At 39.5% G+C, this 128,443-nt stretch overlaps 10 protein-coding genes across 15 annotated transcripts; 6 read left to right on the forward strand and 4 right to left on the reverse strand.

Moving 5' to 3' along the window:
• The first annotated feature begins 593 nt into the window (after positions 1 to 593).
• Positions 594 to 4,470, forward strand: pabpn1l (PABPN1 like, cytoplasmic). The gene is made up of 6 exons (XM_042414442.1): positions 594 to 861; positions 1,872 to 1,998; positions 2,468 to 2,535; positions 2,634 to 2,740; positions 2,874 to 2,961; positions 3,769 to 4,470. The coding sequence occupies exons 1-6, from the start codon at positions 790 to 792 to the stop codon at positions 4,096 to 4,098; spliced, it is 792 nt and encodes a 263-aa protein (XP_042270376.1). The 5' UTR covers positions 594 to 789; the 3' UTR covers positions 4,099 to 4,470.
• A 31-nt stretch (positions 4,471 to 4,501) lies between these two features.
• On the reverse strand, positions 4,502 to 6,990 carry trappc2l (trafficking protein particle complex subunit 2L). The gene is made up of 5 exons (XM_042414450.1): positions 6,894 to 6,990; positions 6,482 to 6,654; positions 5,308 to 5,395; positions 4,760 to 4,839; positions 4,502 to 4,669 (listed from the first exon to the last, which is right to left on the reverse strand). The coding sequence occupies exons 1-5, from the start codon at positions 6,924 to 6,926 to the stop codon at positions 4,624 to 4,626; spliced, it is 420 nt and encodes a 139-aa protein (XP_042270384.1). The 5' UTR covers positions 6,927 to 6,990; the 3' UTR covers positions 4,502 to 4,623.
• Positions 6,991 to 7,219: 229 nt separating this feature from the next.
• On the forward strand, positions 7,220 to 28,540 carry galns (galactosamine (N-acetyl)-6-sulfatase). Of its 3 annotated transcripts, none has more exons than XM_042414426.1 (15): positions 7,220 to 7,400; positions 7,516 to 7,568; positions 7,820 to 7,943; positions 9,696 to 9,770; positions 9,920 to 10,022; positions 10,727 to 10,870; positions 11,660 to 11,726; positions 12,848 to 12,975; positions 13,101 to 13,240; positions 13,352 to 13,455; positions 17,033 to 17,175; positions 17,839 to 17,941; positions 21,371 to 21,492; positions 25,890 to 26,007; positions 27,953 to 28,540. In XM_042414426.1, the coding sequence occupies exons 1-15, from the start codon at positions 7,346 to 7,348 to the stop codon at positions 28,037 to 28,039; spliced, it is 1,566 nt and encodes a 521-aa protein (XP_042270360.1). In that variant the 5' UTR covers positions 7,220 to 7,345; the 3' UTR covers positions 28,040 to 28,540. The 3 variants fall into 3 exon arrangements, with proteins under 3 accessions (XP_042270360.1, XP_042270363.1, XP_042270352.1); XM_042414429.1 differs by having other exon boundaries at positions 7,220 to 7,370; XM_042414418.1 differs by lacking the exon at positions 7,220 to 7,400 and having other exon boundaries at positions 7,413 to 7,568.
• Positions 28,541 to 29,044: 504 nt separating this feature from the next.
• Positions 29,045 to 30,697, forward strand: LOC121900666 (proteolipid protein 2). The gene is made up of 4 exons (XM_042417140.1): positions 29,045 to 29,176; positions 29,675 to 29,830; positions 29,928 to 30,023; positions 30,313 to 30,697. Exons 1-4 carry the CDS (start codon positions 29,087 to 29,089, stop codon positions 30,430 to 30,432), a joined length of 462 nt encoding a protein of 153 aa, XP_042273074.1. The 5' UTR covers positions 29,045 to 29,086; the 3' UTR covers positions 30,433 to 30,697.
• A 98-nt stretch (positions 30,698 to 30,795) lies between these two features.
• cmtm3 (CKLF-like MARVEL transmembrane domain containing 3) lies at positions 30,796 to 38,354 on the forward strand. Its single transcript, XM_042417127.1, has 5 exons — positions 30,796 to 31,131; positions 34,807 to 34,962; positions 35,075 to 35,170; positions 35,330 to 35,447; positions 36,375 to 38,354. Exons 1-5 carry the CDS (start codon positions 31,015 to 31,017, stop codon positions 36,401 to 36,403), a joined length of 516 nt encoding a protein of 171 aa, XP_042273061.1. The 5' UTR covers positions 30,796 to 31,014; the 3' UTR covers positions 36,404 to 38,354.
• Positions 38,355 to 38,522: 168 nt separating this feature from the next.
• cmtm4 (CKLF-like MARVEL transmembrane domain containing 4) lies at positions 38,523 to 56,177 on the reverse strand. The gene is made up of 4 exons (XM_042417115.1): positions 55,122 to 56,177; positions 46,692 to 46,868; positions 41,717 to 41,815; positions 38,523 to 41,147 (listed from the first exon to the last, which is right to left on the reverse strand). Exons 1-4 carry the CDS (start codon positions 55,305 to 55,307, stop codon positions 40,983 to 40,985), a joined length of 627 nt encoding a protein of 208 aa, XP_042273049.1. The 5' UTR covers positions 55,308 to 56,177; the 3' UTR covers positions 38,523 to 40,982.
• Positions 56,178 to 57,704: 1,527 nt separating this feature from the next.
• dync1li2 (dynein, cytoplasmic 1, light intermediate chain 2) lies at positions 57,705 to 73,398 on the reverse strand. Of its 2 annotated transcripts, none has more exons than XM_042414171.1 (13): positions 73,256 to 73,398; positions 72,446 to 72,519; positions 71,878 to 71,994; positions 71,535 to 71,765; positions 67,285 to 67,448; positions 65,479 to 65,572; positions 65,137 to 65,272; positions 64,786 to 64,897; positions 64,567 to 64,626; positions 63,614 to 63,658; positions 63,409 to 63,526; positions 62,237 to 62,374; positions 57,705 to 61,313 (listed from the first exon to the last, which is right to left on the reverse strand). In XM_042414171.1, the coding sequence occupies exons 1-13, from the start codon at positions 73,339 to 73,341 to the stop codon at positions 61,201 to 61,203; spliced, it is 1,488 nt and encodes a 495-aa protein (XP_042270105.1). In that variant the 5' UTR covers positions 73,342 to 73,398; the 3' UTR covers positions 57,705 to 61,200. The 2 variants fall into 2 exon arrangements, with proteins under 2 accessions (XP_042270105.1, XP_042270115.1); XM_042414181.1 differs by having other exon boundaries at positions 61,136 to 61,308.
• Positions 73,399 to 78,676: 5,278 nt separating this feature from the next.
• Positions 78,677 to 83,919, forward strand: si:dkey-56m19.5 (cell surface glycoprotein 1). The gene is made up of 2 exons (XM_042410826.1): positions 78,677 to 78,879; positions 81,452 to 83,919. Exon 2 carries the CDS (start codon positions 81,460 to 81,462, stop codon positions 83,320 to 83,322), a length of 1,863 nt encoding a protein of 620 aa, XP_042266760.1. The 5' UTR covers positions 78,677 to 78,879; positions 81,452 to 81,459; the 3' UTR covers positions 83,323 to 83,919.
• A 22,006-nt stretch (positions 83,920 to 105,925) lies between these two features.
• nae1 (nedd8 activating enzyme E1 subunit 1) lies at positions 105,926 to 114,708 on the reverse strand. The gene is made up of 20 exons (XM_042418969.1): positions 114,594 to 114,708; positions 113,542 to 113,645; positions 113,330 to 113,390; positions 112,617 to 112,647; positions 112,418 to 112,489; positions 112,022 to 112,101; positions 111,527 to 111,636; positions 111,208 to 111,317; positions 111,036 to 111,098; positions 110,839 to 110,902; positions 110,649 to 110,740; positions 110,476 to 110,535; positions 110,219 to 110,352; positions 109,707 to 109,782; positions 109,086 to 109,125; positions 108,429 to 108,515; positions 108,211 to 108,303; positions 107,219 to 107,333; positions 107,030 to 107,079; positions 105,926 to 106,909 (listed from the first exon to the last, which is right to left on the reverse strand). Exons 1-20 carry the CDS (start codon positions 114,641 to 114,643, stop codon positions 106,800 to 106,802), a joined length of 1,602 nt encoding a protein of 533 aa, XP_042274903.1. The 5' UTR covers positions 114,644 to 114,708; the 3' UTR covers positions 105,926 to 106,799.
• A 1,103-nt stretch (positions 114,709 to 115,811) lies between these two features.
• On the forward strand, positions 115,812 to 124,391 carry ca7 (carbonic anhydrase VII). Of its 3 annotated transcripts, XM_042409264.1 has the most exons (8): positions 115,813 to 115,974; positions 117,454 to 117,651; positions 119,579 to 119,697; positions 120,145 to 120,240; positions 120,467 to 120,529; positions 120,639 to 120,794; positions 122,971 to 123,072; positions 123,616 to 124,391. In XM_042409264.1, exons 1-8 carry the CDS (start codon positions 115,938 to 115,940, stop codon positions 123,631 to 123,633), a joined length of 789 nt encoding a protein of 262 aa, XP_042265198.1. In that variant the 5' UTR covers positions 115,813 to 115,937; the 3' UTR covers positions 123,634 to 124,391. The 3 variants fall into 3 exon arrangements, with proteins under 3 accessions (XP_042265206.1, XP_042265198.1, XP_042265189.1); XM_042409272.1 differs by lacking the exons at positions 122,971 to 123,072; positions 123,616 to 124,391 and adding an exon at positions 121,084 to 121,398 and having other exon boundaries at positions 115,812 to 115,974; XM_042409255.1 differs by having other exon boundaries at positions 115,814 to 115,974; positions 122,971 to 124,391.
• Positions 124,392 to 128,443: the final 4,052 nt, after the last annotated feature.

The following is a 128,443-nucleotide window of genomic DNA, read 5'->3' on the forward strand; positions in this document are numbered from 1 at the left end:
ACTAGCTAACTGCATATAAAGTAGTTGAAACTAGCTCCACCTCCAACAGCTACAACAGTAACATGCTGCTTACATGCTTCAGTATTAATAATCTAATGATGTCATATATTTATAAACAATTTTTCCACCGCTTTACAACCTTAACAGTAGCGATGGAGTAGGCTACAGTGGAGCCTATGATGTAAGCACTTGTCAATAGTGTTTTAGTAATCACTCTCACTGCCAGAAGGGGCAGTCAAAAGTCCCGCACTACAGCTTTAAAAAAAGAAATATTCTGTCATTTTAAAAAAAAAAATCACTTCTGCTTTAAAAAAAAAATATTATATTTACATTTACAGTTTGTCATTTGGCAGACACTTTTATCCAAAACGACTTACAAGCGAGAAACTGGGAATTTACAATAATTGAATGTAGGTACATCTCATCATTTATTATCAAATGATAGCTAAATAATAATTTAGTTCTCATTTTACCAGTTGTCCATCATGGGTGTAAGGTGGGGTGGGGAAGGTTACCAGGGCAACGGGCAGGGCCCTTTTTAGATGCGCCACTGGGAGGAGGACACCCCCCTCCCCTCCAGCGCCTCTCTCACCTGCATCCCAGTGTCAATCAATGCACCACCACGTCACGAGCCTCATTCACAGGTGATACCTATTAGCTTACCTCCTATGCAGTCAGGTGTTGCGTCTGTGGACCATCAAACCGTTTCCTTCCTGTGTGAGATATTTCTGCTGGCGGTTTTTGGCAAGCTGCAGTCGGCTTTGCAGATGCCATGTTTGAGCAGTGAGCATGGCGGAAAATCATCTGGAGTACGGCTACCTGGAGGGCGAGTCCATCGGGGAGCATTTCGCCGAGGACCCGGTGAGTATCAATGTATTTAGGCTACAGTGAAACAAAGGGATGCCGTCGCGTTTGTTTGTTTGTATGCACGCACGTCAGCAGAGCGAGCTTATGAGAGCTGTCACGTTGTTGGACAAACAAGCGCAATAAGCTACACTGTGTGGTAGCATCATGTCACTGTTGAACGATACGTTATGTGCAAAAAACGAGCTACATATTTAACATGCTGTGTGACGGTCAGGTGCACTGCGTGTCCGCATTTCCCGGTGAAATACTGAAAACATAGCGTGACTCCAAATTGTGAAATAACTGATGGTGAACCCCTGTTTCACATATTGTCCAGAAACCTATAGGCACTGACAAATTCTTATTTTTGATTGAATTACTCCCATGTCAACATCTTTGGGGGCATTTGGTGCTTTCACAAGTCCAATTTTATTGAAGAGTAAATGATAATGTGAACATGCTGACCAAGCAGCCCATTTCATTTGGGTAACAACCCCATAATCTAAGAAAATGTTTCATTATTCATGATTAGAAAAAGACAAGAGTCTATCAATCACTCAATATAGTTTCTTAATATAACTGTGGGTAACAAAATGAAAGGACAAACCTACATTAATGTGTTGAGATCAGCTTCAGTGCTCCTTGTCAGAGACGCTACACATCTCTTGAACTCTGCTGGAGGGATGAACACCATATTTTTAAAAAGATATTCCCTCATACAGTGTTTTGTTGAAGATGGAGAGCTCTGCCTTTAGTCAAAAATATCCCATAATGAAGGTATTTAATTGGGTTGATCTAGTGACTGTGAGGCCACAGCTTATTATTCTCATCATTTTCATACTCATCAGATGAGTCAGTGACCCCATTCATGCCCTGTATGAAAGCATCTTTATCCATTATGTCTCTGCACTCATTTATTCAGGTTTTTTTCCTTAATTTGTCACCTGTCTGTATCTCTTCAGTGTGTCATCTAGCTTTAGTCCAGTGTCTTCAAGTGTGCTGGTTTCCATATTTGTGTGTTGCAGGAGCTGGCAGCCATCAAGGCCAGAGTTCAAGAGCTGGAGATGGAAGAAGAGACAGAGAGGCTGAAGGAGGAAGAGGACAGATGTGACACTGCAGAGATGCAGCTCCTGACCAGCAGCCCTCGACCTGGTGAGACAGCCTGTCGTTTGTTGTTATGCAACTTACTGTACAGCTAAACACTGGTTATACCTTTTTTTTGGAAACCTCAACAGTGTATTTTTAGCCAGGTGTGCAGCATTGCAGCCTACAGGCAGGTGAGGTAACCGCGTCACCATCTGGCTAACACCTGGGACACTTCACTGTGGTCACAACAGCGTTCACATGTGCCTCATCACTGCCCAATGAGACGAAGTAGTGAGCCCCAGAGAACCAGAAGGGTCCTCCTTGCTGCCTGTGGCTATTTTCTGCCTCTGTGGCTCTCCTCATCCCTCCCCTCCCCTTCCCTTCCTTCCTCTTGGTCCCTCCTCAGAACAGAGCCAGATTTCTGATATATGTATTGTCAAAGATGATGCAAGAAATGTTGCTGCAAGTAATCATTGTGTTCATTTCACCTGGAGTGACCCCCTGTGTATTAAGTTTGTTGTTGTTTCCTCCACAGGGCCTTTCTACAATATGACTCCTGAGGAGAGGATAGACGCAGACAACAGATCTGTCTATGTAGGAAATGTAAGAATGATATATTTATTTTCTTCATACTAAGCATGTTTTTTTTTTTTTTTTTTTTAAAACACCTCTGAACTAACACCCTGTTGAACAAATCCCAGGTAGACTATGGAGCTACTGCAGACGAGTTGGAGATCCATTTCAACGGCTGTGGTCCTGTCAACCGAGTGACCATCCTGTGCGACCGGTTCTCTGGCCATCCCAAAGGGTGAGTTCAACTTGAGCATATACTTCTTTGACCATGGAATACAACTATTAGCACGTTATCATTCAATGTCAACTACCCAGCATCCAAGTTCGTCTACTTTTGTGTTTTTGTTTTTTGTTTTTTTTTTCCACAGCTTTGCTTACATTGAGTTCTCTGATCGTGACTCTGTGCAGAGTGCTATTGGTTTACATGAGACCTTGTTCAGAGGAAGAGTCCTAAAGGTGAGCAGCATTCACATGTTGGGTTGATAGGAAAACACCCAAAACTAGTCATCTACACAGTCACATGTCAGACAAATCATTGGTTGCACACACAGCATACAACTCCCCGGAGGAGAAGTTTTTATAAAGCAAAGTGTAAGTTTTGGCCCCACACTGCCAGAGTCTTAGGCTTCAACACATGTGAATTATGCTGCAAGAACTGTGTACTCTGTCGAGATGGAGATAAGAAGACTGACTATGTTTATCTGCAGCCCAGAGGATCTCCAAGGAGCAGGACCTCATTAGGATGGGCCAGTCAACAATAACTTTCTCACGGCTGTGGCTGCACACTACACACATCTAAAACTTAAGTTATGGTATATAGTTAGAAATGGTTATAGTAAAGTATTAGGCCAGAAATGGCAAGGTGTTTTTGCCAGGAGAATGTGGCAGAATGAGAAGCTCAAGAGATGCTTTTATATCATCTGTATTTTGATTAATTATGATTCATCATTTTCTCTCATTTGACATTAAGACCTTTCATCTGGTCCAGATAACCTGGTGGAAGTAAAATGTAGATGAATGTCATGTGATCTGCAGTTTACATAAGTTTGACTTAAAGTTCTTTTTAAAGCAAACCACTTATAGCTCCTATTTAGTTATTTGCCTTCTTTTGAGCTGATCTTTGATATGAATAAACTTGATACGTATTTGTCAGAAATCTATGTCAAGACGTGTTATTTTTAGTCTGTGTACTACAAGTAATATTTCTGTAAACACTATCAATCATCCTGAATAATACAATAACAACTGTGTCCTTCATTTCAGGTAATGCCAAAGAGGACCAACATGCCAGGCATCAGCACCACAGACAGGGGAGGTCACCGAGGTGGCCACTCCAGAGGCAGAGGACGAGGCTTCCGTCCACCCCGATACCATAACAGCTCTCGAGGCAGGTTCAGGTACCAGTCAACCAGGCCGCAACACCAAACACCCCACCCTTACTATGGAGGCCCCTCAGTGGGGAAGAGACAGTGGGGACACATGGATTACCATGAACAGATGCCTAAACGTTACCCATGTCTTCTCCTCATCACCCCACCGTCAGAGGAGTTGGGGGCGGGATCGAGTGGACAGCACTATCCTCAGCAGCGCTAGCACTACCCGCTGTTTGCACACCAAGCGGGTGAATAGACTGATCATTTTAAAGAGCAAATGTTTCCAGGCATTACTGAGTTTGAAAGAGAGAGATTTGACTTTACAAGTTGCATCCCTGCATCAGTCCTTCAAGTAGATGTGAAAAGTCAAGATTGGGGTCAGAGATCCTTCGCAGAGGTGTTACATTATAAGCTTGTGTTGCTGTGAATGCATGGGACAATCCTCATTGTTATGCAGTTGCGTCTTACCGTTTTTACAAACTGATGCAAATGTATTGTGTTGCTGCCTGCAATGTAATGTATAAATCCTCCCTATGTATAACTTATAAGTTCTTTGCTATGTAAGTGAATAAATAAAAACAATGATCCGGTGCTCTATTTGTAGTAAAATGACGCACGTACAGTGATGTGCAACAATTAAGTTTTATTACACTTATGCATTTCAATAATCAAGGTGACATGTAAACAAATAAGGTTTAAGGGTGTTATGTACAGTGGAGGCTGAAAAGAAGGGGTGGAGGAGACGTCAGCCAGTTTGAACCATCATTCCAGATACGATGCCATCGAAAGCCCTGCAGGGTGGTTAATCAACAATTAAACACTGCTAGACTGGAAAAAAATCAGTGATCAAAATCTTCAGATATTCACAAGAATTAACTCACTTGGACTGAATAGTGTCCCCGGGATTGTGGAATGGGTTGCACATTACATCAGTAAAGGAGTTGTGCAATTTTCTGAACATCTGAGAGAGGAGAAAATATAAGTTACTACACTGAAATATTTTGTTCAATTGAGATGGAAAAAGTTATCTGGCGGTTTTTTTTTCATTTTACTAAAGTATGTAAAAAGCAAATCTGACACTGTATTGTGAAGTTGTGCATGCTCATTCTAAATCTAGGTTTCCTGAATGTGCTTTGTATGATGTGTATAGTAGAGATTCTACACATAGGCAGGATTATCAGATACTGTGACTAATGAAAAAACATGGAAAAGCTCTTTGTATGTACAAAAAGCCATTTACAATAATGTATTGATGAGATATTCCTTCTCTACTGGTTCAGAAGATCGGAGCTGAGGCGTGTAAAGGACAAGAGTGTTTAATGCAACATATAGCAAAGAGAACAGAGTTTGTAGATGTATACCAAACACAAATGTCAAGTTGGAGGATTGAAGGTTTGAACATGCTTAGAGCTCGACGGCCTCAACTTACACTTCTTATTTCATTGTCCCGCAATGATGTATTTGACGAGTCCACAACAATAACAAATTTCACCTTGGAGTTGGTTACATATCCATATCTAGTTAACAAGTCAAGGATGTTGGGTTTTCTCTCTAATACATGATTTATGGACAGGGATTTCTTTTCCATTGACAGAATGACCATATTGCTTTGTAACACTTGTTATGTTATTAATTCTCATATATTTGACATCCTAATTTAAAAGCCTTCTGTAACAACAGTTAAACAACTAAAACTGTGAAAACTGAAATAGGGCATATGTAAAGATTTCATCATCTCTCTTGGGTTAGGAGAGATATGCCGTGCATTTATTTATGTTCCTCAGATGTAATAAACATGTTAGCAGTCTTGCTAAAAGATAATTAAATCTCAGTCTGTAGTAGAAGAAAGATGATCTAATTAAAAGATAAATCAAGCGCTTGGACCACTTGTGTGGTCGGCTTTTCCAAACCTTTAAAGGACAGATTCACAATTTTTCGCGTCTGTCTTAGAACAACAGTCAGGTGCCCAAATGAACATTGAAATAGGTTTTTCTTGCCATAATCATTGATCATGATCATACTGGCCATTAGAGGATCCCTTCATAATACACTTTCAATGTAAGTGATGGGGGACAACATCCACAAGCCTCTTACTGTGCAAAAATGTATTTAAAAGTTTGTCTTAAGCTAATATGAAGCCTCAGCCACCCAAATTAGTCAAATCAAGTAGATATCCTTCAACGTTAGTCTTTTTAGTGCCAAAGTTCCTCTTTTTGTTACTATACTTCCACCACAGCTCAACAGGGAAACACTGTCTGAAGAAACACAAAGAGGCAATTTGATGCTAAAAAAGACTGTAAATGTGGCAGATATCCACTTGATATGACTAACTCAGACTGATGAAGCCTCATATAAGCTTCAGATAAACTTTAAAATTAATTATTGTACAAACTGACTGCGTGGACACGCTGTAGATTTTGACCCCCCATCATTTACATTGAGAGCACATTTTAAGGGGATCTTTTAATAGCCAGTATGGACAGGAGGAATGATTACAGCGAGGAAAACCTCTTAGTGTTCATATGAGCACCTGACTGTTGTTTTAAGACCAGACTTGAACAATTGTGAACCTTTCCTTTAACCTTTTAATAAAACAAGGATACACTTTGTAGTCTTCTGTGGGGTAGAGCAGACCCAAGTACAGCTCTCTCTGGTCTCCCAAAGCTTTGCCCACAGCTGAGATCTTCTCCTCCACCACATCCAGAGAGGTATGAACCGTGTAGTGAAACTTCAACTCATTCTGAGTGGGAACACTGCGGATATACAGCGGGTAGTTCTGGGACACGACACGAAACACAGTAACGAGTTTAGTGTAAACCACTTGCACAAAACATCTCAACAAAGATGTGGCATATTTTTTGACAGCAGCTAGCCTGAAACAATGCTAATGTTTATCTTTTTGAGTTTCACAGAACATCGACATTCGCACAGAACAAATTATGAGATTATGTCAAAATATTTTAATTGTCAAAAATAGGTTGTGGGTTGATGAACAGCTATTATTACTATTTTTACCTCTTTTGCGATCACTGCTATGCACACCGCCATGTTAGTATTCTTCCTCTGGGCTGTCAGCTGCTGTCACGTGACATGCTGTATTCACTGCCGTTGGAAAAGTGGAAACACCAGATATTCCTTATTAGTAGCTAAGAGATTCTTATTTGGTATAGATTCTGTGTTTAAAGCGCATGTAACTTATTTATATTATAGGTCTCAAATTTACTTTAGTTGTAAGCTCCATTTATTGTCCTTTCCCCGCAATATTCTATATTTAACTGGCGAGTACAACATTTACTAGGAGCCACTGAAGGCACCAATTACCAAGCAATAGCACTTCCAAGCTGTGAAACGGTTTAAACTTAAAATATAACCTTGCCACATTTATATGAGACAGTTACGCAGAATTAAAATCCAGTAAAACGTAACATAATTTATTAAAATAACACCCTCATGCCCGTCGACGAAACATGAGTTTCCTCCCAATTCGTATGCGTAAGTGTTGCGCTGAAGACCCGCATGAAGGCAAATAAACCACTTCCTCGAAGTTGATGGTCATATGACTACAGCACAGTGGTGCGAATGATGTCTACTCAAACTTTGGCTTTCTTTTGTGCTATAATATGTTGTTCCCGGGCAGAGAGGCCATCAGCTGTTTCATCTCCAAACATTATCATCATGCTTATGGATGACGTGAGTTGTTTTTCTCTTATTCAGCTTCTGTTCATCACTACATCAGCAGAAAAGTCCTGTTTACTATTGACTTACAGCTGTGAATGAATGTATGGCAGCCCAAACTCTGTGTTTTCTATCTGTCTTGTGTTCTGATTAGTATTCTGATCACTGTTACTGTGCAGTCATTTCAGCCTGTACAAAGTATGCCTGCATGTGTGTTTTTGCCTTTCTGCTCTTGTAAATAAACTCTCTATACTTGTGCTCTTCAGATGGGTTGGGGGGACTTGGGGGTGTTTGGCCAGCCCTCTATGGAGACCCCCAACCTGGATGCCATGGCTGCTGAGGGCATGCTGTTTCCAGACTTCTACACTGCGAACCCGCTCTGTTCCCCATGTGAGTCAGCTGAAAATGTTGTGAAACGTAACATGACACAGGGCTTCCTGTTTTACTACATATTAGAACCACTTTCATCTCTTGCTGCAGTTGCAGCCATTTCTATCTGTACTTGTGTTTTTATTGTCACAAAAATGTTGGAAGAACACCTGACCGATGATTTGAAGGCATAAATTCAACACAAAGTGACCTACTGCCGAATAGTGCAACATGCAAAACATAGTACAGTATGTTACAGCAATGTTATGCTATACAGGAAAGCAGGTATTTTAACACGAGAAAACATTTAAACTCCAGCATGGCATCTAATGGATACCCTCCAATGCATTCAGAATAGAGTTTGTGACCATTTGTTGATGAAGCTTTTAAAATCCTTCGTCTTCTTTTTAAGTTGAAATATGGAGGTACAGGTTTTCACCTGACAGAAGTGATTAGTGAATATAATTGAGTTCAACTGCATCCATTTATAGTTGTTTATGAATAAGGGGTTTTGGTCTTGGTAGACACAGGAAACAGCTGATATAATTGGATACAGACCACAAAATTAAGATGCATGCCATGACATTTTTATACTAACTAGGTTAACAATGTACATATGTTGTATTTGTTTAAGAAATTGACCAAAGCACTGTAACAATTTGGCAAATGTATTTGTAATTTCCACTGTGTGTGACATTGGTGCAGGGAAGAAGACAAGAGCATGACACTCAACTCTATGCAATCAATGATTGGATGTGTCAGAATTTTCTACAAAGATAAAACTGAAGTAATTGTTTTTGGAGCCAAGGAAGAATGATTAAAAGTCAATCGATAATGTTAAAAACCACAAACCAAGCCAGAAATCTTAGTGTAGTCATGGACTCAGATCTGAATTTCAGCAACCACATTAAGACAGTTATAAAGTCAGCCTACTATCACCTGAAGAATACATGAAGAATCAAAGGACCTATGTATCAGCAGGTTTTGGAAAAACTTGTCCATGCATTTATCTTCAGTAGACTTGACTACTGTAACAGTGTCTTTGCAGGTCTCCCTAAAAAGTTGGTCAGACGGCTGCAGCTGATTCAGAACGCTGCTGCACGAGTCCTCACTAAGACTAAGAAAGTGGATCACGTCACTTCAGTTCTCAGATATTTACACTGGCTTCCTGTCTGTCAAAGAACTGACCTCAAAATACTACTGTTGGTTTATAAGGCACTGAATAGTTAAGGGCCGAAATACATTTCTGATCTGCTGCTATGTTATGAACCATCCAGACCTCTGAGGTGGTCTGGGACACGTCTGCTTTCTATTCCCAGAGTCAAAACTAAACATGGAGAAGCAGCTTTCAGTTTTTATGCTCCACATATCTGGAACAAAACCAGAAAAACTGCAGGTGTGCTGCAACTCTCAGTTCTTTTAAATCACAGAAGACTTTTCTGATTGCCACCGCCCTTTATTATACCAACTTTGAGGGTTAATATCTTACACTGCACTATAACTTTTTATTCTCCTGTTTATATGTCTTATTCTATTGTAGCTTATTTTTATTTCCAATTTAACACTTTTTATTTGTATTTAAATGTCTTTTTATATTGCCTGCCTTTTTGTCTTGATGCCTTTTATGTTTTATATAAAGCACTTTGAATTGTCTTGTTATTGAAATGTGCTACACAAATAAACTTGCCTTGCCTATTTGTTTGCCAGTAAAAAAGCATTTTGAACACCAACATATATAAATCCTAATTACTTTTTCTGTCATTTTTACCACAGCCAGAGCCGCACTTCTCACCGGGAGGCTGCCAGTCCGAAACGGTTTCTACACCACTAATGGCCACGCCAGAAATGGTAAACTCCCTGTATATCCTTACAGTGCAAGTTAACCAGCTGCAAATCATTTCTCACAGGCTTCCTCATTACTTTGTCTATAATGTATGTAAGTATGCAATAAAGTCATGGAAAGTTTTGTGCACTAAATGTTGCCATTTTTTATATAGCATACACTCCGCAGGAGATAGTGGGAGGAATCTCCAAGGATGAGATCTTGTTACCCCAGATGCTGAAGAAAAAAGGCTATGTCAGCAAGATAGTTGGCAAGTGGTGAGTTCTTTTAATTTCTTTAGGTTTCTGAAGTTTTGGAGGCTATGATGTTAACAAAAACTATTAACTAACAGGTTAAATGATCTAAATGACATGGTGGGTTAGCATTACAAATTGATAACATAAATTGAATTTTATGCTTTTTACTATTATACGCTATTATTTTTCATGTTGTAGCTAATTTACTACAACTGCTGATCATTTCCCACAGTATACAACAAGTCAGTAGATTTATGAATGTAGTTGTCCAGCAATTGATTTGTATTATTTGTAGTATTGCATGAAAATCATTCTGCCAAGATTTTAAACGTGTTTGAGATCTATCCCACAGAACATCGCCTGCCTTTTATTCTATAGTAATGCAGCTAAAAGTGCTCACTAATCTAAAACATTTTCACCACATTATCAATGAAAACATAATCTTTTCAGTAATTAAAGTTGACATGAGACACTGTGATCGATTATGTGTTTCAAGCGAGATTCAAGTCTCTGCAGGTTAATTTAGACACTGTACTGAACTGAATAGAAACCAATGAATGCTTGAAAATCAAAAAAAGTATGATGTGCAGTGCGAAATAGTCTGCAGTAGATTATGCACAACATATGTGATTTAGTTAATGGACTAAAACATGCGTACACTGTGGCATGATTAGTTAGTCCCATTGACCTTAAGGTGTGTGAGAGAATTTTATTTCTTACTACAGGCATCTTGGCCACAGACCACAGTACCTTCCTCTGAAGAATGGCTTTGATGAATGGTTTGGTGCCCCAGACTGCCACTTTGGCCCCTACAACACCAGCATCAGACCCAACATCCCTGTCTACAAAAACTCTGAGATGGTTGGCAGGTAGTATCACACACAAGCACTCACATATACACAACAGCTGACACAGAATCAGAGGCTGAAAATCTATAAAAATCTTCTTTCCCCATGACTCAGTTGAATAGTTTGGCTGGCTGCTTCTCTGGATGAGTCGAGTGTCTCCCCTCCTCTTCCTTTTTCTGTACCAGCTGTGCTTGTGTATTCCATTTTCCGCCCATTTGTTTTCCCCAAAACAGCCATATGTGTATTCAGGGTCATTGGAACTGGCAGCCGGGCGTGTTTTTCGCTTAGCCGTGGGTTTAATCAGCGCAGCATACCTGGGCCCTGGACAGACATACACACGCGCATAGACACGCATACAAACAGAGACACGCGCACCCTCAAGAGACGGCAGGTTGCGTTGGCTGTGTGCGAGGACACCTGGAGGAAGTGAAGCATAAGAAAGAGAGATGCCTGTCACTGCTTCTCTGCTTGCCGCGCCACGCTTCAGCAACGCCTCATAACAGTTCCCTCTGCTCAACTCTGCTGAGACTTCCCAAATATGTCTTTCACCAAAATCTCCTCACAGTCTGTATGAGGGAAATTTTGCCTCCATCGTCTTAATGATATTGTCTGCGGTAGTTTCGGTCAATGTCGAAGCAGATTGAAAGGCCTGACAATACAATCAAGTCAGTGTAAAAGAAATATTTTATGTGGTTGAACGAGCAGAGGAGAAATGGCTTCATGTGGCCTCAGCGGGCATTCATATGGGATGATGGCTAACTAATAGTGAAGGTGTAGTTAATGAATCATGTCAACTCCCTTGTTTTCCAGATACTATGAGGAGTTTCAGATTGACAAGAAGACCGGAGAGTCCAACCTCACACAGATTTACTTGCAGGTGAGTTAAGGTTTACCTATCCTTTCTCTGGTGAAATCTCTCAGAGGAGCAAAGTGTATCGCCTCATTTTGTTTAACATTTTTCTTTGTAAAGCAATTAAATCATCTAGTTAACAATGTAATTAAAACCTGATTTTGGCTTTTGATCATTACTGTGCCTTCTACCAGCAGAAGTAGATTGTTGACTTTTGCGCACATTTGCACTGATTATCTCTGCCACCTACGTCAGTCCCTCCCATTCTGTTCCTAGAGGGATCAAAAGCAGCATGCAGAGACACACTGCATGCATGAGAGGTGTAATATGTCATCACAGGAAGAGGATGGGTCTGTCAAGCAGAGCTTTGTAAAGCTCTTATTAGCATGTCTTATGAGACTAGACTGGTGTCAGTAGTGCAGTTAATAATGTGGGTGATTGCTTGCAAAATAAAACAAAGGAAAAAACCGTTACCATACCTTTTTTTTTTTTTTAATTGTTTGATTTTCTTTTGTTAACCATCAAAAATACAGAAGTATATGATTGACATCAGTCCTCATAGGAAATGTTTGTATTAACATTGCAAAAAATAAATGTGTAACAGTATCCAGTATCCTATATCCAGTACTATAACGTATACGCAAGAAGTAATCTTTGCTTAGCACTGTTTTGACCACTAATAAAACACTAATATCACACTGAAATAAAAAAAACTCCACATGTAGCCAGTAGAAATGTTTTCCATGTGTCCATTTGTTAGTATGAATGTTGACACTTTTATTGTGAGCTTCATTCTTTTTCAGAATAGACGTACACTCACCACAAATTACAGCCTTCAAAATGACAATCAAGTTTAATCAATGCCTTTCTAAAACAGTTTTAAAAAAACTAAACATTATAACCCTCATTAAGGTACAGTTTATTGCAGGGCTGCTGTATTAGTTTTAACTAGGTGAATCAGGTGAAACAGTACATTGGCAACTGAGTGCTAAAACTGGGTTAGAATTAGTATGTGGTGAGAAAGTGAGGAAAAAGGTGATATACTATATACAGCGTTATAGCAGTACTGTGAAAAACACTACGGTAAGTCATTTGACATCTGCACTGACAGTGTTGTAACTGTCTCTCACACCTCCTACATCTTACAGGAAGGTCTTGACTTCATACTACAGCAGACTCAGGCCGAACAGCCCTTCTTCCTGTACTGGGCAGCTGACGCCACTCATGCCCCTGTCTACGCTTCCAAACGCTTCCTAGGGAAGAGCCAGCGAGGCCGGTACGTTAACACCGTACTTTACTGACACTTTATAGACATACAGTACAGTCAGGCAGATGCATGGATGCAGGTTGCACATGTTTATATTTGTCAAGGAGAATTTTTTGCACTGTGATTGGCTACAGGTATGGAGATGCAGTGATGGAGCTGGACTACAGCGTCGGTCAGATCTTGTCACGGCTGCGGACTCTGGGCATCGAAAATAACACCTTTGTCTTCTTCACTTCAGACAATGGAGCTGCTCTTATGTCAGGCCCAGATGAGAGTAAGCGCTGCACTCCTTTTTTGTCTTTTTCTGTCCTATATATATACACACATGTGTTTGTGTGTGTGTGTGGTCATTAATTCATATGTTTTTGTACTTCTGATTCTTCAGGTGGCAGCAACGGGCCATTCCTCTGCGGGAAGGAGACCACCTATGAAGGGGGCATGAGGGAGCCAGCCATTGCCTGGTGGCCTGGTCACATCAAAGAAGGCACGGTGAGAATACCCCGGTGATTTTACCCAATAAAGCCTCCAAGAAAAGATCATTCACTAAATCCCTACCATCTTCTCTAGAGACTAGACGTTGAGCTAGAGTTGCCGGGTAGATTCAGAGCCAGGTTTTTCTTTCTTCTAAGCACCGTTGCTTCCTAATGTTCTGCCTATCAACAGGTACCAGAAGCTGAAAATATTCTCTGTAAAGCTGCAGGCAATGTACAGCGCTGTAAATCAGGCTGAGAGTAAATGAATAATTATTTCACTAATCCCCCTGTATTGAATGGTTGTCGCTTTTTGTTTCTTTTGTGTATTATTTACCACTTTACATGTGCACACTCTGACCTGCTGGAGTTGCAAGCAGTTAATCTTTGCTATGTTCAACTTCTATCGAGCGATTGAACTCCATACATGGCGTAGATAAACTGCGTGATTGCGGCCACGAAGCGTGTGGGTGCTATTTTCATTGTTTCCCCAAATATTTTTGGCTGGAATTAATGCCCCAACTCTCTCTCATTCCTCCCCCTCCCCCTCCCCAAATTTAACCCCCCCCCCCCCCCCCCCCCACCCACACCGTGATCCTCTAAGCTTGTGCGTTCTGCAAATGACTTTTAATTGTATTAGGGGCAGCTGTGACACGGGACTGTGACGCAGAGGGATTTGGTGGAGGAGCAAGCGGAGGCTGCAGTCTGCAGTAAGCCTTGCCCCTGGCTCATCTCACAGGGGTGTGCTGGGGCCTGATAGCACTGCAGAGTAGCGAGGGAGAGGGGGATTGGGAGCGTCTTAAGCGGCTAATCTGTTTGTGTGTTTGCTGAGGTTGGATTGAGCCGTAATGAGGACTTCAGTATCTGAATATGCCAGGCGCTCAGGATAAAGGAACGGGAGGGGTGGGGGCTGGAGGAGGAGGGGGGGGGGAGTTGCAGGGAAGGAAGCAAGGAAGAAGTAAAAGAGGTGGCTGGTGTAGAAAAGAGAAAAGGAGGAGGAGTGCTAAAGAAGCTGGCACTGCCACACTGCCAGGAACGTTTGTTGTGTTCGTCGGGCTTTGCTCCACCTGTGCCACATTATAATTGTCCACTGTGTCTGTGTATGAATGTGCGAGTGTGCAGAACATTTCTGCGTCATTTTTGTGTGGTCCTACATGCCCACTTATATATATATATATATATACGCACGCTTTGTGTTTGTACATTGGATTAGTTTTATGTATGACGTGAAACTTTGTAGGCCACTGAAAGAGACACAAGTGTAAATACTATCAATGCAGAATATCACAATAATATCTGTGTGTGTGTGTGTGCTTAGCTGTGAGAATGAGGGTCTGTATATCCTCCCTGAAGCTCTCTAGAGTTGTGATGACAAAGCTCCTTTGTTGGCGCTACTGTACGATACAGCTCTGGATTTATCACTTTTTGGATAAAATCCCTTTTTGGGAGCGAGGACAGAGCAGGCACAGGGTTACCCTTCTTTCTTATTTTGTGCTCTTGTGAAATCTCTTGTTGATCTGCACATTGAAAAGTCCATAAGCTCTCGGAGCAAAATGCTGGAGACAACAAACAGCCATGCAAGCCTTTGTTAAAAGGGGCTTTCAGCAGGTTTATTTTACCGAGCGTAGATGCATCTTTACAGTATCAAGATGGAGACATGTCTGCGGATGCATCCGAGTGACGAAAGTTAGCAATTTCACTCATTTTCACGTTCTTGCAGCTATTGATTTACAATGTCAAAAACTTGTATTTATATGGGTGAAAGGAGGTGTACTGGAATGGAAGCAGGTGCTCATTCAGCATTCCCCCAGTGCCTGAGGGGGGGCGAGGGGCCAGCATGATGAGGTGGGGTGGGGGGTCGGCTATAGGAACAAAGATGGGGAGGCGGTCGTGGTGTTGGCCCCACAACATTGTAGAGCGTCACAATCCCTTTTGTTGTGTTTATCAGGCAGCAGACACACAGAGTGGCAGAGAAGGGGATAGAAGCGCTGCCTCCTCAGATAACCAACATCACCACTCACAACACAGAAAGAAATGAGAGACAGAGAAAGAGAGAGGAAAACAAAAAGTGACATTAATAGAGAGTGATGAGTCAGAGGAAAAAAAGGGAAGAACAAAGGGTGAAGAAAGAATGAAGTTCAGTGTGGACTGCAACAGAGGGCAAAGCTAATAAAGGAAAGAAATAAAAGATAGCAAGTTGTGAGATAAATCCTCCGTCAGAGCAGTCTAAGTCTGAAAGTTTTGGTTTTTGGTCATGCAAGTTATTACCAACTAAATGTCAGTTTTGCTTCTTCTTATGTCTTTTTGTCCTGTCTTCTTTAATGGTTTGTGTGTGTGTATGTGTGTCTGCATGTGGAAAAAAGAAAAATGAAGTGAGGGACTAAATCTGTTAGTGTGTGTGTGTCTGTGTGTGAGAAAGAGTGTCTGGATGTGCAGATAGATCATGGAATGCATTGCAGAGTCCTTTCTGTGGCTAGTTCTGTGGATACAGAAGAAAAGGGAATTCATTTCAGTGCTTAGGAGCTTGTGTGTGTGTGTGTGTGTGTGTGTGTGTGTGTGTGTGTGTGTGTGTGTGTGTGTGTGTGTGTGTGTGTGTGTGTGTGTGTGTGTGTGTGTGTGTGTGTGTGTGCGTCTGTATGTGTGCTGGCTGCCGATAGGAGCACAGCGGCACATGGCGGTGCAGCTGCAGAGGCCTGATAGCGCTATCTGATTGTGAGCGTGCCGTCTCCCTCTAAGGCTCGCTCAGGAGAGAATGGAACGGAAGATCAAGGATGACAGCGAAAAAATGGCATTTTATCTGAAAATAGTTCAAAGTTTATAAATAAAATAAAGCTTTTCACTGGGACTGGGAGAGGGAGATAAAACACCAGCTCGCTCCAGCTCCAGCCGCCTGCTTGCCCGGGCCTTGTCCTCTCCCTACTTCCTCTGCTCTTCTTCTTCTTCGCTCCTCCTTTTTTCTTTTTCCCCTCAAAAAAGCTAATTTAGAAAGAGAGGCATTTTAGAGGTTTTATACACAAACCTGAAAGCAGAGATTAAGGAGACTGAAGCAATGCACCTCTTTTGCTACATTCGTACAAACATGCACACATGCAAACATCCTATCATGACTATGCATTGTTACCATGTTCACTCTCATAAAGAAAATCCAGCGTAAAAGAGCAAGCTTGTGATATTCCTGGAGTATAGAAAAGTTAATTATTGATTTGTGGACTGAAATAAATTGCCACTAATGGCAGAAACACAAATCATCCACACGAATAGATGAATCTCAGTGATCGAGATGAATGAGAGACTTTGTTGATGGGAAACTGGAGCAGCACCTGTTAGCACTTACATTAAATAGTCTGTGCTTGTAAATCTGTTTAAACAGTCACATTGTGGGGACTCGCCTCACTTTTGGGGACAAAAAGCAAGTCCTCTTAATGTAAATCATTACATTTTTGAGGCAGTTTGCGGTTAGAGTAGGAAATCAGTGTAAGTCAATTTAATGTTTTTGGGTTAGGGTTAGTGAGGACACTTTTAGTGACACAGGTCATGTGAAATGGCTTCTAGTACTACACATAGTTGTATTTTTTTATTTCTTTCTTCTTTTGCAGGTGAGTTTCCAACTGGCCAATGTGATGGACCTGTACACCACCAGTCTGGCTCTGGCCAGCATCAGCCCTCCTGATGACCGAACCCTGGATGGACTGGACCTGACGCCAGTCCTGCTAAACCACTCACAGACACTGCAAAGCAGGTGAGTACATAATATACACTAGCTGATTGTGGCTTTTATTTTCCAACATGCTTTTTTACGGTAACAATCACATCCTTGTGTGGGAGTGCGGTGGTAGTTTTGTCATGCAAGAGGTAAACAAGGCAGGCTTCTTAGACATGCTAGTGGTTGGTCAGTTTACCTCTGTCCACTTTTGGTCCAGACTGAAATATCTCAACAACGTTTGAATGCATTAAAATGAAATGGTTCCCAGATGATGTATCCTAATGACTTTTCCTCCAGCGCCTGATGAGGTTCACATTTGTGGGTTTTGAGTGAAACATCTTGACAACTGTTGGATGGACTACGATGAAATTTCATGCAGACGTTCATGTCCTTTTCAGGAGTGCAAGTACAGCCTCACAGAGCTTGTTATTCCATGTATTTAATCTTATTTCATATATTAGTAGAATTAAATAAATATTCAGGTGATTTGACAGATTTTTAGGGGGTTGCAAAGTTCATAGTCCTTAACTGGATGGTGAAACAATTGCAACTTATGGGTAGAAGACTGAGAGTGAACTTAAAGAGTACACATGGCAAGAGAGAAGATCTATTTTAAACCTGTAGTGTCCCAGGTGGTACAAATCCACTTGGGAATAAACACATTTGAGCCTTGTTTCTCACTTCTCCCATCCTCAATAGGCCAATCTTCTATTACCGTGGGAATGAGCTGATGGCTGTGAGGCTTGGACAATACAAGGCACACTACTGGACCTGGAGCAACTCATGGAAGGAGTTAAAAGAAGTGAGACTACCTTTTAACATAGCAACACTGTCCCAACTCTGTTCTCTCAGTTTTTCATTTGTTCTACCCACATCCTCGCTCTTTGTCTCACCTAATCTTACTCAAACACACAAACACTTTCACTGTTGGTGTTATCTAGAAAATGGCTCATCAGTTGACTGCTGTGTACATCAGAGCGTAATGAATATTAATGAAGAGCCCCCACATCAGCAAACTTACATCATTCATCAACCAGTTGACTTGTTTGTTCTAACTCCAATGGAGATTTTCTTCCTCTCCATTTACATACCGACATTTCCTGCTGTAGACTTGTTCTTTTGGCACCACAGAGCTCGAATGAAAGAAAGAAAGGCAGACGCCAGCAGTATCTCTCGGCCGTAATTACATCAACTCTGTGCAGATGACACGTATCAGGAGAAATGTGAAATCTGACTCTTAAAAAAAACAGAACAGTATGGTCCTTCTTTCTCTCCTCTGTCCATAAAAACATGTCCTCCTCTCCTCTCTCCATGGCTCTGCCTTTCCTGTGATCCAGTTTGTTTTATGCCCCATCGGTCGCTTAAATTGCTCTCTCCTTCAGGGCCGCTGAATCAATAGCAGCCTCCTTTATCAACTCATGTGAACTGAAGTGGAACTTCACAAATAATGGCTTCTTATTGCCTGTGAGTTGCCTATCGATTGGTGTGTGTGTGTGTGTACATGAGAGAGAGAGAGAGAGAGGGAGAGAAAGGACGAGCGAAAACATGAACATGCATGTTTGGTTCTTGATAAAGATGTGCATGTCTGCATGTCTGCGTGTGTGTGTGTGTGTGTGTGTGTGTTTCATGGAGGAGTTGTTGAGGTCTTACAAGGGAAAGTTAAATTTATATCAGTACGGTTGAATCCTTAAACTGTTCATCTCATGTAACCCGCAATGCATTTCATAAACCTACAAAATGTAAACAAACTACTTATACACTCATTTCAAGCTGTTTTACACAGTCGGACTTTGAATCAAATGTTTTGTAAATCAGCTTTAGACAGAAAAAAATGTTTCAAGGTCTGTGTTTTGGCTTCCTGATAAAATTACTCCCAAATAAATGTATCCTGTCTTGCAACAGAAATACACAAACCCCCTTTTCACAAAAACAAAAAGTGTTTTTGTGCTCGCTGTTCGGCTTTGGTAATACTTTAAAATGTAATTTGGTTTTCTTGGCCCATAGTGAAAAATAAACAGGGGACGATGTGTGTCTGTGAAGAAGAACTAAATTACAGGTTAATAGCTGGGAGAAGTAACGCTCTGTCCTGGCTGTGTGCATGCAGCTCAGCCATGAAGAAAATGAGAAATTTCACAGGCTTAAATTGCTCTCATCAAACTCTCTTGAGGGAGTGTAGTCATGTAATATTGCAAAAATATAGTTTGCCGTGACTGTGGCTCCTTTGTATATGGATTGCTGAGTAACCTATGCTACAGTCAGAGCTCTAAGACAGCTGTAATGGTTTTTTTAACCTTGTTTCTCAGACACCTGTTAGTCCTACACTGGATACATATTCCTTGGTATTAAGAAACTGCAATAAAACTACTTTACTCTTGAGTTAAATTGTAAATCATGACATTAACACAACTGTGTTTGCTAAACAACAAGTATGTCAAATAAACTAGATGTATCTTTGAAATATAGAAAATGTTTAGATATTGTCATAAAAATTCATAACCGAGATAAAGTGATTATCCTGATTCCAAATCATCCTTTTTTTCAAAATAGACACTGAATATTGCTTTTTCCAAAATCCATCCTGCCACCCCTGGATACTCCTGCACCTCATCATGTAAGAGCAACTGTTCTGCTCCAGTTTGAAAGCAGTCTAGTTGTATCCATAGCATTAATGTCAGGAGAGATATGGAGTTCTTGCTGTTATGTCTTAGGTACAAGAGACCGAGTCAGAAAGATACACACAGCAGGCATTTCTTGCTGCTCCTCTGGGATGCACTTTTTTTTTTCCTTCTTTCTTTTCTGCATTTCTAAGCTGTTGGCTTCAAAAGACAGGACAAGTCTGGATCAGAGGAGGCTCTGCAGGGCAGGGGGTATCTATCCCTCTCACTCTCTCTTTTTCTCTCTTCTATATGTATTTTGAGGTGCTCTGTTGAGTGATCTCAGAGGGGGGGCAGCAACAGTGCCTTACAGATGAATGCTTTCTCAATATTAGTTGTGCTCATCAAAAAGTGTGTGCTTGTGTGTGTGCGTATGTGTGTGTTGAAGGAGGAGGCAGATCTCCAGGGGGTTCTGGAGGAGTGAGTGTGACTCAATCAAGCTGCGATCACTGCCAGGCTCATGAGAATGGAGTCAGGGAGCTGCAGCGAAGGCGTGGAGAGATGAAGGGGAGGCAGCACGGGGAGGAAAAGTCCTCTATTTTTGCGAGTGACTTGAACCCCTTCAAAATATACCAACAGTAGCTGCATAAATAACAGATTGGAAGACAATATGAATTTCTGCCGTACAACATTGAGATTAAACATTCAGCTCAGGGTAGCAGGTGTTTCCAAGCTTAAATCTCAGTACAGATTTTTATCATTGTACATGATAAAACACACAGAGCACTTTTTTCGCGGGTGTTTCAACTAAAACACCTAAAAGAATGAAACATACTGAAAGCTGAGATCACTGAAAATGACCAAATTAGACACACTCGATGGCAAAAAAACAAGAAGTTATAGAAAAGTTTTCACAGATAGCAAATCCATATGAAGAATTACTGAGAAAATGGGATGTAAACATCTCATTTTTTTATTTTTCATTCCTAAGGTTTACTTATGTGGTGCATAAAGGGTAAAAGCAAATATCTTTGTTTTTGACTTGTGGGACTTTGACCTCAAGTATTGTGGTAGGTTGCTCTTTAAAGAAAGGCTGACCTTCATATTTAATTTATGAGAGCTTTGTGGCCAAAACAGAGTTATTCTGCTCTCTCCTAACGTCGGTCACAGGCTCCTTCCAGCACAGAAGACACAGAAGTAGCATTGCCATAGGGCTCGGGCTGAGTGGATTTAGAACAGACGTGGCAGCAGACATTTAAAATGACATCAGATAATTCAGAAACGGGAGGGGGGAAAGGAAAACCTCTCTGATCTCAGGCGTTCATCCATTTCTACTGGATTTTTTCAGTCAATTCATAGGTGTTACTTTCAAAGGAAAGTATGTAATCATTATACATATAACCAGATCTTTCACACCAAAGTCATTAACATGTAACTGAGACTAAGATGAAGGCCCCTAACTGGCTGTTGGATGAGCAGTGTGCTTGAATAATATTTAAGTTTCAGCCATGAACATTTCTGCCATCGCTTTTTGTCCATAAATGACATCATCATTAAGTAATCTTGGGATTTGTTTCAAAAGATGAGAATATGTTATCACCTACATGTGGTGCCAACTTTTGTATATTCTTTTACAGGGTATCAACTTCTGTCCAGGTCAAGAGGTCCCAGGGGTGACTACACACGAGCAGACGGAGCACACACTGCAGCCACTCATTTTCCACCTGGGGCGGGATCCTGGGGAAAAGGTCCCTATCAGGTTAGTTGCCTGAAAACTTTGATTCTGCCGATATCCAAGTGGGAGGGCAAACCGAACAGAACAGAACAGAAGAGAAGAGCAGAACAGAAATGAGAAAAGAAGGAGAGGCGAGTCAGCCAGAAACAAGAGAAGAGATGATGGAAAATGAAGAATAGAAAGGGGTGAGAATAGGAAGGTGGTTTGCCTGTTGGTAGCACAGAATGGGGATGAGATCAATTCTGATTCAGTAGCATAAAAAAGAAGGCGCGGGATTGATCTGCTCAGCCAGAGCACGCCTGATTACACCCTTCTCTTTGTGATTGCAAACAGCTCCTTAAAGATCACTATCTGGCCCTCAACCCTCCGGCGCACCGCTGCGGGTTAAAATTGCAAGATAAATTGTTCAGGTCTAAATTGAGAGCGAGTGCTGTTTAATGGAGTTTTGTGTGTCGCTGCCTCAGCTCAGAGGAGAGTTAAGAATCGCAGAGAGGAGAGAGTGACGCCAGAGGACACAGACAGCCGAGGCTGAACTATGACTATGGCTAAATAAGGATGCAAAGACGGATGAGCGTCGTCTTTTCCTCTGTGATGTCAGTGCAGCATTCTGATCATTTATGATGGTGAAAAAAACACCATCATATTAAGATAATCTGAAAACCAAGAATATTTCTTCGGTGTGCACTCTGGCTCCCTCCTGCCGTAAAGCCATCCAGATTGACCTTTCTTTTCTGCCTTCTGCTTTGCCTCATATTTTTTTCTGGCATCACCTCCTCTTTGCCTCTTTCTCAAACTCCTTTCAGTTTTGAAGTGAGATTGGATGATAAAACATTAATGTTGTTTTTCATTTGCCTACCTTTTAGCCCTGCTGTTCACTTGGAAGAATTAAAAAAAAAAAAAGAAAAAAAAAAAGAAAAGCAAAAACCAATCAATATGCAGCCATGTGCTGAGAGCTAGATGTGTTCACACACACACACACACACACACACACACACACACACACACACACACACACACACACACACACACACACACACGAACAAACAGAAAGTGCACACTCAATTTTCATGTCTGCAGGGAGGGGTCATTGGGTTCGTCTACAAGGTCACCCCCCTCACACACCCAGCTGCATGACCTCTTAACTGTTCACGCTCTTCTTTCCACTCTAATCTATTTATTCCTTCCTCCGAACCTTTGTTGTACTTTTTCCACCGCTCCTCTCTCTCTCTCTCTCTCTCTCTCTCTCTCTCCCTCTCTCTCTCCCTCTCTCTCTCTCTCTCTCCCTCTCTCTCTCTCTCTCTCTCTCTCCACCTACTGCTATGCATCTCCATTCACTTCTCAGCTGCTGTCCCTCTGTATCCACTGGGACCATTCTCCTCCAACCTAGTAGTTCAGTGTGTGTGTGTGTGTGTGTGTATGTGTGCATTTTGTCCATGTGCTCCTCGGTCTCCCAGCTGGACTGGCTGCTTGGCCATCATTAATCTCTGTCTTCACCTAAAGAGCCACTTAAGATGATGTAGAGCCTGTCTGCACACATACCTTCACTACTGTCACAGGCTGTGATATACTAAAGAGCACACACACATGCAAAATCCCCACTCAAAAACATGCACAGTGTAGCACAGTGGAAATTGTAATTATGCAATCCAGGAGAGAGAATTTGGGAACTAACATATGTTTTTTTTTTTGTCTTATAAGTGATGACAATAAACAGAAACCTAGCTACAATTGTTTCAGACAAGGCCTGTGTTGGTGGTCTGTCTGTCTAGGATGAGGCACATACCTGACCAGGTCTGCAACTACCTGACTCAGTGAGTTTGGATGCCCCGCTGGATTTGTTCAAATCCTTTTCCTACCCTCCTTTTCACCCTCTATCTCCCTGACCTAAGGTTAACACATCCTACTTTTTCACCACCGACCTCTGCTCACGTCCCCAGAGTCTCCATCCAGAGCGTAGTCCCAGCCCTGACACTGCAGGCAGCCTTGCTCAGTCTGGCCTCATCTGCTGCCTGCCACCAAGCTCTTGTGTCCCCAATCAATAGTCCTCACTGAAGTGCTCAATTTCCACCGGGGTGGAGAAGCTGGTGGTGGGAGGGAGGGGTAGGCAGGACAGATGTATTTGATTGTCTCCTCAATTCCCCCACCTTCTGCCACTGTGTGGTTGTTGTGTGTGTGTGTGTGTGTGTGTGTGTGTGTGTGTGTGTGTGTGTGTGTGTGTGTGTGTGTCAGTGGGTGGGTGGGTGTGTGTTCCAGCAATAGCGTTATGAATCAGTAATCAGAGTGGTGACACACCTGAGCAATGCCCCCATCCCCCTTGGGTGCCATACATTATAAATCAAAAGACTCAATTTGCATACAGCCTGCTTATTATTCCAGATTTTGCCTCTACAACAGTAAGCTAAGGGTTATAATCATGATAATGAGCCGTGCTGACGGAGGGCTTTTCATTATTTGTTTGCAGAGGGGGCATAAACAAATGATATTATTAGCTTTTGATTTAGAGGTTTGCACTATGAGGTTTTCAGCACATAGACAACACAGCAGAAAACTTTGTGTCTCGTGCAAGTTTCTCAGTACATGGCACGCTTTGCTCGCAGACTCGTACGGTGAAATTGAATACTTACAGCTCTCTGATAAATCTCCCCTTACATTTACTTGTATTAAGTTGCTTCATCACTTATCACAAAATGAATCACAACAATCAGCAGCGGGCACAGATAGGAGGGGAATGAAATATCCCTCTCGCTGATCGGGATCAGGAGAAATAGAATTTGTGATTTTAGATAGCTGAAGCAATTTAATCTGAATGTCTGCTTTTTAACCGAGGGGAATAATCTGTTTTTTTTTCCCCTATCAGCTAGGGTCACAATATGTAGATAGTTAGCTTATGACAAATGTGGCACACAAGGAGAGAGACTAATTGCAGCCAGTGCACTACCAGTCGAGTAATTGTAGAGGAAAGTAAAGACTGAAAGTATCAAGGAAAGGAGCAGGTGCTGGCTGATGGAGGAAGCCTTGCTGCCCTGTGGGAGATCTAAGAGGGAGGGTAGGTGTGAGCTGGACAGGGCCCGGGGTTATTACTCTAATTGACACTTCACCTCACACACATGCACATGTTCCCCAGGGGCCAATCAGAGGGCTGGGCTTGCAGCGAGGGGAGGACGGGAGGCTGGCACAGGTGCTGCCGGCGAGTGTATCAGGGGTGTAATTGCACTGCTGATATTTGTCTATCTGTGTGTCACGCCACCAGACACCCACTCCCCCCCCAACACACACACACACACACACGTGCACACACAGCCCATTACCTACAGGTCTTATTGAGAGCAGCGTTCCTTTGAAAGCCTTCAGGGCCCCTGTGTTTTACACACTGAATATAATAATGCACAGAGGTGCTCGGGCCCACTGGTGTCCGACAGCAGTAATTGAGAGACAGGGGATGGGATAGAGGTTACATAGTTCACCCTGCTGAGTGAGCTTTCCCAAAGGGTACCAGAGTGGACATCCTGTGTGTGTATGTGTGTGTATGTGTGTGTGTGTGTTCATGCGTTGTTTTTGTTGTTGAAAGCTACAACATGTCCCCACTTTGATATAATGAGTTAAGCTTGGAGGGTCACAGTAGTGTTTTATCACAGCATACATGAATGCAACATATTCACTGCAACACTCCTTCACAAGGAAGGCGTATATTTAGGGATTATGTTCATTGTGTGCATGTTCATATGTTTGGCTGTGTGTTATGCTTTTGAATTTATAAAAAAAACCAGATACAGATAAGCAGCCTTGCCTATATGCATTAACACGGGTCCAAAGGTGGATGTGTGAATGTGTATGTATATGTGTGTGTATATATATATATATGTATATACACACACACTAGATGTATGTGACTGGTGGATGCATTCAAAACTCATTCAGTCTTCACATCTTTGTTGTTGTATCCGTCACTCTCTCACTTATTTATCGACAGCTTTAAATTCTGATTGTGTTTTTTCAGGCGGTGTTTCAAGTATTACTGAAAAGGATGACCATTAGAGCTGAGAACATTCAGTTGATTAAACGATTAGTCGATCAACAGAATAATATGTTATATTGTTATATCGTTATAATCGTTTCAGTCATTTTTAAAGCAAAAATGCCAAGCGTTATCTGGTTTAAGCTTCTCAGATGTGAGGATTTTCTGCCTTTTTTTTGTCATATATCATAAAATTTAATATCTTTGGGTTTTTGATTTTTGGTTGAACTATCAAGACATCTGAGTATGACATGTTGGGCTCTCTTTTTTTTTTTTTTTTTACCGTTTTTTGACATTTCATCGAGTAAATGAATATTTGATTTATCAAAAACCTAATTAGCAGATAATGAAACTTGACTAATCATAAGTTCCTGCCCTGCTGACCCTGTGTTTTGTGTATTTGCAGTGTTTTGACAAAGGAGTACCAAGATGTTCTGAGCAGGATCTCTCCAGTTGTGGAGCTGCATAAGAAGACTCTGGTTCCCGGCATCCCCCAGCTCAACATGTGTGATTTAGCTGTGATGGTAAGATTAACATAATATAAATAAATATGTCTTTTACCTCCTTGATTCTCTTTATTGGTCAATTTGAAAAAAAATCTCTTTTTCCCACAACATCCAGAGGCAGTTGACCAAAGCCAGGTTCAGTTTTCACAGCAGATACTGTATGTTCCTTTTGGCTCAGCAGCCGTCAGAACCAGACAAGTGTAAATAATGCTTTGCACCTTATCTCTCTGCTCTCTCCTTCACACCAGCACAGACGGATAGATATATCAGATAATAAGGGAAATTGATAAAGCATTTATAAAAGAATTGAGAATCAATAAAAGTCTCTGAATAGAGAAGCTTTTCTCTGGTTTCATCTGCTTTCAATCTGCAAAGAGCCTGCAGCTTATTTACCACAATTATTTACTTTACACCAGAATGAATATCATGTTGGATGAAACCATAAACCATCAACCCAATCTGAACTTTTTCTCTTTGTCTGTGCTATGCTTTTGTGACAAAATGACCTATTGGGGAATATTAAAAGCAGCTGGATTGAGTTGTGGCTTTGTCTCTTGAAGCACCAGAGACAGTTAACTACTCCGCTGTGGATTCATTTGTGTCATAGCACTGCCCCCTTGTGGTGGATGAAATAAACACAATTTCTAGTGTGGTGTCGAATAAATCATGTTTGTGTGCTGTCCTGTAACTGAATGTCCAGTGTCATGCTAATGTGGATCTATTGACCTTTCTTTATCTCAAACAAGCCATTCTCTATTGGCACCATTATTCACATATTTGATGGGGGGAAAAAAATGCAGATTCATGAACACTTTCCATTGTTGTTTGTGATGGAGGTAACTAAAATTGATTTCTATTCTAAAGCTTTAAAATATCATGACAACATATTTGAAAACAAAATCCCAATCATGTGCCCCTAAATTATTGTTCCGATATAGTAAACCTTTTCCTGTGATAAATCTAAAACCTAATGGGCCAACATTTATTTAATGGCACAGGATACACATAATTGCCACACTAGAGGATTGGAAAAGGACCAGCCACAAAGGACACAGGACAGAAAACAGTACCACTTAACAGCCAAAGACTCTCAGGACAGGACACAAACATGATCTTACTCTTTCCCCCCACTGGCAAACATCTAGATTCTTACAAGAGCATTTATATTTTTTAACCTTTATTTATTCAGGGAAGTTTCACTGAGAGGAAGCTTCTCTTTTGCAGGAACGCCCTGATCACATTCACACATTCATATACATTCACACCTAAAAGCTGCCCAGTACAACCATAGTCTGATCTGCCGACCACTGAGCAGCTCCACTGGAGTAGTTAAGGTTCACTTTCCCCACCCAGAATTATCCTGCCAGTCGGAGAATGAAACGATGACCTTCCACCCACAAGCTTTAGGCCACCACTGCTCATTATAATATAATAGATCTTCCTTTTTAAATAAATACTATCTTTAAAGTCCTCCTCCAGTGAAAAAATGTGTTTGTCTTTTTATTCCTTCAACTGGAGGTTTGAGCTTCACTGTGCAGAATGATGTATGTGCAGAGTTTGACACTAGAAGGCTGTTTTCACATTCTTTTGCTGAAAGTGGAACGTGTCTCTGTGCTCACCTAAAATGCATGATTTGTGGAGCCAGTCGTGGTCCAATATGCAAGTGTGATGTGAAAACTTGAATCCTCCAGTGCTCATACACTAGGAATGGACTTTTCAGTGAAGAAGGAGACATCTTGCATCCAGCACATAAATTTTCAAACTAAAAAAATATTTGCATATTCATGGGTTTTGGATTTTTCAATAAGAGAGAAGGAATAGATCTCTTTTCAAGGAGGTATTTGAATCTTTTTGTGGAAAAACCATAAGAGACACAAAGAAGAATATTTTTTTATATGTCATCAAACATGTCTGGAAGGGATATTTAATATGTGCTTACTATGGTGACTGCTTTCTGTTACAGAACTGGGCCCCTGCAGGCTGCGAGAAGTTAGGAAAGTGTCTCAAAGTGCCAAAATCTATGCCCTGGAAGTGTGACTGGCCACACTAAGAGCAAAACCGCTGAGCCAGACACGAAGATGAGGAAGTAAAACCTGAAGATGTGCCTTTCTACAGATCAACAAACAACCTTATTATTTAAAGAAAAATGTTTTTAATTATTTGTAAAATAATTATGCACAATGCTGAAGAGATGGACGTGGAGTACAACCAAGGGAATTTCAGTATGTTGTATCACAACATTACACTGATTATGCAATATTTTTTTTATTTTAATGCATTTTAAACTGTGATTTTGATGAGCTGTTTTCTGGAAACACACACTCCGTGGTTGGTTGGTTGGTTGGTGGTTTAAGTCATTACTCATTTAAGTGATGTTGAGCAATTAGTGAAATGCTTATTTTTGGTCAGATCTAATGTTATAGATTATATAGATTGATTTTTTTTGGATTCATTCTGGTTAAGTGGATAAATTCTGTATATTTTCTACATATACTTAATGTTGTAATTACACTGCAAGAAATGTGTTTTATAATAAAAGGGATTTTTATTATGTTGTATCAAGACTGTTTTTGTACTGTTATAAATAAAGCAATTAATATGGGTACTGTACAAACACAGCTGCGTGCATTATGTGCTCACACACACAAACACATATAGGGAAATATTTTGTTATGAAAAAATGTTTTGTGGCTCTGCTCATGTGGCTTAAAATACCTGACATGTAGTTTCACTATGAGGTCAGTGGTACTTTTTAAAACATCCAACAATGTATAGTTGTTCAACTTAACACACACAAAAAAACAAAGTGCCTCGAGTGTTTTCCAAACAAAATTAAACAAACTTCTTCCATTACTAGCAGGTCCCTGATGGAGATCATTCTTCATTCATTCTTCAGCTTTGAGTATATTTTCTTATAAAGGTCAGAGCATTATATAAATGTCCTATTTTGCTTTTTCAGTCATGCAGAAGTAACCGCTGGTGTAAAAATATTGCATATATTCTTACTAACTGTTATTTCCTTTACAGCTTAAAGGAAATTGCATGTTTCAGGAAACAGACAGCGTGAGCCGTCTTCTGCAAATGAACCTCCACTATCATGTCAGAGGATCAAAATATAACAACGACCATGGACGTGGACACTGCTTTTCTCAAATCGAAGAGAGGCATCCTGAAACTAGCAGAGATGGTGAGACATTTGTATATTAAGTTTTTTGCAGCAGATGTACACTGAAACACAGAATACGTGTACACATTAGAAAGGGGAACAGATATATGAAGCAAGAGCAGGAAAGACACAAAGCTCGTCTGACATATTTTAGTAAACCATGTTTCTAAAACTAGTTTGTTGATAACATGACCCACATTAACATGCCGAGAGCAATTTAGATGCTTTAGCAAAAGAGCGTTTGGAAAAATGGTTTGAAAATGTGACATGGAAAATCAGGGTTGGTTCAGGGTCAGATTGCTTAGTTCCTCTTTCTCAAGAAAAAACTGTCATGTGCACCACAAAAGAATGCCATGACTGATGTGCTGCTCTCTACTGGAAGATTAGTGAAAAATCACAAGTCATGGTATTAAAATTCAAGCATTTTTATTATTTCAATGCATGTTGTTTTATGTATGACTTATATTTTGTTGCCATAAGAATGAATCAGTGTATTGTGTCTGTTTATTTCTGCTTTAGGTGACTCTGTTTGTGGCGTTCGTGTGTTTTGCCACAGCATCCAGATCAGAGCACATTGCAGCCACGTTCATAGAGTTGCTGATCACTTCATTTCTGCTGTTACTGTACCTGCTCAAACTCAACAAGAAGTTTACTCTCTTCTTTTGGCCTCTCGTTGTGGGTGAAGTGTTATTCCTTGTGAGAACTGAATATTATAACTACGTGTGGCATTTAATAAGTTAATAAAACTTAATCTGGTTTCTCTTCTCTTCAGGATGCTTTCAATTCAGTTTTTGCAGCAGTCTACTTTCTCGTCTTGAGTTTTATTGCCTTGAGAACATACGCTTTCACAGGCACACTGGTTGGAGGGGTGAGAAATATATTTTTATTCTATAATTGCAATCTCACATCTCATTGCATGGGCAAAATTTGACACAAGGATTTTAGTTTTGCCATACAATAAAATACACTTTCCACTTTATTTGTGTACATGTGTTGGATGCACACACCAACACACATACACACACACAGACACACACACACACACACACACACACACACACACACACACACACACACACACACACACACACACACACACACACAGGAACCCAGATGTGTTGACATGTTGCATTTATTCTGTGATTTGTTATTTGCAGATAATTGGTTTCTTGTCAGCTGGGCTGCTGACTGTGGACACCTACACAATTTTCAAGAACATCACATTCAACAAGCCAAGAAATGAAACCCAGAATCAAGTCAGTCAAGACATGACATGAAAAAAATAAATAAATAAAAATGCAGCATTCTGTGAGAATTAACAAGATTATTTTCTTTCACGTGCTCTGAAATATTAATAACTTACTTGCTTGCTTATTGTAAAGCTTTATTGCACAATGTTTCAAAAAGTGTGCACCAGTTCAAAGTTTTTGCCAGTTTTCACCATGTTTAAGATTCCAACTGTAATCCAGTCTAATGCTGTAACTTGTATTGTAATTTTTTGAAAAATATTTTAAATGTTTGTTAAATTGAAATAAATCTTGCTGAGACAACAAATAACAAAAAAAAAAAAAGAAAGAAAGAAAAAAAAAGACTTTTTCTTTGCCCTCATGACATCATCAGTGGGGATATTTCCACTCCACTGGGTCAGTGCTGAGTTGTATAGCCTACAGCTGGGGGCATCGCATTTCACATCTGGAGAAAGCAGATGTTGCACTTTCTGGGAGCTCGCGCTGCGTTTCCGCGCTGTCATTGTTTCCGTTTCCACCTCCGAGAAGCCTCACGCCTCCACATATCTTTCTGTTTTGCCCTGAATCTGGTACGTTACGTGTAGTTTGAGGAGTTAATTTTTCTTTTCAACAATGGGGGACATCGAGGCTCCCAACGCGAACCAGCCGCGCCAGACTATCTTACTCTCCATTCTTCCCGGCAAAGAGTTCGCCTCTTCAAGGAAAGGAATGCTGCTTATTGCTGAAGTGGTAAGAAATGAGCAGAGGAATCACTTCTTAAACAAATGATACTGTTACTGAACCACTGCGTCGCCTAGTGCGCACAAAAATCAAACCGCGCTGCGTTCTTGGGTACTTTTATCTGCAGTTTCCTAACAGTTATGGCAGCTATTGCTTCAATGCACATGTAGAAATGACTTTAACAGACTGGTAAACTGTCATCTATAAAATAGGTCGGTCAGTGTTTCCGTCACAAGGTTTCCATTACTAAAGGGAGGAGCAGTAAGGGGTTATAGCAGCTATGGAGTGGCCTAAACTCCTAAAACTTGGAATAAACTTTTAAACTGGATAATGATACACAAAGAAGAGTCTCATTGTTGCCTGCATGACTCATCTGCGCTGTTATGTGTGCTTCTAAATAACAGTCTGAGCTTCTCTCAATCTCTGTGTTTGTGGATAATCAATTGAAAAAGCTAAAGCTCATAGAGAAGTTACTTTGGATTGACTGGGTGGATGTGGGGGGGATTTCAGCATCAGGCATTTGTGGGAAGGGGTCTGTGTGACCCCTCACATTTATCTCATGTGCATTCAGGTCATGCTGGGCTGTGAGAGAGCAGTCATCTTCCACACAGTCACATCCTTCATTCTGTTGCCATAATATGAACTCACTCACACAATCCAGCCTCTTTACTGCCACTTCACTGTGTGACTGTCATCTTCACTCCTATGGCTAAAACTCTGCAGTATCAGACAACTAAAAAACCCCCCTGGCCTCTGCTGACAGTAGAAAGCAGAAGTGAAGACTGATTTAAACTTTTGTAGTGTTGTAATGGTTTGAAAACGTTAGGACATTTGTGATAATGCCATAATCATAAAAAATAATTCACTGCTATGAAATAGAGCATGAACCTTCAAGGCAAAAATGAGTTCCTCACATAAAATGACATACTGTGTTTTAAATAGTTGTGGCTTTTTTTAGGCCATCGCAGATCATGAAATATGATGTGGCAAGATCCGGGTGCCTTATACCAACTCTGCTAAACAGATACTCTGCTGTGTGTATGTAGTACGAGTGTAAGGTAGCACAATAATAATTTACAGTGTGCATGCTTTTGATTCTTTATCTTTGGCATTTAAAAGGTCAATTCACCCAAATTATGCCAACACAGTGTCTCATTTACTAGTGGTATTGAACCATGCAGATTTTAGTTTTATTTGTCCAGGTTTTGAGTTATCCTTTTGCCTCCACCTTAATACAAATGATGTGAAGGAGGTTTTGTTTGTGGTGCTCACATCATTGTTGAATTGCATTTTTAAAAAATGCAACAGCAGTGTTTATTTACAGAAACAGTGTCCCTGTCACTCTGGAAAATCTACACAATGGATAAACTTCTCTATCTATGAATGTATGTGTCTGTAATGATTTTGATATATAGTGTGATTTAGTATTGTTTCTGGGAAGGAAATCAGGTGAGAAACTGTTCATACTGTAGATAAAATAATCAGAATCCATTGACTTTTGGCAAATGAAGTACATTAAATACCTTAGAAATAAAGGAACTTCATCACACTGATGCAAAAATGAATAAAGTTACTTAATGTTACCAAGTTGTATAATTGTAAGTGTAATTTTTCATAGCTGTCAGTGCCACAACCAAAATTTCATTCATCTCCATTGAATTTGAGCAGCGGCAGCTGTCAACGCCTGGGCAAAATAAACCTTTTCTTCTAGTAAAAAGTGTGAAACACTAATAAAGTTGGGCTAGTTTGAGTGCATTGTAGGTTTTAAGGTTTAGCAAAGTAATATTACTTCTGCATACTCACAGTGTGTGATTTTTTTTTTTGTATTGTGCCACATCCAGTGTGTGTGTTTGTTTTCCTGTGTGTGTGCTGTAGCTGGGAAGCTTTTCTTGTTGGAAAGTGTCACTTTTATTATCTTATTGATATAATTTAAAGCTCACAGGTTGTGTAAAATCAGCCCACAGTCACTGAAGCTTCAAGAGAAAACACCCTGTAGCTTTGCCATTCTTGGAAGTATTAGTCAGACATTTATCCTGCTGAGCATGCATTATTGTACACAGTGTGTCAGACCACCGTGTCGTTCTCATTAGGATTCTACAGTGTCAGCCAGCAACAGACCCAATAAGGAAAATGAAATCATAGGTTATACACTTGCTGCAAGAAGCTTTCTTTTTAGAGTTTGAAATATGTTCAAAGTTGTTTCAAACAAGCTGTTAATGCATGGTGTGATAAATGTGTGCAAAGTATCCGTCCTCCATCGGTGGTAAAACTAAAAAAAACAAAAAAAACAGTAAGGATTGTCAGACATCTTTGCACAGTAATGTACTGTGATCCCAGGAGATTTGGTATTTCTGTAAGATTTGAAGCTCACATATGCACTCAGAGCAAGTTTCACTACCTTTAATATTTGCTCCTTTGACTCATCGCCTACCTTTTAGGTGCAGCGGTTGAAAAACATGCTCTATCCTCCGTGATTTGACTTCGTTATGCAGTTATTCTTTACTCCAGAAGTTACAAACAGTCGAGAAGTTCATATGAATGTTACAGTGGATTCTTGCTCTCCAAACCATTAATAAGAAGGAAAACAATTAGCTCCATTGATGTGCACATCTAAGCCATCCAAAGCGTTTGAGTGCTTTGTCTTTGTTGCCAGATAATGTACAGTATAATGCTGCTGTGCTGTGATGAATGATCCCAACATCCCAGACTTTATTCTTCAAAAGCAAACATGCCGGAGGATCTACTCAGAACCTCAGAGAAAAGCTTTTAGTATAGTTTTACCTGTAGGCATTGTCTGATTACAGGGAGATCTTGTGGAGCTTTGACAGGATGCTGCTCAGTAGCACTATTTTTTTTTTTTTTAAAGAACAGCAGCTGCAGCAGTTCGGGTTCAGAAAGGGGGAGTTCCCACCCTCAGGCCAGTGTAGGATGAATGACTGAGACAAAGACAAGATGGCCGGGCCTGTTTGAGATTACAGTGTCTGGACTTGCTTTCATTTGTCCAGCACTTCTAATGGAGAGCATAAAAGAAACAGGGAAGACGCTCTTTACTTGTATTGTAGATAACAGTTTTGGGGGTTTTGTTGTACATACACAGCACATTTTAACATCCTCTTTAATCATGATAGTTTTGTGTGTGTGGGTGTTTGCAATGTGTTTGTGTGGGTGAGAGAGAAACAGAGGAGGATTCACTGTAACAGTGTACAAGCCTGTGTTAATAAACAGTCTTTTAGCAGCTGTGTCTCCTCACAGGAAGTAGGCCTGAAGCTGTAATTGACACAGTCTTACAGCTGCAGGGCGGTGTAACATTATCTTGAAGGGAGAAGATCAAAGAAGATTCTACTTTATTTATCAATCAGATTAAAAATGTAGATTTGCCTTCAGCTTAAAGCAGCTCACTTAGACATAAATAGATACGCACTTCAATGCAAGAAAGGTGCAATACACATAAGTGCGTAGTAAAAAATAAATCATACAGTAGATGAGGGGAAGGAGGCAGCAGGTATAAATAGATACAGGCAGGTGAGAAAAAGCTGCTCAATGTCTGTCACTAAAAAAAAAAAGATATCCTTAAGTTGCCTTTTACCACAGATGATTCTACTTCAGCCAAGGATTTTGTTTTAAATCTTTCATTAAACACATTAAGGACACTTAATTCTCTCTCTGTTTTAACTTCCTTTGTAGGCTTTGTCCTTCGTATCGTTTGTGTGTTTCGCTGCGTCTAAAGCAGCAGCCTTTGTGACAGTTCCCCTGCTGGAGTTCCTGGCTGCTCTCTTCTTGCTGTTTGCATACTCCACCAACTTCAACGAGAGGTTTAAGGGCTTCCTCTGGCCTCTTATGGTGAGACTTGAACCTTAACAGTTGATATGAATGTGTTTACATGATGAGAAGAACTGTCATCCAATGTTTGTTTTTCCTCTAAATAATAGTGTTTCTTTCTCTTCTCTCAAAGGATTTCATGAGATGTGTGACGGCCTCCATCATCTTTTTTATCATTTCCATTATTGCAGTGTCCAAATATGCAGACGGTTCCTCCAAGGCAGCCGGGGTAACGTTGACTATCTGATTGAATCCTGTACCACCATCATTTATTACATAGTGTGCACACACAGATACACACACACTTAGCTGTTTTCCAATAACTTCAGTTCTTATTTCAACCTGCAGTTTTTCACTGTATTGATATCTAACGTCTGTCTCATCACAGGTATTCGGATTCATTGCCACCATCGTATTTGCTTTAGATTTTTATTTCATTTTTAATGAGCTGGCCAATTTTCTAAAGCAAGGAGGGGAGTCCAACGACGAGCCATCAAGACAGCAAGGTAATATACTGAGTGAAAATCTGTTATACTATATGGCCATATAAGATCATGTATATCAAATAATGTGCTGTTTACATATGGACATACTTTATATTAAAAACTCTTTATAAAATATGTACATACATATATTTCCATAAATATATACTGTATCTGACCCATACGATACTATAACAAACCTCCGTCCCTGTCTGAGGTTAAAGGGTCAGTTCACATTATAACAAATTTTGACCTAAACATTTGGGCTATATTTGTGTGCAGATGAAAATAAAATAGATTCAATAACTATAAAACTTGTTTGCGCTGAGGTAAGTTGTGTTTATGCTTTGCAAACACGAGGGCGCAAGTTACAGCCAAGACAGACCTCTTAAACATTTGAAAATCTCCTTTTATGTACACTTTTTTTTTCAAATTCAGCTTTTTTCACTCTGATATTAACTGCTGTACACAACTACAGCTGATGTTGTCTCTGGACAGGTTTGTTTCTGCTGAGTTTAAACATTTTCGGTGCTTCGAATGCCACAAATTCAATTTTGTCACCTCTGTTGCATTTGGGTGGTGGAACAAAACCTCAATAAATAAAATCTAAACTATCCACATGGCTTGATAACACTAAAGGGAGGTGCATATTCTTTTTGTGACATATAGGTGAACCGCTGCTTTAAACAACAAAGTTTCAAGTGTTGAAGCAGCACTAGTGATGTAGTTTCATAAAAAAACTAGCTCATTACTCTTTCTGCAATATCATAACCCAACCTCAGATAGTTTTATCCATCATGTACTGTCCTTGTTTAAAAGACGACCAAATGCATCATATTTTCTGCATTTGTCTTTAGATGGGTCTTTTCACTTATTTATTCACTGGTACACATAAAACCCACGTTAAGAAGTATCACTCATTCTGATATCTGATGTGTTTTTGTCTTCTAGATGAATTTTCAGACTCTGATTCGGACTGAGACCACACTGACCCTCACCAGCGGATATGTCATACAAAATAATCCTATGCAGAAGACATGGCTGTAGCTGAACTGTCATCTGCATAGATCCGCAAGTGTTTCATTATGCCACAAGGTTACGTTAATACTGTAGAAATCACATTAAGGTCATATTGATTATTGGTTCATTAAGTGCGTTCATCTTCTAGAGCCAAACAGAGGGGGAACACATCCTCTTCAGTTATCCTTTTTGAATAAATGACTTCCGTTGGGCATCCAAGTGTAGAGAGGTATCTCACAGATTTATCATGTCAACAAATTCAGGAAACAAAATCTTTATGTTGTTTTTTAACCAATAAACGTTCATTACAAATAGAATGATGTGAAAATAATACTAAAAAAACCCCCTATTTTCAATGCCCACCCTTATATCCAGTGTCTTTTTGGGAAAAATGTAAATTAAATGATCAACCTGACACTTAAACTATTACGAAGCTGTGAAACTTGTTTGGTCTTGTTATGCTGACTTTGTAGAAGCCGTATCTACATTTGGAAGCATTTGTTTACTTCTGAAAGAATAACTAATATTGACTTTTGGGGAATGTGCCATGACCCTATCAACAGACATATTAAACTACAACACTAAATTAACGCACTTGGTGAATAAATGCTCTGGAGTACTCATAATGAGGTTATTAAATGGAAGTCCTCTTATTAAAAAAAAAAAAAAAAAAAAAGACATGAGGCACATATAAGTAGGGCATCATCATCTTCATTTATCATTTCACAGTAGAACTATAAAACACATATGTACAGTATATAGAAGAACAGATTGGTTGCAGGTTGGCTGGTTACAACCTTTGCCTAACTGCCTTTATGCTTACAGGAGTGTATTTTTATAACGTGAGGATGATGTTTACTTATCGGCCTTTAAATATGACTTTTGTATCATCATGTGGTTGCGCTCCGCTGCATGATATCCAGACCTTTGCTGGTGGTTTATATGTCCCAAAATGTTTGTTTGAGAATTGTTGTGTGGATTGAAGTTATAGAAATGAAGATACGTTTCAAACTTATTCAGTTAACCTAAATATTGAGCCACTGCCCTACTGTTCGTCTACTGTATGTGCTTCTTCCAACCTGTGTGTCTGTGTGAATAATTGTGAATTGAAGCCACGTGATTCAGTATTATTTTCTTGAATTCTAAATGTCCTGTATGTGAATCATTGCTTTTTTATTTTTTTTATTTTGGTTGTGCATTCACTTTTTTTGTTTTCAATTTCTCCACTACTGAGAAATTAGAAGCACTAGAAAGCCACAGTGACTGTTTATAATGTAATACACACTGCACTACCAAAGTGTTGCGATGGTGTTGTAAATTAAAAATGGAAGACTGAAAATTGGCACCTGTGGCTTCTAATTTCCATGTTGAATTTCAACTTTTGTGTACCTAAAGGGTGTAAAAATATGATGAAAAAATACTTCCCAAAGTTGTGGCTATGATTAAACACTATTGTGCCTTTAATTGGCTAACTGTAATATTTTGTTACTTCAGTGGCTTCAAAACAGGCATCACCAAAACATCCCTTTTTCATAAACTGAGGAAAAAGTTTTAAGCTTTGTGATCATATGTTTTTCAAATAGATATTTTTAAATTTACTCCTATCCTAAGAAGTAGAAGGCACTTCTCAAACTATAAAGAAACGTTTAATCCTTCAGTGTGAAAAATTAAAAATTAATCTAATGTGGAGATACTGTACAAAGTTTTCACTGGACAGCAATGACACTCAGTCACACCCCCTTTGAAACGCATACACAATATGAAAAATAATCTTCCAGCCAGGATCAATTCAGCACCATTTTATAATTGAGGCCTCTTGCTGAACTGTTGTAAATTAAATATAGTTTGTTTTTTTACTGTTTTTCCCCTTTGTGCAACAGATGTTTGAATAAAAACTTGATCTGTTTTCAATCATGTCCAAATCACTTTATTTAAACTTTCACTATAAACTGATGTGAGGCTTATTAAGACTGTTTTAAATACAAAAATTCAGCTAAGTAGGGCTCCATGCTGTACATAACAGAACTTATTGTAATTATTAACACAACATACACGATTGAAAGGAAACAGGAGAGCATCTCACTTTAAAAGAAGCAAGTTCTAATTTCATTCAAACACAAGGACTGATCATGAACTCTGCTACTGCACAATCTGGAAACTAGTGGAAAGTGTTTCTTTTTTTTTTTTTTCCACATAAATACAAATTCATCATAGCACACTGTAGCACAAAGCTGTACACAAAGAGCTGCAGCTTGATAGTTTTTTAGTCAAATATGATGGTCAGTTTATATTATCAAATAGCATAATGCAGAGTTTGCTGTACAAATTTTAAGTGAACATCGTTATATTACACGGAAATAAATCCATCCATGTAGTGAATAAATACAAGTGTGATTGTCTATTTAAACAACTATTTCAGTCACCAAACAAGGAGAAATAGCAGTTGAACATGATATAAGTTACTAAGACATGATAAATGCCTGATTAATCAAGCATACTGTGTAGTGTGGCCACTTATAAGGTTGTTTAACTGTGTTGGCAAACAATAAATCAAGTAGCCATAAAGTTTTAATTTCATTTTAACCCACGGTCAAATACATTTCCGGTCTCTTCAAACAACTACTTCTATATTAGTTCATAGGAAATCATCTTTACTGATCATTCGTGATGTTCCTTCACACAAACACAACTATCAGGCTGTGCACTCAGTCCACTGAAGTCACAAGAAATACATTTTAGATGAAGACCAGAAGGTGGAGCTATACAGTAAGTTTAGACCCTGTACAAACTCTTACCCAAACCTCATTTACACACAACTGAGAAAGAAAACACACGTTGAATTACAGAGTATAGTGTAGATTTGATACATTCGAGCAATGTAAGACATCAATAATGAAGTCTTCCTTCGTCTTGTGATACAGATATGTTGATTTTTCAAGATTAGGTCGCCTGTTTGCACGTCAAGTACATCAACTGAAAAGAAAAGCATGAAAGGAGTATGTATTATTTTATAACCGCTGCATTGTGGAATGATAGAGATTCGATAATACATAAATTATGTGCTAGTATACTGCAGATACATGTACAGACATTTTAACTCAAACATATACAGAGTGAAAGCTGCGACAATAATGCTAAATGTACCATAAATTCAACCCACTGTTCCCACCTTAACACCTCTGTTGGACAGTTTAATCACTTATCACTTAATTCCACTCTCTATGTCTAATAATTAGAAATGCTTTAAGATACAGCGTTCAGGTCGAGGCACCCTGTGATTTCATTTCAAATGGTTTTTAAAGAATTAAAGTTGGAAGGAGTGTGTCAATACCTGAGATACAGTATATACGTATAGGCTAAGGGCACTGATCGCCTACTGATATTTGTTTCAAAATGAACCACTTCACTGATGTGCCATCACCGTACCTGTTACCTGAAGCCTTGGATATGTGCAAAAGTAACGAAATGCCAATTACTTTATCATCGCCTGACGTCACCCATTCTGGCTCACAGTGTTGACCTAACACATACCTCAAAACTCAAATTTTGGAATAAATGTGGGTAGTTTACACACAACCTGGCAAAAATAGACGGAATAAAGCATTAAGGATTTTAGTTTTGGAAAATTTGGAAGGCAGTCACATATATATATTTTGGTTTCATTGGGTGCATTAGTGTTGCAAAGAAGTCTGTTAATCATTTCAAAAATATTCATCTTTTGCTGTAGCGCCAGTCTTTATTGCAGTTAAGAATGACCCTGTATTATTTCTGTATGATTGTTGGCGGCAAAGATCTTTCTAGTGGCTAAAGGTCACATGTTAAAAGGCATTTTTAAAGTTAGTCAAGACAAAGAAGGAGCAAACTCTATGTCAGCATGTGTAATCTTCAGAATAAAATATCTCATGTCAGCCTTGTCCACAGGTAGAAGCTGAAGACTGATGTCAGTATCAAAGAATGAACAGAAAAGTCACGGTGCTTTTATTGTACTGCAGGCTATGTTGCTGATCCAGTGGCTTCCTGGATATACGATCACATTTATCACCACAGACTTAACAGACGTGACGCAAGTAAATCATACAAAAGCTGAACTTCTGCTACCCGACTTCATTCACAGTGAAACACAAAACTTTTTTCTTTTTAAAAAGTCAACACCAGGAGGTCGATACACAGTTATAGTGAAGTCAGCCTGTCTTTGGCTCTCCGTGGAAGTCATCCTTCACTCTGATTTAGAAAGATATGTGGATGAAAAGTCTTACAGAAAATTCTGACTCAACCTCAATCTGAGCTCTTCACTGCGCAGTGTTTATGTGTTGCTGCAGCCAGGACAAACAAAGCCACAGAGCACATCTGGGGCTATGAAATGAAGGCAGAAAGAGCAGCCCAAGTGTTGTGATGAGAAGTCAAAAGCGTGTGGTGAGCTGGGAGATCGCCGTACCGCTCTGGACTTATATGCAATACTGTTCTGAAGGCAAGGAGTAGTGGTCCTCTCAGTCAGCTGCTGGTAGTGTGATCTTCCCCTGTCTGATTGTCTGCTGGCACTCATGCCAGCTCAGGTCGTGCCTCCATTTCTCCGCGAGATGCCGTGCGCGCTCGCATGTACTCGCTGGTCTGAGCCGCCCCCTGGCAGCCATTGCCTAGACGCCACCTCCGTGCAGCCAGGAAGGTGTTAAGGCCATACACACCTGTCACCAGGATGCCAAAGATCTACGTACAAGTGGAAACAGGAAGTAGAATAACAACGTCTGAATTTGAATGGGAAGCAAAGACATAAATGCTGCATGGAAACACAGTTCTAGAAATGCGTCCTTTAAATTTGTCAATGCAAACTTGATTTAGGCTGATGTGTTTATAGTGAAAGAACAGACATAGAGATAAATTGGTTTAAGCATTTTTGCTAAAACACACACACACATGTACACAAATGGTTTGGTGTTTGAAAATATGCATTCAGGTTTACTTTGGCTTCTTTCTGCTCTCTCATCAGATAGCATGATGACTCAGTGATGACAAATCTACCAGTAACGGTCAGATAATTCAGTGATCTGTCAGCACAAAACCAAACCTAAATGAGACTATTACTGAGGGCGTATCACACACATGCATGCATTCTTCGTGATATGCCTTCATAGGATATTACATGTTAACTGGATATAGCTTGACGAAAATGTACTGACATACCAGGTGAGTTGTAAAGATGTCTGCTTTGTTTGCACCAGTACATGCAGTATGAGGGTTATAAAACAAAACAGCCATAGTTGGCTCTGGCTACTCACCCCTGCTGCTATTTCAGCTCCAGTTTTGTGGTTGATACAAATCAGCACGAGAGATGACAAGAAGAAGAAGATGGTGCTGGCAGCCGTGTTAACAAGGTCCTACAGGAACACACAAAAACATACATGATGACACTAGATTCCAGATGTGCATAAGTACTGTTTTTTCAGAACTGTCTACCAAGTTTTTTATTAAGAGAAGTGACTGAGGCAGAGTACTCAAAAATAGAGAAGTTAATCATACAATCATCTACACACAGCAGACATTTTTCCTCACGGCAGGATATGTATGTCACCCCAAAAGACATTATTGAACATATTACTTATGGAATTCAAAATAGATACATTTATTTACAACATTTCGTCCTAAGCACAATGCAGCTGTATCAATGCTGTTACAAATGTTACAGATAGTATATGTGGTATGTGCATCTCTTTTAAAGTCTGGCCATTTTTGAGGCAGTTTTGACACTATTTAAACTTGTATTAGTCTTCACAACAAAGCTGCTGGATTAGGTGACTGCCCCCGACCACATCCAGGTAAAACATCCTGAAGTGGTGATGCATCATGTTGAGCCAACATTCTTCTAACCAGCCCGTCTGCATCCTTGGTGCTTCACCAAGCCACATTTAAAACCGCGGTAGGGCAAAGAAGCCAACGGCGCATAGTTAAAAGCCACCTAGATCCACATATTACACACAAACATCCCCATGAGGAGGAGAATGACAGAGAGTGAGAGATACCTCGCTTTGATGTTTTTTCTCTCCTGTTAGGGAAGGGTTAATAATGATGCGCTCAGCATGACTGGGGCACGACCCTCGTGATCAGATGCATGATTGTAATCATTGCAGACATGGTCTCTCACATGACCCACAAGGCTCATACAATGGCGATGTCACACACACAAACACACACACACATACAACAGACAACTCAGGCGACTCAGCAGGGCATAAAAACTATAATAATTGGCAACTGATCCTGGGGTTTAATCAGTAACACATTAATATGTAAACATAGCACTTCACACTAACTGGCACAGTCAATGTACACCAGTGTTATAATCCCAAATTCCTACTGAAATCATAGCCCCACCCACTATACACACACACACACACACACACACACACACACTGCAAACACTGCTCACACACAGTCCCATCTATCTCGCCTGACTGGTTAAACAGGAAACACTGTATAGGCTATTCAAGTTCCAGGGTCCTGTTTTCATGTGCAGCGAAGCCTTGATACAGTGTTTAGATCACAGATTCTCTCAAGATCCAGTCAGTTCAGTCCCTGCAGCTGACCCTCAGTCTCCCTACTTCAGTCATTCCTACATTCCAGGTTTTAACCAGGCCAGCACTCTGTAAAACCTTAAATAACACAAGCAGAGACTGGACCAAACCACTGGCTCTCTGGCTTATTATTGGCCTGCATCAGTCTTTCACAATCTTCTCTCTATCTGCTAAGATTCGGAGCATTAAACAAAACTGGCATCCTTTAAAATTAATCTTAACAAGCTGCACTTAATATTATATAAACACATGATGTTCCATGTTATATTCGCTATATGTGGTTCTATTTTTCTGTCTCTCAAGATAGAAGCGGGAAATACTCATCAGACTGCAGCTATGGAAACCCTGAAGGACCCAGCAGAGCACTGATTAGGAAATATATTCGCTTGACAGTCGCAGCAAGTCATACAGGGCCAGAAAGCTTCAAGCGAGAATAAAACGTCTCTCCGGCTTTTACATCTACGCCTGATTCTTTCTAAAAGGGAAATAAAGATAGTGGGAAAGTATTCTGTGTCTTTTGTCTGCATGGGTGGCAAACTGTCAGCTGTCAAAACCAAGAAAGCTTTTATTGGATTCCACTTGTAGGTAAAGTAAATACAACATGAGCAAAGTGGTCTCTGATCTGAGCTGATGATAGATTAATGGCTACAGCTAATGATAACCACAACCCTCAGCAGAGAGATGTAGATCATTACAGACAGGATAACATGGGGTCAAACAAAGAAACAGGATGCATTATCTTACATATGTGAAGATACTGTACATTAGAGTTGAAACAATTAATCAATTCATTCACAAGTTGAAGTTAGCAATTTCTGTGACTATTTTCATAATAAATTAATTGTTTAAGTAATTTATCAAACCAAAATGTCAAACATTCACTGCTTCCAGCTTCTCAAATGTCAGACTTTGCTGCTTTTTTATGTTCCGTATAAACTAAGTACTTTTAGGCTGCTGCTTGAACAAAACAACCTATTTGAATCTAATGTTGCCTTGGGCTCTGGTAGCTTATTAAACATCACTATTTTCTGTCATTTTAGACACTAGATAATTGCTTAATCTCCCTTAAAAAAAACACCCATAAATAATAGATTCACTATTAAAATAGTTGTAGTTGCAGCTCTACTGTAAACATACAGAATGAACCGAAGGAACCTGTAGAAACTGTTGTACTCCTTTGCAAACAATATTATTCCTAAGTTAATAGATACCATTTGATTACACAGTGGTTCTGAATAGACACTGTGCCACTTGGCATGTGTGTAAGGCTGTGACAGGTCCAGTCAGCACCCTCCATGGTTCCTCTGTCTGAAGCAGCCACTTCATTCATGTGTTAACTGTAGTGAGATACTGTCTACTCAGAACAAAACAACCAGAATTCACTGGGCACACTGGCAGGGAATTCAAACCGTTGCTCTCTTTTTAAAGGGAGAATAACGACACAAACATCCTTCCCTCCCTTCCTCTGGGTTGTTAATGTTCTTCACTGTGTGTGTCCTTGGGGTTTGTCCCTAACCTGACACGCCAGATGGTTTGTTAAACAGAACCATCTGAGAAGCTGTCCTTGGAAACAGTTTGGAAAAGGGCAGGCACTTTCAAAAAATACTTGGCAGATGATTGGATGAACCATCTGTCTATCACTGTCTATCACTGTCTTACCTTGCGAGGCAGCTGGAGTTGCAAGATTGCGACATCACAACATCATGAGATCACGTGAGAATCCTCATAGGACACAAGCACGTAACTTGAAGCCTGACAAGAAGGATTCTTGCGTGATCTTGTGATGTCGTGATCCCGTGAATCCAGCTGCCTCGCAAGGCAAGTTTGTCCCACTTCTGTCCAAGAATCTCTCAACATGGCCGACAGTTATTTGGCCAATTGAGAATTAGATTGCATGAATTGCTCATTCATGCAATCTAAACCCAAAAGTTCAACTCAACCACTAGAAGTCACCAAGTGGCTTTACAAGCAAGGACTGCCTTTATTTCCGTGTGGAAGGGGAGGGAGTCGGGGTCAGGACCTGTGTTTCCCCCGCAGCACTGCCAAAGTCATCATAGAGGGTGAATTGGAGGAGATGGGATCACGTAACACATAATTCTATGATCAAAACCCTCCTCCTGAGACTCTCAACCGCATTATAAAACAACTCGCTCTATAGCGGTGTGATGGCAGCGTCAGTCCACATTTGAAGTTTGGAAACAGAAGAAGGCAGCGGAAGGGTTAACAGTTGGTTAACACTCTGAAATGCTTACTCATGGTGAAATTCTCAGGGGCCCAATGTGCCTGGAGCAGCTTTGAACTTGATAGATATAAACAGCGTGGGGTAGAGCTTGCACTGTGGAGAGGAAGCGAGCATCGTGGGCTTGTTAGCTACTACAGTTTGGAGTCAGGGGAGAGACTGTGAAATCTGGAACGCAACACCTACTGTAAGTCTTTTGCTGCTACGGTTTGGTATCCAAAGAAGTGTATAGCACAGGGTTTCATGAGTTGCAAACAGAAACAACACCGAAATTGTTGTTCTCAAAATATACCTCAATATCTTTGTGCATAACAGCATGTTTTCCAGCAACAACAATGAGCCAAGCCTGCAGCCCACCACAGTCTAACTTCTTTAAAGAACAACCTCCTCTGTGAGCCAAGTCGCAACCCACAACCACACCTCTGCACGCAAACACATGAACACAAACACACAATAATTAGTTTTCTTATACAGACTATTATACAATACACCTGAGTGGAAAAATAATTCACCAGTGAAGCTAAGATGAGAATGTCCAGTGAGCCACAGGAGAAAAAGAACAGAACGTCTCAGAAAAAGAGTGAACAGGAGGATTTTAGATTATATGGACTATACTGGTCACAGGTAGCTGGTGAAAGTTCCTAAACCAGCACTTCTAAATTGGCTCGGGCCTCTCTGCGACTGTAAAAAGACTTTCATTTGGTGTCGTTCTGCCAGAAGGAGAAGCCAAAGGCACACCCTCTCTTCGTGTTTGAGGTAGAATACAGTACCAAGGATACCATAAAGCAATCTGATAGCTATGGTTGGATTTGGACATCTGGCTTAACATCCACAGCTTTACTACGACATGTAAGCTGTGTGGCCTCTGGAAATACAGTTAAAAGCTGTTTTTCCACTCCCTGCAGCTCAGAACACACCAACGTGTGTGTGCGTGTGTGTGTGTGTGTGTGTGTGTGTGTGTAGGCAAATATTGAAAGGCAACCAGTATCTGCTGGAGAACACCCACCAGCTGATTTGTTTACAGCTGACAATGCATATCCTGGTAACACTGCAACTGTAAGCCCTCCCAGCCAGTTCCATATTAACCTTAGCCTCACAGTTTCATCATTTGCTTACCTGGTATAGTGAGTGTGTGCTAAGCCTTGCCCTTACACTAAATACAAGACTCCTGTATACCTGTATATGGACCTGGGCTCCTTCAAGCCCAGGTCCTGGGCTTGAAGGAGCCCAGGTATATGGACCTGGGCTCCTTCAAGCCCAGGTCCATATACAGTTTGGACAAGTTAGTTCATTAGAGATGAGGAAGGATGCATTTAGCAAAAGGTTTTAAGCATAAACAGGGTGACAAACTTTTGTCATATTCCTAAGTAGAACCTCTTGTAAGCTCAAACATATGATGAGTCTGGTTTTATGACACATTTCAAGGGTGGGTTCTGTACCTACCGTGAGGCTCCAGTTGATGTGGGGCACCTTGGTGTGCAGGTTGAGGCTGAAGATCAGGAGGAGGACTCCTGTCACCACAAAGGCACTGCAGCTGACAAACTCGAAGAAGTAGACCCCTCCACAGGGAGAACACAACATGATAGTTTCTATGCAGATGAATCCAATAAGCGATAGGACCTGAAGTGAGAGTTCGAGAGAGAGAGAGAGAGAGAGAGAGAGAGAGACAGGAGAAGAACAGTAGGACAAGTTGAGTATACTCTAATTTAAATGTTCCAAAATATAAATGACTGTTAAATTAGTTAAACCTGTTTGATTTGTATGATTGGAGTCTGGATGACTTAAAGGGATCCTATGCCAGTCTACAAAAAGTATTAACGGAGACAAAACAAGTGATTATGAACAACAGCAGTATCACAGAGTACATTTCCTCGGATGTCAGTTAAATTCAATTCAGCCAGGTTTAAGATTACATAAGTAAGGTTTGACTTTACTAATTTTGTGTCAGTAAATAATAGAACATAAAATAAAAAATACATATAAAAAAACAACACTTGCACTGCTCTTTAGCATAAAGTGTACTGGAGGTCAAGCCATTTCTCCACTTTAATGTGTTTGTTAGTACTGAAATTCCAAGCTTTCCAGATGATTAAGTGATTGTCCTATGAATAGACCAGAGGCCATGAGCCCATCTCATGAGTCCCACTCCTGGCAGCCTGTGATGATGCCTCTCTCCAGCCAACATCCATCAACAAACCACAGTATGGGAAAAATTCTGCTATTTAGGTGTTCTTCTGCCATCTAGACCCTGACAAAACCACACACAGATTACCGATTGGCTCGGAGCAGTCCAAAACCCAGAGACATAACAGAACCGAGAGAATGCCACTGCAACATATTACCGACCTGAAGCTGCCCAATTCAAACCAGTTTAGACCAGATCTGGTTGGTCTACCAGTGTGGGACAGGTTTTGTATTAAACATTGATATAATGTACTGTATAATGGTGGGTTTGAGTTGAGGGATTACTGGAGGTTAAATTGTGAGTAAATCTATGGCAACAAGCCTTTAAAAAGGCACAAAACTGAAAGCTACAGTGTATTTATAATCTTTTTACCCTTTGTATCCGACACATTATGTATGTGTGGTTGGAAGAGTAGTTTGACTACTCAACCAAGGCATGCCTTGTGTCTGATCTGCATTTCTCTCTCCACAGACTATGCGCTTAATGTACAGTAGGACTTGAAAATGAAAGCAGACACTGTTTTATAATAGTGTCTCATCTAATTGGATTTTCAAATGCTCATGCAAACTGCAAGAGCCAGTTTTGCATGAACATTTCTTGTCCTCACACGAGCAGATGAACTTTTACACAAGTGTAAAGGATGTGGTGTGAAGGTTGTTTTTTTTACCTTTCTTCTTCATGCCCCAAAAAGGCAGTCCCAATCTCTGTTAGTGTAATTTCATGCTATATGGCTATACTGTATATATACTACATGGCTGATTTAGATACTGCCACATCAGACAGAAGAACAACAATCAGTATGTAATCACAGATCAAGAGGGAAAGACTGAGAGATTCAGGTAAATATTTGGCCAACACATGCTTTGCCACAAAGTGAGGGGAATGCCACATCTATATTTTGGCAGAGTGCGGGATTATATCTAACACTGTAAGAAAACATAACAGATATTTGCTACAGTTTCTGTTAAGCCCACCAACCCATATACAACTGAATGCAAGTGCAGAAAATATTTTGACAACAGTAAAAGGCAACGTAAATCTTATAATCCAATCTATGAACAGATCACTGAAGTGCCGCCTCGTTTGCAGCTTCTTCTCAGTAAGACACTGAATGCCTCACAGCTCCAGGCTTCTGCTCTAAGGCTGACATACCCAAGAGGAGGCAGACAAAAGTTTCCTTTTTAGGTGAATTAAGTATTATCACATACAATAAATGAAAGAGAAAATTAATAGACAGTAACACTATCTGGGTGGGCATTATTGATAGTGTAAAAAGTCTTTTAAGTTCCTGAGAAAACATTTTATTCCATAAATCCCCTCACTTGTCCCATTAATATGTGACAACACCATATGTTGTAATCCATACCCGTGTGGAGCCTCTAATGGCTACAACATAAGCCCTGTCTCAAAAGGCTCTCTAAATCCTCTTTAAATGTTTTCTTCCTAAACAAAAGACTTGACAAGAATAGATGGATACAAACAAACATATTAAAATCAGTGAAAAACAAAAAAAAGCAGGACATGCAATGGGTATGTTTGCTAACGAATTATCGTCTGTTTGGACAAAGACATTTGGGACCCCAGTTATTTTTGGGATGTTTTTTTTTAAAAAGTACTCAAACTTTTTCTGGTGTGAAGATATTCATTAACTTTTCCCATACAGAAAAGCATCTGGGAAAAGATTTTTTAGAAGCAGTTGAGTCTAAAACTTTGTAAACTGACTCCAAAGCATCCCTGTAAAAAAAAAAAAAAAAAGGTTCAAAACGAAAAGACTTTTTCAAAATTTTTAAAACCAGGAAACCAAATAAATATTTTCATCTGCTCTGAATCCAGCTTAAATCCAGGTCAGCTATTTGCATCTTGTTACTCGACTGTGATGAACAAATGCACTTGAGAACAAATCCGAACAGACTCATTAAGTCTGCTCCTCCTCTTCGCTTGTTCTCAGCTGTTCAATAGCTGTTTCTCCAGTTTAATGAGCAGCGTACTGTTTCTGACAAGTAAAGAGTTGTTGTCTGATGACTGGCACCAGCAAACTCTCTGTAGAGAACTCTCATGCTTGTGACAAACTATTAAAGGTCCACAGACAGTAATGAATCCATGAACCCAAAATGAACCCAAACTGTGTCACATGACTAGTAATACACTTTGGCAAAAACACACATAAAAAAGGGGCCGCTCTGTATTGCAGACACACTGTGCCAAACACCTTTAAGACACAAGTTTAATTTTATGCAGCTGTTTAAGCCTCATTAGAGCATGTAGTTGGATAACAATTTGTCTGTGACTGTAACACAACCAAAAAGGTTACACCCAAACAGGAGTGCAGGGCTGTTTAGGCTGAAGGATGATGTCATGTCTCTTGAAGAGAGTATAATGCTCTCCCCAAGTCCCTGTGTAGCAGGTGTCAGGCAGCCATGGGGGAGGAGGCGGGGGATCACAGAGATCTATACTGTCTAATCTTGTATGTAATGATTTTATGTCAACCTTCACCCCGACACAATCTGTTAATCGTGCGTGCGTAAGTGCGTGATCATGCAAACCGTCTCTCTTCCTCTGCTCTCCACATGCACACACACAGACACATCCTTATCTTTGGGATTATGCACATTATTAGATGCCTTTAAAGGCCTCTTGGACTCAGATCCCCTTCTTATACGCCATCTGTTGTGCACAGAAAATTAATGGAGGAGAAAAGAGGCCTCGCTGCAGAGACTATGCAACATTATATACTGCACTCTAAGTGCTATGGGACCTTCTGCACTAAAAAAAAACTTTAAAAAAAACCCCTAAATTGTTAAATATGCCTGAGCAGCAGCCCACAGTCATCTGTGTGTTGGAAAACATAGCCTGTACGCAGGTTATATTTCACCCTAGAGGATAATGTGTGTGTGTGTGTGTGTGTGTGTGTGTGTTGGTGTGTGTAGGCAATGGCGTAAATGTCTCCCCACATGCATGCACAAGTCTCTTGTTGTCTTTATGTCTCTCTACAAGCTCTGAATAAGTAATGTTTCAACCAGAAGTGCAGGAAGTGCTCGCTGACATTCAGGAGCATCTGGTAACTTCATTACACAACATCCACTGACTGAAAAAAAAACACCTTAGCATAATATTTAATTACCACTTGTTAGAATAGCACTTAAAAGAGGGAAATATACGTTCACCATCATGCATGAACTGTGATCATCATGAAGGCATAAGGCCTGATGGGAAACAGAGACAATTTGATCAGTGTAATGTCAGGCCCTACAAAGTATCAAATTCCTGTCAGTGTAAAGGAACATGAGGTGAATATCAGTTGGACTTTTTTTGACCCTGTCACATCAGAGAGACAAAGAAAAAAAAAACTGTCAGGGTGGACACACCTTGGTCAGGTTTCATGCTACTGGGGGGATGTTTAGGATCAGTACAGGGTCAGCAGCAAGTTGACTCTAAAAGGCTTTTAAGAGCCAGTGCAAATGCATTTTAGTCCTCTGGTGTGAAACAATTACACAGGTCTATTAGCACTTAGCATCCTGGGCCCCATTCTTTGCACATTGATAACCAGGTTATCCAGACTAGAGGAATGTTGACAATTTGACGTCAGTCTGGATTTTTTGGATATTCAAAGCTGTCTTAAAATTCATCTGGAACTGCTGTCAGAGCAAAAAGTCACAAAGCCCAAACCTGCTAAACTGCAGGTTTATTGACAGTAAGCCGGATCATGACCAAGACGTTTTAGGGTGAACCCCAAACATGAACTCATTTTCAGATACACACGTCTCACTTTCTCATATTTATAACGAAAGAATGTTGATATAATTATGATTGTAGGTAAGAACATGCAGGTTATTGACAAATTATTATGATCTATTGGTGTAATTGTCACAATTTAATCTTATACAACAACAAAATAAATATAAAATATAAACAAAAATTTTGTTTAATATAAACAAAATTAAAGTTTGTGCACTAAACAGGAATCAATCCAAAGTTAGTCTGAGCAAAAGACATAAACTCAACTAAATGATTCTGACTGTTAAAAGACCAGTGGAGCCAGATTATATAACATTTAATTTGATATTTAAATACTAAAACCTATCACTTAAAAGTCCCTTGAATGTTCAATGAGGAGAACGGTACTAATCATGCACCCAATATCACTTGCAGTATGACCACATTCACTGGTAATATCAATATAATTGCTTAATAGTGATGAAAGTGTAGAAACAGTAGAAACATTGTGTACATTGCATAATGTAGAACAAAATAACAGCAGTAACAATGTATGCACACATTAAATAAGACTTATGTCAAAGGATCTATTGCCCCAGTGTAAACAAGGACTGGGTGTGGAGGTCATGTGATAAACATTTCCTTGGCAAAGTCATAAAGAAGTATGGACAAAGGCCACAGACAGTGGAGTGATGATTACAGCCCGCTAACCTTTGAGTAATGAAAACTGACATCATCACAAAAGCCTAATAAAAACTCAGCACTTAACTCCCCCGTGTGTGCAGAGAGATACTCCTCGTGTTTGGATCTTTAAAGAAGCTGATACAATCTGCACCAGTCCGTTTAACATTGATCCTAATCATTACTTCATGTAGCTGATTTCTGTATAAGGATGATCTATTAAGAAGACAGATTTCGAGTGCACTTTCAGTCAGGGAACAGCTGCCTATTAACACAATGATAAAAATAACAGAATTGCCAGATTGAGCAGAAACTGTGCTACATGACCCAACCAGTATACTTTATCACATGCAGTCATCTCTATTTTGTCATTTATCAGTTCTAAAAGATCGTCACGCAGCCTCAGCTGGGACAGAGTTAAACAATTAGAGGATATTGCAGTAAAAATGCAGGACAGTAACGCAATTAACGTCTGGCCTTCTAGGCGTCATCTAAGATATCGAGCATAAACTTGGATGACTTTCAACAGTCCTGTCCTTGTTAGTGAAGGAAAAATGTGACTAGTTCGAACTGGAAAGTCAGTATCAGAGCTGAACAAACCACTGAAGTAAACAGAACAGAACGGTGCAAATAGAAGGTTGGTAGTATAAACTCAGATAATGCACATGTGTATTTACATTACCTGTAAAGTGCTATATTTTACTGCGAACACCAGAAAAATATCTATGTCCTTGCAGAAACATTTATCTGCTCATGCGTGGCATTTCTATCAACAGGTGTGTTACAGTGTGCTCCTTTAGAGCATTTACATCCTGTCTCTGCTGCTTGCACGACTTATTTAGTATTTTTTGCAGATGATGGTGGTTGGTAAATGTATTTCTGAAATCACGGTTCACTTGAGGGGCCCATTTAAGAATCATTATGGTGTCACAGAGGAAGAATTCCTTCTAATCATCTATTTAAATTATCATGGATTGGCAATCGCATCAGAACCATGCAGCCAGGCACCAGTATGCTTGCATCCATGAATGAAGGACATGTAGGACAATAAGGGACTAAATGTTATTACAATTCAGAACTGAAACAACTCATTTATTAATTGATTAGTTGATCGACAGAAAATTAGTTGCCAACCACTTTGATAATTGATTGTGAGAATTCATTGTTACCAGCTTCTTAATTGTGACAATTTGCTACTTTTCTTTGTCATATGTGGTAGTAAAGCTGAATATCTTTGAGTTTTAGACTGCTGGTCAGACAAAACAAGCAATTTGAAGACATCATCTTGAGCTTTGGGAAATTGCAATGGGCATTTTTCACTATTTTCTAACATTTTATAGACCAAGCAATTAATCAATTAATCGAGAAAATAATCCTTAGACTAATGGATAATGAAAATAATCATTAGTTGCAGCCCCAATACTTTCTCTTTATCTGTGGGGGGCTGTGCTGCTAAGGGAATGTAAAAGAAAAACTAAACTATAATTGTTTTTCTGCTGCCATTAAGCAACCAAAACAAAAACAAAATTCTATCATTTGCTGTGAAACAGATGAAGACTGTGAATATGAATCTCTTTAGTTCCTGTCTGCTCCAGGCTTCTCCCACACTGACAACAGATGGCCTCCTATCCTAACGTCCCACGAACAGAGAGGTAAACATCACAGGTGTGTGCAACAGCACAGGCCGCTGACTGTGCTCCTCTGTAAGACCAGTGGGACGCTCAGACACCCACAAGCTGAAAATACTTTCTAAAGTTAAAGAAAAGTTTTCAAGTGAAGCAGAGAAGCCAGTGATGAACTACAGAGTGTTATCTTCTAACAATTTAGACTTTTAGTTTGCTTGTGCTATCCACAAACGCTGTTTGAGGTAATTGCTAGTTTCCTCAACTGCATGGTTTTTCCTGTTGTGGACACACCGCTTCATGTGTATGAGTGTGCATGCCTGCATCTGAGTCTGCTGGCAACAGAACAAGAGAAATTGCTCTGGCTTGACAGATATTTCCTCCTCTGCTGAATTGTCAGAGCTTTGGGAGCCCTCGTTCAGCTTTGTTGTCTCCTCTGTGCGTTCAAACATCTGGTTTAGGCGTATTGGTTTAAAGTGACAGCGAAAATATGCTTTGTCCAGTGATCACTACATACTGACAAGAAATGGTCAGCAGATGAAGTCATTGGGTATTTTGTGATTTGTTTTGTCTAAGAGACATTCAGGACCTAATCAAATGTACAGGTATCATCAGGTATATTCTCTTAGACCCAGAATCACAATGAAGGACTTCATGAGCAGCAGTGGAAGAGCAGGAAGTAGCCACACAGTGGGAATTAAGTTTTCTGCCTACCTACAAACATGCAAATCAAAAAAGTTATAATGTCCTCAAAGCGATACAAGGCTTTCATAAGACATGTACTACAATATACTACAAAGCACAATAAGATCACTAAGGTACTGTGGATATTACTATAAAGGAATAACAAAGGATAAAAAGAATCAGGGCTGCAGCTAACGATTATTTTCATTAGCGATTAATCTGTTGATCGTTTTCTCAATTAATCAATTAGTCGTTTGGGCTTTAAAATATCATAAAATAGTGAAAAATGTCAATCACTGTTTCCAAAAAAGTCCAAGATTAAACCTTAAATGTCTTGTTTTGTCCCGACCAACAGTCCACAACCCAAAGCCATTCAGTGTACTGTCATAGAGGACTTAGGAAACCAGAAAATATTTACATTTAAGAAGCTGGAACCAGAACATTTTAGCATTTCTTCTTAAAACATGACTCAAAACGATGAATCGATTATCAAAATACTTGGCGATTGATATTTGGTTGATCGACTAATCGGTTAATCACTGCAGCTCTACAAAGAACACATTTTACAATTGGACTACTGCACCATCTTGTTAAAGCAATGGTATACTTCAACTGAGAATACACATGCACATGTTTTGCCAAGGTGTGCAAAGCATGGCTGGCTTGAGATTTTGAGACGTCACCCCTTATACCTGCACATGTGATGAACTAGCCAGACCTGACGGACCACTATCAGCAATATGGTTCAGGTAGACCAGCATCTGTTTAGGGGTTTAACCCATCATTTCAGTGCTAAGTAATAAATTTGATGTTAATGCTTAATATGTGGTTCAGTTGTTTCAAAAGGATAAAACTTAAGCCTTAAGTGCATTTATTTTCTGATCATATGTTAGTGGCTGTTTGGTGGATGTTATGTCCACCAATGGTGCGTCATTTTTTTTGTTTTAACCACTTTTATGAGGCTGTAGCCAACATCTGTGAACTTACCACTTCAACCACCTTTAATATGCCAAAGTATGACTTGAGGTACTCCACATCGCACCTAATCCCCCCCAGAACATTCCTTGAATGGACGGGCTCGGTGGTGGGCTGATACGGACTGCTGGCCCCGGAGATCATGGAAGTGTTGGAGGCCTCGCCGTCAAAGCCCTCTGCCTCCTCGGTGCTCCTCATGATGATTATACTGGGGGTGTGGGTGAGGGGGGGGGAGAAGCTGGACTCTTGACTAGAAATGTTAACCCCAACGCTGACAAACCTGCCTGGATCTACCTCACGGCGCAGGTTATGTGACAGAAAGCACACTTTGTTCCATGCAGGCTGGAAGTGGATGGAGAAAACAAACCAGACAGTCCACTTTTCATGGCCACCCCGCAGGGAAACAGCCGCGTCGGGTAGAGGGAAAAAAAAACAAGCTGGTATCCGTTTAATGTGACCCTGCGATGTTTCCTCCTGGTTACAATGTTGCGTCTCTCCCCTCTCAGAAAAAAAGCCGCACTTATAACTCTGTTAGGCGGGTCACTTGTTCGAGTCTCAGTGTCACTTCTACCAATGGACGATTCTGGTTAGTTCAGCAGCACCGAAAAATAAGCCAACCGGGTTGTGTGACTGCGCTCTGCGACCGAAAAACATTCACCCATCACGGCCCAGAAGGACCGAGAGAGAAGCGTATTGTGTCCTATTGTAAACTTAATTAGGCTAGTCTCTACAGCAGCATACAGTGAGGCAGGCAGCCTATACGCTGCTGCTTAGCTCGCTATGGATGCAAAGCAGGCTTGTCTCCGCCCCTCTGAAAAACTGCACATTCTTGTGTCGGCTCTGCGCCCGTTTTAAGTATTCCCAAACAGCCTGCAAAACGAACCCAGCCGGAACCAGGCCGACAGCACCGAGCTCTGCTGCATTTTTTTATGGCTCCTCTTTCTCTTCGACTGGTCCTTTTTTCTCGTCGTCGATAAAGCCACTGCAGCCTGCAAGTTCCCTCCAACCAGGCCTGATGAAATTATTTGTGTTCTCCAGAGGATTACAGTGTGGCTGCAGTTCTTTTTATAGGAGTTTATATTGTACTTTATCTTCCGGGGTATCACTAGAACAGTCTTAATCTGTTTTAGCTGCATTATCTATATGATATTACCCTCATTATCCCTCTAATAGTAAAACATTAAATATTAAAATATACATTTCTAAATCTGTATAAATATGACTGCATTGTATTACTCAGAGCGCTCATATTTTTATGGTTTGCCTGCTATTTAAATGTATGGTTGCAAGTGTCAGTTTGTTGACAGCAAACGTGCTGGGTTTTTATCAGATGACATGTCAATCATGTCAAGTAAACTTTCAGAATTCAGGGATTGGCCTCTTTTGCCGGATCTCTGTGCCTTACTGCCCTCTTATGGATTTTTAGTGGTATTAAAAGGTTGTGTGTGATGGAGTAAAGGGATAAAGATGATATATCGTATCTGAATGTTGCTTCCAATTTTTAGTATTATACAAGTTCTTAAATTGGCCTTGGTGGGTAGATAACCTCTGCTAAAATGCGTAGATTCGCCCAAAAAAACCAATTGTCTTAAAAAGGAAAATACTTATAGGGCTTAGATCATAAAGAAAAGGTTTGTTTTATATAGCTAACGTGCTTCAACATGATTCCTACAAACTAGATTGAAAACACACATCGCCTCACAGCATATTAGGGTTAATCCACAGGTTACTTTTTGATAAATTATTGGAATATAGATTGGGCAGGTATTCACTTACTCAAAAGAAATATGTAAGTATATCTCATTTTGTTTATAATAAAAGGGGTACATTGTATGCATTTATATATATTTGCACCAATTCTATGCTTGATTTTTTTTCCAATCAAAGCTTTGAAGTATACAAATCAAGGGATGCCTACTCTGGCTGTTTTGGCTTTAAAAGCACATTGCAAGTATGATATTAATCTTAAATTTTGAGCTTTTAAAACTTTGTTGATGGCTGTGATCTTTGCACGTTCAATCAATCAAAAACAATCTGAGTCTCATAAGCCAATAGTTAATTAGGTCATTTTTAATTAACATTTCTTACTATCCTTTTTTTTTTTTTTTTAACAGTCAGGGTTCCAACACTTTCTTAAACATCAAATTCAAGGACTTCCCAGGCCCAATTCCCTCAGATTCAAGGACCCAACATGGCATAGTTTGAGACACAGATCAAAGTTAAAAACTGTTACAAGACAGACTTTTTATGATGAAAACTAGCAGGCAAAGGCACAGCACAGCAAAACAATATTCCATTCTAACACAAAATATATAAATTCAAGCACTTTCAATGACCCATGTCCATTTATGTCTACTTTCAAGGCTTTGATTTTTTTCTCTCAAATTCACAAACTTTCAAGGATTTCAAAGACCCGTGGGAACCCAGTACTGTGCAGTCTGTACCAGACTTGGCAGTAATGTGACAATGTCACGTTGTTTTGGTAGACGTTGTGTAGTAATCAAGACAATAAAATGTAAAAGTTCTAGAAACCTTCAGTTGTAATGTGAAAGTAATAATAATAAACATTTAGACAAACGAAAAAGTCAAGCAAAGTTTTGATTCTTGGTTTTATTGAAGCCAGGGGTCTGATAAACATGTTCCTTATCTTTGTCGGCGTAAGAAGCTAGAATCCACATGGCAGCTTAGAGGCTACAGAGACGTGTTAAAGTCATACAATCAAACTTCTGAATTAATTCAGGACACAAAAACGCGGCCAGCCATGTGCTTACAATGTCTTGATATCCTGGATACAAAAGGACTGGAAGCAGAAGCTCGTAGTCTCGTATAGATGTAGACTGTCGATAGTGGTTGAAGGCAATTCAGTTAACATGTGAGGAGGCAGTTGCTTTCAACTGACGTTTGAGTATAAAAGTTACAACATCTGTTCATTATTCAATCTTGGGAGCAACATCCAAATCTTTACAAAGAGCAGGTGCAACTCTGAAACCAAGCAGCATGAGAGCGCTTCATTCTACTCAGCTAAATGCCAATTTTAACAAGTGTGGCCACGTTTCAATAGGATCAATCAGTGTGGTCAGCCAGGTTAGAGTGACATTTCAATATTCCTTTACAATAGAAAGTGTCTTATGGGCAAAACCATATTTGACAACAAAAACAAAACATGTCTATTAGGATGTAAACACAAACAAGGGACGTTTCATGGGCAAAAAGGACAAACCTGAAAATGAATGGACTTTTATTTTGGTTTATCTACTTCAAGATGTCCCAAAAATATCCCCTGCACAATGATTTCTAAAGGGTTGATATTAAAAATCACAATACCATCAGCAGAAAGGGGGTTATTCCATAGTTAACCACAAGGGGCACGTCCCATAACTTAAGCAGCAACTGCAGATAAATAATGCAATTTTACTGTGTAGGTTAACTTCTAAGTTCATTACTAAATGTTCTAAAAGGCAAGGCAAAAAGAAAAATATGCATTCTGTATCTTTTAACTGTAGCAACAGGGAATTGATACAAGTGTCCAAGGAAAAGTGCTTATTTCAACATGTGGTGGTACTGCTCCTGGCTGTTCTTAAAACTGTTTCACCCACTTCGGCAACAGAGCCTCAGGTGCACATTCCACCCAGTCACAAAAAAAAAAAAAAAAAAAAAAAAAGGAACAATAAGAGCTTCATTTTGATCAAAAATAAACCCAGAACAGTTGTAGAGTATCATTTTTGACAATAAATCAAATCATGCATGAAGTAGACTGTACACAAATATGGTCTTGTGGTTATTCCCTCACAGAGCAAATTGTTTCAAAATGATGTTAAACCCTAACTGCATTGTATTTGTAGACCAGTTTAGAGGATTTACCATAATCTACTGTAATAGAATTATGGTATTTCTTTTCCTTCGACTCCTGAAATTGCAGATATGGTTGAGTGGAGTAAGGCATTTCTACCATTTTTATGGGGTGTTATGCAAAATAAAAAAAAAATATAATAAAAAAAAGGGTTCATAGGCAGACCACAAGTTTGGAATGCAAGGGCTCGATGCAAGAGTAGGAGAAAAATGGCCACTGGTTAATCTTATGGATGACTACAGACTATAAAAAGCTGAAAATAGCGAGTAATATGCATCTTTGGTTCCGTGTTCCAATTCACTCCAGTTTTCCTTTTTTTTTGCTATTGTTATTTGAATAGCAAATAGCTGCTCTCTTCACATTTACCATGACATCTGTGAAAGCTACTGATGAACTATATCCATAGGATTAAGTAGGGCCTTGCATACAGACTTAAAAATGATAATGTACATTTAATTCGTTTCGATTAGATTATGGTGTCATGAAACCATAAATATTATTACAGATTATTTGATATGGTACAGTATAATGGTTTTAATTTTTTTTTTTTTAAAAGAAAAGAAATTACATAAGACAATTAAGCAACCCCTTAAGGACACACAAATTAATTAGGAGCAATCCTGTGAAGGCAGGGCGCCCAGTGTGACAAACTATTAGCTGTACATTGAAGGCAAAAGGTCGTCGTTTTAAATCGGGCACTGAAAGAGACCGAACAAAAAGATCTGACTGGACAAACAGGTTTCCTACAGGGATGTGTCTCTACAGCTACTTCTTGTAGAAACTGGGAATGTTTTATCTGACATGCGAAGTACAGTGTGAATAAAACATGTGAAACCAAAAAGGAGGACCACAGTGCTGTTACACACTGAACGATACAATATCTCGTTTTGTTCAAACCACAGCAAATCATTGTGTGTGTGTGTGTGTGTGTGTTTTGGCTGCAAAAGCGAGTGGTTTCAACCACAGCAAGTGTTCGTCTGGGGGACCCAAAAGTTCCATCGTGTGGTTTCTTCTTAATATTAGCAGCCTTTACAGTTTGTATGAAGGCATTCAATCTATTGCTCTATTCAACACTATCAGCTAGGCCACAGAAATCTTATTTGTGAAAAATAACAGAGACCACAGGCTTGTTGTACATTAACAAAAATGTAAAAAGAAATAAATTATTTGGATGACAAGAAATGGACAAAAAAAAAAAAAAACCTTTTAACCGATGGTGCTACAGTGCATTTCCTCTTATGTAGACAAGCACCTCTACTATGACACAAACAGCTAACTGTGCGAGGCACTTGGGAGTTATAGTAGGAAAGATGCTGCCCAACCACCCTCCCCAAATATACACACCTGTAGCTAAAGAAGCGATTCTGTTGCAACCTCAAAGCCTGTCAAATCCCAACCAGTCTCATTTAGTCAAAGAAGCTATTTTCAGAATTTGAACAGGATTGCATTTTATACAAAAATCAAGATGAACCTGAATAGAATTTTTTCGTATTAATATTTACAGAATCCTTCGAGATGACAAGGGCAAATGATATGATATGCTATCAGCTATCTGGACATCTCATTAGTGTCATGACGTCAGTGGCATTTTAACATGTTATGTGATACAGATGAATGCTTCCTTAAACCAATAAATGGTGCACAAAAATAAAATAAAAAGGAGGAACTTTGTATAAATACATCAGTATCATATCCAACAATTTTTTACATACTACATATGTTTGCAAGTATTTTAATTACTTTTCTCGAATCTATTTAAAGTTTAAATACCTTTCCAATCGCAACCAAATTCCTTCCATGAGATAAGCTGAACCAGAGGCCACAGGACCAGTATATTTCCACTCTTTAAACCCATGAGGAGAGGGTGTTTAACCCCAGAAACTGGGGGGCCTGCAGCCCAGCATATCAGGCTGGCTGCCAGGGAGTGTGCACACATTTCCATAAACTGACATCCCTCACAAAATAACATTTACAGTGGAAGAGAGGACAGAAATAAAGCCAAGCCTTCAGCACTTATCATCTCATTAACACCTCCATCTCTGTTATCTCTCTCTTCCCATCTCACCAGAACACCAAAATATCTGATAGCATCCGAAACTCATTTTGGTGAAACCACTGTGTGTGTGTGCTGACTGATATAGACATTGGGAATTTGGTCAATTTTTTTTTTTTTATGCTCACAAGTACATGTAATTTTCCAGAGTATTAACGCAGTGGACGATGCAGCTGTTTTTGTTGCCTTTACGCTTCGTTCTCTGTCGGCGGTGGTATGTTGTTAGCTGAAACCGTTGAGTCTTGTTTGCGAGTCATCCTGTCCAACTCCGCCTGGACATCAGTCAAACCCGGCTTCTGCCCTTGGAAAAAAAAAACGGGAGACAAAGCCCAAAAGTAATCTCCTGTAGCTTCTGTGTGTATTCATAAACAACAGTTTTCTACAGCCAGCAAGCGGATGGATGAGGGAGGGGAGGGTTGGATGGTGATGCAATCCCATGCTGGAGATTGGCGGCCTCGCTGCTGCAGTTAACACGCATGCAAAACTAATCATCAGACATGTACAACATGTTCTCATGCATGATCCTTTCAGCTGGCTCTCATAGAGATATTAACACTGCTCAGCACTGGAACAAAAAGTACATGTCAGTGGTCTCAGACAGAGAGATGAGTTATGTAATGTTTCCCCTCAGTGATTCACCGGGTACATTCAGCTATTTCACATTCACTGTTTGACTTTGTTATACTTAACTAATATAACAAAGTAAGAAAAAACATGTGCTGGAGCTGAAAATAAGCACTGCTGACATGCAAAACAGCTGAGGTTAAAAAAAATAAATAAACAGGTAAATTAGTTGAGCAACATAGCAGTAGAATATGACGTGAAGTGAGTGACATTAGTTTCGGGGGGGGGGGGTATGGTTGGAGGTTTGGTGCATACAGGCCTGTCACAAGTTCCTTCAGATGTCAGAAGTTCAGTCAAAAAGGACAAGCTTTCTTTTTTGTCCTTTTTAACCTTCTCTTTCAGGCTGTAGAGATAAAACTCCAGACAGCAAAATGGTCCACAGCCTCATTTCTAACTCCTCCTGTCTTTTGACCAAAGTGTGCATGCAGCCCATAATCTAAAGTAGATCTAAATGCACAGGATGGCTTAAGTTCACAATAAGAATTTATAACTGTTTTGATAAAAGGGACAACTGCTGACCTCAAAGAAAGAAGACTGGGAAACAGAGCGACTGTTTTCACTGTTATGAGAGGTGGACCGCACTGACGGAGGTGGTTATACCTGTTTTCTTGGCGGACCCTTGCACTCCAGCTCCAACTGCTCCAGCTCCTGGGCTCCCGGGGCTCCCTGGGGCTCCCGTCTTTTTACTCAACAGACTGTTGAAGAAGTTAGCCAGCACTCCCTCATTGGCAGCCCCCGCTGCAGGAGAAACATGGAGTTTATAGATTAATGAAACTCCCCTTTTCTTGTGAAAATTGTCATAGACAAAAAGATAAACATAAATTTAGGTTGTACTTATTGTTACTTGATCATCCACCACACTCAACTTATTGAGTTGCTAGTTACCTCAAAAAAGACTTTTGAGCACACAGACTGATTATTAACAGATTATCATGCTTATGATGCCCAATATGATGTCACAATTACAAATTAGCAGTCAGGGACAACCTTATTAACTTCTTTTAAGATACATATCCATTGTTCCTGCTGAATATAACCACCTCCTTACAAAATAAGGCCATGTGTTTTCTTGTAAGGTAAGGGATGGTGTACTGCACTGTGGTATGTGTAGTTCACCATCCAAATTCATAAGTTTGTCTCAGAGGAATTTATAATCTGTACTGCATATGACACCCTCTATCTTTAGATGCTCTATTTAGATACTGAAAAAAAAACTCTATAAAAGCCTTTTATTAGGAAGAAAAATGTGTTGGAAGTTGATAAAAGCACAGTAAAAGTACAACTGTTCAAAGTACAGTGATTGTTTTATTATGCAGTTTTAACTCTAGACCACAATATGCGAAGGTTAACAGATCTCTACTAAATCTAGTAGACACAATTCCTTTTTTTAAATTGAAGTGCATTAGCCTGCTGCTAGTACTTAACGATGGAGAGGAAGTAAATATTTCTGCTCAGAGGTGGCCAGCTCAGGAATCCATTGTTATGTGAATCATTTGAGCTGTTAACCTCTTGGGGGCAGTATTGCTGCATTTCAGTTGAGAGGGGTTCACATTACAGCCCAAAGACGAATGTAACGCACAACGATCAAAGCCTTTTTTCCCCCCAGGAGTCAAAACACTGGATTCAATGGATGTTGATGATTAAAGAGAATCCTGAATTGAGTGGAAAGGACAGATCAAGCTCCTGGTACAAACTAGGAAGCACTGGAGTGCACAGTATTACCCTCAGCGCTCTGGTATGAAAATTAAAACGAGCAGTCACAGAGCTCCTACCTTTCATGTTAGGGTCAGGCTTTTTGACAGCAGACATCGGTGAGCCGCTGGTCACAGTGGGTTGGCCGGCGCGACCCGCAGGCCTGGGGGAACCTGAGGCTGTCCGTCCTGGAGACTCCTGTAACACAGAAACAAATAGCTGGGTTGGTCTACACAGAACGAGGAATAAATGAATGCCAGGTTTGAAGGATGTGACAACACTTACAGTTGCTCCTCTTGTTGGCGTGGCTGGCTGCTTCGCTAACAAAGACTAAAGAAAAAAGAATGAAAGGGTTCAATTCAGATGTGTTTTACAATTCCAACAAGAGTTTCTTATGTGCATTTAAATTTTGAGTATTGGACCAAAATGGATACTGCAAGCACAAACATTTGACTAAATTTGAATTACACGATTACGTCATTTTTATCTCATTTCATTAACTTGCATGATGTACGCGAGATAAGAGTGAACAGTTTCAATCAACTCCTTTATAAACTTTAAATGTCCTGTCCTATAAAAAGGGAAATGTAGTCAGCACATGCAGTATTAAAGTAAAAAGGAATTTGGCAGAAACTAACGCAGCATCAACACTGACCAATTCTAACCTACAAAGCTGCAGACTCAGCTGAGGGTTTTTTGTTTTGTTGTGTTTTTTTTTAGATTCCCTTCCTGCTTTACTTTCCCACAAGATAGGAAGTGAAGGCAATGTTACTTGCCATGGTGAAGTATAATGTGTTGCCTGATGTCTGTCAGCACATGAATACAGTTTAAAATTTATGACTGGACAATAGCTACTTGTTTAATGGTGAAAATGCCAGTTCTGGATCACCACTAAAATCTTACCGAGGACTGATCCATCGGTCTGTCGGTTCACTAAATCTTAGCTAAATTGGTTTGTAAATTATTGAAACATGAATGAAAAAATATCCTCCACACAACTTTATTAATACCAATAAAACTTATACTAGAAAACTTGCAGGGAAGATGCAATCAACTGTGTATGTATTAACTGCCTATTGTCACATAATCACTGGAAACTATTTTCTATATTTCTGGAGATTTCTCTCAGTGTTCTTAAACCATCTTATGTTATCAAACTTGATCATGGAATTACATTTTATTTGATTTTATAAGCGTTCAAAAATCAACATAGGGAATTTTCAGAAAAAAATGCATACCTGTTGCTTCATCAGGAATACCTGCTCATCCTCTGCATTTATCTCTTTGTCATGAACCAGCTGTGAAGAAGAGCAAAGGGCTAAGAGAGACATCACATTTAAAAAAAAGTCGAATATAGGATATCAATGCCAATAAGATCTGACATTCAATTTATTGTGTGTGGTTATTTAATTGGCACTTTGGGGTGTAATGAAAGATTAGAGGTTACAGTGTCATACCTTTCGTGTTGGAGGCTTTGTGATAAAATCTTCAAATGGATCTTCAGGTCTGACCGTTGTAAAGTTTTCATGCAAAATCCCAATTTTCTTCTCATTATCCCATCCAGAGGGACTAAAGGCATAGAAGACACAGTTCAATTACAGTGTGCAAGATTATATAAATTCTGTTCTAGATAATAATGCAAAGTGTTTCCTTGAAATGAAAATAATCCAGTTTTTGATATAACTGATAGAGTCCAAGTCCAAGAATGGCAATACACACTGATTATTACAATATTATTATCTAAATGTTGACGGTAATATTTGAGACAGTGATGAGACTGAAACCAGTGCATCTCTTGTTTCACTTACATGAACACTGCATCCTTCTCTACCACTAAGGCAGGTGTGGTGAACTGGAAGTCATACATCTTATGTACTATATATTTGTAAAGCAGATCCAGGTTCTTCTCCTCTTTGACTGAGGTGTAGATCAGGCCAGCTCCGTCTGTTAAATTTGGTTAAGGCAGCAACAGTTTGGGTGAGGACGGGGATTGAAGATGAAAGGGAACAGGGATAGAGATTTATTGATCAGCATGAATTAATCAAATCTCATGGGCCATATTACAACCCTGATGTAAGGTCCATTTCTGTTTGAACAGTCAAGGACCTTCATGATAGCAACACAAACATTTATGCACATGAGGAGGATACATTGTAAGCAAAATCGCCTGATGTGGGACTGGATGAAATCGAAGTGCTCCTCTCTGTAGTCGTGCTCCTTCTCTAATACGCTGACTGCGTCACACTGAAGATTAAAAGAGTGAGAAAGAAAGAGAGATACATGGATTTTAAGGAGACAGACACTTGAATGTCAGAACTGATGAATATATAAACAAGGTAATATTGCTCTCTGCCTCTTCATGCTTTGCATCTTAAGTCTATTCCACAGCGGAAGTGTTTTCTGATGGCATTCTCGTCAGAAAAGATTCCTATTCATACACATTTGTTATGTTCCAAGTGTTGTTTTTTTGTTCCTCCACTTGAACGCCAAGTAAAACATAGTCTCCATGAGAAGTCATTCATATCACAAAACTGAACAAACCATTTGTTTTGGTGTTGTTTCTGTTACATTAGTCACCCTGGAGAAAAAACATTTTGACTCACCACTGAAGGACAGCAGTTGACTGAGGTAGAAGTTGGTGGGGATTGTAAGAATGGACACCTCCACACTACTAATGTGTTGTGAGGACAGGGGTGCAAACATGCCTTTAGGAGGCTCTGGGAAGATTTTTCAATGCATGCTGCCTGCCGAATGTCTGCTACAACGGGCATGACCACTTCTACTTTCCCTCTGGGGGAACAACTTGATGGTGGGTGCAGCAGCGACAGAATTGAAATTTAGTACTTCCTGTCTCTTGTTCTCTAGTGGAGCTTCCATGATGAGTCATGACGAAGGGGAGAGGTTAAAAAAATATATATAAAAAGACTGATGCAAAATGTTAAAAAATCAAAAGTCAGGAGATATCTAATTTCTTCAGTATCTGTTGCTAAGATAAAGTGATTAACAGCAAGTAATGGTTTTAAACAATTACTTTTTCTGCCAAGCTGAATCCAGACAGAGGCACCAAAGATAAAAAAAAAAAGGCACATTCACCATTTTCTAGTCACAGCTAGCACGTGAAGCTCTGCTGATGGCTACACTGTTGTTTTTTTCCAGCACTAGTCTTTGCCTGGAGGGTTAATAATCAAGTATAATGGCAGCTTTTTATTAGAGGACAGTACCTCACAAAGCACAACACAGAAGTAAAAGCATACATAAAAGTAATGTATGCAATGTGTCTGTGGGGAAGGAACAGATTTAACGTAGGCCCAATGTGCACAGAGGAAACCAGCAGTGAGGACAGCTGCCAAGATGTTAAAGGAGGAGGGGGGTGGGGGTGGGGGTGCTTAGAGAAGTTAGAAGATGACTACAGATGGCCTGAAAGAGGTTCTAAGGACTAAGGAGAGGAAAGCAGGACATCCCTAGATCTTATCTGAGAATACTGATGAAAGGCAGCAAGAGCATGTTGAGGATCTCCTAAACCTAATGGACACAACCTCTGAACAGAAGGCCTGGCTTGTAGGAGGAAATAAATAGTATTATAGGTATCATTTCTAAAAACAAAACCGTAGTGGTTGCATGTGTGCACTATGAGAACAGTTTTAAGGATTAGGACCATATTTGACACCATATTTGGATGGACACCAAACAGACAATGATTTTTGTGTATTAGCACAGATTGTTCTCTTTTGCAGTAAACTGAACCACATTGTTGTACTGCATGGTCTGTTACTGAGTTGGTTGCAAAAGTTACATATGTGCCTTTAAGATTTAGCTACCAGGGCACATGTGTGAAAGAATTTGATAAATTGGTAAAACCTCTTTTAACAATGCCAAATTCTTAGATTGTCTCTGGATACACATGTAGTTTATGGATTGACACATGAAACTTTTGGAGGGCTGTAGAAATCACTTACCTTTGTGCAAACTATTAGCACTGGAATGCCCAGGTTGTGTGTGAGTGTGTTGTCTCCAAGTGGTAGCACGACGGCCTCATCTTCCCCTGCTGTCGGGGCCCGTCTCTGTGGGGAGGCTTGGGTGGCGTCCTCCGGTTCTGTGTACTCTTGGAAGGCTTTCACCACTTGTGGAAAGGAGAGAGAGAGAAGGAGAGAAAAACATAGGAAATTAGACCATTAGTGGACATAGTCCATTAAAATTGTTCATTAGTTTCATTTTCAATAACTTTATCTGCCTCAGTGTTTCATGCATCATTTCAAAGCCTCTTAAAAATGACAACATAGTCATCTTGTTTGCAAGTTTTCATGTCTAGTTGACCCCTATCTTAAAATAACTCACAAAAAAACACCTTTTGTATTTTTATATATAAAATCCTCTGGCAAAATGTGTATTTTGAAAGGAGATTTCATCACGTACTAGAAAGCATAAATAAAAAAATTGAACTAATAGTGCTACTGCAGATTTAAGTTAATCAACCCCTCTGCTCCTCTCATAAAATAAAAACATGCTGAAGTAACACATTCTTTGAAAATAGCTGTTACAGTACCTATTAAATTTTTTTAAAGCCTTTCACTTTGATCTATGTTGTTTGTTATAGCAAACTCTTCCAACACTGGAAACACACAAGAACATTAAGCAGACAATCACAGTTGTTGTGCTCTCCACCTAATATCTCTGTAGCCCTGACGTAATTTTTCGAGGTGCACATCATCTCTGGCGGTAACGCTGTAGAGTTACTGAGTCACTCATAGCCTCAGCAACACCCTGATGCAGAACTATATTTATATAGGTTTTTATAGCATGGTGTTAATGGTTGTACTCTGCCTCAAACTATGCCCCAGGAATTAGATCAACACGAGTCACGAGTCCTCAGTGGCATATTGAAATATGATAACACCTGCCCAATGACAGCACTGATGAAAATAATTTAACTGCACATACAACAAGTCATTGCTGTTTCCTGTAGTTTAGTATTATTGGAAAAAAATGTGTTAATTACGCTAAGTATCCGCTGTTACATAACAGGCTTTTGTTAACGTTAGAAAAAGAGAAATATAAGGCATCTTTCACCTTCCTGTTGTACTGCCCCAGCTGTCCAGACATTTACAAAGCTGTGCTGTGAGTCGAGGGGGGGGGGTATTTAGATGCAGGAAGCTTTGGCCTACTTCCCTTCCTCTGCTTCGGGAATGTAGCAGGGACAGCCCACAAAGCCAGATTGACTTGGCGTTTTGAGCCAACTCCTTTACTTTCAAACATGGGATTTAGTATATGGGGCGTAGTGTAACAAGCTATGTAAGAGGGAACCCGTCTTGGACACAGGATTACACAAATCCAAATATGCACAAATAGGTTTGAGTATGTACATTAGGCCACTAAGGCACGAACTTAACATGTAGAGATTACACCATCCAAAAGAAGACTCAACTCCACTGTGAATGACTGAAAGGTCAGACTTTCACCTAATTCTTCCCAGGGAAGAGGTTCACTGAGTCTAGACATGACACACAACTTGGAGATCAACTGACTAATAACACAGACGAGATGAGTGTTTGTCACCATTAAGAGTGCTCCGATCAACTGAGCAGTGATCAAAACCTTTACTGATCAAGCTCTATTGAAAATATGTCTTAAACCAATCAAAAAAAAGCAATCATAAAGTAGGAAAAAGCAAATAAACATTAACATCCATCACATCTCCCTGTCTCCACAACAAAGGTGTCTGAGGCAGAAGATCTTAAGATTATGCTAAAAAAAGTAGTTTGAGCAGTTTTAAAACTTGATTCTGTGTTTTAGTTGTGAAAATGCTCAAGCTGGCCACAGCCGCTGATCTCTATAAAAGATGATAGACTTTTAACAGCCATCTTTCAAGCCTGCAGAAGATAAGTATCTGAACTACAGAGAGAGATTTAGAGTTGAGTATCACTTTAAAAGACTAAGCGAAGGAGACAAAGACAGACTTTGCCCTACAAACAAAGGTGAGGTCATATATCATTAGTACACACAATCAGGAACTGCTCAGCTGTCTATGAATCAAATATGGTGTGCTTGAATTTCAAAACTGTACCTCAAAAATTACATTATTTTTAATATCACAAAGAATGGGTCTACTGTTTTATTAGACAGTAAATTTGAGTGTTATTTATGTAGCTAAATGGAACTATTCTCTCATCAATAGTGATTAACTGACCACTGATTAACCAATTTACACTTATTTCATACAGTAATTTATTGAAAGATGTCAGTAATCCAGAGCCCTGATTGGAGGAAAAGTATCTTTTCTGTCCATGTGACTACTGTCAAATAAATAAATTTGGTCCCACTGACAATTGTAAGTCAAGTCCAAGTTTTCGCTCAGTTAATGCAACTGGCATATGTCCAGCGTGACAAAAACACTTTTACAGCTGTCAGGTTTCCTATAAATCCTGTGAAACCGATCTAGCGTCAAAACAAAATACCTAAGATCTTTGCCTCCGTTTCACTGCCAAACAATGTGGCTGAAATAAAGTCCTTGTTTTGTCACAAACCGGAGAAGTCATTTCTCATGTTAATGTGTGGCCCTGCAATAACTCGATCCTGTAATTTGACTTGATTACGACTCCAGCAGCCAGACAACTTCAGTTACAGCATACCAGGAGTCAGAACGTCCGGCCCACAGAGTGAGTTCAGACCAACTCAGTTTACGTCCCTTCCTTTCCCTGACGCTGCTGTTGGAGGGGAGGGAACCATGATGCAAGACGGCTGCAAGACTGCCTGGACAAAAGCCACTCAACACATACTTCCAGTCAGTCTGTCAGCCAGTCTCTCTCACTCACACACATCCATGCATACATACAGAATCTGGCTAGGTCTCACCAATCTGCTACTGACATCACAACTGACATGCTGGAAGACACTTTATCTGGATGACATGCTTCAGCTAAACTGGAAAGCTGACTGTGTCAGTGGGTGGAGTCACACTGTTTGGCTACAGAGAGAAGGTAGGAGGAACCCTTAAGAGAAATCTGACAAACCCATGCAATAAATAAAAAAAAATAAAATAAATTAAGCTACAAAAAATGACCAAAATATTATAAGTCTCAAGAAAAAAAACCTTCAACAGACACTATGGCTGCAAATGTTGAACTGCAATGAATGATCAAACTAACATCTACAGATTACAAGCTATAATGTATCATTTCCGGGCTCTATTTCTTTCTACTGCATTGTATAAATCGATTTTAGCAAGCCTCAACTAATACAGCTACTTGAAACAAAATAATACAGTGAAGCAAGTTGAAAATGTCAACCCATTAAAAAATAATTACACTCACTTACAATGTAATTAACAATGTGCTTTAGACGTCACTGGGACATCAACTTCTCTTTTCTTTCTCAGACGTTTGCCAGCAGGCTAGTTGTTACTACTTGGCATTTGCATTGGCAAATTACATGTTAAGATTTATAACAGCTCCAAATATTTTGAGTAGACCTGATTAAATTAACTCATATAAAATCATTTAACAATTTAATTTTCTTATGATAACTCATTTCAGACTTAAAAAGAGCAAACTTTGGAGGCAGACAAGCACCCTCTGAAAAACCCTCCAGACTGAACTAATGTTGTCTGAAAGGCAACGATCTTTCCGAACACAAAAGAAGTGTTCATAAGCAAGAGATGACCAGTTCTAAAATTATCAGGAGAACATCTGAGTGCATCACACTCATTGATCTGCAGAACTTGCCTGCAAGCTAGAGCACACAGCTGAGGATCATGGGCCTCTCTGATGATGACCTAAAAACATCCATGACAATGCGTAATGTTATACACTGCTTGCCTCTCATGCTACACAGAGACCGATTTCTCCTTTTTCCAAGCAGCAAGTCAAGCAAAGAGACTGGCTCTTATTATGCAAGACTCCCATTTACTTCCACCCTAGGATGCTGCAGGCACCTTTTCTGAGTGCTGTCTGCTTTTAGCCCCATCTTGAGACATACAAATCAAGAAAATGTATGCATGTCATATTTCTACTTATGTCTCAGATTTTGCATTTTGAGACATAAAATGACCTCATAACAAATCACCACCTCTAACATGTTAGCGGATGATTTGCTTTATAACTGATCCTAGTCTCTGCTTTTTATAGCAGATAAACTCACAATGATACTTCATCAGATGCAAAGTCAAAGCAGAACACTAAACACAGGTAGATGAAGTCAACCCATTACTTACTGTTCTGCTCCATTTCCCTCATGTCCTCAGGAGGGATCTTGAGCTTGTCCACATGGTCACGTAGCACACTAGCCCACTTCTGCAGCGATTCCATAATGGTCCAGGGCCGTGACATATCCGCAACAAACACCGCTAGACAATCAGGTAGTGACTGAGCAGAAACAGCAAACTTAAGTAGGCCTTTGTGGTACAGGTCCCCATCCAGGATCCACACGTTACACCGAGTAAGGTCTGCAAAAGAAAACCAAAATAGTGCAACATAAGTACTTTATTGCTGTAAACTATAAAGGCTAAAAAATAGGCAATAAAACATCCACAGAAAAGCTACAGCAGGTGAACTCACCATCTCTGTCCTCATCATGGACATTTAAGTACAGATACTCCAGTCCCCTCCCTTTCTTGCTGTGATCGGTTCCTTGAAGTTTGGCCACAAGTGTCGTTTTTCCTGATCCATCCTCACCTGCAAGATTTCTTACTCATCAGCTTACATATGACATTGTTTATTGTCATCAGTACTTGTATTAATATTGTTTAATACATATTGTTGTGGATATTTTTGAATGATGATGGATATGATGCGCAAATGTACTGTCAATTCAAAAAATCTTTCTGGTCAAAAGCAGCGTTTCTCGCATTTTTTAAAAGACCCACCCAAAATAAATACACCCCCACCCAAGAACAGTTTTGTGTATTAATGTGTTTATTATGTCTTCTTTTCAAATGTGTTGGAGAAAATGCACCTGAAAGTGCAGCCAGAAAGGTTCTTAAACGTGAAATCATTAGTTTTTTATGACTTCTGTGTGTGGTTTTGCAGTTTGCAGGCGCTCCTCTCCCCTCAGGGTTGATCCACCCCAAATATACACTACAAGCACTGCAGAAGCTTCCAAACATGTGGCTTAAGAAATACTTACCAAATACCAGGATATTTTTTCCTGATGGCAACTTTGAATTCGAGCGAGTAGAAACTTCACTCAGTATTGAGGACCTACAAGAAATGGGTCACATTTATGAGAAAAGCAAACAGACAGATAACGTTAGCCATTAAAACTGACAGCCAAGTGGCACATTGACAGCCTCTATTCTCACAACATAACATTACAACATTACATAACTATTACTTGTACCGTTAGAGGAGATTGTTTCACTCTTTAGCCTGGCTCTGAGATGTGTCCACGACAACACATAAAGTAGGAAATGATAAGTCATCTCCACTGACCGGTGCGTTAGAAATAATAAGCTGAGGATCTAAATCCATTTAAACCTGACATACTGCTGTCCAATGCAGTTGTTATCCCCCTCTTTAATGATAAACGTTGACTAAAGCTAGTATTATTTTCCTGCATACTTCGTTTAGTCGGTTATGGTGCTAGTTAGCTTGTACGTCCCTGTTAGCTTGTTGTATCTTACATAAAAGTGCCCGTACTTATCTGTCAAAGCATCTGATGATATGAAAGGCTCTCTCAAACTTGACTCATTAATTCAACAGCTTTTCCCATATTTGTAAATCTCACTGGTGGACAATATAGCTAAACAGCAATAGCTAACAGCAGAAACGTTAGCTAACTGACCGCCCAGCTTCAGTTAGTGCTAATGTTACCGCTAGCCGGGCCGGTGTTTTATGGGAAGCAACCGGCAGTGACAAAGCAGAACCATAATGTCTGTGCTTCTCTAAGAAAACCCTCGGCGGTCTTGAAGTTGTTAAAAGAGTAGCAGCAACTTGCCAAAGGTTTTGTCCTTCTTCCTCTTCGTTGTTGTTGTCGCCTACCCCGGCTGCGCCCGGGAGCTGTTTCTCCAGAACGGGAGCCATCTTCTCTTTCTACAACCACAAAGGCAAGGCCCTGCTGCTCAGGCACCACTAGCACCGCCTTCATCCAAGTAGCCAAGGGTACGTTACATTCATTAACCGCTACGCCGCGCCGGGTGCACCCCTGCACAGTAGCTGTGACATGTCATTATTGAATGCTTCAATAATTATCACGTTGAAATACAGGTTTATTTGTACTAAATGGGATAATAATAATAACTATGTAAATGAGCGGAAAAAAAGATTTGACACAGGTAGATTAGGGTGATTTTGTTACTGATATAGCACGGCTCTCTGAGTTCAAACCTTCTAAGATCCCCATCCAGACATTATTAAAGGACGGGTTCACAATTTTCAAGTCTGTCTTAAAACAAATATGTGCAAAAATGAACATTCAAATAGGGTTTTCTTGCTGTAATCATTCCTCCTGATCATACTGGCCATCAGAAGATCCCTTCATAATGCACAATGTAAGTAATTAAGGCCAAAATCCATTAAAAAAGTGTTTAAAAGTTTATATGAAGCTAACATGAAGCTTCAATTAGTCAAATCAGTGTTACAGTCTTTCTAGTGCCAAAGTCCCTTTTTTTGTTACTATACTTCCACTGCAGCTCAATAGGGAAATACTGTCTGAGGAAACACAAAGAGGGAATTTGATTTTTTTTTTAAACTGTAAATGTGGCAGATATCCACTTGGTATGACTAACTCAGACTGCTGAAGCCTCATATAAGCTTCAGATCAACTTTTAAATGCATTTTTGCACAAAATGACTGTGTGGACACACTGTGGAGTTTGGCCTCCATCACTCACATTGAAAGCACATTTGAAGGGGATCTTTTAATAGCCAGAATGAACAGGAGGAAATGATTACAGAGAGGAGAACCTCTTTCAGTGTTCATATGGACACCTGACTGTTGTTCACAGACTTGAAAATTGTGAACCTATCCTTTTAGACATAAAAAAAATACTCTTGGTATAATAGTGTGTGTCTGATATGTTTTTTTCCACAAAGAAAGTAAAATTGCCAAAATTCTTCAAATTGAGTCTCCTTCTTCTTCCTCATTGAAAAATGCAGAATCTATGATAATATGCAAATATTTTTTATTTCTAAAGTTTAACTGCTGGATGCAAGATGTCTCTTTCTTCGCTGTAAAGTCCTTTCTCAGTGTATGAGCACTAGGGGCTTCAAGTTTCCACATCCCATTTGGCAAGGTTGCCTATTGGACCAAGATTAGCGTCAAAACTAGTTGTGATGTCACAAATCATGCTTTTTGGTTAGCACAGGGAAACTTTCACTATCAGCAGATGGATATGAAAACAGTCTTCTATTGTCAGACTCTGCACATAGCTGCATCATTCTGCACAATGAAGGTCAAACATCCAACTGAAGGAACAAGAAGAAAAAAACATTTTTGAGTGGAGGGGGACTTTAAATTGTACTTCTGGCCACATCCCAATAAATGATGTCATAGCTGTTTTTTTTCCTTGAACAGCTGATGAGAACACTGTGATATAAACCATTGCCTTGTGGTCAGATGTTCAAAACGTTTGAAGGTTTTAACCCACAGAGTGCTGTGCAGTTGCAATTTTCTCCACTCTGTTATGTATTTATCCTTTAATTATTGAACCAACAAAATTATTTACCAACCCAGTTTGCTCAGTTTCAGCCAGTTCATTCAGGTGCCATTTTAAGCTTAATCAAAAACACATTTAGTTTCTTCTACAAGGCTACAAATCTTCACCAAATGCAATAGAAAGGAAGAAAATAGTTTAGTGGAGGGAGGTGTCATGGTTGCCGGGCAGTGACGTCAACCATGAAGGTATCCATGGATACAGTTGTACACACATCACTGATTCAAAAACTACTTTGTGTCAAAGGATGTTGACCTAGTCATTTTTATGAGGTTATGGGGTTTTGCACATGCTTTGAAATTGATATATACCATTTTTTGGCCACAGTATGGCATTTAGTTTGATGAATAATACCTTTTAATTCAATGGTGTTGCAAGGAGCAGGAAAAGGGTAACAAAAAAACAAAAAGGGCAGGAAAAAGTGTTCCAACCAGCCCAGATTTCACTTCCTTCAGTAACATGAGTGGAAGAACAGTCCATTCAGAACACATTTATAGATGTGAGAATTAGCATAATTTTGTTACGTATACTGATTTTCACACTATATTTAAAAAAATTTTAAAAAAACTTAATTTGAATCGATGATCTCATTATATTATTAATTCTGTGCAATTATATTTTGTAATATAAAATATTATATAAATATAAATATCACAATTGTGAAATATTAAGTCCCCAGTAGATGGTGCTATTCAAGTGTTTTTGAAAAGTAAGTGATTGGACTAAACCATAAATGACATTTCTCTTCTTCCTGCACAGGCTGATATCATAGTCTGAAAGCAAACTGATTACTTCACTGTAGCTTAGATTTTTATGGCATTTATTCATCACCAAACAGAATATTCTGAAAGTAGTAATATAGGAGTAGACCATATACTCAAAATTCTCCATTACAGGCCACACTTTGCCTCTTGTATAGGCCATTTCATACAACTTAGTGTTGGAGTGTTGTGGTGAAAACAATGTAAGCGGTCATTATAGAATGACTTAATTTTTATACAGATTGTGAAGAGAAAATCAAATGTTAAGCATAACAATTCAGACCTATTCATTTAGAGGAAATAAAGTTGTTAGGGTTAGGGTTATGGTTTTGTCAATTGAATTATACATTCATGAAATATATTAGCCACTCCGGGATCATACTGGGAAAGCCTCCACACAAGCCCAGCGGTTTGGCACATTCCAACAACACACTGTTGACCGACAGTGTGTTGTTGAGCCCAACACCTGTTTCTTTATTTCTCCATCTCTTTAAGTCTTTGTATTGTAGTTATTGTTGACAGGACCAGAACTTGCAGACAGATGAGTTTTGGACATTTAAATTATATGTTTGTGGGGTTGTCCAAGGTCTCCCCATATATTTGTGAGTCTCCTGTCTATGTGGAGCAGAGTGGTTGGCTGGGATGGTGGTTTTACTCCTGGGAATGCATTCCAGAGCTTTTGCATCATGTGAAACTCAGCCTTTGCTGCCCCTTTGTCACTGGTTAGCTCTGCTGCCAGCAGAAGAAAACAAACAAGATGGATCTTATTTTCTTGTTTTCTATAACAAGATAGAAACTAGAACATTATGGCATCTGGAAAGCAGAAAGTAGATAGCAGAGTATTTAGAATAAAAACAAAGGTCTAAGAAGATCAAATAAATAATAGAATTTAGTTTTTTAATATTCCCATCAGATTTACACTTCTTTTTGACACATTTTCTTATACTGCTCTCTCTGTTTTTTATGGGAATATGTAAACCACAGTTAATTTGCCATAAACAGAAATGCTAAGAAACGCTTTTCATAAAAATAAAAACAAAATTATATATATATAATATATATATAATAATAAATAAAATTCTGTCTTCTTAAGTGTATGTATCACATATCATAGTTATCACAAAGCTTTACAGAGTTTCTCCAGACTGTGTGTTGTGCAATGAGCTTGTGTGACAGAAGAGGGTGCTGCATCCTCAATAATACTGTCAGCCTGCTGTTATTTCTGTGAAACATGAGTGATAAATGTATTTATTTAAAGTTCCCTGTGTGGGAAAAAGACAAGATGAGGAAAAAGGGGAAAAAAATCCCTCTAAGCCTAAAAAAAAACATTGGAGTGTATCATATTCAGCAGTGAGCAGGTAGTGTGATTTCTGACTGGGTTTGAGATCTTATATGTTGAATCAAAAGATACAATAATATAAAATATCATAGAAATAATATTTTTTATAAAGAATTATTGTTACATGTGCTGAGACACATTTCTTGCCACCTGTGTGACTACATGCATCTAGATCTAGTAGCATCCCTCTTCTAATTATGTGAAGATGTCTCTTAAAAATATCACCCTAAACCAGGCAAAAGAACCTGTTTTGCTGCTTTCCAAAGACATTTGTGGTTAAATGCCAAACTAGCGACTTTTGAATGATGTTATCGGATCGTCAGTCCAATTGTTATGTGGTTCCTAAAGCCTTTCACACAGTTTCACTGAGAAAAAATGTAAAGAAAAACTTGTTAGGGAATGACCAAAACCCTCTTTTCACAGGAAGACTGTGCAAGTGGGAACAAGTGAACTGCTGCTGGGAGGAATATCAGGTTGTAGCTCATAAGAAATGATATTCTAGCAGTTTAAAGGAGTTTACAGGAAGTTATTCATTGCTAATACTTCTTCTCATGAATGCAGATTCTTGTTTATGCTGTTGTATAAACAAGAATGTGTTCATAGTTTGTGCTCAGACTTTATTTGATTAATAAACATAGTCATCTCTGGTTTTCAGTGTCAGTGGCATGCTGCTTGGGTTAAACCTTTGAAGTAGAAAACATGTTCACCTGGAAGGGTCAGTTGTTGAATTTAATTAAATCTCACCCCGACCAACCACGTCCCATTAACACATAGAAGACAAATAGCAAAGAGGCGCAATGCATTGGAATTGCCAATGGTTAGAGTGAACATTTGGTCCTCTTTATGTCCCAAGAACAGTAACCTCACATAATTTAAAACCAAGCACGGGATAACACCATACAGCCCGTTCATGTGTATGTTTATAATGTCACATGATTTAAAAGGACTTATCCAGAAAACCACAGTCCAGATATTGATGTCCATGTATCAACAGTTTACCATAGTTTAAGAATACATCACATTCTGTAATCACGAAGATTCAATTTAGCACTTTTAAACCAAATGAAATCAGTTTGCTTTATAGAATGCCTTTAAACTTGTTATGCTTCTTTTCATGATTAGTATGATGTAACTATTTTTTTCTGTTTGGTTATTATTTGGTATGAAAGTAGGGATGCTCATGCATGTTATCCCTCTGACAAACAACAGAAAAAAAACATCAAGGAATCACTGTAATTTTCTATGGAGATTAATGTGTGTGTGTGTGTGTGTGTGTGTGTGTGTGTGTGTGTGTGTGTGTGTGTTCAGCAGTGGTTTTACTGACATAGTGCCTCCTATGCATAATTTATATTACAATGATACTCCTGTGGGGGCACCACTAACGTGATTTCTATGTGATACTACGTGATTTTTTATAGCATTACTCTTTGGCAAAACGAAAGCAGCAGATAAGTGAACATTAAAAAAAAGTGAAACATGTCCAGTCCGTTTATAATCACTTTCGGTCCCCAGATGTATTTATACAACAGAGAAATATGCACTGGAGTGGGCGTGTGCGGGAGAGGAGGGGTTAAAGATTGGGAGGGTATAGATTGCAGACGGAGCTCTAGTGGGGAAGGCTGGATTGTGATAGCGACAGATGTCTAGTGAAACTGTGAGGGGCACTTCTCAGTTACAACACAGTCCCAGACTGCACCTCGGAGAGCAGGGGCGGAATCTGCAGCTGTCACTCCAAAGGTTTACCTCCATTATCACATCCAACCGGAGCTTGGATAAGAAGCCCAATTGATCACTCTCTGGAAATACAGGTCAGTCGTCTCAGACTATTTCATTTCACAGTTTTTATTTTTTATTTATTTATTTATTTATTTATTCAATTGAAACATGTCTATGGTATATATGGGGTTTTCTATGTGTAAAGAAAAGAAAGAAAAGGAAAGAAAAGTGAGAAAGAAAGAAAGATGCCTCTAGGCTGCAGCTTACCCATTGTTCTCTCTCCCTCTCTTTCTCCCTTTCTCTCTCTCTCTCCTCTCTGTGTATGTGTGTTTCTACTATTATGCAAATTTGTACATTTCAAGGCTGGAATAATAAATGAAGGGAGTTTTATTTTTTCGCGTTCATAGCGGTCGAATTTGGATTAGTGCGTCTTCACAGGCAGCAGCGCAGTTTTTTTTTGTTAAAGTAAAGCAATTAGATTAAAAAACCTTCTGCGATAAAGTTATCAAGTTGTGGCATTGATGAGGTATTAAAACCTTAATAGGCTAAATGTCGTGTTCTGTAACATTCCAGTGTGAGCACGACGTTTTCAAACGCCCCTGAACAAAAAAGGGCAGAGCAGCCAAGAGAGGCAGCGGTGGGTGGGTTGAAATGGGGGATGGAGACCCCTCTATAGCTTTTCCCACTCAAGTGTTTGCCGGTGTATAGTGTAATCCCCGTGTATAGTAGACTACTATAGTGTGGCATCAGTTTGCTGCCAACTTAGCCCAACCCATTACTTTTGTCAGTGAGAAGCTACTGGTGAGGGATCCCCATCCTTTGTTACCGGCCGGCACATGCCGTACCTTTGCTTGCCTCCTTTTTCTTTCAAATGTGCGTAAAACTACGTGTCCACTGTATATCTGTCTTACACAGCCTATTGGGGATTTGATTGATAAAATATCAGTGAAAGCCCACAATAATTTGCTCTTTATATGTTGGGTTCCTCCTCAAACTGTAAAATTTCGCTTTGTCTGATCTGAAGGCCTGAGACACCAACCGGTTTTGGCGAGAGAGAAAAAAAATAGGCAAATGAGGAATCAACCACATGCAAAATTAAGTTATATATTTAGAGCTAGCTCCAAAAACTGAATTAGGCTGGTGTTAATGTGAAGAAAAAATAAGCATGGCCTATAGTGACTTATTTTTCCTACTGGACAGCTCATTAGACTGTTAATAGGTGTAATGGATATGCAGCCTGTCCCAGCGGGGTGTGTGGCGCATCCTGTCTTGATTGCACCATTGCAGCACTATGGACAGTTCCCTGCTTGTTCAGAATCGTACCCATACCCACATGCTGCCATGCTGGGTGAAAGCCCTGCTTGTGGCATTTTGGACATTAAAAAAAGAGTGTTGCATAATATTTCCAGCTTTGGTTGGAATAGTACCTTTCAAACCGAAGCAGGCTAATCAGGCTGTGGTATTCAAAAGGCCTGTAATATACACCTGTAATCTTTAATGTGAGGAACTATGGTGTTTAAAATTCTCTTTTGAGTAGCTTATATTCAAACAGGTTGATTTGTTGAAGGTCAGCTGATACACAATCAGTAAGACCAAGTTGAACTTCCAGTTCCCTATTCTGTCATTGAAAGGAAGTTACATTCTGTGGCAATCACAAGCTTCTTCCGCTACATTCACAATAATGTTGCGACATTAACACATAACACTACATGGAAATAGTACATTTTTGTTCTATTCATAGAATCTATCAATACAGAATACAAAAAATCCAAAATTGTAACATATGTTGTATGTAAATCTAACTGCAAGATCTGGATTGCCTCTGCCTATACTGTATATCTTCTGAGACTTAGTACAGCATAGTTTGTAGCTTAGCATGCTTAGAGAGCACAGTGAGGAATAGTTGTACATCTACATCATAGATGTACAGCTCAGAGTTGCGGGCTCATTTGGCACCGAGCCTTACCCAACATTCCTTAAAGGGAAGAGAGTTCTGTGGAGCTGTCTGATCTCAGTGAGGTTCCCATGCATTTACATTTGTTTTCTAGCCAAACTATGTTTGGCAGGGAGCAGTTTCCTAATTGAACTTCTAGTCCAGTTCACCTCTACTGAATGGACTTCTCTCAATTCTCCTTACTGACAGAATTTTTTGTTTTTTTTACATTTGAAGGAACTTTATGGAGCCTACAATGCATTGCAGACTTTATTAACAAAAATGTAATCATTTTCGACCTTCTCTAAAACCTCTATGTCCATGACTCATTTGAGTGTAATTCAGTGCATCCCTCTCAGATTTGTGTAAAAGAAAGAATTTCATCTTTTCATAATCTTGGCTCTTGGCATACTAGATGGTCCTTTTTTATTCAACTAATATAAATGTGTGTTTGTTTTAAACATTGCATTTCTGCTATATTTTATAGAATATGGAGACCTTTTAGACAAGATAACATTGAGGGAGACTTTGTATTTATAGAAACTAAACACATTCCTAATATTCGCAAGATGTGTTTACATTTGAACTACCAAAAATAACTTGGAATTGGAAAGTCTAACTTGCTCGCAGGAATTAATGTGTCTGTGTCCTGATAAGGATGTACTGCATTTTCCTGTTATGTAGTTTGTTGTTTCTCACATTAAGTTAAATTTTCATCCACTTGTTCCTAGGAGACACCATGGGAGGCAAACTGAGCAGGAAGAGGAAGGGATATGATGTGAGTGACCCCAAAGAGGCAAAGGATGAAGCTGCAGGAACAGCTGCTGGTGCAGAGGAGTCTAAAGTGGAGGAGGCAGCCCCACCCACAGAGGCTGAATTGAAGGCTGAAGCAAGCAATGTGGTGGCGGAAGCTGTGGAGTCAGCTGCAGCAGTAGTATCTGAGGCTGCTCCGGAGGAGCCCAAAACTGCACCTCCAGAAGAACCAGCTCCTGCAGCTCCAGAGGAAGCAGCTCCAGTGTCAGAAGAACCAGCTGCAGTTACAGAGGAAGCAGCTCCAGTAACACAAGAACCAGTGGCAGTCACAGAGGCACCAGCTCCAGTAGCAGAAGAACCAGCTGCAGTCACAGAGGAAGCAGCTCCAGTACCAGAAGAACCAGTGGTAGTCACAGAGGCAACAGCTCCAGTAGCAGAAGAACCAGCTGCAGTCACAGAGGCAGCAGCTCCAGCACCAGAAGAACCCACAGCAGTAGTTGAGGAACCAGTTGTAGCAGCAGAGGAATCTGCTCCTTCAACAGAGGAACCAGCTCCAGCTCCAGCAGTGGAGGAGTCAACCCCGGTAGTAGAAGAACCAGCTCCAGTAGAACCAGCAGCAGCAGAGGAACCTGTGGCTGTAACAGAGGAACCTTCTGCGCCAGTATCAGAAGAACCTGTACCAAGTGAGGCTGAACCTGAGTCTGCAGCTGCACCTGAAACGCTCCCTGTAGAAGAACCTGTAGAATCTGTGCCAGAACCAGAGGTTGTTCCTGTCATCACAGAGGAAGCACCCAAAGACCAAGAGCCTGAGCCCATCCCAGAGACTGTTACTGAGCCAGAAGCCATTGTGGAGGAGGTAGCAGCGACTGTTTCTGTCCCTGAACCCGAGCCAGCTGCAGAGCCAGCACTGCAGGAAGCTCCAGAGCCAGAACCAGAGAAAGCAGCAGAACCAGAGCCAGAACCAGAGCCAGAGCAAACCCTAGAGCCAGAACCAGAAAAAGCAGCCGAGCCTGAGGCAGAACCAGAACCAGAGCAAGAGCAAGCACCAGAGCCAGAACTAGAGCAAGAGCAAGCCCCAGAGCCAGAGCAAGAGCAAGCCGCAGAGCCAGAGCCAGAGCCAGAGCCAGAACAAGAGCAAGCCCCAGAGCCAGAGCCAGAGCTAGAGCCAGAACCAGAGCAAGTACTAGAGCCAGAGCCTGAGCAAGAGGCTGAACCTGCAGCAGAGGAGGAAGTACAAGAAGTTGAGCCAGAATCAGTAGTACCCACATCTGACATTATAGAACTTGATACTGTGGAAGCAGAAGCAGCAGCACCTGAGGTCTTAGAGTCTGCAGCAGAGGAGGTCCTCACTGAATCTCAGCATGCAGAAGAGGAATCAGTCGCAACAGAAGCCTCCAGCACTGAGGCGGCAGCTGAGCCAGAAGCAGCAGAACCTGTCCCTGAGATTATCATTTCCGAGTCTGTATCTGCCAGCGAAATTACTGCAGAGTCTGAAGAGGCAGCCGAAGCCTCTGTGGAAGAGGTGCCTTGCCCAGAGCCTGAGGTAGAGAGCAAGATGGAAAATGGAGATTCGGAGAGCCCTTCTCTTACAGAGGATGTGGCAGAAGTAGATGCCCTTCCAGCTGTGAACGGAGAGTGCATACAAGCTACTTCCACCGCTGCCACACAGACCACACAGGGTGAGGAATGTGTTAATGGTAGTGAAAAGCCAGAGGAGACGCCTGTCAAGGTGCAGAGTGACTTTGAACTGAAAAAGGATGTGAACCTGAGCGGGGATGTCCAGGAAGTTCCAGAAGCAGTCTCTGACATGGTGGAGCCTCTCAGCACTGAGGTCACCCAGGCAGTCTGAAAAGAAGCCATCTTTCAAATTAATGTGAATCCAGATTAACACTCTGATCGTGCAAGAAAGCCATCAAAGGTATCGCAAACACAGCTAGGCTTTCTGATATGCTGAAACCACCGCAATGTTCTATAGTGGTAACTCAGGCAAATGGATGTTTTCTTTTGAGTAACCAAAAATGAAATGCAACCACTTGGGGATAGAAAGATACAGGCAGAGGGATAGATAGATAGATACAGACAGTGAAAGCAAGTGAGGCGGAAGTGCAGAGTTGAGACTAGAGTTTGGAATTTGTGGCATGAGTACAGACAGTAAGTAAAACTGGACAGCAGAGCAAAAATACTGGACAATAACTATGATATTGATGAATGAAATGAATAAATCTGTCTTTGTGTGTGAGCCCGATGAATATTACAAAGTGGTTTATTGGAACAGCATTCATTACTAGTATATTATCTGATTTAGAATTTCATATATCCTTTCTATTACTATATGCAGAGACATGAAATAAATGTTTTGGCCTTTTATAATAATGGTACCTGTGAGGACTGTTAATTTTAAATTGATTGTTCGGAATAGAGAATAAAAAGAGATTGTTATAGCCTACAGTGATCTTTTCTTTTTTTTCTTGTGCGTTCTCTCAGCATCAAACTGTGTCACAATTTTCTGAGGCACTGGGTTAATAGTAAGATTGATTATATTTCACTTTATTTCACTGAGAGCTATTTATATATAAGACTTTCTTGCAAATTAATTAGTAGATTTCAACTAGTTGTCAAACCACAAAATCAATGAATGGCTTTCATTTTTGCTGGAGAAGCAGAGCAACATTGTTCACTGAACATCTAGGCTCTGTTAATTTCAAACCACTTGTTGCAGCCACTAATGCTCCTATCAGCTCTAGTGGGTCAGAGTTTAGCTGATTATTCCTATCTATGAAGAGCAATGTCCTGTGGGTCACTGCTCACATTGCAAATATTTTGGTTGGTGGGACATGACAGGCAATAATATGTAACCTGCATGTCATGACTGGGCAAACAAAAGCCTTTCATTTCTGAGGTTTCCTTCCTCACATCTGCCTCTCTTACATCACCATGCCTATAGCTGGTGCCCCCTGCCATATCAGCACACACTGCCAACATTTCACAGATCCATACTGGCAAAGGGAACTAAAGTGGGGGGAGGGGCAGGAATGCTTGCAGGAGGCAGAGAAAAGGAAGACAGGACAGAGGAGGGGAGGGGGTGTTCCGGGATGAAAGCAAGTGCTATGATGCTGCAAAGAGGAGAAGAAGATACTCTCTTTTCTGGACATTTCACAGAATGGAATCAGGCAAGCAGTGGGGGATAAGTAGAGTTGGATGGTAATTGGTAGGGATAAACATGTTTTGACACCTACCTGATGGCTCCTTGTAGAATGTTGCCACACCTTCTGCTCACGCCAATGTCATAAGCTGGAGGGTCTTTGTCGTACAGGTGCTAACGCATATACATTAGCAAGGGGTAGTAAAATTATATTTCTGTGGCTGAGTGTATGTGTGCATATGTGTGTGTGTGTGTGTGAGGTGGTGTGGGAGGGCGCATTAGTAGAGTATGGCCATCCAACCTTGAAATAACTACTGGACCATGGGTCAGAGCATAAGAGGAGATCTGATAGTGATAAACGGAAACCTCCCGTAGAAGTAGCTCCATAATGGGCCCATCCACATACCAGCTCTCTCCGGTTTCTTAAAAAAATACTCCAGCACTGCACATTTATGAAAGGAATGCTGTGGAGAGGGTTTGGGGGCCGGGAGGATGAACTTGCTGGCGTGTTTTTCCTTCTTTTTCGCTGAACAGTTTTGTCAAAATGTCTCACTTTGTATGCTTGTGGGCTGCTGCCACAAGTTGCCGGTTTGGAAACAATTTTTTGTAAAGTTAATCATTCTTTTGCAACAACGTCTGACAATTTGATTTAGTCCAGCAACTCAAGTTTTCCAGAGAAATGATACCCAACGGTGCATTAAACAGTCCTCTGACATTATTTTTTTAAACAATGATGAAAACACATAAGGCTTAATTTAGGCTTTGCACAAAGTCAGTATGTTATAGATTAATACAGTATATGCCATCATTATCTGAACAGGAACCCTGTATTGGAGCAAGCTTTTAAATGGTTTTACTTTCAAACAGCTAATATGGTATTATGTTATCATTTGTAGACTTGTTTAAACTGTACTTTTGAAAAAAGTCAGTTTGGCAGCAGCATGACTTGCTAACCTTCAATGAGCAATAGATATCCTTGGGTAGGACAGAAAAGAGGACACCCTGAAATCCAGAAGAGTGGTAATTGTAGTAGCTGTAATGGTAGACACTTCATGATGAAATATGAACTTTCTTAAACCAGAGAAATGTGTTGCTACAGCTACTGCTCTTGCCAAAATGATCATTGATGTAGTCATTACAGTAGTCCTGATTTTAATTTAATTAACTACTACATTTTCGACATTTCCTTGTTTCTCTTTATTTCTCTTATATGTTTGTGTATGTGTGGGAGAACAGGGTCCTTGTCTTTTGCATCTTGATTTAAACACTGCCTTCAAGTTGCATAGTTGTGAAAGGCCAGCTGCACTGCCTAGTTACCCTAACACTATGTGCTCTATATGCAAGCTCCTGCACAAAGCGCAGACTGTGCTCCAGCTTCTTTTTTCCCAGTGTGAAGACTAGCCTGCAGGCTTTAGCTATCCCTGACTGATGCCTCTGAGAAGCAAAGGAGAAAAAGAAAACGTGAACTAAATCCAAAGGCTATTTTACGAATAAATTCATGAGGCGCTGACCTACTGGGTCAAATTTTCAAGTTTGTTTTCTTTGTTTAATTTAGTTTTTTTTTTCTTGAGGGCAGAGTATCGAAGACACAGATTTCGAAATCACTGATGATGTCTATTTTAACTCACTCATTCATATACTATGGGCACTTTAATGGTTGATTTATTGTCAGTGTCTGTGTAAATGTGTGTATGAATGAGAAGTAGAGGGGAAAAAGAGGGAACATTAACAAACGGTAATTTTAACCAATTTCCTGTGGAATATCCCTACAGTAGCCATATTATGTAACAACAGATTAATTAAAGTCCAATGGCATGTTTCTAACATAGCAGAAATGGTTGAATATCATTGTTTGTGGTCAAACTGATACACAGTTAGAGCCACAACACTGTAGAGTTGCAGTCACATGTAGGAATAAGATTATATAATCAATGGTATGTTAAATTCACAAAATACTTTCAATGGATTAGATACAGCTAATTATTGATTATTTAAAGCCCCTGAAAGCTTGGTTTCATATCTTAAGTTTTTGAGTTTTTCATTAAAAAACTGAGTTAATCTGCATCATTAAAGAATAGGTTCACAATTTTTCAAGACTGTCTTAAAACAATAATTCAGGTGCCCAAACAAACGCTGACACATTTTTCTTTCTTTCATGGTTTTTTTTGCTGTATTCAGATAAACTTCTAAATATATTTTTGCTCAAAACAAGGACTTTGGATTTTGTCCCCCTCACTTACATTATAAGCGCATTTGCAGGGGAGCTTCTAATGGTCAGCATGAACAGCTGGAATAATTGCAGTGAGAAAAAACAGCTTCATAGTTCATATAGGCACCTGACTATTGTTTTAAGAGAGACTTGATCATTGTGAACTTATCCTTTAAGACTGTTCAGGTATATTTGATCAGATTTGATTGAAAGTGGCCTGGTAACATCACCAAACAACCCCACAACTGTCATTACATTTTGGTTCAAATATTACAAAATCATGATTGGTGCACGGAAGTAGGTGACATCACCTATTTCCAACTGAGCCTTGCCCACATCAAAGCAGTCAAAAAACACAAATGCAAAAATTTCACATGTGACATGACCGAAACTACTCTAACAATTGTGAGAATATGTTTTCAGGGCTTTTAAAGCTTTATTATCCATATAGACGACTGAAGCTTTGCACTCTGCTAACTGAACTGACTCTATGTCATGACAAACTTGCCTGAGGCAATATTTAACATGACTGTATTTACACACCTTTCCCTCCCTATCTAGAGGGCATTTATAATAAACGACTCCAGGGCCCCACGTGTTTCTGGGAAGGAATCTTTTAAGCTAGTCTTGGTTGTTAGTGAGATAACAAACAAGGAGGATGGAAGCCTGTGAGGGAAGACTGCTCAGACTCGAAATGTAGACTCAAGATACTCTGAGAGATACTCTTTATCCCGCTCCATTCACTCAGCTGTCTGAGTGGATAATAAGAGTCAGGTGGCCAAATTACAGCAACAGCTGATCACTATTTATTATTCAAGCAAGAGGGTGTCAGAGGAGAAGTACAGACAGGCAAACACACACAAGACAAGGATACAAAACAAACATTGCACTCTTCTTTCCTTTCTGCTTTTTCTCATCTGAGACACACACACACACAACACACAACACACAACACACACACACACTGATGTCTAATGCTTTTATTATGATGGCTGTACAGAGACTTCCTCTCTTTCCCTTTAGGTTCTCTAAAACGACAAACAGGAGAGGATGCACTGAGTAACTGACAATGCTGAAAGAGCATTTTTTATGGATTCCTTCAAACAGTGCCTACATAAGCAATGCTTTCTGTCTAGTTAAATCTCTCTCTCTCTCTCTCTCTCTCTCTCTCTCTCTCTCTCTCTCTCTCTCTCTCTCTCTCTCTCGGTGTCTGTCTTGCACACATTATTAGCATTACTGTTTCCTCTCCTTTCTCCTCTGGACCTTTAAGTCTTTTTCAGCCTCTTTATCGCTCTGTCTCTCTTGTTCTGGTTGTGGTTCACCCTCCCACCCCCAAACCCATCCATCTGGACATGTGCCCTAATGCTGTCATTGTATCAGGATGGGCAGAAGCCTATTAGACAGAGCTCGGTGGTAGTAAGGATCAATATTGATCCATAGGGTTAGTCTAATGGACGCTGAGAGCAGCAGTGATTCCCCTTTGTCTGCTCAAAGATCCCATCACCCTTAACTCCTCACACATGCGCACTCACACACACACACACACACACACACACAAACAAAGACACTGCTTTCTATTCTGTTTCACTCTGCTGATGCAGCTGCTGCACTGACTGAGCACTTTATAGCTGCCCATTTTCTCTGTCTATACTGTGTGTGTGTGTGTGTGTGTGTGTGTGTGTGTGTGTGTGTGTATGAGGGGTACATGTGAACAATAGTATCCATGTAAACAGTATCTCCGTAAACATATAAGGGCCTGTTGACTCTCTGCTGAGCATATACTGTATGTGTTTCCCTTAAGCACTCCAGGCTATTAAGACGAGAAAAACAGAGGCATCAGCAGCCAGACTACTCAACTTTATGCTGTCATTACACACACCCACACACACACACACACGCATTAGAGATGAGCTGCTGTGTCACAACGCAGTTCAGTGTCAACTAAAACTAGCACAAAACTATGGTTTTTTGGAAAGCTATTTAGATTTTGACATCACAAAATAAGGCAGGTAGCAGTGTCGATGTCATCTCACTTTTCTTTTTGGCTCAACAGCTGCTGGGGTTTTCAGGCCCAGCCCCAGGCAGTTGTATAAGCAACTATTCAATGTCACAGTGTTTGCTGGGTAGCACCAAAATGAAAGCTGAGACAGCATCCACAACTGCTAAATTGTAAATGCTACATTCTTTGAAATTCAGACCTAAATATCCCTCTGATAGCTACTAGTTCACACCCCTTTCTAAAGCCAAGTTATCATGAGCTTCTACAGGGATATACTATATTATAATAACATTAATACAATGTTTTGGTCATTTATAGCATTTTACAATCCACCAAATGCTTATTGGGTTGGCTCAGCACAATTGTGTTGTTGATACTTACACAGACACACATACATGTACACACACCAACATTGTAGTCAAGTCAAATTGATTCATATAGCCCAGAATCAAGCCTCAAAGGACTACACAGCATACAACAGCTTCTATACTTAGACACTCAGTTCTGATAAGGAAAAACATTTCCAAACATTTTTTTAACTAAAATTGTACTGCTAAATTCTAAATTCATGCTAAATTCATAAATTCATGAAATTGACAGTCATCTTCTAAAGCCATCCCCAAGTTTTACACTAAACAACTGCTCTTCTGTTATCTCAAGTTTTGAAAGAGTGGTTGCTAACGGGTCACACATAAGCACAGTATGTGTGTGTGTGTGTGTTTTAGATTAGAGATGGAAACTCATTCTGTGTGCAGTCACCTTGATCAAGCCTCCAGGCCCTGCAGGTTCCAAGGAAACATGCGGTGAAAAGTTCATTCCTCTCTTTGACTTCTTTAGCCTTCCCCTAATGTAACGTCCACTCCATTCCACCATGTTAACCATATTTGAAATGTTTTTTTGACTCTTGTCATTTGTCATTTCATTTCAACAAAGGAACAATAATCATCCCATCATGCTTTCTTTAAACTTTCAACTTCTACCTAAACATTCATGGGGACCATTCAGAAAGTGCTTTCAAGCAGATTTATGTCTTATAAACTGCATAATAAAGCTAACTAAAATCAACATTTTAGAGGAAAAACCACATTACAGACTACTTTTATGTGAGCCAACTGAGCACAAGGAAGAAGAGGCAGAATTTCTTTATGAGTTTACCACAAAAACAATCAGAATGGAAAAAGAAAAGACAGTAATAAGATATACAGGTGGGCACTGTTTGCTTTTAGAGGCAGCCAGAGCTGAAGAAAACACATCTCATATCACATGACCTGCGTTTTTCATATTATCGAGACAAAAAGCTGTTTTGGCTGTGCTTCCTGTTCAAAAACCATGTACAGTAAAACCTTGTCCTCCCTCATAATAAAATTCCAGTAGTAAATTGTTTCAGCCCCAGCCACCATGGCTGCAGAGGAGTGTCCACTGGGGAAAGATGACCTTCACTATGCCTCTGGTGACAGAGCTAAATCAAAGCTGCTGCTTGTTTAAGACAGCCACTGCACACTGTGGCTGCATGGCCCCTGGTGAATTATTTATACATGAAATGAAATGACCTCTGGCACTTTGAAGACAGCAGGGGTAGGGCAAGGACAAAACTGATGAAATAAAATGTAATGGGATGGCAGAGAGAAAGTTGCAGAGACACAGAGGGATTATCTGTTTGTAAATACTGTAAATGTCAATTAAAAGAAGACAGAGACGGATGGAGAGAGTGAAACTGATGGCTCAATTCTCAGGAGAAGCCTGCAGGAGTACATGTTTAAGGTCTTTCCAAACCTGTTACAGCAGCCACTCGCTCTCCCCATCTCTCTCTCTTTCTCTGTGTTTGTGTTCTCTTTAATGTCTATCTTTGTGAGGACCAAAATGAGCCTTAGGCCTGCATGAACTCAAACATTCTACACAGGATTGTTTGAGGTTCAAGAAATATTTTGGTATGAATAGTTTGACATTTTGGGAAACAGGATTATATACCTTCTTGGCGAGAGTTAGCAACATGAAAAGGTGGATACCACTCTCGTGTCTGCATACTAAATATGAAGAAACAGCCAACGGGCAGTAAACTTAACTTAGCATAAATACTGGAAGCGGGGGGAAACAGCTAGCCTGACATCTCTTTAGATTTCTGTTTGTGTACAAAATAAACACAGGAGATATAACATGTTAAGTAGTAAAAATTAGTGGTGCTGGTATCTGTATTTTTGAACTTGGGACAGAGCGAGGCTAGCTGTTTCCCCCTGTTTCAAGTCTTATGCTGGCTTTAGCTTCATATTTGACATATGGACATTGATATTAATCCTCTTAGGACTGATATCAATCCTCTAACTATCAGCAAGAAAGCAAATTAGCCTATTTCCCAAAATGTTAGATTAAACTATTCTTCTAAGGTTAAAGTTAGAATCAGGTTTAGGTTACATTTAGAGTTTTGAAATACAGACGTGTGTCTCGTCTTTTAAGAGGCAGTATCCTACTTACAAGCAGAGAAGTCAACTCTAATAACATCCATCTGAAAGTTATTCAAGCAGGATATTGTGTTATGCAACACACTCACACACTCAGACACACACATACAGTCCAACTCTGTCTCCTGTAAATTCTGTTCACGTGAAATTGTGCATCAGTAATTTACTTTGAATGTCAGTGTTCATTCAGGGCCAGTGCAGGAATTTCATACAGATCAGTGAAAAGTAAGGTGACAGGTCAGGGTGTTTGATAGGTGTGTAAGAGATTGTGCAACAGTATACTTAGTATACTCTACTCAGGGTTGACATTTTTATTTCACTATGACCTTGATCTTCCTAGAGCCTTCACCATTTGCTATTAGTTGTCAGAACCACACTTTACATATTATTCACAAATATTTTAGGAATAACTGATGAAAAATGTTCACATTTTACAAATGTGAAGGAAAACATAATCCAGGTTTACATTTATGCAAATTTGTATTTCTTTTTTAGTTGTATGAATATCATTTATACATAAACAATACAGATGCATGCATTGTGAGTTGCATGTAGGGATAAATCCTTGCAGCTACTAGACAGTATCAGCACTGACTGCCATGCTCACTGTAGATTTACAGTTTATTGGGGAATTGACAGCTTGCAGAGGAATTTCCCCCCCATCTTTAATTATCCATCTGTCATTTCCACTACCTGAAAACATTCTGAATGACTGAATGGCTGACTGGTGGGCTGAATGAAAATCTGCCCATTTATCTGGTGCTACCAGGTAGATTCTCAGTGGTTTACGAATTGTGATGGGCAGGGGCCATCACAACACTCATAGTCTAATTAAACCTGACATGGGAATGTGGCACTCATGGTTACCACATTGATATCTCAATGTTGTAAATTAAGTCATCACAGGAATTAGAAAAGTAAAGGGTTTGGCAGGTCAAGTGATGTTGAAGACAACAAACAGAACCAAACACAACAGGAAGCCAAACATAAAAAACAAGAGATGTAATGATGCTGTGTAGGACAACATTATTATATGCTGGTTGACAGAGAGACTAACTGGTCTGACAGCTTGGAATGCCACATTCTCCCTAAGCGGCAGCCTCCGGGCCTGAAAAATGAAGCCAATGCGGAAGTGCCAAAAACTGCAGTTCCTCGATTAGCCACTTGAGGCTGACTCCAATGCATAATTAAGGGTGTGGCTGCTTTGACTGAGGTGGGTGTCCTCACAGGCAAGTGGCTACTATGGCAACAACTTAGGTACTTTAGGTAATGTAACCATGGCATAACCCCAGACACAGAGTATAGCCGTAACTTTAGCCATCAATATTTTAGTGTTTTCCGGTAAGTACATTTTGTTTAATGGTTTTAGGCCTGTTTAACATTTGCATTATCACAGTTGACCATAGACTGTAAATGCACCGTGCTAACCAAGCTAGCAGCCAGCAGCTAGCGTTAGGGTCAGGTCCACCCTCTTGTCCAAATATGGTCACTTCTGGCTCCAAAAATCCAAGATGGAGATGGTCAAAATGCAAACTCTAGGCCTCAAAACGGGAGTCCACAAACCAATGGGCGACGTCACAGTGGCTACGTCCATTATTTTTTACAGTCTATGATTCTTCCCCAACACCTCTTCACAACACACTCACACACATTTAATAATAGTAATGGGTAATTAAAGTAAATAATGCATATTTAGAATCTGGAAAAATATGGAAATTACAGACTAGTTTTAGGTTTTGTTCAAATACACCTTAACAATGTAGTGACTTCTATATGATCGCTCTGTGACAGGTAGATGGGAAAAGTGCCTTTCTTCGCAGCCAACTGGAAATAGCAGCTTAAAGCATCTGTCACCTATAGTCCAGCTGCTGCAGGGATGTGAACAGCAGTAACAGGCCAATGTACTCACGGTACAAACTATGGGTTCAAAAACATACCAGAGATTTTTTAAAGATTTTTAACAAATTACTGTGGTTGTGTTTTATTTATTTGATTAATTTTCCTCCCATTTTGACAAAATCTCCCAAAAGCACAAGTGAGTTTACAGATTGCACAACAGAGTGTTTTACCACACTGTTAGAGAAGTGCCAACACTGCATTAAAGGCTGGAGGGAAAGGCTCCATAAATGCATTCCAGAAAAGTTAAGGCTGAATTGGCAAAATATGTATGACTCAATATCTCTCAAACTGAATACATGCATGTCCTAATGAACCTGAATATTGTTTTACATCAGCTGGGGAGTGTTCTTTTTGTTCTTTTTGTCAGGACTTGTCAACATTCATTTAACTGTGGAAGACTCTGAAGTGCCATGGCAGATCATCATCCCAGCTTTTCACGTCCAGTTATGTCAACAGAGAGGGAGAAAGACACAGGCGGAGAAAGAGATGGGTTTTTTTCTATTCAAATTAGTGACAAATAACCATTTACAATCTAATAAAACCATTAAACATCTCTGCAGTTATAGAGAAATCCATTTTTACCACCATAACCATAAACAAGAACATTGCAGAGTTTTTGCCCTATGGAAAACAATGGTCATTTGTAAAATAACACTAGCTCTCCTATCTAGTGTGGCTCCATATGAATTATACCATGTTAAGGAAATGTAATTTCCCACAGATGACCATATATACCATCAACTGCTTTTTCATTTCAACAAGAGCAAGTATTTGCTGTCTTTCTGTGCATTTCTCATTTTGAATACGGGAAAAAAAAATTCCAGCTATGTTTTCAGAATGAGGCAGGCAGGACTCATAAAAAAGGAATCCCTCCAGCTTGGAAACAGAGCAGATACACACATAAACACACCCCAACCCCCAACACACATACAATCATTATGAGTTCATTGTCTTTAGCAGTTTAGCCTTGCATTGCTTTTTTAAGTTACTATTCAAGATTTAAGTTCTCATATTATGTGTGTACTTTTTTGTAAAAGTAGTTTTTGGGTGTCTGCATTTGTGCGCATGTGTCCATGAAAGGGAAACTGAAGTGAAGGCAGCAGACAAAAGAACTGTGATGGAAAGTGTGGGTTAAAGGAAGATGGGGAGGGGGCTTATTGTATTAGAGCAACAAGGACTTCAAACTGGCCCCTCCTTCAGATGCATTTACAGAGAATCACTAAGCGAGTGCCGGGACCTCCCTCTGTTGCTGACCCCCTGCATGCCCCATTAAACCCCTTAACTTTGTCATAGATTCATCCCAACACACACACACACACACACTCATACATAAGCACATGCAAACACACAAACATAATACACACAGTGCCCTGTGCCTCCACCCCCTGTGTGCCCCTGGCCCAAGGCATTGCCATATGTCCACCACACAGGCACTGGCAGCTCCTCACTGCTTTGTACTCTCTCCACACACACACTCTTCAACCTACTGCAACATGTGAGACAGGCCTGCCGGGCAACTACAAAACACCCCAGGCTTTTGTGAAAGATGGTGATGCAGTTGATCCCACTCTTGCTTTACAGAAAGACTCTTAAAATTTGTATGTTGTATGTAAGTTTCATGTCATGTTTTGGTCGTTTTTAGTTTTTCACTTCAGTTAATAGATTACATATTCCCTTTTGTGTTGGGCTCTTATTTTCAGGGGGTAGTGCTCATTGCTTATGAAACATTTTCAAAATCTGTTGGATAAACTAAAATTTGTATGCTGAACACAGCCCAGTTTTTTTTAATAGCTGATACAACTTTTATAAGACTTTTTTTTTAACTTGATAGCAACAAAGTGTCAACCTCATATATTGTACATGCAATGGAAAATATTATTAAGTATTTTGGTTTAATCTATACTAAATTTCACTCACTTATATATAAATATAAATATATATAAATGCCTGTCACCTTTGCTTTACATGGGGGGGGAAATCAGTATGTCATGTATCAGTATCAGTATGTCCATATGTGAAAATAAATGACAGGGCTGTGGTATTGCTGTAATGTGTAACCCTGTGCCTCTCACTGTGGCAATGCTGCTGCCCTCTAATGTCAAATGTTACACCTTAGGTGCAAGTTTCAGTGAGTGAGAATCCCAACAGTCCAGGTAATCATTTGACAGTGCTAGTTGATTCTCTATCATATAGGTCATGGCAACCATTGACAAGAGTCTTTAATGTATATTCTTGTCACTCAGTACCATGTACTGAAGCAGGACATAACCATTGCTTGGTCTTAAACATACTTAAACTGGATGATAGAAATGAATTTATTTTTTTGTAGATATCAGAGAAATCACAGCTTTGACTAGAATTTGACTGTACGCAAAATATCTGAAAACAACTTTCCACTTCGGCTTTTACCATCCACTTATGTGGGCCAGAAAGCCACAGGAGGGCTAACTTTATGTCAGAGTTGACCCTGTTTTTCTAAGAAACACTTGAGTTTTACACTGTAATACACCCATCATGTCACAAGGGGAATTCGCCCTGAGAAGAAGAGACAAGAGAGAGCAGAACTAAAGGAATGAAAAATGGCTCTCAGTCTTTTACAGAGGCGACGATGGACTGACTGTCAGTGTTTTGACAGCCTAGTTAACATGGCCATATCAACTAAAGAAGTCATGATATTTGTTTTTTTTTTTAATTTTAACTGCATGGTTGAATGAAATACAAACATGAATCTCATATGACAATAAATCTCAAAGAAAAGAAGAACACTCTGACAGTGAAAGCCAGAAAACTAGAGGAGATTTAGAAGTAGAAAAAGAAGGGCAGGCAGGATTAGGTAAACAACAAAGAAGGGTCTCCCTCCCCTTCGCTGTGCTGCTCTGTCTTTTGGCAAACCAGCCTGGCGGGTCTCTGGTGAGCCACTGAAACAGGTAGAGCAAGCAGAGTGACTCAGCACCGGGAACGTGACCCAGATCCACCACTGTTGTGAATATCTGATGGAGAAGTGTCAAGCAATGCAGGTCAGATACCGCCATCACTCCAAACTCTTACTGACATTTCAGAGGCGAAGACGGAACAGCTTCCCTGGCACTACTTAGCAAGAAAGCCAACTCAGCTGATGCTCGAGGGAAAGCACAGAGGGAGTGAGCTAGGTGGAGAGCTGTGCTGTGCTGTGTGTGTGTGTGTGTGTGTGTGTGTGTGTGTGTGTATGTCTATGAATGTGTATAACTCTAGGGGTAACCTCCCAGAAAGGTTCTTAATAAGTTTCTTTCCAAAAAATAACAATGAGTTATCCTTCATAATTTTGCTGTGCGGCTACAGTACAAGCTGCTGACTTTCCTCTGACCCTTACTGCATTGCTTATTGAACATGGAGGCTTAAGTAGAATAAGATTACACACATGCACGTGCAAAAGAAATGGGCATGCGGCATTATACATAGCAATCGTGTAAATTCATACGCATATGAGATTACAGCTAATTAACCTTCTTAACTGTTAATACGATTGTAAAACTCTACAAACAGAGTGCTATTGTTAAGAGCAGTGGACGCAGCCTGCTGCCGAACATGGAATGTAACACACTCCTTTGAGATGAGACGTCCTGTGTTTTTCTTCAAAGCGTGCCTGTAAGAGAGGAAGAGGAGAGGAGGGGGGAGCTTGTAGTGGGAGAGTGGAGGCAGACAGAGAGATTGTAGAGAGCAGAGGTGAACTCAAGTGGCACTGTTATTTGGTGATTACATAGCAACTCACAGAAAGAAAGAAATTAAAACATAAGAAACAGTGTCACAGTTGCATAAGGCCACTATGAAAGGACAAATGTGGCATCCCGATCGTAATTTAGAACAAATACAGCCCACCAATGAAACTGTGGTTCATTTGGTGATGCTATTCAACCATGTTTTATTTACAATAAAAACATTCTCTAAGATTTCGTTACAACGAAGATAGGTTCGAACAAAACCTCCTCTGGCTAACATTCGAAAATCAATAATCTACTTTCTCATGAGTAGATTTTTAATGAGCTGGTCATTACATAGCTAAAGGATAATTCTGGTTTATCAGAATTTATTTTTGATGGTTTGGCTGCCATTCCTGACAGTAATAGCCTTGTACTTACCAGGTTAATTGCTTGAACTTTGGAGCATGGCAAAATTGCTATAAAAAGAAGTCAGACAGGGCACGAAACATGAGCGGTCAGATGTTCAGAAAGGTTCAAAAGGACACTAGCAGATTTCACTTGAACATTCTGTTGCTAGTAGCAAACCCTACTAGCGCAGTTCAGTTGGCAGTTGTTGCTTAACTGATATTGTTACATCCACCATTTTGTCAGATCTGTATCAAACCAAACATTGACGGGCATATTTTGGACATGTTCCTTCACCCTAAAGATAAAGGTTACTGAATTCTCCTTAGAAACGTCTCCAAAGACTAAAAACTGCAATGACATTTTCAGTCTCAGGAGAGTTCTTTCTGCGGCAGATGCCACTGCACATACATGGGAATGTGGTTCCATTTACAGAGATTCGTTAGCTTGTTGTGCTACATATCACAACCTCTTGACTTTGTACTACATTGTAAATTTATCAAAGAACTTTAGTACAAAGTTCCAATAAAAGTGTAAAAACACAAGTTGCAGTCTTGTGGGAGGAGGGGTCTATTTCTAGGCCAGGAATGGTAATTTCCCAAAATATTCATCAAAATGTCAAACTATTGCTTTAACCTTGCATTTTCCAGAAGTAGTTGACCACAATACCTAATTAAAAATAAACTTCTGTGCAATTAGATTACTGATTTTAGACTGCACTAGTATGTGTACATAATTACTTTTCAACCATGAGACAGAGAAAGAAAAGAGATGGACAGAGAAAAAACAACTGTGGAAACAAGGTAACTGTTACATCAGCAACTCAGATTCTGTGTTGTCATCGTGTGTGTGTGCCTGTGTGTTTGCAACTGTCTATCTGATTCATGTTTTCCTGTGTGATATATTTGTATGTATTTACAGAGATTTTTTAGCCGATTAAAACTGAGTTGGCATGTGCGTCTGCATTAGATAATATTCTTACAGCCACAGACATCTTCCTTAGGACTCAGCCAGGCCTCAGTCTCCTAACATGGCAGTGCAACTCTCCACTTGAATCTGATTGCACCACACACCCCCTGCTGTCTAATGAGAGGATTAGACTCTACATATTTGTTACAATCCCTTGTTGAGGTTACCCCTTCCTCTCCCTCTCTGTCTTCCTCTCGCTCCTCCTCCATTCTGTCAGGCACACTGCTGCGTTTATGGGTCTCTACGGTTTAATACGTATACGAGTATCTACTGCCCTGCTGACACATGCAAACCACAAACATTCACGCACGCGCAAATACAACCTGCATACGCCTACAAACACCCCCACATGTGGGCACATAAACGCTTGTACTCACACACAGACACAAATGTAAGCTACACACAGCAGAGGAAATATTTATAGTCACAGTGTTTTGCTTTTAAATGGCCACGGAGCAGTAAATGTAGGGGCCTCTTTCTTCTTCTTACAGGCTGATTATTCTCTACGGTCTCTTGTGTGTGTGTGTGATTGTGCGGTGGAAACAGAGGGATCTGAAGATGATCATCACCATCCTCCCGGCTCGTGGATAAAAGATATACAGCTGAATCAGACCTGCCAGTTTAATTACAGGCAGGAATCTGAAGAATGCTGTGATCTGAACTGAGCCTGACACCATGTATAGGGCCCCATGCAGCTGATTTACCCACTCCCAGTCTGTGTGTGTGCTGTGTGTTTGTGGGGGATTTTGACCTTGGTGTTATGCGTGCCATTTGTTATAAATGACACCTTTTCCTAAGTTTTCCTGGCATCCTACATGGTACAATTCAAATAGCAGATCACTAAAAGTTTGCTTGTTATGGGCTTATGCTGTAATAACTGAAGCACTCTAAAATACTGTACTTTTAAAACTCCCTTATTCACTCACTGCAAGCCCATGAGCTCCAGTTTGTGCATGTTTTCTGAGGTTTTCCATATACAGCCCGGGGTGTGCTGAGCTCCTCTTCATCCAGAACAGAAAGAGGCCATGTCACTTATCTGAGGAATTCACCCTGAACATCTCCTCTTCATAAACACTCCCCTGTGGAGCACATCACTCTCTCAGTCTCTCTTTCTCATAAACACACGCTGCTCTGGATCTACATGGTGCACCATCAGTTTGCTTTATGAATAGCAGAAACAAAAACTTATACAAGAGGGCATAAAACTAAAACAATATCCATCATGCAAATCCTACACGGTCCACAAACGCCACCTGGAATTTCCATAAACCCACTTGCATTGCTGACATAGTTCTCTGTCTTCATGTTTTCAATGTCATGGCTTCACCAAACAGGTGGTCCTCATTAATGCTTGTCTCAAAAAATGGGTTGAGACAAAGCGCAACACATGCAAGGGTCTCTCATGATCGTGTTGGTGTGTAGCAACTTTCTGAGTCATGAGAAAGACATCAGATCTGCAGAAAATCCCTGCGGACCAGTTAAAACCTCTTCTCCCACTGTGCCATATCCTTGCTGGTCTTTGAGTTCATAAGACCTGACAATGGTCTGTTGAGGTAAGGAAATGATTTGTCTCTACCTTCACCAGGCTAGATGTGTATCTGACAAAAGCACACAACATACACAGAGACATGGCGGCACAGAAAAAAAGTTGTGTTTTACTCCACAATGGAATTCCAGCCGCCTGTTTCCGACTGATCTCAAGGATGAGGAGAATGCCAGAGTGCGGCGACAGAGATAAGAATGGCACCTGGAGAATGCACTCCAGAGCACGCTGAAGTAAATTATATGCCAGAAATGAGCAAACAATGCTCACACACACAATGCTGTTACAGACATTTCTACACAGCCACAGTTAAAGATGAATAGATTGGAAGATACGAGCAATGTCTGAAATGTCAATACGTATGCATTCTTGTTTAACTTTGATCAGGAAGTTGGAAAGACTGCAGAAGAATCAGCAACACATCTTTCTGAAATACTCTGATGAGCACAACCATCTGCTTCAATCATTGTTTGAAATATTCTGCCTAACAAAGTTATGTGGCTGCCTGTGTGTGTTCATCTCCTTTGAGAGTGTACAGTGTGCGCACATGTGCCTGAGGGTGTATTTTGTGCATACATCAATGTGTGTTTGTGTGTGTGTGTAATGTGACACCCCAGTCTCGCAAGGGGGACCATGTCTCTGACCCCATCTGGAGACACTGATTTCCAGACTCTCTAAAGGCCTGGCTGCTAATGGAACATGAATCTAGATGAATAGATGGTAGATGTGTGCAGACAATAAGCTAATGTCACCACAAATAAAATACTAGAAAAAACAAAAACGAACAAAAGATGGCTAATTGACTGTTGTGTAAGGACACTAAAAGGTATTCCTTAATCAATGTAAGGTTTAGGACAACAATGTGGTTGAGATTTAAGATAAATGGCCTTTTTCACAGCAGACATTTTTGGTCATAGTAAGAAAAGCACAGGTGTTACTAATAACATTAACGGTGGCTCTGTTCTATTCAAGTGTGCCAGTAAGCCACGACTGGTCTGACAGAAATTGAAGCAGCTAAATGTTATTTGGCCATCTTTAATTTTCACCTGAGCTTCTCCTACTGTGACATATCAAAATATCTTCCATGAAGATTGCCTTAAATCCCACAATGATTTAAACCTCTGATGATTAAAGATACACTGACAGGATGAAACTCAAAACATTGTTTTCTGCTTCTGTCAGCACAGTCTATCAAGATCATGCAGTCACATTCTACATCACTGTTATCTCGCACGGCTTGCATGTCAGATATGTTGCACACCGAGCAAACACACAAACACACGTTTGGGTCTTTTATGAGGAGATGTGTCAGGATGATTTGCTTCAGCTGTCTGTGGTGTTTGTTTTACAGTGTTTGTATGTATATAAACACAAACACATATTTTATATGAATATGCCTTTATTAATCATCTTTATTACATTCAGATGACTACTTGCCACAAAGTATATTCTCTCAGTTCAGTTCCAATGCATCTGGAAAGCATATAACCATTAAGGCCTGGCGGCTGAGACAACTCCACCCTCACAGACTTTGGCTGGATGAAACTGCATTGCTGTTAAGTGTACAGTACATATCACAGATAATACAGACCAGCGATAACATGCTGAAGTGTTCACTACAGTGAAACATATGGTTTTTCAATTGCACATGTACAGTGGTACTAATTCGGTATTTCTAATGGAAATATAATCCCACAAACTACTAAAATGAACAAAACATCTTACATGCATTTAAACTTTATCTTTTGTATGGTTGTATAGTGCTTATAACTGTACTTTAAATCTTGGTAAGGAAACCAAACTGTTGCTGACGGTGTTTCCTTCATTTCCACAAGAGTCTGCATGTATTGTACATATACATTCCTCTGTCACGGCTCCATCTGTTTGTAGGAAGAATGGAGAGGCCCTCAGCAGACCCCTGAGAGGTTTAAAGTATGCCGGCCTCCTGCAGTCTCCCAGCAAACACTGAACACTCTGCTCTGCTCTGGCAGGCCGGTTTCAATTCAGCCTGGGCCTCACAAGGAGGTGAGGGCTGAACTAGTTGGAACCCAGCCAGGTAAATGGCTCAAACTAACAGCCATGAGCCATCAGAAGACATCACCCTCAACCTCCGCATTTGCATTTTTTAAAAAAGCCTAACAGACACTCTCCGTCTCATTGCTTCAGTCTTTACTGTTCATCTGTTTGTAAAATACAACCTTGTATTCACCTACAGGGAGTGAAAAAGTGGACATATGATATCTGTCCTTGTGGAGGATACGACCATCAATCTGCCACCTTTACTGTGCTATTTCCCTCATTTCCTTAAGCTGAGTCATCCAGTTCCCTCCCCCCTTTTCTTTCCCTTTATTGCTTGAAGCTTCCAGAGAGAATCATCGCTGGCAGTGTGGCCCTTCTGCAGGCAGTGCCTCTGATTTACTGATTGATTTTAGCATTAACGACCAGCCCCTCCCCCATAACTCCACACACGCAGGGAGGCACACACATATCCATTGCTGGGCCACTCCTGTGGCTTTAAGATAAAGCAGTCACAAGCTCAGCCTGTAAACTGAAGTCTTGATAATGCATGGATGCAACAGAGGAGGTAGAGATACTGTGGGTGCATAGTAGAACAGGAAAGGTCAGTTTACATCTTGTCAGTATCAGCTGCATTTTCACTCTGACTTCATGGCAAAACAAATTTCTAAGCTAAATTTTTACAACATATATTTTTATGAGTTATCACCTGTTTTAAGGCTAAAACCATTCTTATAATGACATATTTAATTGACAGAGCAGTATGGTTTGGTTGTGGTATGATTGGGTTGATCTGAAGTTAAGATTACAGAGCAGTAGATAACAGTCTTTCCTTAAAGCAACACCATATCAGTTTTGAAAGAACAAAAAACACATTCATTCTATTAAAAATGAAAAGTTGAACTCATAAGCAATGAAACAAACCCATGTTCAATTCAAGTCACTCAGGTTTTTGCAGCTACAGTCTACCTGGTCTGGTATGACCAGAAGCTTATCGTGGCTAATGTTAGCAAACTTTAGGTAGATATTGCTGTGTAACTGACATTGATGTATCAGTTTGTGGGCTTCATAACTTTTCTCTACTTGTGCTTCTGTAACAGTATTTGTAGCATTTATCAATATGCTAATTGTCACTTGAGGCAATAGACTGCTGTTCAACAAAAGTCACATGGACTCACTTAAATGCAAAAATGTGTTTAGCCATACGGCTCTCATTCTCACAATTGATTTCATTCTTTAAATCGTTAAAATGGACCCTTGCTGATATCACTGCAGAGTTTGTTGCTTGGTCAAGAGGCTTTGAGACCACTAGCATGCTGTAAAGGTACCATACTGTAAAGGATGTTTGCCTTAAAAACCCTGACATGGCCAAGTCATCACCCCCAGTCATGCGAAAGCCATGAGGCTAGCTAAGCATAGATCGAATTGGTCCTTGTTCCATGACAGATTAAGAGAAATAAAACACATACGTCAGCACAGCATTAAGTGAATTAGAGAAGAAAAGCCACAGCACAGCATGAAGTGAATTAGGAAAGAAAAGCCACAATCAAAGGCTATAGAACCAATCAATTTGAAATGAATGAATCAATTCAGTATCACATGATAAAACTGAAAGAAGAGTAAAGAAACTTGGAGAGTTAAAAAGAGATTTTAAAAAACATGTTTTTCTTGGAAAACCAGGCATGCTTTCTCCATCTTTTCAAGTTCAAAACATGTGATTAAGCGTTTAATTTCTGTCCACTGGAAATGGAAAATAGCAACCACATGCTAACATAACCATAAACCTGCTACTAACTGAAACATGACATGTATACACTGTCACCCATAACATGATATAGACTTATAACAGAGGTCTGTCTTTTGCATTGTCTGTAACAAGCACACATGCACTACTATACCCCCGAGAAGCATTTAGAAAACATAATTCCAGTGTTCTTTTATTTCTTTTAGAGTACCAGGTGACTGAGTAACAAAAAGTTTGTAGTATTCCCGGTTAGTCCTACTGTGAGAAAGACTACTGATTATGTACTAATTATGAGAACCACTATCAATTCAGGAAGACAAAAATATAATTTTACACTAGTCTCTTTAATATCATGTGTTAAGATACTGTAGGGTGGATATTTTTTTCAGAGAAAGATCAAATATCCTTACTTTTTATTTAGATAGGCTATTGTTGCAGTGAGCATGCTTACATGTAATGAGAACAAGATACCTAACTTGCATTTTATAATTTCAGTAAGTTGAGCCACACTGTGCCCCATATGAAAACAACTGTTTCAAGAGAGAAGCAGTCTCCTTATCCTGTTTATCTCTGTCAGTGACCACAAGTGGGGGTGTTCGGTTACAGGGAGAGACACAAGCTACTGTCAGGACTCTGATAGCATGAAGCAAACGCAGTGCAATAACTGAAGCCATCCTGATGTGTTTAAAACAGTCAGCAGTTAATGTTACATGTTAGGATGTTGACATGCTGAGACACACACAAAATACATACCTTGGTGACTGTGTGACCTCATAGCCTCTCTACAGTCTCGAAGTCTCATCATTGGAAAACACCATAGCGGTAGTAGATTAATTGTAGACAAATGATGTTTACGAGTCTTAAAATCAGTGAATATTCAGACTCTTTACTTCAACACACCAGAGAACTGCTATAGGACACATGATTTAAGACCCCAACACAATATAAGACCTTGAAACTGAGCTGATGTTTCATGCAACGTAGGGATACAATGACCAATAACACACATAATTGAAATAATGTAACTGTCCTCTCTGTTTTAAAGGGCATCCTACACCCTAAGTGTTGTTTTTATTTAAAATGTAGACACATACAGAACTGTGAGAAAGGGAAAATCTGGCTGGATTAAAAACTAGCACAAAATAGGTAATACCAGCAGAGACATAGACGTGAACAACTACACTACCTCTGATGACCTTTTGTAAAGTATTTACAAAAGTATTTACCACCTCCACCACAACCCTATTAATAGTTGGTGTGGTCCATTTCCAATCTTACAATAAACAGAACTGTCTGGTTTGGCTTAATAAACCTGGCACTGCTACCACATAATAATCTTAAGAGGCAGCGGGTGGATGGATGGACACATCATAATCTTTAAGAGGCAGTGGACGAAATCTTCATTTAGGAAATGGCCAGAGTGCTTCTTGGCAACCTGCTTGATCCTTCTCAGACAGAGGGAGACGGAGGGTGCGAGTGTGTGAGAGAGAATGTGAGAGATAGCTGCATTTGGGAGAGCTGGAGTCTTATGAGAAGAGATCTGCTGAGGGCAAAATTTCCATTCTGCCAAAAGTCTGGGAAAAACAACAAATGAGGAACGTCACTCTGCCCAAGTGTTACATCACAATGACCCACATAAATACACGTTCTCTTAACAGGACCCTGTGATGTATATTAGATCATATTAAGACTAGTGTTGTCTATATTTCAAGGCATCTCAGTCAGGGCTACTGAGAAACAACATATAGGCTGATAATTAACACTGCAAGTTACAGAGGATTACGTCAAATGCAGCCTGTATCCCATTGGTAAGCTTTCAGGAATTGGTCACTGAACAGGTATGTGAAACTGCATGTTGACCCATGATTGGGTTACCAAGGAAGCACACCCTCTACTGTTGGATGAAACAACATCAAATCCAACAAAACTCATCTTAAAGGAGTGGTGTGTAGGATTTAGGGGCATCTAGTGGTGAGGTTGCAAATTGCAGCCAACTTAATACCCACCCACTCACTGCCCCTGCTCTTTCCCTTCCAAGCATGGAGGAGAACCTATGGTGACCGTGAAACTTGCAAAAAACGCGAGATGCCCTCTCTAGAGCCAGTGTTTGGTTTGTCCATTCTGGGCTACTGTGGAAACGTGGTGGTAAAACATGTCGGCCTCTGTGGACCCGCTCCCTATGTAGATATAAAGGGCTCATTCTAAGGTAATGAAAACACAACAATTCTTATTCTCAGGTGATTAAACACTAATTAAAACATACTTATATTCCATTTATGCAAAGTCTATTCCGCTAGATGCCACTGAATTCTACACACTGCACCTTTAACCTGGGTTGCATGAGAAAGCTGCCAGGTGGCAAGTCACATTACGTGCATCTCAAGAAGCTCACATGCTTGTCATCTAACCTTTATTTAGGCTAAATAACTGTGTAATCCTTGTTTCAACTATTAAACAAGTCAACAAATCAACATTCGCTTCACTCAAAGCATTCAACACTTTGTATTTGTATAGAGGTTAAATCGTGCAGGCCCAAAGGCTGGCAGATGATGAGCTTAGAGTCAGGTCAGTTTCACACATTTCAAAGCATGTGAACTAAAAAAAACCTCATCTTCATGTCTGACAAAAAAAAACAACAACAACAAAATAACAGAAAACAAAAAAAAAACAAAGAACAGGTCAAATATCAAATGTTTTATAGCAATGCATGAGTTAAACCCTACATTTGTTTTTTAAATTTTAAACCAAAAATCTTCCACCTTGTTCTTGAGACAATGTAATAAGAGACAGGCGCGACTTAAGTATACAAAGTGCTGCTACATTATAATATATCATCCATAAATATGGAGTTTCAGAGATGAAAATACTACATGACAGTTTTGAATTTTCTAGTTTCATTTACAGCTTTGTTTTATAATGTCTACCAAACCAGAAAAAAAAAAAATAGTGTATGCTCCATGGGTGCATATATGGGTGTATCCTGATTTCTTCCCCCTTTAAGAACTTTAAGAAGAAGGCAAGGCTCTACGGTTGACAGAACATTTAGTCTAAAGAGTCCACACTTTTGATCTTCTCCATGACAAACATTTTTAGGTTTAAGTGCACATATTTGGGCAGTAATCCCAATCTGAGAATAAAAAAAAAATGAAATTGTTCCTCTTTCTTCCAAAAGACTGATTAAAGCAAGGTCGCAAATTCCTTTTCAATCTTGCTCCATTTCTTTGTATATCAATTTGATATTTCTGAGAGCAATTTCAGGATCAGTATTCACAACTGCAAGGTAGCGGAGGTCTGGGACATTGCGTTGTAAATGAAAGTGTTGTTGAAGGGCAAAAACTGGTGGCTGACGATCTTGATGGCCTCTTGAGCAGCTGATCCTAAACAATCAAATTAACAGAACGTGAACACACATTTCTGATTTATCAGCACTGTAAGGGTACAATATGCTGTTTATTTGAATCAAAATCAGTTTCTAAGGAGTGCTACTAAAACATTACCTCCCAAAAATGCAGCAACTGTGTGCGGCTCTGCAGCACCATATCGACAGCTGCAGGTTATGAAAAGGGAGAAACACAGTAATTTTAATACATAATCTAAAAATGATTATTTTTGACACAAGAAAAGTCAAATCCATTATTTGGCACAGACATCAACAATCAGTAAATCCAGCAGTGACCAGGACTTACAACTCGTGGATATAATCGTCTTTGATGTTGACATTGAGGCTGTACTCCTGCAGTAGGCTGTTCACACAAAGCTTCAGTTTGCTGATGTCTTCCTCTACCTGGTAGTTATAAACTCCTGGTGAGAGAGAACAAAACAGAAATGAGGATAACAGAAGTATTTTTTTCTGTGTACTGACACCAAGAGGAACTACCAACATGATTATATATAGTAAGACCAGGCTACAGTGAGAAAGTATTCGCAACTCATGGTTCTGTAATGTTGCTTGTAATGAAGAACACCACCTGTTTCGCAATTATTTCTATTATTGATTATTTTCTCATTTAATTGATTAATCATTGTCTATAAAATGTCAGAAAATAGTGAATAATGCCTGTTAAAATTTCTTAAGAGCCCAAGGTGATGTTTTTATCTGTTAACAACAATCCAAAAGCCAAAGATATTCAGTTTACTATTATGTACAATGCAGAAAACCTTCAAATCCTCCCATTTGAGAAGCTGCAACCAGCAAATATTTGCCATTAAAGCTTGAAAAATGACTAAAATGATGATTCAATGATAAAAAATAGCTGCCGATTAACCTTCTGTCGATTGACTAATCAATTTAATTGACTAAACGTTGCAGTGTTGGTGGTGCAGGCCCCAGGTCTAAACCACTGTCGCTATTACTTTCCTTCCCTTTCTGTGGCACAAGTTGCCATGGTCTTACATTGACTCAACATCTCCCCCTTGTGGAACATTTGCACTGTACCAAACATGAAGGAATGATTTGATTTTGCTGCGTTGAGAGATTGCAAGTCAGTTACGAGAGGCGTAATCTTGTAATCTGCTAGCTAAAATCGCATCATAGCAACCATTTAACACCATGTATTGACGGTATAACACGTGTTATACCATGTAGACATTGTACTCTACAGGTGTAGAGTATATACTGCCTAACTGAATTTTTTTTTTTTTTTTTTTACAGAAAAGTCAGTATAATCCTTGGCCATACCAGGGTAGCGGGAGTGCTGCTGATAGAAGCGATCAACAGCACGAAGCATGAGGTAGAAGACCATCTCGCCATCTGGATTGTCCATGCTTGAGGCTGAGGAGATACAGTTATAGTTAATATACTTTACACAGTGAGAAAATGGTACAACAGTTAGTTAAGAAATGAGTATATACAATACTGGATGGATTATGCAGAAGAGAAATGAATCTCCCACTTACTGATTTCATCTTTATTTACTGAATCCACACTATATTCGTCAGCCAGAGACCTGCAGCGCACCACCCTCAGAAAGGATGCATTCTTGCCTAAACACCAACACAAATGACTACAGTTACCACCAAATCTGTTGTTGTTGCAGTAACAGATAAAGCAGATTATGCTGCAATCAAGTAACTTGCGTTCTCTGAAGTTAAGGAAGTGTGACTTATTGACTAATATGACTGCATTACAAATCTTTACAGTAACCACGCTCAGAGAAATGAGAAACTTTAGATGTCAGAAAAGGCAACACCACAGCATGATGGCAACACATGACTGGTACTGTATAATAAACGTCCTCAGTGGGTATGTTTACATGCATAATACTCTTAATTACTGTGGATGATCAGATCATTGCAGTTTAATTAGAGGATGCATTATTTAAAGTAGAGAAACTTTAAACAATTTTCAAGCATTACATAACTTAATTGAAAATGTGGAACACAATGAAACCCCGACTCCACATCACAATATAAGATAAATGACTCAGAAACACTATATAGTATGTGCTATGGACAAAATATGGCTTTAATCAAATTTAGAACACATGTAAATATACCCACTGAATGTAAGTGATCAAAATAGGAAGGTTGTTTCTCAAAGTACAGATTGCTTACAGAACAGTCTGATGTCCTTCTCAGAGACGCTTTCTGGTGGCTGGGGGAAACAAAGAGGAAACGTCATTAAGTGCAAATCCAGTTTTAGTCAAATTAGTTTTCATCCATAATGTACATATTATTCACATATTATCGTTTTGTGTGATTGCATGTTAAAACTGATCGATAAGCCACAATGAAGACACAAAGCTGGAAAAACTGATAATTCAAAAGTTAATTATGTCCTAAGGCTGCTCTCTTTATCTCTAATTTGGCTTCTAAAATTTGCTAAACTTGTTCAGATTCAGTTGCGTCATCAAGTCACTTCCAGTATTTTCTGCGTGGGTGCTTGTATGGAGAGTATCACCAAGTAACAGCATTAGTGGGTAATTAATATCATTTGTGCTGCTGCCTGTTGTCAGTTTTTGTGGTGGATAATGGGTCAGTAGGGAGTCATCATTTTCTTAGTTTTTGATAGGTGTGACCACAGAAAATATTCTATGACACTTTGGTTTCTAGAGTGCCTGCTGTGATACATCAAAATCTTCTGATGTCAAGCACAATTGTGAAACCTATCAAGCACATTTGTTTTAAGCGCAGTAGTTGTAGTTGTTTTCAGTAGTACACAGTTAGACAACTTACTTTTCCAACAGACTGCAATAGACATTCTACATGCTTAGAAACAGCTGCTGCATCCTGCATGGCCTTTTCCCTGTAACTGTGATAAAGAAATAAAGATGAATGGCAACACACTCACAAACATTATTATATAATTAAATAGAAAGAGTATGACATAGGACCAGATCTACTGTGGGATGATAGTGCTATTAGTAAGCAATTAGCTATTGGTATCTTAAAGTGCTGTCTATTGTATTTAACCATATTTACTAACCTAGGTGCTGGTGGCAAAAGACCTGTAATACTACATATGTGAAATAAATTGTCTGGATTTAAATGTTAGCAGGTCAAGGGAAATGATTGGCAATGACAAGACTGTGATTGTATAATGGGAAATAAACACAGCCAATAGCCAGCACTGTGGTTGAGAACTAAGATATCCCCAAATAGGTTGCCAAAAGTAAGTTTTTAACTGCTGCTCTTTTGCCCTTGTGCCCTGTATCCATATAGCTATCATCCATGTATTCCACACTTACACATTTTGAAGGTTGATAAACTTCTGAGAGTCTGCGATCATGTCTGGTATGGTTCCCCGCACAGGTAGGCTGCCGTTGCCTTCATTATGAACAAACTCCTTGACAGCTCGTAGCATCACCCAGAAGGATGTGGTCTGGTAAACATGAACACACAGACAGAATTCCACATTACAAAAGAACAATAATCTCATTTTCTAAACTTGGATGAAATTAGAATGTTTTTTTTCACAGAAAAGTCTGAAGAAAAAGGCCAAAACCTGTGATGTGATGTTGTTACACTGCTCACTGTTGAAGAGGTCTTCAACAGCACTGGGAACCTGCAGAAACAAATGTGAAACAAATGAGTTACAACAGGAGGCTCAATAAACTTTAATAGGCAACAGTGAGACTATGAAGGGTGAGATTTGTTGTATGGGATTAAATCTGGCACCTTGGTTGGATTTAAAGCAGTATTGACATTCTTAATAGCTTCCTCAAAGTTTTCTTCATCCTCGGGGACACCATTCTCATTCTTCAAAATTCCTGGAAGACAACAAAATGAGAATTAATCAAATATATGTTTGATTTACACAGCCGGGTGATTGAATTTAGGAAAATACAATCTCAACGTCTACAGATACCTTCCCGAATAAACTGTCTGAAGGCCTCTTTCTCCTTGTAATTTTTTGGTGGCTGACAGTTGTGCTACAAAGACAAAAGAAGAATGACATTTAATTGCACAACAATACTACCAAATTCACTCAAGAGTCAATATAAGCAATGTAGTAATTGTTAAACTACTACTGGTGCTGGAGAGGCCACAGAAGATATACTGTACCTCACTGAGCCACTTCTCCAGGTATTTAGCAACAATGATTATCCATGGTGTGTGACTGTGATCCTACAGAGAAAATAAACAATAGAAGGGAACACTATCAGTTGGGAAAAGCAGACATAATTGAGACATAGCCAGAATAGATACACAAATGTGCTGACCCCAAAATATGCACCTTCTTGTCCATGCTGTCTAGGTCGTAGGACTGAATGTGGTTCTTGAATTCGGCAAAGGGCTGGTCTAACCTCAGGTCCTCCAGGGCATTGTCTGGGTGAGATTCAATCACTGAAGAAATGGGAAGTAAAGAAAGAATATATCAGAAATTTGAATTATACATTTTAACATGGAGCCACAGTGAAATGACCAGGTACCAAAATGTGTGTATACAGGCAGATAATATGTCACTGATGTAAATTAAAATATGCCATCTAAAGTGTTAATGTTAATTAGTCATAATGAGAAATGAAGAGGAATCAATAATGAATACTACTAACCTGTGTGCTCTTGCACCACAAGCCTCATGTAGCCGATGAGGCCGTACGTTTTACAAACTAGGAAAGGTACTGAGGCACTCCACAGAACTGAGCCTAGCCTCAAACATGTGCTGTTGAAGTTCAGACAAAATCTGGTAAGTTATTTGGACAGAAAATATAAAAAAAACCCAAATCAAGCCAATCTAAAGGAGATCTGCAAAAGATGTAAACAATTTAAAAAGGAGTAAAAATATACTATACTTCTAATACTTCTGTAGTCAGAGGAATCTGAACCAGTATGGGAATCTCTTTATTCACCAACTGTAATAATTGACCTGCAACAAGTTTTGTAATCTTTGGTTCTATCAGAGATGTCAATTAAATATATATTTTTAATGATACTGAGGTCCTTGTCAAACATGGGAACATGTGAAATATTCTAGTTCAGCACACTATAGGTTCCTATATAATTTCTCTTTTTACAATAAAATGTGAAAGTACAACTATAACTCATACCTTTCTGGCAACTGGACGCCAATGACTATGGTAAACCTGTGGAAAAACTCTGGATCGTTGTCCAGGAGCTTGTCTGGACTCTGCAGGTGTAACAGAAAATACAATATCTTTGTCACTATCAAAATAATGATACTGATCAAAACATGTACACATTTACACATAATATGTATTCATAAACCTACTTCAATGTAATGAAAATATTTTTGGCATCACTTTTACCCCTCTGCCTCTCTATCTACTTAAAGTTGTATTTAGTAGATTGTATGTCATTTTAACCTTGTATAGGATTTTGTTTTAATGTGTTTTACAATATGACAGATTTTTGTTTTCAATTCTTATTGAATATTATCCGTAAGAAAACCTGTGTAGCACCATGTTGAAATCAATAATACCAACCTCCTCGACAAAGTTTCCAGACACGTCGCTGTTCAGTTCTTGTAGCAGCTCAGTGGCAGCCTGTGCTCTGTTCTGCAACATAAAAACTAAGGTCAGAGCTCATACAAACATGCAAATACATTGTCCCCCTTTTTTGTTGAATGATTTTCTTTTTTTTTTGAGCATAACATATACATGTATTTATTTTGGCAGAGCATACCTTTCCAATACTGTTATTGCTCAGGAAAAAGCTGCAAGACAAGATAAAGAAGTCAACAATGAACAGACAAGTCAAACTAACAAATATCATTAAAGAAAAGTTCACAACATCTGTCAGGTGTCCATATGAACACTGAAAGAGGTTTTCCTCTCTGTAATCATCCCTCCTGTTCATACTGGCTATTAAAAGATTCCCTTCAAATGTGCTTTCAATGTAATGATGGGGGCCAAGATACACAGTGTGTCCACATAGTCATTTTGTGCAAAAGTGCATTTGAAGTTAATCTGAAGCTTATATGAGGCTTCAGCAGTCTGAGTTAGTCATATCAAGTAGATATCTGCCAATTTATACATATTTACATATTTTTAGCATCAAATTCCCTCTTTGTGTTTCCCTGTTGAGCTACAGTGGAAGTATAGTAACAAAAAGAGGGACTTTGGTACTAAAAAGACTGTAATGTTCAAAGATATCTACTTGATTTGGATTTGGACGACTGAAGCTTCATATAAACTTTTAAATACATTTTTGCAGGGAGGGAGGACTATGGATTTTGTCCCTGGTCACTTACACTGAAAGGGCATTATGAAGTTATCCTCTGATGGTCAGTATGTACAGGAGGAATGATTTTGGCAAGAAAAACCTATTTCAATGTCCATTTGGACACCTGACTACCCATCTTTTAAGTTTAGATCAACAAAAAACAACTGTCTTACTTGTTTCCTACATCTTCCCCAGAAACTGTGTGTCCATCGACTATGGTGAAAGCTCCAATACCTGACACAGAGATCAATTCATTCAGTTACAAACACGATCAGTACCTACAGAGTTATCACCTTTTGGCTTGGTCTCCCTTGTGAGAGAGACAATGTATCTCAGGAAACTTCCTGGTTAATAAATTCCCTAACACAGAGCTATGTCTGTTTACCTGGAAGTACGAGGTTCTTCAGTATTTCTGTCCCAGTTGCTGTGGCGTTGATGAGACAAACATGTGCATTCTCCAGTGCTTCTTGGCCATGATCACCCCACAGTCTGAAGACACACAACATAACATGGACATGTGTTGCCATCTAGTGACATGTTACATCCTCAACCACTGTAAATACACAGTGAGCTTCTGTGTTAGTGGTATGACAGCTGCATTAGCATCGACTCTGCTGTGATGTTACAGAATCAGATTTATTATATGTATAGCACATTTCAACAAGGCAATTCAAAGTGCTTTATGTAAAACATAATAGCATGAAGACAAAATGCAAAAGCAACATAAGGCAATATAAAAAGACATTTTAATACAATTAAAAGAGTTCAATAGAAAATAAAAAATAAGTTAAAATAGAATCAGTCAGATAAAACAGTCGAGTGTGTAAGTGTAAGATATTAAACGAAAGCCTCAAATTTGATGTAATAAAAGGCAGCTGTAAACAGAAAAGTCTTCACACATAGTTCTCATAAAAAACTATTTATATGCAAAAAGCAGACTATAAATAGAGGTATAAATACTAATGTAGACATGAATATGAATTTGAGTGTCAATAAACTATGTGTGTGTATTAACAGGATATATATGTGCAGTTAACAATTAAAAAATAAAGTCTATATAACGTTAATTCCACACAGTGCAGGACAGACAAAGACAATATACACAATATAAATATGAATGAGATATGGAGGTTAGTCGGGGTGACGGCTGTCATGAAGCAACCTGGCAAGTTTGACGGACAAGCAAACACGAAACTGAGAGACATATCAACTCATCCCATCACGGTTTATAGCTAATGTGTTTGCTCGCCGATGATGTTAACGTTATAGCGCATATAGCAAGTCAGCTAACGTTAATGCTAGCACGCTAACGTTAGCTCTGCTGTCTCACCAGGGTTTTTGCTGTGAGGTCTCAGATAAAATGCTAACAGCACATAGACAAAAAAAAAATACATAAATTCTTTGTGACATCTACGACACAACTGAGTTAAAACTTACCTGAGTTGTCGGTCGTATTTCTGTTCTTTGGAGGCTTTGGTCGCTGCCATGATACCTCTAGAGTAAGTGACGTCTGCAGACACTTTCAGAAGGCCAGATTCGACAAGAGTACACCCGCGCGAGAATTCATACCCGCACTTTCGTCATATATTGCCATCTTTATGCTAATAGATGACGAAATTATATGACATAAGGTGTATAAATATTGTGTGAGTAATATATAAAGGGGATTTTCCTTATTTTGCACCAAATACATAGGTGTTCATGTGCATATCATGTGTTTGAGGTGCATTCCTCTTGGATTAGTGGGGCACTTGGGGAACATACTGGGGACTTTGGGAACCAAAGCAGCAATTAAGATAGTAATATTTTTTATTAATATTATTCATGTTAATATTTTCTTTAACTAATATTTACATTTTTTAAAAAAGTATAAATAAACGTGCCAGCATTCACTCATCATCCAGAATTCAATACATGCATGGGTATAAAAATAACAATTTCACCATGAGCATCGCAGGTGGGCCTGATACTGTAAGACAATGTAACTTTATTTGTATAGTGGGTTTCATCCACAGGGTGAAGTCTTTAGCCCATAAAACATCGGCAATAAAATAGCAGAATAAAAGTCTATCTGTCTTTGTCAATGCATGTGGAATAAAAAAATAAACAAACAAATACGAATTTAGAAAACAAAATACTTTACAAAAAAGTCTGTAAATATTTAATATTTATCATTACAGCCAAAAGTTGAATTTTCATTTAATTTTCAGCCTTGATTTAAAAGGAGTATAAAAGCAATTGTTTTAAGGACCATTGCACATTTCTACAGTGTTAGTGGCGATGATGATTTAAAGGCTATTAAATGGTAGCCTACAGCTTTTTAAATCCATGGTTACATTGACCATATTGATCATTTTGTGAGATATTTACCTCATCATACTTATATTACATATATTAATATTGCACATATTGCAATATAAATCTGTATTGTAAGCTTACTTAGTTTAAGAGTCACAATTAAGCTTAGAATCCAAAAAGAACCGGTGTGATGCATCAACATTACACAAAATTAAAACCTGTCATGAAAACAAGACAGGTGTGATGCGTGCACATGTCTGTGTGCGCCGGCGCGTGTGTGAGCGCGAGAATGTGTGTGTGTGTGTATGTGGGCGTGAGGGGGCGTGTCAAGAAAAAGGATAATTGCCCTCCCCTTTAGTCACTACATAAACTTCATCAATAGCTGCACCGGCTGATGTCCTTGTCCTTCCCCCACGTGCGCACCGGAGTGCGAGAACCTCAACGCCGACTGCTTGATTAGACTTGGATCCAAAAGCAGGGACAATGACAGGGAATCAATGGGGATATGGGAAAGAGGACGGTAAGATTTCGCGCATCCAAGCTCCAGGCAAACCGCTTTCTCATTCAATTAAGCCAGGGTGTTATCAGAGACTGTAAAGGGCTGTTTTTTTATTTGGTCTTGCTGAGCCATTACGTGGTTTGTCCAGAGGAGCAACGTAGATGTTAAGATAGCTGTTAATGCGAGATTAACCCCATGCTTAGAGGGATGACTGCTGTCACCTTAACCTGACTTTCCAGTGGATTTGTCCTGGGCTCTTCAGTGGTGTATTGAAGAAAACAAATATTTTATGGCATAGTGTTTAGTTCAGTGTTCAATATTTGTCTTTAAGGGAAGCGTCTTATTTATTTTGCTTAGTGTAGATTTTGTGTAGATTTAGATTGAAGAGAATATCAAGCATTTATGTTCTCATCATCAGGCACTACATACTCAGGCAACTCTGTTATTTATGCAAGCTATGATTTTCTCTAATTTTTCATATTGTTTGACAGTATGGACTCAAGCATCACTATCCACAATCAGACACCTCACATCTTTATACAATCAGGCACTGAAAATAAAGGACAAAAAGCCTGTCCGGTGGCATCACTGTCACATACGGAAAAAATACAATCTACTTAGTTTTGTGAGCTTTACTCATTTTTGTTTTCGCAAATTAGTTTTCAAATGCATCAACAGTTTAGCCCCCCGAGCCTCTTTCCAGATATATCCAAAGACAAGACAGTACCAGAGTAACTAGAAGCAGGGTGAATGGCAACTGTAAAAAAGCCACATTGTAGATCTAAATCTGGACAATCAGCCTTCTCCATAAAGGTCTGTCAACGCTGGAACACATTACCCACTGAAATCAAATGAATTCCAGATATAAAATCTTTTAAAACAAAGGTTAAGTGCTGGCTAAAAGCAAACCAGAGCTGTACCCATTTTTAGCTAATTTTATTGTAGTGTTAATTTTTTTTCTTTCTCTTTCAACCTGTACATCACAATCATTGTTTTTCAGTATGTGTATTTCATTGTACTCCATATCTGTAGTGCACTGTGGTTTTATGATGGTGAAAGCTGTATATTTTAATGACACTGTATGTAAAGCTCAACTAGGGACAAGAGTTGAAAATTAGCAATAGCTATAAACTCTCTGTAGAGCACATCAGTTTCATGCTCTGTATTGGAACTATGTTAAATTGCATTGTCCCAACCAAATCAAATCAAATCAAATCAAATGATATAAGATTTGATTTTTGTGCCCAAGTTAGTGCTTTGAGAAACAGATGTTTTATAGTAGTTTTTAATAAAATGAGCATGCTGAATAAAAGCTAAATCAGTATTCCATGTTTAAGTAGGTGAGCCAGTGAAACCTTTATTCTTTTTTTTCCTTTTAAGCTACATTTGCACTTCACACATGACAGCTGACCGCATGAGTGCAGCAGTGTGAGTGTATTATGAACACTTAAGTCCTAAATGATATTGTTTTGGTTGCTTGTTGTCGTCTTACATAATTAGGTCCGTCTGTATGGCACAAAAACTTCCCCGTTGCCGAGGGGAACCGGCAGTCTCCCATTGACATCGTCCCTCAACAGGCTTCACATGACCCCAACCTGGACCCGATTGTCCTCAACTATGATCACTGTACCTCCATGAACATCACCAACAATGGACACTCTGTAGTGGTGGACTTTGATGACTCTGATGACCGTTCAGGTAAGAAGAAGGCGGTCTTTATTTGTATTTACTTTAAACATCAGCTTTTAAAATCACAATCTGTCAGTTTGTTCAGAGATGTAACAGTTTTAGATCTGCACAGTATTCGCACTTACATGTGGATGTGGTGAAACTGAAAAATAAACAGAAACGTGACAGGAGAATAAAGTCTTGGCATGGACTATGTGCATTGATACGATATGACCTCTATGACAGTATTAAAAGATTATTGAGTGCCTTGCGAAACAGTAATTGACAGAGGTCACAGTTCGGGGATAATCTTAGCTCTGATATCTTCTGTCAGCTGTATGCAGTGGAAATCTGTGCTAAAGGTTTACTTTATGTGAAAATATGCTTCAAAGGTGAGATTACCTTGATTTTTAGAAAGTGCAAACCATGCGCATAAATAACCATAATCAAAGGTTGCAAATAAACCCCTGATTATGCTGGAAGAAAGTGCAGCCAGCAGTTAACTGTATGAGTATCTGTCTGCTGGACAAGAGATATAATAACCTGAGGTGATTTCAATGCTTATTATGAACCTATTTGCTTTTATCATTGGGTGGATCCATGTTATCCACCCTGTCATTACCATGAATGATAATCTCAGAAATGTGGGGCTGTTTGGCTATCTCACAGACAAGTAGCTATCACTGAAAATAATTTATGGAAGAGGAGACCTGTAGGAAAAGAAATGCACTTCCTCAGCATTTTTCATCAATAGTTCAAATGAGGTGTGCAAATCGCTTAAACCTGCTGTTGTCAATCTGTCTTGTGTGGCTGGGTCTGGGTTTACACACGTATATATGCACGCTGCTTCTACAGAACATATTTCACTTTTTGGTTAAAAAACCAAAGATAAAGTAACACAAAGAAAAGTTTCTATAAAGACAGATGCACACAATTCAAGAAATCCAAACTGATAAGCATATATCAGATCTAGCTTTGAATGTTAGAATAACAAACAAGAAAGGAGTTAAGGGAGGTTATAATTGTAAGTAATTAAGACAATACTTAAGGCAGCCCTTAATGTTAGCATTACCATACCAAGGCCAAGATTTACAACATCATAATTACCTTTTTAAATACCTGATTTAGCGCATAAGTTGTTATAAATGGTTATCTATTTATCATTTAACTGATGGTAAATAAATAGTCTAAAATGTCCAAATAATCTTATATATCTGTTACTAAACATCTATGTAGATAACAGATTTTCTTTCCTCTGGCTGTCTCCATTTTAAGAAGTGTTTTGCCCCTTGTGTCATTTCTGCCTGGCTGACTTGACTTGGACTGGTGTGGCCTGTTTGTCAAGAGGATGTCAGCGGAATCACAATGAATAACAATCAGATTAGAGTGGTCCATACCCAGCAGTCTATACCCAGCAGTACAGGCCACAGGCTTGGAAAACAGTCTGCGCTGTCCTGACAATGGGCATGTCATTATGACACGCACAGTTAAACGACATGAGAGCGCCATTAATTCTATTTATTGATGACCTTATTATCCAGTGGACCTGAATAGGAGGTTAAATCAAGCTAAATAGCTATATTTGCATAGGATTGGCTATTTGTGTCTCTACCTGAAGCATGTGCCAGAGAACGCTAATGATAGATTTGTTGGTGAAGCAGGCTGTCTGTTTGTGTTCATGTCTCAGCATTGAGTGAGAAATTAAATGAAGTCTGCTGGGTGTTACTGGGTTGACTCATTCTGTGCTGTGTGTGTGTGTGTGTGTGTGTGTGAATCCTGCAGTGGTACCAAGCTGTCTGGATGATACCACACACAGGATGCTCTGTGCAGCTCGTTGCTGGAAACACCCACCGACAGAGAGTGGGAATGTGGATGTGTGCTTGTGTGAGGATGCTGAGCCTTTTTTTTAAAAATTTTTTTTTTTTATTTTTTTAACTACTCCTCTCATCTTCTACAGTGATCCAGGGAGGCCCTCTCGACAACCCCTACAGACTGAAACAGTTTCACTTCCACTGGGGCGGAAAGGGCTGCCATGGCTCTGAGCACACTGTTGAAGGGAATAGCTATGCATCTGAGGTCAGTGTTTGGGGTCTGAATACTATAGTGTCAGTGTCTGATTACCAATAGATACAGAATTACAGGATACCCAATTTTTGGCTAATGGTATTTGGTAAGGTATATTTAATGTGATTTTCTACAAAATCAATTCTTATGTCTATGTGTGAGGTTTCTTCTCTTATATCATTGTCTAAAATAATAATGTCCACCATGTAATCAGTGAAGAGACTATTATACGTTTCTATAGGTAATTAAGCATAACTGGTTTGTCATTTCCATCTTAACATGCATTATATGCCTGCTAACATGACGTAGATATACTTATTTGGAAAATATTTGCACATGATTGTCCCACACAGGTGTAGAATGCATGACTTGAGTTAATTTATTTAACTATAAAAGCCTTTTTTTTTATTCCCATTCAGTTCCTTTCTGTCTTTCTTTCCTCCTATTTACCCCCTCTAGCTTCATTTAGTACACTGGAACGCTGTCAAGCACGACACATTTGGGGAAGCGGCTGCAGCTCCCGATGGCCTCGCTGTCCTTGGCATCTTTTTAGAAGTAAGATGTTTCTCTTGAGTGCTATCCCATTTTCTATCCTTATGCCCCCTTTTCCTTTCCATTTAGTATTAGTGTAACAGCATAACAGTTGTTTGAATGGTCTGCATTAAGTCATGGCAACGTGACCTGAAGCAAAGTCAGAATAGTGTTATATGAAAAGATTCGATCTGGATTCCCTTCAAAAGTCATGTGATCAAATTCAAAAACAATCTGTCTGTTATGTCAGTCAGGTGACGACCACAGATGGCTCCACATGATAACAGACGCTCTGTACATGGTGAAGTTTAAGGTGAGTACTACAGTATGATTTTACATGCAGTGTTCATGTGTTTTTTGACTTGTTCTCAGCCTCATTGCGGTCATATATAAATGTTTTTGTCTTTTTGTTTCTATTACAGGGCAGTGTCACAGATTTCAAAGGTTTCAACCCCAAGTGCCTCCTACCCAGCAGCCTCCACTACTGGACCTACCTTGGATCGCTGACCACGCCACCCCTCCATGAGAGCGTCACCTGGATCGTCCTGAAGGAGCCAATTATAGTGTCTGAAAAACAGGTGAGTGTAATTTTGACCACAAAATAATCCAGATTTATCAAATCAGATATTGACAGTGCTCATCCTAAATTAGAGATAAGTTTACCTGGGTCTTGATCAATTATTTGAATGATGCCTAAAAGAAACATTAACTTTATATTTTGATTGTTGAAAGAAAAAGAGGAAGTTGACTTTTGTCCTATCATTAGTTTCTAATTTAATACTGGTGCTGTGCATTTACAGTATGTGAGACAAGAATATTGACCACCAAAACCCTGTAATGTTAGATATAGATATTCTTTTATTCCAGGTCAGGTGTCACAGCCAATAACCCCAATCCAGCTATCCTGGCTGCAGGCCAGGCCTGAGCTACCCCTCCTGGCACAAGATCTACATTTTCCCTGACTATAACTGGGGGATCTGCTGGCACTGCTTAAAAAGAAGCAATTTAAAGTACCAAGGATGTGCAAGAAAAAACTACAAATTCATAATGATTAAATTCTGGCTGTTACAGAAGAAAAATCATAATTCAAATAGATATCTGAAATAATATGTGTACCAGCAAGAGGATTTTTAGACAAAACTGGCATTTGATTTTCGTGATTATTACTGATTGCTTTAACATATTGGTCTGCACTGATATTTTTCTTATCCTAAGTGTTAACTTTTCTTAAAATGTTTTTTCTGACTGACTGAAATTACTTTTTTCATAGAAATGACAGAGTTGCACACAATTATAGTTGGCAGTCAGAAGGCCATGTTTTATCTGTAAGTCAGTGGAGTTTATGGGAATTTATGAGGGATTCTACAGTTGGATCAGTCAGTTATGGAATCAGTGTTTCCCGGCCAGCATGACGAGGGCTACACTACAAAGTTCAGCATCACTGGATCTGTATGCCAAGTCTTAGTAGTGGTGGGGTTGGGGTTTGCCCGCTGTCGGACTTCCACAAATATACTGTTTGGCTAGTGTGTAATGCTATACTTAGATGCCAAAACAAGGGCCAGCGTCATTCATGGGGCATGCAGTATTTTAGGGTTGACTTGTTTTTATCCACCCCTCTTAGTACTGAATTTAATCAGAAAGTTTAGGTCTGATAACACCAAGTTGCTGACAAGTTAAGCTTGCTAACTGGATGACTGCAGCACATGCCTTCCAGGTCCCCCTGTGAGCTGGCCCTATGGCAACTGCTGCCAGCCTCTGGATTACACTCTCTCACTGTGTTGATCTTTTCTAGTTTACTTCCCCATTTTTAACTCTGGGAGGACTAGTAGGGAGTTTTAATGACGGCGGCACCTTGGATGTAGTCCTGAACATTCTGTCTGTAAACCCATAGCTAGGGGTTAGGATGTAAGCTAGGCAACTGGCCTCACAACCTATGACTCCAGGCCTCAAGCCTTTGATCCCCTCCAGCTGATTATCCTGATGGATGGATGACTGGATGGGTACAGGGCTTTGATTGAGAAATGCTTTCATGGAGACCCAGCAGGGGAAAGCCCTTGGATAACAGGGCATTATTGTGTTTTTCATTTCCCCCACATAATGGTAGACATAGAGCTAAAGGGAAATACTAAAAAGAGAGTGGATGTTTGGGTAGTTTTTACGCCTGGGAGTGGCATGCGTTAAAGGGTAAGTGGTAACATGCAATATTTTTCTTATTATCAACAAATCTAATGAAAAGACCAAAACCAACAATGAATTGATCCTGTTGCCTGTGTATCCAAAAGCCTGATAAGGCTAATTCTTCCGTGAGGAATCTATATGATAGACCTCCATTGTTGTCCAAAAACTATGAAATTCACATCAATGAGCCACACTGATGCACTTGTTCCTTCATCATGAAGAACATGGGCACTGTAGTTTATTCTTAGTCCATCCCACTTGCACCATCCTGCTGTCATAAATGCTGACTCGTGAACCAAATCTGCAGCTAAAAAAAGGCCCCAACAAATGCGCTATTTACTCCTGTTTGAGTAAAGTTTGCTAAGAACTAAAAGAATTGAGAGACAGACTGATGCGTTGTCGGTTTTGGTCTTTTAATGGGATTTGTTAAACAAACACAGAATATCGCCAGCCTTATCCTTTAATGGGCTTACGGTGTCTAGTTTAAAACAAAGGTTGTGCATACAATAGCAGTAGTTTCAATTTCTTTGCAAGGATATAATGAGGAATTTACTCTCTGTCTCTCTCCCAATGCAGCTGGGCAAGTTCAGACTGCTCTTGTTCACTGGGGAGGAAGAGGACCAGAGGACACGCATGGAAAACAACTTCAGGCCTCCTCAGCCCCTGAATGGCAGAAAAGTGCGTTCCTCCAATTAATGCGACCCCAAGAGATCTGATGTCATAGATAACGAAATCGCTTTTAGACAACAGAGTGAATGCATAAATATGAGTGTACTTTTACCTCATGTTAGCTTTCTGATTCTTTACTTCTTTACAGAAGGAAAAAGTTCAAAGAGTAATTCTCATCACTGCCAGAACATTAAGATGCATGTTTATCTTCACTGGTCAGAAGTTTTAATGACAGTGGGAGGAATGATTTAGGGAAAAATAAAAGGGATGTTACAAAGTAATATTAGAATACTAACACTTATGATGCTCATTGGGTATATATAATTATAAGCTTTATGAAGATTTAAAGGTTGGATTTATACTTGCATAGCTATTTAAGGAAAACAAGTGTTGAGAAAAAAAGGTGCTACCGTACAACTAGCAGCAAGGTCTTGTAAGGCGTTATTACCTTTAATCCTCTGCTGCTCCCCAATTAAATATCTAACTGCCTAGATATACAGAGCAGTCTGTTGCTGTTTGCACACTGGTACTATGCCACCCTGCCGTCTGCAGATCCAGGGCCTCAGCTGATCCCGATTGATCCTCCGCTGATCCAGCCTTTTGCTGGTGGATATCCAGTTCTTGTGGTCACGGATCCTTTCCAACAACGAACTGGAGGTGGGATTGGATTAGTGCTGCATTTATCTAAAGTGCTCTGTTAGGTCGTGACGGGTAGCATGAAAGTCTCAGATCCTTTACAGCTTAAGAGACTGAGATATTTGTCCCCATCAGGGTGGTTATTATTTTTAGCATGTTTGCCCAAAACCTGTCTTTACAACCATCTCTCACTTGGGGTTTATCAAACTCTAGCAGCCCAAACAAAGACCCAATGAATTCAATATTTCAAACAAACTGTGCATCTTTGTTTTTCTAATCTTCATTCTGAGATTAAACTACACCTCGGTTAAAGCGTCACATTTCCTGCTCCAGTCTCTTTACTATGCAGGAAGGTTTCAGCGTGATGCACAAACTTCTGCAGTTGCAGTTGTAAGAAAAATAAATGCACAGTCCAACATGTAATGCCTGACAGAGGCCCTGGTGTCTCCCACTTGGTGAGTTATGGCAGCTTTGTGTAATGCCGGTCCTTATTTAGACCGACTTGGATTTTGCTAATACTGACCTATGGCAGGGATAAACATATATTGTGGCCATACAACCAGATGCACACATGAAGAATCACACCTCACTTATGATTGTTTTATGTCATTGATGTGAAAGGACATTAAAAATGTAATTTATGGGTGGTTTGAATGTTTTTGTAATGCATTCAAAATTTTGACATTTGACATTTGCTGAATGAAATAAAATTCGAAATAAGTTTGATTTATTTGTTTTTTTTTCATTTGAAGGGGTTCTTACCAGATTTGTAATAACCAACATTTTACATATGCAGTAAAAATAATTGAAAATAAATAGCTGGACAAATGGCACCCAGCAGGTTGTTGAAAGGAGTACAAGTGGACATTTACATGAAATATAGTCTGCAATTTGTTTTTCCTACCAAAAAGCACCATTCTCCACCATTATTGAAGTTGCAATATATGAACTTTGTACCTTTGTATCTACATTGTGTTTTTGAGGGAGGTGCCATTCAAGCAAATGTTTAAACTCACTCTCACAGATCAGCAGTAGCAAGACTGTGTTCAAGGTAATTAGTAGCCAGGATCTAGCCTGGGGCTGGGGGTGGGGGGGATAGTAGAAGAACAAGAAGTAACATGGACCATCATCACAGTCAATTATTTACCAATGGTGCTCATTGAATGACTTTATTTGGCCCTTAAGTTCACATGATGGAGTGTTTATACTTAATGCATGAATAAACTAATGAGCCAATATTGTAAAAAATGCCCAAGAATGTGTGTCTGTAATGTTGCTTAATGATGATTGAGGCCAATTTACTTGTTTGCTTCTGCAAAGTTGTGTTTCTGTCTGCTATCTGGATGAGACAAATTGAGAAAAGGTCCCTTTATCTATCAAGAAAGTTTTATATACGTCATAAGGTCATGTTGTTTTTTTTTGTATTTGGAAGGTTAGGAGCTGCTTTATCTTTTAACTACTGTTCCTGCATCCATGTTATTTATTGAATCAATCAAACAATTATTGGTGTCCCCAAAGCACTCACAGGAAGGAATTAAAGTGAATTTGCATTTTATTGACATCAGTAAAAAAATTAAAGTTGCATTGTAATTATTTAGTAGGTAAAATAAATAAAGTAATAATCAGCATTCTTTTATTCACATTTTCTCTCCAAACAAGGTCCTTATAGCCCTATCGAAGAATGTGTAGATCCTCTTCAGTGGGCTCTTCTAAACTTTGTGCACCTTCATCAGGTCACCCATGTGGCTGACATCTCCTTAGCTCAAATTTTGTACAGAAAATAATGGTTCCTGTGGGGATGGAAGTCAGACGTTCTCTTTGTAAAGCAACAAAGTCAGTAATGAAGATAATGGATTTTTTCAATAATCAGAGTGCTACCCAAAAGTTCAGTTTTTCTACAACAGAGCCCCTAATTTTAACTTAATAGTAACTTTAGTTTATTACACAAGGTGATTTGCAAGTGTGTGAAGTGTGGGCCTGGATCTTAATCAATATCGAAGAGCTGCAAGTGTGCTGTTGTAGTGTTAAACAAACTGAATTTAGATACATTTGAAATAAAATGTTTACTCATTATCTAATCATTCACAAGGAATTTGTTTTGGTAAAGCTCTGCTGAATACTATAGCAATAACAGCAGTGTCTGTGCAGATCAATTATTTTTATTTGATTAGCAAATAAATATGAGTGTGCACACAAACAGACTGTGTATTTTAGCTAAGATCAAGATCATTGCTATTTATTGATTTTACTGTATCTTACTCTATTTTTCAAACAACTTATTGCAGAACAGGAGAATGACAGACAGACTTCTGCACATATATAGCAGCTCTATAGTCAAAATATAAGTTGGGGACAAAATTAAAAATCACACAACTAGTGATTAGAAAATAGTTGATAAAACATATAAATGTTTCACATTTTTTTCTAAAAGAATAGCAAGTTTTTGTGCTTCTTAATCACAGAGATTGTTAATAGATGCATAAAGGTTTTAATTTATAGCTTATTAATAACATTCTCCTACAATATTAAACATAACTTGATCTTAACCAGGAGATCCTTTCACATGTTGAATACTGCAGGTCAGAGCAGCTGGATTGGCATTATGATAGAACATGTTTTTCATGTTCTATCATAATGCCAATCCAAAATGGGCATCTCAAAATGCTGAAGACTAGACAGGAGGAAAAGATGGAGAGAGATGGAAGGCAAAAAGACTGGAAGGAGAGATGGAGGACAACAAAATTACAGTAAGAGATCAGGAAATGAGAGACAGAAGACAGTGAGATGGAGAAGAACCGAATGAGAAAATTGTGACAGAATCAAAGACAGAGACAGAAACTGATGGAAAGCGAGATGAAGACAGATGACCCAGTGCCTGCCACAAGTCCAGCTGGACCTCATGGTATGTTTGCTTCTGTTCATATAAATTCAACTACAGTGGATCACCATTTCACAGTACAATAACATGTTTTTAGTTGTGATGTATTTTCTATTGTACCCGCAGAAATTTTTATTTGAGGACCCCCATCCATCCATCTCCCATGTCACCTGGCCAAAACCTTTGCACTGTAATGACCACTGTGCATGTTTAACGCATCAAAGTCCAGTTTTTCAAAATCTTACATGAACAACTGCCAAAATCTAGTTGCATTTAATCTAAAAGTCCAAAAAACTTTCTTATTCACATTGATACCTGTATCTTTCAAAAAAGTAAAGAGACACTGTAGATTGGACACCAACAATCAGGGTAAATATTGATCCTGCTGGAGGTTTGTATTTAGAGGCCAATTAGAGACAAATAATTCTGTAATACCAAGAAACTGTGTATAATTGTAGAGGATGCAGCAAATATATTGTACATCAGAAATAAAGGTTAAATATAGAATTTATTATTTTCAATTTTTTAAATGATGGTTGACTTAATGAATAAAGTAGTTTGCTTAGAAACTGTTTTATGCTTGAGTTTGTCTGGATTATAAGTGACTAAAGTTGCATTTGACTTTCCCCCCCCTAATTTCATTCGTCTTTTGAACAATTTTGACTACAGTATTTGTCCAGCAGATGGCAGGATATAGGTTTACATGCTAAAACAGAAGGCAGAGCTTGTGTATTTCTTACTCTGTGGCATTTGGACTGGGGTTACCTGACAATATTTACAACAAAATCTTTGAACTGAAATAGAATAACAACATTGAAGTCCAGTTCAAACATATTACATCTGATGCAAATTCAGACTCAGACTCTTTCATTGAATTTTTATTATATATATACATATATATATATATATATATATATTTATTTATATTTATATATATATATATATATATATTTTTTTTTTTCATAGATGTATTCTAATTTCATTTTCAGATTTTGATGATGCTTTCTGTATTTGTGTTATCTACACAGTGTGTTTAACTTGTGTTGGTCTTCCTGTAGGTGGCAGCATCTACTGTCTTTTTTAATCAGATGCGAGAACTCTGGTTTGCCTTTTACCAGCCACAAGGATTTCATTTAAAACAACTGTACAATGTCTTTGATGGTACATGGAAGTGGATTGATGTGGAAATTAAATTACGTATTCTATATATAATGTCTGACTACAGGAGAAAAACAAGTCTGACCACCAACCTTTTATTCTTTTGCTATCAATAATGCTTGACCTTGCCTTTGTCCGCCTTCCTTGCTACTCTGTAAGTGTTGTATGAATCAAAAGGTTGCATTACCCCATCTGGTTTCATTTCCATTTAACTGCTGATGGCTGTGGAAAAAAACTGTTTGCAGGTTAATGAATAAAGAATGAAACTGGGTGTGTGTGAAGTATATTTAACACATATTCTCAAATAATCCCTCCAAAATAGCATCAGGGAGCTTTATTGAGACCGAGAATGCCTGAGCGGGCACATCATCCTCAGCCACAATCGATGTGCCATGTAATAAGATATTACAGTCAGGCCTCAGAAATAGAGTCAGTCAAATGTATTTTTAGCATCACGATATCTACTTGCTTGTTGTAGTGATTTTTCCCAGACACAGCAACATCTGACCAACTTGTGAAATACAAACCTGCAGGACAAACGGGAAGAAGGAAAAGTTGCTGCTCAGGCAAAATAAGTTTTTGAGAGAATGAATGGCTGAATAGTCTTGATGAGAATTCAGAGGAAGGTATCAAACAACCAGCAGGAATTATTCCATGAAGACTCTGCACCATCATTATAGTCATCATTTATCTATAACTAGCATTACA

The sequence above is a fragment of the Thunnus maccoyii genome, chromosome 1, assembly GCF_910596095.1.
Source record: "Thunnus maccoyii chromosome 1, fThuMac1.1, whole genome shotgun sequence".
In the NCBI taxonomy this organism is placed as follows: domain Eukaryota; kingdom Metazoa; phylum Chordata; class Actinopteri; order Scombriformes; family Scombridae; genus Thunnus; species Thunnus maccoyii.

Bases quoted from the DNA above. Each gene is read 5' to 3' on its own strand.
- pabpn1l (XM_042414442.1), top strand. From the start codon at position 790: ATGGCGGAAAATCATCTGGAGTACGGCTACCTGGAGGGCGAGTCCATC. The intron at 2,536-2,633 runs GTAAGAATGATA...AACAAATCCCAG, and splicing joins GATCTGTCTATGTAGGAAAT to GTAGACTATGGAGCTACTGC. The intron at 2,741-2,873 runs GTGAGTTCAACT...TTTTTTCCACAG, and splicing joins TTCTCTGGCCATCCCAAAGG to CTTTGCTTACATTGAGTTCT.
- trappc2l (XM_042414450.1), bottom strand. From the start codon at position 6,926: ATGGCGGTGTGCATAGCAGTGATCGCAAAAGAG. The intron at 6,655-6,893 runs GTAAAAATAGTA...GTCGTGTCCCAG, and splicing joins TAGCAGTGATCGCAAAAGAG to AACTACCCGCTGTATATCCG. The intron at 5,396-6,481 runs GTATCCTTGTTT...CTTGTTAACTAG, and splicing joins CCCACAGAAGACTACAAAGT to ATATGGATATGTAACCAACT.
- galns (XM_042414418.1), top strand. From the start codon at position 7,458: ATGATGTCTACTCAAACTTTGGCTTTCTTTTGTGCTATAATATGTTGT. The intron at 7,944-9,695 runs GTGAGTCAGCTG...TTTTTACCACAG, and splicing joins GAACCCGCTCTGTTCCCCAT to CCAGAGCCGCACTTCTCACC. The intron at 13,241-13,351 runs GTAAGCGCTGCA...CTGATTCTTCAG, and splicing joins TATGTCAGGCCCAGATGAGA to GTGGCAGCAACGGGCCATTC.
- LOC121900666 (XM_042417140.1), top strand. From the start codon at position 29,087: ATGTCAGAGGATCAAAATATAACAACGACCATGGACGTGGACACTGCT. The intron at 29,177-29,674 runs GTGAGACATTTG...TTTCTGCTTTAG, and splicing joins TCCTGAAACTAGCAGAGATG to GTGACTCTGTTTGTGGCGTT. The intron at 29,831-29,927 runs GTGGGTGAAGTG...TCTTCTCTTCAG, and splicing joins TCTTCTTTTGGCCTCTCGTT to GATGCTTTCAATTCAGTTTT.
- cmtm3 (XM_042417127.1), top strand. From the start codon at position 31,015: ATGGGGGACATCGAGGCTCCCAACGCGAACCAGCCGCGCCAGACTATC. The intron at 31,132-34,806 runs GTAAGAAATGAG...CTTCCTTTGTAG, and splicing joins TGCTGCTTATTGCTGAAGTG to GCTTTGTCCTTCGTATCGTT. The intron at 35,448-36,374 runs GTAATATACTGA...TTTGTCTTCTAG, and splicing joins CGAGCCATCAAGACAGCAAG to ATGAATTTTCAGACTCTGAT.
- cmtm4 (XM_042417115.1), bottom strand. From the start codon at position 55,307: ATGAGGAGCACCGAGGAGGCAGAGGGCTTTGACGGCGAGGCCTCCAAC. The intron at 46,869-55,121 runs GTAAGTTCACAG...CTCTCACTTCAG, and splicing joins TATTAAAGGTGGTTGAAGTG to GTCCTATCGCTTATTGGATT. The intron at 41,816-46,691 runs GTAGGTACAGAA...GTGTTCCTGTAG, and splicing joins ACATCAACTGGAGCCTCACG to GACCTTGTTAACACGGCTGC.
- dync1li2 (XM_042414171.1), bottom strand. From the start codon at position 73,341: ATGGCTCCCGTTCTGGAGAAACAGCTCCCGGGCGCAGCCGGGGTAGGC. The intron at 71,995-72,445 runs GTAAGTATTTCT...GAAATCTTGCAG, and splicing joins AAAAAATATCCTGGTATTTG to GTGAGGATGGATCAGGAAAA. The intron at 62,375-63,408 runs GTAGGAGCTCTG...TTTCTCCTGCAG, and splicing joins GCCTGACCCTAACATGAAAG to CGGGGGCTGCCAATGAGGGA.
- si:dkey-56m19.5 (XM_042410826.1), top strand. From the start codon at position 81,460: ATGGGAGGCAAACTGAGCAGGAAGAGGAAGGGATATGATGTGAGTGAC.
- nae1 (XM_042418969.1), bottom strand. From the start codon at position 114,643: ATGGCAGCGACCAAAGCCTCCAAAGAACAGAAATACGACCGACAACTC. The intron at 113,646-114,593 runs GTAAGTTTTAAC...GTGTGTCTTCAG, and splicing joins AAATACGACCGACAACTCAG to ACTGTGGGGTGATCATGGCC. The intron at 109,126-109,706 runs GTAAGTTGTCTA...TGTTTCCCCCAG, and splicing joins TATTGCAGTCTGTTGGAAAA to CCACCAGAAAGCGTCTCTGA.
- ca7 (XM_042409264.1), top strand. From the start codon at position 115,938: ATGACAGGGAATCAATGGGGATATGGGAAAGAGGACG. The intron at 119,698-120,144 runs GTCAGTGTTTGG...TACCCCCTCTAG, and splicing joins GGAATAGCTATGCATCTGAG to CTTCATTTAGTACACTGGAA. The intron at 120,795-122,970 runs GTGAGTGTAATT...CTCCCAATGCAG, and splicing joins TTATAGTGTCTGAAAAACAG to CTGGGCAAGTTCAGACTGCT.